General features: G+C 48.0%; 1 protein-coding gene across 4 annotated transcripts; it reads left to right on the top strand.

Annotated features, from left to right (window-relative positions):
• The first annotated feature begins 61,201 nt into the window (after nt 1-61,201).
• Nucleotides 61,202-126,759, top strand: LOC119464086 (low-density lipoprotein receptor class A domain-containing protein 4). 4 transcript variants are annotated; one of them, XM_037724930.2, is made up of 4 exons: nt 61,202-61,411; nt 119,718-119,812; nt 122,324-122,499; nt 123,266-126,759. In XM_037724930.2, the coding sequence occupies exons 3-4, from the start codon at nt 122,407-122,409 to the stop codon at nt 123,623-123,625; spliced, it is 453 nt and encodes a 150-aa protein (XP_037580858.1). In that variant the 5' UTR covers nt 61,202-61,411; nt 119,718-119,812; nt 122,324-122,406; the 3' UTR covers nt 123,626-126,759. The 4 variants fall into 4 exon arrangements, with proteins under 4 accessions (XP_037580858.1, XP_037580849.1, XP_049524546.1 ...); XM_037724921.2 differs by lacking the exon at nt 119,718-119,812 and having other exon boundaries at nt 61,203-61,411; XM_049668589.1 differs by lacking the exons at nt 61,202-61,411; nt 119,718-119,812 and adding an exon at nt 101,781-101,895.
• The last annotated feature ends 17,420 nt before the right edge of the window (nt 126,760-144,179 follow it).

Genomic DNA, 144,179 nt, shown 5'->3' with positions numbered 1-144,179 from the left:
TAACATTAGAAGTTAGCGATAATGGCCCGTCTGACTTTAGGTGTTTTGCAGGGCGGCCGGGCTTTAATAGTGGTATCACCACAGATGATTTCCAATGATTGGGGATCAGCGACGTTCGCCACACTTCGTTATATGCGTCCAAGACATTTTGATGAAAGGCCTCATCGCTGTTTCGTAACGCCTGGTACCTAACACCGTCTTCACCAGGGGCAGTGCGACGTGTGGAGAGGCTGAGCGTGTGATGCAGCTGCTCGAGAGTAAAGTCTGCTTCATCCATATGGCAGGCTGGACCATAGCAGAACGTTGTGGTGTTCTGACTTGTCAGAAGATTAAGGTCATTGTTTGCGTTGTCACTTAACATAGGAGGTACGAAAAGGTCGGCAAATGCTTCCGCAAGAATTTTCAGAGTCCGGCCAGTCGTTATGCACAAAGCAGCAGTTGTATTCTTGCAGATCTCAGGAGTGCGGAGAGCCTTCAGTATTCGCCAAAGACTTCCAAAACCATTTGCCGTATGCAGCGAACTACACAGTGCTGCCCAGCTCTTTCGACGAAGTTGTTTTGTGTGCCGCCGTATGGCTGCGTCTAGGCGGTTATACACCGTCCAATCGGAGCTTCTTTTAGAGCGCTGCGCTCTCCTGTAAGCGTGGCGTCGACAGGCGCGTAGCCTCAAGAGCTTAAGATCAGGGTTCGGGTTATCTATTCCCCGCCGTCGTCTTACGGTAGCTTGTTGAAGACACTCGCTCCCCAGTTTAAACAACTTGTCGTGTGATGGGGCCTCTGAAATCAGCTGACGGAACTTGTTCCAGTTTGTCACTGTGTAGGCGGCAGTCTAGCGGCTAGGAGTATGTTCTGGAATCAACCAAATTGGTAGGTGATCTGATCCCCATGGGTCAGATTCGCATGACCAGGCCAGACACACATCTCTCGTTGATATCGCAAGGTCGATGGTGGACTGTCCCTTCCCTCTGCCGACAAATGCAGGTGAGCCGTCATTGAGTGTTTGTAGATCATGTCTAACAATGAGCTCGTTGATCTCTATCCCACGCTGGTCTTGTGGACGAGAACACCAGCGAGAATGGTGAGCATTAAAGTCTCCGCACAGCACAAATGATGGGCCACACCGAGAGACTAAGAACTCCAATAAGGTGGTGTCTGAAGATCGTGTCGCTCGATAATATATACTTGCCACAGTCGTCGTCGTATCTCTGAGACTCGCAGTAAATTTGGCTGTACATTTAAAATCGGCATCGCGGATATCGCTTGTGTCAATAACTGCGAAATGTAGGTCATCTCGGACATATAGCGATGCTTTTGAAGCATTTCGCGGATGCGTGGCGTCCGTGCACTGGAAGGACAGCCACTCAAGCGAATACACATTTACGCGTGCGCACGTATTCACACATACTATTGATGTCCCTAACACTCATAATCATGTGCATTTACACGAACGCACGCGCTCACATATGCCGTAATTTACAACTAAGCATTCGTCAAACGATCAATAACAGAATTATTCAGTAAGTCCACACAACTGCGAGAATCGGCGATTCGCGGATGTCGGATGGGTAGCAACGGTCAGCGAGTTGTTATTCACGTACCGCACTTTCCAACTGTTCGGCTTTCGTTATTTCCTCGGCGCGACGGATAATAGGATAAGAATGGAAAGAGACATAGAGCGTTACAAATTGCGGCCCCGGTACCCACATGTGCTAAGGCAAACACGCATGAGTGATTCATAATACTGAGCGGTGCGGCCAGGAATGATAGCCAGCGAGTTGGTAGTGAAATACCGACTGTTGATAGTAGACAGCGCCAGTATTAAGCAAATAGTTATGATGCCAGAACTGTTCGTAAGTACAGGTGCCAACCAATTGTGAGGTTTGGCGGCAGGCGGCCGGTCAATGACAAACAACACTAACGAACAAAAAGCTTTGTTCTTGTTTTCGGGCTAATCACTTAACACTTTCAACTAATAACTGTGACCCGACGGGCACAAGAAAATCGACAGAGCAAACGTTATGTAGCGTTCATCTTGTCACCGTTTTTGGCTGCATCGTGTTAACGCTACGGTACTATTGCTTTTAGTTTACAAGGTCGTGGGGGAAGGAAGAAAACACAGGCGGTCGTGTTGTGTTCCTTCTTCGTGACCGGCATGAGGAAGGGCAACCTTGCATAGAAAATGAAAGCGCCCTTTCTTTCTTTCTTTCTTTCTTTCTTTCTTTCTTTCTTTCTTTCTTTCTTTCTTTCTTTCTTTCTTTCTTTCCTCCTTTCTTTCTTTGCCTTGAGGAGCGGGGTGAGTGGGAGGGGGCTGCAAGCACAAACCTCCTCGTGCAGATTTTTTTCGCCTCTTGTCTCGGCCTGAATCAGTTACAATGCACGCGTGTCGTGTTTGTGGCAACTTGCAATTATTGCTCGCTGTTACTAATTAGGAGCATCGTAGGCTCGTCAGAGCGGCCACCACGCCAGTGCGCACCTACTTAGAGCAGGCGGGTGGGACCATGGCAGTGGGAGGGTGTGCAGAAGTCCCTGCATCACTTTGAGCGCAAAGTTTGGCAGTTTCGGCGATATGCTGCAGACCATGGGTGCAGTCAAATGAATTCTTTCATGCTATCGTCACTGTTATCCCCGCAGGAACCTACCAAAAAGACAAGTACATATATACCTCTTTTATGTATATCTATTTTATTGTATATGAGGTGGGAATAAGGGCAACAAACGGCAATAACGAAGTTTACTTTTTTATTATGTTTAGCCAATATTTCTGGATATATGGAGCCCGAGCAGGACTGGGTACAGGATTCGGAAAATGTAGTTGATTCCTGTGCACCGCAATGAAAGAGAAAAACACAAGGAGCAGCAACGACAAGAACAAGCAAAAGTAATAATTACCAGCAAGTGCACACAGTAAAGCAATAACAATCACAAGAAGCACGCTACTTTTTGGGAAGACGGTGGTCTGATGCAACAAAGTTTTTGACTCGCTTAGCTAGAGCACAAGAAACAACAGCAGCAAAAAGAGAGAGTGAGACACTGCCCTTTGAGAAGGCAGTCCTATGAGAAGGTTTCGTAAGATATACGCGCAGACACAGTTGCAGCTTTGCAGATAGAAAAAGGAAAAAAAAAAAAAAAAAGAAGGTACCGAGAGGGGGGGGGGGGGAGGGATACAAGAACAATAATTTGTTACATTAAAACGCATTCACTGCAGATTAGAAATATGCAAATCACGAATAAATTTGTTACCTCTTTAAAGAGCGTAGCTATCGGCCTGAAAAAAAAACAAAAAAAAACAAAACAAAGGAAAACTAGGAACGGCAAGTTTTTGTCTGACGCGTCACAATTGCCTTACTGTGTTATCTTCTTTGTCTTGATTTGTTAAAATGCGTGGAGGTGGAAAAGCTCATTTTTCTTTGATTGTTCAATATATTTACGGCGCAAATTTATATTTTACGGCGAGAATGACAGTTCAGACGCCAGATTGCGCTCTTAAATCCGTATAATGCTGCAGATTAGCATAACGCTGTATCGAGAAGAGGGGCACCAGTGGTCTGAATGAGGGCCCAGATATTTTGTACAGTTGTCAAAAGGGATGAAATGATACCGCAAAACGGAATCAAAGGTGTGGCCGTTTCGGTAATTAGAAAATATAGCGGCACAAGCCGCTACTCCTGCGCCAACCCTGGAAATGCTTGCGCACAGGATGAAATGGCACTGCAAATACGAACTGTTTTCGGCGCGGTAACTAAGAGACGAGTCAGCCCAAAACGCATTTATTTCTGTATAAACTAAGCAGCTTTATCATTAACATACTTTGCCAAACCTGACCGAAAGCTTTCTCAAAAGGACATTAAAGAGAAAAGTAATTTCAGCTGCATTAGTAATATATCATTCTACGATACCAACTAATCCACTCTTACAGCGAGAAGATGCTTGGCAAGCCAGAAAAGGCGAAAAAACGAAAAGCAAGTGTGGCGATGCCACCGTGATGTTTCCGCACTAGCTCGCCATGACGTCATGGATTTTGACAGCGTGAGCTCAGACCTGTTATAGATGGACTGCATTGTATTCTAAAAGGGCCAAAGACTAAACTTAGTAAGACTAAAGAACTTTTACTGAAGCACAACGGCCCAAATGCGAGAACATACTTTGAAATCCGTGACGTCACACCGACCTACCGTCGCCAGAGTTTCGGCGCGAAATTCAAATAATATAGCTTTGACCTTCATTTTCTCTTGTTATAATCAACACATTGTCACAAAATTGAAAAAAAAGAGCTTTGTAAGACTACTTTATCAACCTAAACTGATTTATTGTTTCTATTTAGTGACCCTTTAAAGTCTCAAAAGTGCTCTCCACGTCTACAATTGTCAACCTTCCCCGCTCGGTCTAGTTCGGTCACAATTTTAACGCGATAGCGTTAAGGGCCCCATGTCGCAGAAAATCCGACGCCGGCGTCGGCGCCGGCGTATGTGTCGGCGTCTGTAGCGGAAAAAATCATCCCGAACCACTCCCACCGCGCAGGCCCTCCGCGTGGCGCAAGGTGTTAGTGAACAAAAATTGCATTTCTCACAGTGAAATCCGTCAGAAAAATGGTAAAGTACGACTTAACCACAACCTAAAGACATGGGGGCGACGGATTGTAATTTGAATGTACGAGATAACATAATTCTTTTACGAGGAAACTGAAACACAAACCCCTTTCCCAGCATTTCTACCGTACCAACAGCGGCGCGCTCGGGTAGATTACTTTCGAAAATCATATCCCGATGGCGGCAGGTGAAATTGGGATTTTTCGCCTGTCTAATGTATTTTGGGCACGCGCGCGCATCGGGGAAATAGCAAACAATTAAGAAATAATAAAAAAGGTGCTAGGGCCTTCACATTTTAATATAAGACGACTTATATGGCCCCTGTAAAAACGTCTTCCCAGCAATGCATTTCTGTTTAAAAGTGAAGCCGAATTTAAGCGGATCGGTGTAAGTTTGGTCTTTGTAAGCTGGCTCTCCCACGTTCTACGTAGCAGTGAAGCCTACTCACAAAGAAAAATGCGATGCGAACGGGGCCCGATAACGCTATCGCGTTCCGCTCTTAAAGGCAAAGCTTAAGCGTCCTCCAATTTTTGTTGTATGAAACAACTGTGTAGTCGTTGATAGGCCATGTCTTTATACATGATTGCACTCAGAGAAAGAATGTTGCTGCATTAAAAGTAACGTTAGCGGTTGAAAGTGTGGTTTCTCCCTCGTTACTGTTAGTTATGCTGAGCTAACCTCCGAATTTCTGAATCACTCGAAAAACAACTTAAGCCAGCTCCAATTTCTGTACAAAGATGGCTTTGTATAAGACTTTCATTAAATGTAATAAAGAAGTAGTTCGAACGCCATTCTGTATATATGAAAAGAATATTGGTATGTCGTCCAAGCCCAGGGTGAAGGAACCTCTTCTATATGACAAGACGCGGAAGCACAAAGCCAGACTGAATTCTGAGGCTTGAGCAGGGCCATGCAAAAAAATCTGTCAGCCCTTCCACTGGGATGGAGGTGGAAGACCAGCGAAGCTGTACTATGGTGGGAATTATGTATTTCCAATATGTATTAAGATGTGCTCGTGTAATTGGTTATTTCAACTATTGAAGATTGAGAAATATATATGATCCGGTGGTTTTCATTTATTTAGTGACCACAGGGACCATGGCCTTGTGGACGCTACGGTACACCGCCATAGCGTGTACGGCAAAGGTTGGCACGTTTTGCATAAACACGTCACCAACGCCGCGCGCGTTCGGTGCGAACGCGGGCAAAACACCGCCGCCGTCGACAACAGTTCTGCACGTTGCTGGTGCTGCTCCCCTCCCTCCCGTCCCCCCACGGCCTTTCGCGTGACGGAAGAAGTCGCGTTTGCTCTCCGCCGTGCGTTCGCTCCCCGTGAAAGCGCGCGTCCCTCGCGCGCTTTCACTCGCACATACAGCATGCGGCCAATGCGAGTTTTTTTCTACACGCGGACACGACCATCTGAGACTGAGCCCTTAACAGCTTCGCTGTAAAAAAAAAACTTGGAGTACGCTTAAGCTTCGCTTTAAGAGTGGAACGCGATAGCGTTATTGGACGCCGTTGACGCCGACACCGTATTTTCTGCGACATGGGGCCAGATCAAAATTTAGAAAGGCTCGGTTTTCAACATTACCCTTAATGTTGCCTAGAACCAAAGTACAGTGAAACACCATCAGAATTGGAGGACGCATAAGCTTCGTCTTTAAGAGTGGAACGCGATATCATTGAAAGATCCCTGGCTGCTTATCTGGATTGTTTCTCGTATATTCAAATTTCAATCCGACGCTTTCACGTCTGTACGTTGTAGTCAAGTCGTACTTTACGATTTTCTGACGGATTTTACTTTGAGAAATTAATTTTTTTTCCCTAAAGCCTTGCGCCACGCGAAGCGCCCGCCCAGTCGGGATGGTTCGGGATGACGTGGTTCGGCATGATTATTTCCGCCAGACGCCGATGCTTAACGCTGACGCCGACAACGACACCGGATTTTCTGCCACATGGGGTCGCGTTAATACAGCTGAAAAGTAATCGTTAAACACTTGCACAATTCAGAGGCCATAATAAGCATCGGCATTAAGTCAACCGCATTTCGCTCACGCATATTAAAATTTTTGTTCTATGCACTCAGAATTTTCTTGGAGTCCTTGCTAAGAATCTGCGCACCGTAACACTAAAAAGTGCTATTTAGGTTTTTCATTTCGTCTCAGCTCTACAGAGAGTGATTGTTGAAGAATGCGACCTACCCGAGAACTAGGACGTGTTACGGGCCGAAGTTCGGGGGTACCTTTAACAGCGTCTGCTTGGAGCTCGAACTAGGTTGACCATCAGAGAGGGTCCGGCAGGGAAGACGAGGCGATGTAAAAAAAAGTAACAGAAGTTTAATGTATGGTTACGAGTGAGCGGTGTGCTCCAAACAAAGCGTACAAGAAAAGTTCAGCGTGCGTGCACCTGCACGCTAGGGCAAAGCAAAAGTGTTCTCCACGTGGCTGCTGGCTGGCCTTCTTATACCCTCCACCATCCGGGCACTTTCTGCCTCTCTTCTCCCCTACTGCATGCAGGCTAGGGCAATCCAAAGGTTAGCAGAAATGGTAGGCGACCAGAGCAGGGTGAACGTCATTAACGGAGGAGCAAGGTTGAGGACTGGACGACAGGTTTTGTCTCTGACCCTCGCGACTGACACGTCTATTCATGTTGACGAGCGAGATTGTTAGGCACGCCGATCACCATTCGTTTGCACGTGGTCCGAGCATGGCCGCTTTCAGTGAATCCGAATTTACTACAAGTGGTCCGGGCATCGCAGCTCTAAGGGAATCGCAACAGACTGCCCCGCCGCCGAAGGAGATCCCGATGGGCAGGGGATGGCATCCGCTGGCCAGAGGAATGACGCAGGTCGATGCTTGCAGTCGTCGTCGGTTGTCGCACAGCCATTTTGGGCACGAAACAATGTGATGTTCTCCAATGTAGCTCAAAATCCAGGTCAGAGTCTAGATGCCTCAGAAGGGTCCGCAGCAGTTTCTCGTTTACCGCATGCGTCTGCAGAACTTCACAGAGACTCAGCCGTTCAGTCAGCAAGCGCGAGACAAATCCCCACTAAGCACTGCCAGGCTTATTTCCCCGCTTAAAGGTGACAGCCTTTACCAACTTACAGCAGCACTAAATACATACATAAATTTGTTATACGCTTCACAAGACATGACTTAACCCCACTGCGTAAACAAAAATAAAACCTTTCCAATCCTACGTCAGGAAAAAAAGAACAAGATTTTGCTCAAACGATCGAGGCTGATTCTTGATCTAGGGGCTTCGACTTAAGCCATCAGCATTGCCATTAAGAGTTCCCTTTTTATAGCGCATCTCCAAAGAATATTGCCGTTAAGCGAGACTCCAAAGCAGGAGGCGACCATTTTTGGAAGTCGTTGTCTGCAACCATATGAGAGGACAATGATCCGTTTCTATGATGAACCTCGAGAGCCCGCAAGATAACAAGACAATTTTTGAACAGCCCAAACTAGACATGCGCACTCTTTCTCAGTGGCGCTGTACGCCTGTTCTCGACTTGCTCTCTCCCCTTTGACATAGTACCACGCCCATGCCTCGCTCGCTCGCATCGCACTGAACTATAAATCTCCTAGTGTAGTCCGGCTATCTTAGCACGGGCTGACTTGTCAGCGCGCTCTTTAGAGCGTTGAAAGCCGATTCTTTTTTTTTTTTTCATCACTGCCGCATTCATAATCTCACGATGACGCGGTGACACTCGATAAGCCTTTGAACGTACCGGCTGCCAAGAAGTGAGCTCGATGTCGTGCGTAAGAACCGATGTCCTTCCTGGCCTATCTACTAATGACTCCTGAAATTCTTGCAGGACTTCCTGCAACTCCATCGTTTGTTCAGGTTCCAGCTGCGCTTTACAGACTAGTTCCTTAATCACGGCTGAACTCTCTATCTCTAAAGCCGCTGTAGGCCTTCCGACGTGGCCGCTACAGACAAATCTGGCAAATGCTCTTCCAACAACTCGGCTGCTTCCACTACGGGTACTTCTGATTGCGCGGACCGGTAGGCATTCTCTATCTCCGCTTTCTGAGATTGCGAACCGCTATCCACTTCAATTAGTGCCGTTTCCGCGACTGCTTTTGCAGCTAACTCACGAGTTTTCGGTCTCGTTTGTGCCATCACGCTAGCCTCCTCAAACATTAGCCCTTTCTCGCGCAGAATCTGATCCAACCTATCGTAAGGGTGTTGTATAGGAAGCGTAGGCGATACGGCAGCTTCCGTCTCAACTGTACCGAAATGACATTTAACAGCTACTTTTGCAACCGGAAGACATGCACTGTGAGTTCCTACAACTTGCTTTATCCAGACGCATTCACCCGTGAACATCTCAGGTTCCACATAAGAGCTGTACACCACATACATGGTAGCCGCGGAGTCACGCAGTACGCGACGTGGTTTCCCTTTTACCTCAAGGTCATGTATATACGGTTCGAGCAGCTTGATGTTCTCGCCATTGTAACCAACCGATAAGAACACTACCTTGACCTCGTCACATTGCGCCGCAATGTGCCCTGGTTTATGACACTTGTATCAAAGAAAGGGTTTCCGCGCTTCCAATTTCTTTTTCTGCTCTGCTGTAACTCCAGGGGTTACATCCTCTCTCGTCATCGTCACCCATCATGCGCCTCTTTCTTCCCTCTTTATTTCCCTCTTCCCCTTCCCCCAACTCCGAGTAGCTGGCTAGAGGAATTTACCTCAGGCCGACCTCTCTGCATTTCGCATCATTAAACTTCTCTCTCTCTCTCTCCCTTCCGACTCGGAAGTACTACCTTTGGAGGCACCATCAATTACAGGCTCTTCTTTCTCTTTTCGGGCCCTAGCTTCGGCCTGCCGAACCTGAAATTGAGATCGCCTTTTCGACCGTCGCTGACTTCGCGAGCCCGACGCGTCACAAATTCCTCGGCTAGTTGAGCGGCTCTGGCTATCGTGCTAACTTTTAGCCTATCTTGAACCCAGTACCTCACGTTCTGAGGTAACCTGTTGTAAAATTGTTCCAGTGCAAAGCACTGAACAAACTTCGCGTGATCACCACAGGCCTTTTGTTCCATGAGCCATTCCTCCATGTTTGACATAAGCTTATATGCAAACTCTGTATATGACTCATTCTTAGCCTTTTCCATTTCGCGGAACTTCCGCCGGAACGCTTCCGCTGACGGCCAATACTTTCTCAGCTAACTGAACTTCACCTTATCATAATCCTCAGCTTCCTCTCTGGTTAAGCGAGCGAGTACGTCCGTTGCCTCGCCCTGTAACAGTGTGAGCAGACGCTGTGGCCACGACCCGCGAGAGAATCCTTGCTTCTCGCATGTCCGCTCAAAGTTCACCAAGAACAAACCAATGTCCTCTCCGAGCTTATAAGTCCGCATTAGCTCTGTCATCTTTAATGATACGCGCTCTCCTGCACTGTTTTCATCGCTCCTCTGCCCTGCTGCTCGAGCTCGTTCCATTTCAAGCTCGAGTCGCTTCAATTCTAGTGCGTGTGCCTTTTCCTCACGCTCTTTACGTTCTTCACGTTCTTTCTGTTCATTACGTTCTTCACGTTCTTCTGCAGACTCCCTCTCTCTAATGATCTCTAGGCATTCCTAAAGCTCATCATCCTCAGCCTTTAGAGCAAGAATAGCCTCAATCAACTCTGGTTTTCGGAGTGCGTCAGTGACATCCAGGCGCAACTCCTTCGCTAGCTCCAACAACTCCGGTTTATGCAACGACTTCAAATTCATGGCTGTTTTTAGTGCTGCTCTCTCTACTGTACACAACTATCTTGCCGCAACCTAACTAGGTGACAACAATAGCTCGAATTACCCGTTGTGTTCTAACACTTCAACAATAACCTGGCAAAACTCAGCAAAGAAAGTCTCACACTCACCAACTTGCAGCCAATAATCCGGTGTAGGCCATCGCAAACGCTACATTCAGTTGCGACTTGGTAGACGAGGCTCGTATATCCATGTATCACCGCTTGACATTCAGTTGCAGAGCGGGTTGGGATTGGATGTATCTCACCGCTGCTAACCAGTTGTTACGGGCCGGGGTATAGTGAACCTTCAACAGCGTCTGTTTGGAGTTCGAACCAGGTTGGACCATCGGAGAGGGTCCGGCAGGGAAGACGAGGCGACGTAAAAAAAAGTAACAGAAGTTTAATGCATGGTTACGAGTGAGCTTTGTTTCAAAGAAAACGTACAAGAACAGTTCAGCGTGCGTGCACCTGCACGCTAAGGCAAAGCAAAAGTGTTCTCCACGTGGCTGCTGGCTGGCCTTTTTATACCCTCCAGCATCCTGGCACTTTCTCCCTCTCTTCGCCCCTACTACATGCAGGCTAGGGCAATCCAAAGGAATTAGCAGAAATGGTAGGCGACCAGAGCCGGGTGAACGTCCTCAGCGGGGGAGCAAGGTTGAGGGCTGGACGACAGGTTTTGTCTCTGACCCTCGCGACTGACACGTCTATTCATGTTGACGAGCGAGATCGTTAGGCACGCTGATCACCATGTGTTTGCACGTGGTCCGAGCATGGTCGCTCAACGTGAATCGGAATTCAATATACACGTGGTCCGGGCATCGAAGCTCTGAGGGAATCGTAACAGACGTAATAGCCGTTGTTGGAGTCGCTTTGACTCCAGCACTCCATGAGCTAACCAAGGGCTTACCTGAGTAATCTCAGAGAGGTTTTTTGGAACCTACTTCCGTGTACGACATTCATGCACTATGTGCTTTTGAAGTACGGCCAGAGAGATTTAGTCTAAGGACATTCCTGATTGTGCTTGAGAGAAAAGAATTATGAAATAGTGTTCTAAGATACCACTTGATTGTTATTAGAAACAAAGAATTCCTTCGCCAGTTCTCATGTCTTTGTACGCGTAAATTGTATTTGAGAACAAAATAGTAGTCCAAATAGTGCAGTAAAATATCCACCGGGAAGCCTAACGCGCTTACAGCACCTCAGATAAGAACTAGTGGCCGAATTCACAAAGCTTCTTGTTCGTACGTGTTCTTCGCCAATGGGCGTCCGCCATCGCTAATAAAATGTAATGCCTCAGGATTGGCTGGATTTGTTTTTTTTTTTTTAGCAATTCCAGCGTATGAGCTAGATCATTGCGGGAACGGGAGTTTGAAATGACACGTGTCAAAGTTCATACAAGCTGGTTAAGAATCTTAAGAGAATCATTTCGGAATTGAAACAGAAGGGACAGTACTCAACTGGTCTACCTTTTATACGGAAGAGAACATGTCAATAAATGATTTTTCTCTCTTAAGTGGTCTTCGGTGTCAAGTAAGTAAAAGAAAAAAAAAACCAAAGGAATGGTATTACAACGCCGCGTATGGCCGCTCAATGGCATATTTGGGCTGCCCGTTGATAGAAACGTAGGATGTCATTGAAAATCTGTAATCGAGCGGATTACACTGCAGCCTCATAGGTATCGAGCACGCTGATGACGCGTTGTTAGATAAGTTCTAGAAGACAGCACAGAAGAATCGATACCGACGTCGAGATCAGTTGCCGCTAGACTTCGAGTGCTTGCAAGGAGCATCGCATTCTCCGTTCGGATCACCTCGAGTCTTCGAACCAACCGACAAGACCATCGGAACTCTTCGCTACGCCTGCGCATCCCAAGGAAATTTCTGCTCTTTTCGGAGGGGAGGAGAGAAGGGGGGCGGGGGGGGGGGGGGGCGCAAGGCTGTAGTACTTTGCAGAAACGATCGACACCGCGTGAAGTATGGGCTTGCTTGCAGGTCGCCTCACCAAATCTGGTGAGGCGCCCTTCAAGAGAGAGAGAGAGAAGGAAAGAAAGGTATGGAGGTTAACCAGACGCATGTCCGCTTGGCTACCCTGCACTGGGGGAAGGGATTAAAGGGTGAAAAGAGAGAACGAAGGTGAGAGAGAGAGGCAGCACTAGTTACGCGCACGTGTGAAGGGGCGCGGGTGCGAAGGTTTCTCCCTCCTTACTAATAGTTATGTTGAGCTAACCTACGAATTTCTGAATTACTCGTAAAGCTACTTAAGCCAGCTTCAATTTCTGTAGAAAGATCAGCCTCCAGTCTGGCCGAGGAGATCAGATGAGGAGAGAAATCAACGCCTTCGCTGCGTTCTGCGCCACCGACTGAGCCCTTTAACAGCAATCTTGCCCTTTGAGGCATCTGTGAGGGCATATGCCGGGTGCGTGAAGTATTTGAGGGCATAATGAAGACTTCACGAATAGCACATATTTCATACAAGAATCGATAGATTTGTCCACCATTTTTATAGTGTTTTTTACTACAGTATTTTTTTTTTTTTTTGCTGAATTACAATTACTGAATTCTGCTTCGATGACGACTGCATGCTTGGATCAACTAGTAGGCGTTGATGTTAGGCAGTGCTTCCGCATCAGCATCATTTAGTTTTTTTAGCATTGTGGGGCTATTGGTTAGTCGCCCTCTCAGTGATGCCCCTTAGAGAGCAACCTAGCAAGTTTATTTTAGAAACTAGAACGCAATGTTATTGGTGACCGGGTCGCAGAAGTTAACAGCCAGCCAGTCTTTGGTCGTGCCGGCCTTGTGTGAAGAAGCAAATCATTTACTCAGGAGTGCGCCTAATGACACCGTGCACAGAAAGCTTGGCTGTTGATTTGTCATGTTAAGCTGCTCCGCAATGACCATGATTGGCTTTCCAGTGTTCTCACTCGTCATGGCCGCCATCTGCGGAAGAATCAACGACCTGAGTGGCATCTCACCATTGGCAGCCGGTAATTTAAAGCGAAGCTTTCTTTGCAAACCCTCATTGACTTTCCTGACTGTGGCTGCTGTCTTGCCGAATAAATTTGGGAGTATATGTACAAATGAAGGTATACCCACGAAGTGGCTCATGTAAACCTTGTGTGCTGACCACGTATGTCCAGCTCTGTTCTGCGTAACAAAAAAAAAAAAACTTTCTACATAAAATGTGCACGTATAACTTCTCACGGCCATCCCTAAAGTACACCAACCTGTTAATAGCATGGCGAATTATATTTATTTGATTATTTGAGTTCGTTTATTTACTTTAGCCACTCAGTATGTGCAACTGGGTTCATGGCCACTTCTCCACAATGGGCATGTCCCACTGCGCACGACTCCTGCATAAAACATGAAGACATAATGTCGGCTCACAGATAGCTCTAAAGCACACTCATCTGTAAATAGAATGGTCAGGAATTCTTTAATTCACTCTCTTTGATTTATCCATTCGGTATGTGCCACTGGAGGCGTGTCCGTTCTTGCTCAATCCTCCAGAATGGGGATGTCCCACTGTGACACAAGAACTACAGAATCCCTAAATGTTCATCGATACGTGTCGTACTTTTCTGTACACACACTTGTCATCCCCAAATTGTAGGCCACGTGGCCGTTAGCTGTAAATGATTTAATTAACCGCTTTTAAGCTTGGCTTTGCACAGAGTCCAACATCTGCGTTCGATCTGCATAAGTTCATTTTCTTTGTCACAGATAATAATTGGTTATAAACGGATATAAATTGGATATAAACGGATCGAGCGCGATCGCACGATCGGTCTGATCGCGAAGGGCGGACAGTTCCAGACGAGATGCCGCGTAGTTGGGACATAGCCGCAAGCGCAGCACCAGCCCCCTTATCCGGGTCATTTCTAAAATTCGCGGTGACAGTGTTGTGGTAGTACAGCCGCAAGAGCCTTAGAGGCGTACTGCACATAAGAGTTATGTGCAGTACGTCTGTAGCGTGAAGAAGGCTCGAGCCAACGGAGCAGTTCGTCGTGTCGATCGACCCATGTCTGACATGTCTCCTTTGGCCAAAGGCATCTGGCAGGGACAGCTCTTTCTACTGTATTGGTATGTACACAGAGGTTGGTGACAGGTTATCACTTTCCACAATTCTGGGGTGTGCCGCGTATGTCTGGTTGCTTTCTCGTTGAGTGACGGCGTGCTTGGGGTCGTCGGCGGCCCGTGGTACGCCATCTCGATCACTGGTTACCATAGCGATAGCGGCAGCAGCAATATCGTTGCTGCTATTATAGCGCTGTAACCTAGTTTCGTCAGTATGGCTCGTCTTGCTTCTCTATTCTGCAACCAGGCTTCCTTGGTATAAGTTTGTGCTTGGAGAGCTCAGATATACAAGGTGTCCCAGCTATCATGCACCAAGATTTTAAAATATGCAAACGCCACGTAGCTGGACAGAACCAAGGTAATGTTGTTTCCCGCCGCTTGGAGATACTCAGATTATTTCTTGAATTCCGCCTAATTACATAATTAGTCTTAATTAATTAATCAACTTCTGAAATATTATAATTAGATTAATAGTTTGAATGAGAAAATTGTAGAGCAACATGAAAAACTCCCGATGCAGCTTTCTGTTGCTCAATACGTGCTACATAAAAGTGTTTTTCCTTGCGTGAAAGAAGCCCGCGAATACATGCAAAGTGCCTCGAACGGCCAGTCGCGCGGCAATTTTGTGTTTATATTCGGGGGCTTCTTTCACGCTCGGAAAAACAACATTTATGTAACACGTATTGAGCAACAGAAAGCTGTATCGGGAGTTTTTCACGTTGCTCTACTATTTTCTCATTTACACTTTTCATCTAATTATACAATTTGAGAAGTTGATTAATTAATTAAAACTGATTATGTAATTAGGCGGAATGCAAAAACTAATCTGAGTATCTCCAAGCGACGGCAAACCCCTTGGTTCTGTCCAGCTACGTGGCATTTGCATATTTTTAAATCTTGGTGAATGATAGTTGGGACACCCTCTATAGTTTACCTCCGCGCGTGCATAAAAGTATGCCCGGAAGTCAACTTGGGAAGACCTGTCGCAACGCGAATTGCATCATAGTTCAGTGTCTCGAACTATTCTTGTTTATTTGTGAGAATACGGCTATTGCAGCTGTGGAGGACTCGTGAAACATAGCAGCGCAGCCACCAGCTCCTTGGTCTTTGTAGCTCAAGTTTCCCAGTGAAGGCGGGTCAACTGGCGTATAAATGACAGTGTCTTCTGGCAACTGGTGAGATTATAAAGGTCAGATGCCGCTAGAAAACATGGAGTGCTTGCACGAAACATCACTCTCACTGTGTGGGACACCCCAAGTTTTCAAAAGAAGTGACTGTCCCACTTGGGAGTTTCGCTCCACCTTCGCGTTCCGACTGGACTCGACCGACTCTAGGCTACCATGCTTTGTCGGCTATGGCTAGAAGTGGCCGTTACGAAGCCTTGATTTTTACATATTCGAATGGCCAACAACACTACGGGTGATGACTGTGGTCGCGAGGAAACCCTTCAACACGTTCTGTGTGAATGTCCTCGCTACAGTGTACAGAGACGATCATTCGTGACTGCACTAGCTTGCTTTGATCATGTGTAAAAAAAGCCTACAGCTATGCCACTATGGCAGTTTGGCATGCATTCAACAAAGTGGGACAGGCGCTACAGATTGGCTTTTTTTATTATTGTTATCCAAGTTCCCGCGGGCTCAACCTAATTTCTACCGGAAATGGGACGTAATTTTAAGCTGGGACAAGTGGAGACAATCTCCCGGAAGCAGACTGTAATGGCCACTTCACGGAATCGTGTTTCGAGTCACGAAGGCGGCTGCGAGCTCCATGCAGTCCCGAAGCCCTTAAATTTTCCTAAATCAGTATCTACTGTTTTCCGGTTTCTATAAACGTTAACATTGTAACAAATCAATATTTGGCTAATTATGTCCTATTCGACCATCATGCTTCACTGATGATAAAAAAATGAATAGAATCGTACGAAAAAAAATCCTTACAAATGAGACTCCAGGTTGACCTTGAGCCAGAGTAGAGATTCCTACAGTTGTTTGGCTAGGGTAGATAGTTTGAGAGCGCCTCTCTGATCTTTCTGCTAGTCCCGGCGAGTCGTCTGCAGTCAGCACATTGAGGCAAGTCTTGTCAGCGAAAGGGCATGCCTGCGTTTGGCTACGTACTTGCGACCCACTGGTCGCAAAGGACATATGGGTCGAAATTTCATGTGCTTTTGTCGCTGCTAGCCGAATTTTCTGCTGTGCTAGTATTACTGGTGGCCATGGACATTCCCCTGACTTTTGGGGGCAATAACTACCAAAGAATAGCAAGAAAAAGTATGCCGCAGTTCCGCCCGAAAGGCAAATCATCGATAGCGATCACAAATCTTTAGACATCCGTACGAAGTAAGGATAGAAGTTTTATCGGCCATATAAACTTGTAAACATTCGTTAACCAACTAAATTAATACACTCGCGGCAGCAGCACTCGCGGCAGCAGCAGTGAGCGAACTGCTATTCGTGCTTTCTTTCGCTTCAACGCGCACTAAGCGGCGACAACACAGTGCACACGAAGCCATCAGCGCTCGGCGCGCATAGACTCAGTACCCACCGAAGATCCTTTTCAAGATAGGGCCCGTGCAGTCGCTCTCAGCCGCGCAATACGCAGCCGCCGCCAGAGTATAACGCACCCTCCACCTTCTCCCCCCTCCCCCCTGCTGCATTGCGTGTGATGGAAGACGGCGCAGTTCCTCCCCGACTTCCACCCTTGCGCGCGCGAGATCGAGCCACCGCGCTTCTCGGTTCACCCGCGCACACTTTCACTTGCAACCACAGCATACGTAGAGCGAACGAGATGTTATTGCACTTGGACTTTATATGGAACATCATGGCGGTGCCGATGGTGGAAATTCGCCTGGAGCGTCCACCTAATTGCTATCGCAATAAAATCAGTGGCGATTTAGCGGCAAATGCGAAAGAAATGCGCTAGCATTACGTTGTACCTCCGTTTGAGGTCCCGGATCCATGACTTAAATCGCCTGCGCCACATTGCAAAGTGGTGTTCAGGAGCTCACTCGACACGTCCTGCCTTTAAATATGCATTTGGTGCCGCAGCTAAACGTCGCCTCCCCTCTCTCCCTCCCTCCCCCCCCCCCCCCCAACGGCCTTTCTCGCGACGGAAGAAGTCACGTTTGCTCTCCGCCGTGCGTTCGCTCCCCGTGAAAGCGCGCGTCTCTTGCGCGCTTTCACTCGCACATACAGCATATGGCGCGCGCCGACGATTTCATCGGCGTTTGAGTTCATACGGAACCTCACGGCGACGGCGACGACGACGCCGACGGCAGAAATCCGCTTGGAGTGTCCATATAATTGCTATCGCAATAAAAGAAGCACGAGAATCGCAGAGCTATAGACGAGTATGCTGCTTCCTTCATCTGGCCCCGTTTCTTGCGACTCTTCCCGGAAAAGTAAAACGAACGGTCACTTCGCTTCATGCAGTCTCCGATAATAGCGAAATGCCGAAGTGCCGACATTGTGCTGGTAAATTTCCTCCCCTGGACGCTAATGACAGAAAGAAAGAAAGAGAAATCGTTTAGAAGAAAAAAGATAATACGCTGCTTATACAAAAAGTTTTGATTGAATGAAAGTATATGCTTTCTTAATGTCCGCCACTGTCATTGACGGAAGCGCCAAGTAACGACTGGCTTTTATTATTTCTGTTGTCTCGGAAAAAGAGCAGAAAAAAGAAAGAAATGTTGACACTACAGAAATGTAGCAGTGGCAGATATGGGGAGTAAGTGCAAAACGTGTTTAGTACTCCCTCTCGAAGTTTAGTCTCTTCGAGCTTTGTACACGTCCAGAAGGACTCAGTCAGAGCTAGCTTTTTCCGTACATAGGTTGGTTTGGGCGGAAATCGATAACGGGCACCGGAAAGAAATAACAACAACAAAGCGTTCGGTTTTTGAGCAGGCGGCTATTTTCAACCTCATCGTAATAAGCGGCTGCCGTCTCGTCTGGCTTCGTTTCATGCATACATTCAGTGAAGAGGGGAATAAACCCTGTTCAGAAGGCCCCATAGCCTGTTGCAAAAGTTTACATCAGTGCTGTGTCGACTTTCGTGTAACGATAGCGTAGCTGTTTTTTAAAACGTTCCCTCTGTTTGGGTTTATCGCATCAGCTTAGAGAAACAATTTTATTTACGATCAAAATTTTTCTTCTCTCCGTCTTTTTTTTTTTTTCTTTTTTTTTTTACACCAGTGCTGTTTATTATCGGTATCGGTTTTATCCTATACCGCCACTTGCAAGGAAGACATCACAGAGCTCCTGTGTGCTTTATTCACCACTGCTCTCTTCGCGAATGTGAAAATAAATTGAATGAATGAGTGTTCTCTGTGCCGCTATACGATGCCACGATGCGCGAAAGCCGTGTAGAGGGAGCCGCGTAAATATATGATGCAGAGAAGGTAATCATTCATACTAAACGAAATAATGTTTCCTTAGCAGTGCCTACAAGGGAAGTGTTTGGTCATGCCAGTTTTAACCATTTCTGGTCGTTCCTGTACAAAAACACGTACATTTAGCTGCGAAGCTGCCCTGTGCCTGTGGCCCCCTCGCGGTTGCTGTCTCCTGAACCATTCACGGAGCTTCACCGTTGTGATATTAAATATAAAAATTTGATTGTGATGATGGCCAATGAATTTTTCCGCTGTTAACTATGATAGCTACGGTACTGCATTTTCGGATCAATCCTATAAAACCCAAAATACTCCAAAGTTCAGAGTTAATGGAAAAACTCCGAGATAAGGACTTGATGTGCAGTGAGATTGGCAGTTTCTGTTGTTCTCATCTTGTAGCTTTGTCCAGCAACCTTTCTTGTCAGTCGTGCGCCTTCACACGGACACCATGGACCACGACCAGTTTAGTATAGTTTTGTGATGCCAAATTCACTGTAGATGAAAGGAAACAATTAACATCCAAGTGAAAGATAGCACGAAGCTACTTAACGGGCTCGCGGGTTTTCCAGAAAGAAAATTTGTACCAACGTAACCACCTCGGCAACTCTTGTGCGTTGCTTTTAGTGGTCAGCCAATAAATAGTAAAGAACACTTAACGAAAAGCTTTGTGAATCCGGCCCCTGTTTTTTGGCCGCCGTGTCGCTGCTTGCGCATTTTATTCTTCACCGTTTCGTCACAGGGGATATTGGGGACGACATGAAAATGCAGCAGCATAGGGGTCATTATCTAACTGCACACACACTCGAATTACATTTCTCTTCGCTGGTCCAGAAATATCTCAAGCCTTCTTCAGGTTCTTCGCCGCAGATACTCAGCGGACATCGGTCTCTGCTTTATTGACTTAGACAGCGCACGCAATATACGTGCCACTGTCCGTGAACATTGGAGTTTCATCCGAGGTCGCAGCTGGCCACACACAGGCGCCGTCCCAGCCTTTGGCAGTCGACCGCTGTGTCCCACTGTTTGGCGATAAGGCTCTCAACGGAGAATGTGCTTCGTGACTTGCACTGGAGAAAGAGTGAAGAAGAGGAGGGAGGGGACAAAGGAGAGGCACTCTCCCGCTCGCTCGTTCGTTTGTTCATTCGTTCGCTCGCTCCTTCGTTCGGGCTATTCGCTTGCATTGAGAATCATCGTCGATGGTTCCTAATTTTTATCCATTTAGCAGCTTTCCGCCTTCTTTCCAGGCGGAATAATCGTAAGTTACAGTTAATGAAGTTTGGCAAGTTACAGTTACAGTTTTGGCAGGGTACATTGTTCTGAATGCTTCAGAGAAATGTTCTTCATCTACTGGGCCCCCGCTTACCGCTGAAAACTTTATTGGTTTGTCTTCTCGTTAATGCTAATCTGCTTGACGGGCAAAATCATCTTCTAAACGCTGTTCAGTTACCAGCAGATGCTTTTCGAGTCTAATGCGCTGATTTTTTTCTTCTTCCGTTCCTTTCTTTTTCTCCGTGCATATTTTTTTGCAATTATGAATGCGCATGAGACATTCTCAAAGTTCACAAAGAGGCGCCTCGCTGTGCTTACTTTGATCGCATGAGCAAACATGCTTGATATGAAAGTCCGGTTAGAGATCCCTAGATAGCGCTGAAATTACAAGGGCATACATGAGAACGACAACACACGGCGCTCGTTCTTTGTCTGTCCTTGTCTTTTTAGCGCTGCTGAGTGTTGTGTTAGTGCACGTGCCGCAGTGCGCGTGTGTGCGTGGCTAGATCTGACGCCACCCATGTACATCGCGATTGCTGCCGCTATAAAAGGCAGCTACGCTTGTTTTCGTTGTTCTTTCTTTACTATTTGTTACTACCAATAAACATTGTTCTGGCACAAGCATGGATGTTCTTCCGCGCAGTCCACTGAGGACACAACACTTAGGATCTCGGCATGACAGACCAACTAGCCCGAGTTACTGTCCCGCCAGAGGCAGATCACCAATGCTTCGCGTGCCTGTCAGCTTCGTCCTGTGTGTGCGTGTGTGCGCTTCTTGTCACGCTGTGGCAGGCTAGAGCGTGTAATCAGGTGAACAAATAGCCGAATTGACGTAATGCATACTTTCTCAACGTACTTGCCAATTTCACGGGATTCCTGATATATCTAATTGCCTCACGTCGGAGCAGCGCGAGCAAAGCTCGGAGCTGCTGCTGCAAAAAAAAAAAAAAAAAAAAAAAAAATCGCGGACTAGTACGCCTTAACTTTTGAGCATTCCGTTCTGCTGATGAGAATGCATGCACAGGATGGTGAAGTTGCCTCGCAGAAATTTTCCTGCTCGATCGCCTTGTCTTCCCAGTCATTGTCAGCGATACAACTGTGGTCAGTTATATCAATTCAAGATTAATTTCGTCTGCTCATTCTTTTCACTTGGTGGTGAAGCTTCATGATTTCCCATGCCAACTGGCAACTAACTGGTCGTGGGATCCATGTCAAAGGGCTGACTACGGACATTAATATACAGCCGGCTCTGACACGCAAAATGTGGTACATTTTCTCGATGGCTCTCCGTCGACGAACTGAAGCGCTCCCAGCAAAGCTCCTAGTTACGCAGCAGCCGACGTCGTAACAAGTGAAGTCTTTAGCCGAATAATGTTAGTGCAATCACAGCTCCGGCGGAGATGGTGGATGTGGCCGGGTCGTCAAAGAAGACGTCGCAGAGTGCTTACATGTCATTACTACGCCACGTTAACGTAATAGTTGGCAGCGCCGTAAATATTAAGCGCATGATGTTGCTACAAGCAGGGAATGGAAATGTTACAGGAATAATAGCGAAGAGACCTACGCAGGATAAAAACTACGCAGGAGATAAAATACTCCGATGTGCACTTGACACGCCTTAATTCTTGCCACTGAAAAATTAGAATGTGAATTCTGTCCAGTGGAGAAAAGCATTAATGCGGAACGACTTTCGTAGATCTCCTAGGCTCTTTACACTCCGTCGGAATGGCATGCACACCCAGTGCACCGCCTGTGAAGACAGAGTATCTAAAACGTCGTTTGAGGCGCGTCACTGGGCGTCACTAAAAGCACCACGTAAGCTATCATGAATCCTACGGGGTCGCTTTACCCCGCAATTGCTGGTAGAAAAGGTGATATTTTAAGAGTGGGGTGTTCCGTTCCCAAGAGCCGACTGACGGAAATAATGCCCCAAAAGGAAAATAGCATTCTGAATGCTGCGTACGCAACTTCATAATGTCACCACTTAAAGCCACGAGCTGACTGTCGGGATCCGCACTGTATATTCAAGCAGTGATCTAGTGCCCTATCTTTAACTTATGAGATTGTTTCTTCGCAGTGAATGTGGCTGCATGATTCCTGTGAACCAAGAAAGAAAGAAAAAGAAAAGAAAACCAGCTTTGGCCATTTATCCTTTCGGACGTGGATAGCTAGCTCGATCGATTGGAGTGCGTATCATGCAGTAGATGCAGAACGGCTTGCTTCAAGGCACAAGTCGGCAACTTGGAATTCTTTCTAACACCTGGAATGGAGAGGCGCATTTTTGCTTGCGGGGGAGGCCACAAAGGACACAGTGACCTCACTGCAGGAGTAAAATCGGACGGAAGAGAAGAACGGTAGAAGGCTAGAATGCTCTAAAATGTTGCCACTGCTCTACTTTCAGTAAGAAAACCAAGGCGTTGAGAACGGAGCTGGGAAAAGCGCCGAAGATGAGTTTTAAGCATGTTAGTGGCGATACACGTACTAATGGGATGATCACTGGCGATTACAATTGTTGCGGCCGTTGAGGCTCATAAGCGGAAGACCAAGACATATTCTAAGCGCCTGGGCTTGCATGTTCTCAAGCACTCTGAGATTTGACTTCTGGATGCTTGATAGCACCCGAATGACATAACGCAAGAGACCCACGAAGAGCGCTCTGTATAGTTGAAACATTGAACACATTACCGTCCGCACAAGGCGAAATTTCGTTGGGCTGAGCATGGATGGGCGAACCGCTGACCATAGTATCAGAATGGGCGTCCCGCGGGGCGTGGTTTCCAGCCGCACTTTGTTCAATTTTACAACCATCAGACTTGTTGAGGCTCTGCAGCAGACAGTCAACCTCTTTGTGTGCACTAACGACATATGCATATGGGCCTCAGCACTGAAGCGTTCGCAGGTTCGTGCATGGATCCAGAGGGCATCAACCGTATAATATGAATGTACATCAGCACTCTGACCAGAAGTGCGCGCTAGTGGCTTTTACAAATCCATGACCTCGTACCCTGTTTCAATAAATCACAACTTGATTTCGTATACCAAAACCTCGCCGAATCCTTGGTGCTATTTTCAATAGGGACGTTTCGTAGAGCCTCAACATTTTTTACTTGAAGAAGAAGCTTACCTCTGTGGCCCACATAGTTGAGTTTATCTGCGGTAAAATGTGGGGCACACTCGTGAGATCCGTGCTTCAGTTTTACATAGCGGTGGTAAAATTAATAGACGGTGGTAGAATTAACCTAATTGTCCTTCATACTAATAAGGCTAGGACTTTTGCACGTGTTTGGGGCAACATCGGTGCACTTCGACCGCCTCAATGACTGCCATCGCCAGATCGAGGCCACTGCTAACACCATAGAATAGAATGGGGCCCCAGACCCAGTCAAGCTACACACTGTAGTTTTTTTTTTTTTTTTTTAGTCTGGAATCCCTCCTAAATATTGGGGAGAACAAAATCCGATTCTGGTTCCGAAAAGGCTGCCGACACAGTCCGGGCGCATATTTGCCATATATCCCAGATTCCTGCTCACCACCATGCTCGCTTGCCGGGTGAGACTCCAGGCTGGGTTTTCGATAGGAATCGTGGCTAACCCGACTTACACGTTATTGAGCGTTTCGGTCTCGGCAAAAATAGTGTCCGCCACCTCAAAAGCCTCCTGTGTACCTCACAGCTCCAGGAATTGCGAGGAAGGCCAGCCCGTCCTCAGCGCCTTTCTAAACAAATCACACTGGCGCTCTTACATGCATCGTATGCTCACGGAATCCACGTTTATACAGATGGTTCGGCATAAGAATTTCTACGTACGAGCGCTCTTTCTATCCCAGCTTCATTGGTCGTCATCAATTTAAGAACCTCACCCGTCGCCGTTAAATCAAATAAGTCTGTTCCGTCAAGTATAAGGTCCATCTTATGCAAGCTTTTCGTTGTTCAATACGAACTTTATTATTGTGGGGACACCACCTTCGTGCTTCAATGCATAAAACAGCGTTTTCCTCAAAAAAGTTAACTGGAACGCCCATGCGTCGGATACTTTGAAAATTGATATCTCGAAAACTGGTTCAGTCCTGATAATTCGCTCCAAGTGGATACGCCTTGCGAACTCAGCGGCTATAATTCGTAGATTGAAAGATGTGCCGTACACTAATTAATTTAAAGGTATTTAGCGTAATTATGTTAATTATTCAATTATGCATTCCGATTTCTCGTGGAAGTAATGGCCACCTCATCGAGTAGTTTAGATCAAGGATTATAATTGTGCTATCTGCCACAGGCAACTTTAAAAAATTTGGTGCACCTAAAATGAAACACCCTGTATACACAATGGTGTATGCGCCCGGTAAGTGAATCTGGTCATAAGTTAGCAGATAAATGCGCCTTATCATTGTCGATAGCTATACAGATGGCGCACTGACATTTCTCTTTCAACATTGATATTTTGTAGGCTCTGATTATTTCCCGGGTCATTTGGTTGCAGTTTTTTGCAAACACTTTCGATTTTTCGAATTCAGGCCAGCAACCGCACTTCTTACAATGTAAGATGGCCACCGACTGATTTTGTCACGTTGGAATGCCACTGCAGGTGTGTGTGTGTGGGTGTGCGTGTGTGTGTGTGTGTGTGATGCCACGGGGTCTTAGTTTGCTTTAAATCTTATATCTCGCCATTAGAAACATTCCATCTTGCTTATTATAGATATAAATACTACAGCATATAATCTTTACATAACCGTTCACTTCATAACAGTTACATTATTCCATTCTCCACATTACGTAGACGCCAACTTCAACTGCAGTTGAGACTGACAATTTTTTCGTCTGCCCTTATGTCTCTTCCCGCCGTTCCGCATTTCGCAATACCTCCTGCGCAGGAGAACGAAGGGGAGGGGCAGGGTGGTGTCTGTTCTCTCTCTCTCTCTCTCTCTCTCTCTCTCTCTCTCTATATATATATATATATATATATATATATATATATATATATATATTTCTCTCAACCAAGAAACAAGTGCCAGCTACTGTCAGTTATAATGGAAACTCATTTGGTTTCGCGAATAATAATAACGAAGCTGCTTGTCAAGAGAAGAGCAGTAGAGGTGGCCATTTCTCAACCGACCATTCATCTGCGGCATTAAGGGTATCTCAGGCAAACAGCATTCGCAACGATCAACGTTTTCCAACTAGAGGTACAAGAACATAGAGAAAACGCGCCGGCAGAAGTCGTGCAATCGGCGAAAACGATTCGGAATCGAAATAAGGCAAAGTTTTCCAGACGGCGGGCAAACGTTTCGACAGCGCGGATCTGTCTCCATCGCAGGGCACCCGCGCTTGTCGTACAGAGACAACAAAGCTGACTTCGTCTCAAGATGTGCCCAACGAGACTTTTCCAGGCGTGGTAAGTTTCGTTGCGCGACGTTGTGTGCGCACGCAGCTTAAAGCATTCAACTCTGTAGTACTTCTTTTGCGGCTCCTACCACCATTACTTGTCTGGAGAGGAAAAGGGCCGCTAGCAACTCTCGTACACACGTGCGCCTCTGTCAAGTGCGACGGGCATCCGAAACCTTGGGAGTCGTCGCCGAAGTTGTTGGCTCGAGGCCTCTTTGCCTTGGCAGGTCGCTAAACTTGCAATCTGCACTTGCAAGCTTCGTCTGATGGCGTACAGTCGTCGATCCATCACCAGGGACGAAGCATGGACACGGCGTCATGTCCTGTTCCCTACTACTGTCAGGCTTGAATGCTTTGCGTTTGAGATGAAACAGTGCCCTTCGCCAGCGACTGCCGGGTCATCTCCGGTGGACGTTTAATTAATGTTTTGTGAGTGAAAAAATTTGCAGCGTGTCTGCAGCAGTGTCGCCATATTTTTTATTGTTCTAAGCACTTATAAGCTCGGTACCTGGCTATCACTGCAACACCACTTAACATCAAGCTCGAACACATCGGCGACGTAAATAAAATGAAAAGTTATCAGCATTCATTGGGTTCGAGTCAACAACCTCACGGCTGTGAGTAAGGCGCTTTAATACTACTCACGGCACCATTTAGTTGCTTTAAGCTGCGCGACGCAGGAGACCGCAAAATATGCACAGGACAGAGCGCTGTTTAAAGCTGCTATTTACAAGTTTTACCATCCAGCCCAAGCGAAGACGCTTTTAACCATTCAGTTACCCGCAAAAGAAAATTAATAAAAATAAAATAAAGAAATGGACTATGTTAGAACCTTACTCTGACACGTCACAAAATTATTTTAACGGGTTACATTGAGGATAGGATCAGAACAACCTGAAATCATTTATTTCGTGATTGAAATGAAACCTTAAATTACCCCTATATTTTTTTTAAAGAAGAAGGACTACAGTGATGATCATTATAATGATGATGATAATGACAACGACGACGACGATGATTGTTGATGGCATTCTCCTTGAATTGGGATGGTTAAAAATAGTCACCTAGCCTGCGTGACCTAAATTGAAACCCAATATTCTGATTATCTCTGCACTATCTTGTAAAGTTACCCATGCATGTGACGACCTCGTCCTGATCGCTTCCATTTTATTTTATTTATGTAAACAAGGCTCCAATCGTCTCTTGCTAACATTCACCGCTGATCAGTTATCACTCCCATTAGCTTGGAACGTCAGCGTCGCTGGAAGGTGGACGTTCCGTCCAGTTGTGAGTGACCTTCGCATTCGATTGCGATGTGCTGAATCGTCTTCAAATTTTTTTTCTGCTGCAGACAAAGGCATCCTGCTGTTGCTCCTGTTTGCTCCTGTATGTCCTTGTTCTCAGGCAACTAGGTCGGGCCTGAAATAGCAAGGCTTTTTGAGTTGTACAAGTTTTCTTTTTTGATTTCCAGTTTCCTGTCCTTGTAAAGCTCCGCGGACTTTTTTATTTCCATCCTTTGCATTCAGTTTACCATCTGTGTTTCTCTTCATCTTTGAATTGACTTGTCCAGCGCGAGAAACAACGCGGACGACAGAGAAGCACACACGGACAGCGCTGACTCTCAACTGAATATTTATTGAACACGATGTAAACGCGAACGCGAATACGCATGCGCGACAGAAACCCAGATAGCACAAGAATAGAAAAAATGAAAGGCAACGGAATATGTTCACCGCTTGTGCGTGTTTTTTAAGAATTCGATCTACTTATCGCTTTAGGAGATAGACGGTTGGCTGATGCACTTCGTACTGTTTTTGCTAATATTTTTTTTAATTAAATGTATTTAAGGAGAGGTTGGTGCCTATATGTGGCGCCGGCTACTCCTCTTCTCTTGCATGATAGTTGTCCTCAGAATGTTGTCAAAACTCATATAACTCACAAAACTCACAAAACACATGTACGAACGTTCACGTAGAAAATCCTAACTGAAATATAAATAAATGTTCGCACTACAAAAGAGTTCACATAACATAAATACTCACAAAACTGAAGTGTTCACACACAACACAGGAGTTCACAAAGCATAAATGTTCTCAAAACCAAGTTCACAAAAAAATATCAATTCAAAGATGAATCAATACCAACTAGCCCGGCTGTCAGTTCTGTTATGTGTTTATCTTGCTTGATTTCTGATGACCCCTGATCGTTAAGTCCAACTTCCAATGCCTTCTACTTGGTCACCAGCTTTCTCGATGTCTTCCTTCATTGCGTGTTTCATGCTTTTTAGGTACAGATACTTGAACACTATATAGTTGGCCAGTTTAAGCTTATCATCCATGTTCCTGGGTCCTTCCTCGAAAGAAATTTTGCTCTACCCTGACTTCAAAAGACCTATGTCACCCTGTACTGCCTCAATCGTATTTTAGGTGCGAAGCACCTTATGCGGCCGGGCTGTCGGCGTCTCCTGTCAAAATCGTCGTCATCGTACTCGTCGTCGTAGTCGTAGTCACGTTAAGCAAGCGGCTCGCGCTCGGCACGCGCTCGTGCCACTGCTCCCGCGTTCGTCATCGTGGTGGTGGTGAAAAATTTTTATTGAGAAGGCCCGAAGTAATGAAAATTAAAAAGCAGCGTTGTGGGCGGCCTTCAGGCTGCCGGTTGTGGCGTCCAGGCCGTGCCTAGTCGCGACGTCCTTTGCCCAGGTCACCAGCCGGAGTTGGAGATCCGGCTCGGTGCTGGACAAAGCAGCCTCCCACTGCTGCGGACTGGTTAGGTGCCAAGAGGCAGGGGGCAAGTGTGCCGGGCAGGAGAATAAGATGTGATCGTAATCGGCGCGGGAGCTGTCACATAAGCGGCAGGCCGGCGAGTATGTCCCGGGGTGGAAGAAGGCAAGACGTGCAGGAGTAAGAAAGGTGTGGGCCTGAAGGTGGCGCCACAAGTGTTGGTGGTGCTGGGAAAGGGATTTGTGCGGTGGGGGGAAGGTGAGACGCGATAGGCGGTAGTGCAAGGTGATATCGTGGTACGTGAGGAGCGCGTCGCGCGTATCCATTCCCGGCGGGGGCGGGCTTGCTCGGTCAGTCGAATCGCGAGCGATGGAATTGGCCGCCTCGTTGCCAGGATGGACCGCGTGAGCGGGCACCCAGATGATTTGGATTGGGCGAGAGAGAACAGTGTTGGAACGCAAGATACCGGAAGCCGGGTCGTCGTCGTCTTCCACAGCTGGCTGCGTTGCCGCTCATCATTCCAACGTAGAATTTCACTTCTCTTCTCTCGTAATGAGGAGGCCGCGTTTACGGGGTTATGAGCCATTGCTTAAGGCAGTATGAGCCCATTAGCGGTGCATCACTGCATGCTTCGCACCTCCTCAGGTTTCAGGTTAGTGGCGCTGCATTTCGCACAATGGGTCATTTGATACTTGCGCATAATTGTGCGAGGGGGGGGGGGGGGTGTTTTTTACCATGGGTACCCAGTACCGATACGTCCACCGCCCTTTGATTAACTTCCTACCCAGATAAGATCTCCGATTTTAAGCACGGGATGGCGTTGGCAAATGTTAACGCTAGCACTATTACTCCTTCCCGAATTTCTCTGCTTTATGTATGTTGGTGTTTATTTTTAATCTCCCTCTATTTCTCTGTGGGTGCTTTTCTTCTTTGTCTTTCGGTCTCCCCTTACCCAGTGCAGGGTATCAAACTGGATATCTATCTTCCGGTTAAGCTCCCTGCCTTTAGCATCCCATTTCTCTCTCTCTTCCTCCTCCTACTGTAGTGTCAGCGGAAACAATCCCGCCGATCAATCCGCCTATTCCGCGCACGACAGTGGTAGATGTAACAGCTACGCTTCGCTCCATGGCACGAGACTGTACATTGGCCTTGTGTAAACCACGAACAGTCGCCTACATTCATTCCCCTTGCGCTTGACTTGAAGATCTACCTACCACCTGGGCTACCAAGGTGTGAAGAAACTGTGTTGTATCGGCTATGGCTAGGTGCCGCGTTGACGAAGACTTACTCGTTTATATAACTGGATGGGCCGACAGCCCTATATACCTGTGGCACTTGCGGCTGTGAGGAAACAGCCCGCTCATTTTTTGTACATCTGCACACGTTATAGTACGGAGATGCAGGTGCTGTGTACTGCGTTAGAGACAGTGGATAGCCGGTACCTGTCAGAGCAAACGATACTAAGATAGAAGGGAGGTCTACGCTAAAGGCAGCCACAGTGCTAGTTCGCTTCCTGCGGTCTACGGGCCTGCAAGATAGGCTGTGATAGCGACGTGTGCCGCTTCAGAATTTTATGAGCCAATTTCCGTTTCGCAGCTCATCTTTCTCCCTTCCATTTTTTCCAATCCCTTTTGCCCCACGCAGGGCAGCAAAACAAATTTTCCTTCTGGCCCTGCCTTTCATTTTCTTCTCTCTCTCTCACCTCGTACAACTATCGGCTTAATTTACCTTCCTGTTGAATAGTAGTTTACGCATGACTCGGGCCTGTGAAGTGTGTGCAGATTCGGTTTTTTTTTTTTTGTACATTCCGTCACAACAGTATTCAAAATCCACTAGAACCCACTAGGATGTGATAAATATTTTGCAAATCAACTTCCTATCTGCTAATGAAACTGCAAGAAGAAGTAACATCAGGTAACTGCAGTAAGCAGGCATTTTTACGCATGGCGTTATATTTAAAAAGCTTCTTGACATTGGGAAAGCCAGTGGTAGCGCGCTCATGTTGCAGTACACTGAACTGTTCCTCAACAAGAAGTGTTTTATGTACTGTTCCCAAACAGACAAGGTTTGTGATATAACCCAGGTTTCCGATTCTGCTTAATCCCCTATTATCCCTTCTAACGCCTCACTTGCATAGTGTCGTCTCTTCTGTGTAGCAACCCTGCTCACAAACCCAGCGTCCACTACCATAAACCAGGGCCCGGATTCACAAGAACCTCTTACGCTAGAACTGTTCCTAACTCAATGTTCCAGCCAATCTTGATGCTGGATATACGATTAGTGAAGGCAGCCAGCCCATAGCACAGAGAAATTATGAACGACAAGCTCTCTGAATTCGGCTACAACTTTGTTTTCTTTCGGTCACGAACAAGTGTGATAAGCAAACGCGATGAATTGTCAGTAATCGATAACGTTGACGATGACATAGTTGTGTTAACTTAAACGTGGCTGTCAGACAAATTGCACGACAGAGAAATTTAGCCCTGGGCTAACAGATTCAACTTTTACTCGTGTGACCGTGCGCAACTCACCCTCGCATGTTATCACTGTTAAGTGATCCTTAGAACTTTCTTGCGCAAGCGTTCGCCTTGGTCATACGGGAATAATGATTTGCGCCTGCTATCGACCACCAAATACGGTGGTGGGATTCTGTGATGAGTTCCATGACGTTTAGCACAGCCCCATTTTCGTACAGCATTCGAATTATATTGTCTATGTTCTTGACGATATTAATTTTGCTGATTTTCTTGGTTCAATCCATGTGGAGAAATTCCGTCTTGTTCATCTGAGAGCGCCAAGTTTGTCAGTCTCTGTGTCAATTTCAACCTCACCCATCTAGTTAAAAAACCCATGCGCACTGACTCTTCAGCCTCCAACTTATTATACTTGATACTGTCTACATCACCCGACACTGTTTTTTCACTCATTTATTTGCTTAGATTAAGAAATCATTGCGTTCTTTGTCTGGTGAGCAATGTCAACTACCTACGACAGTCCAACTACAAAAAAAAAAAAAAAAGTAATTTGGGACTATGCAAGAGGTGAGGTTTCCTCAATTAACTTTGAATTAGGTGTATTTACTTATGCTTATTTAAATAATTTTACACATCGCTGTGTGCACGATAATTGGGCAGGATTCAAAAGTTTTGTTCTGTCACTCATTGAAAAGCGTGTGCCATTGCGCAACGTTCGCACCGCATTCCGCTCGCCGTGGTTCACGCCTACGCTAAACCGTGTTTGTAACAAAACACACAAAAAGAAGCGCGTGTATCGGAGCACACTTTTCAATCAAAGCCACAATTACTGGTTAGGTTATCATGTCGCTGCCTCAGAGTATAAACAAACAATGTGTTGTACTATGGACACGTTTCTAACTGATACACACTATTCACTGGTGAAAACTAATCAGCGGAAAGATTGGATCATGGAAATTGAAAGCTTTTTAACCTCTCGCGTCCCAATTTGTTTCGGCTAATGACTGCAGTGCGCCCGTTTGCTCTACAACAGCTGGTGTTCCGCAAGGCTCTCTCTTGGGCACTTACTGCTGCTTATTTTCATGAATGACATGCCTGACAAAATAACTATCAGATTATATGCTGACGATTGCGTTATTTACCGTGAAATAACTAACCCCGGCGACCACTTTCTCCTTCAGGTCGATATTAACGATGTCTCGCACTGGTGTTGCGAATGGTTGATGAAGCTTAACGCTATCAAATGTAAGTATATAAGAATGTCTAGTGGCCTCTCTTATCCGTTTCCATATCTAATTAACAGCGTCCCCTCAGTTTCGGTTAACTCGTACAAATACCTCGGTGTCCATATTACCAACAACCTCTCATTGAAAGTACATATCGACTACATAATTACCAATGTAAGTCGTAGCCTCGGCTTCATTCGACGTAATTTCTCTTCTGCACCGGCTTCATTGAAGCTAGCCCTATACAAATCTCTTGTCAAGTCAGCATTTGAATGTGGCTCATGTACTTGGGATCCCTGTTCTACGCTAGCTTCATTTCTTGAAACTATTCAATTTCAACCCGCTCGTTTTATTGCACACAACTACTCCCGAAACGCAAGCGTCTCGGAAAATAAGCGTTTTCTCGAACTGCCCAACTTAGCTCTTACATAGACGAAAAGAAGCTCGACCGTGCCTTCCTCACAAAATATTCTTCCAAATTACAGAGCTAAAGCATGAGCTAGTTTCTGCCCCTTCGTACATTTCCTCCCTCAATGATCACAGTCTGAATGTTCTTGTGCCTGCTGCCGTACAAACCAGTATACAAGCTCTTTCATACCTCCGACTACATCCGGCTGGGACCACCTCCCCGCCTCCATCACTTGCAATCGTAATGTTTCTTAATCCAAGACCGCCATCAGTGCATTGTATGAGTGCTAAACCACTCCTCTCTGTCGCGCCCTAGGGACTCCGACAACATTCAAATAAATAAATAAATAAATAAATAAATAAATAAATAAATAAATAAATAAATAAATAAATAAATAAATAAATAAATAAATAAATAAATAAATAAATAAATAAATAAATAAATAAATAAATAAATAAATATTACTTTAGCGGCGCCTCAGATACTAGAAAGAAAAGAAGAGTCAATTCACTTGAGGAGATACCCGTGGGAAAACCGGCTGTACGTTCGCCCAGTACAACACGCACTGCATTTGAGCGCCGAGTACGAGGCCCACAAGGCATTTCAGCTGCGCGCCCGCTCACTGACTTGGGCCTTCAGAGTGGCACATCTCATCTGCACTTCCTGCACATCAAGAAGAGTAGCCTGACCGTTGTCATGTCATTTTTCTCTCATACATTTTGTGGGGATGCGCGACTCTCACGCGTCCCCTGATGTTGTTTTCCCCGCATGGCTCCCGTCTCCTGTAATCCTGCTTGTTCTATGAGTAGTACTCGTACTTCGGCTAGCATGCATTAGTGTATGAAAGGTGCGATAAATGCCCTTTTGACTGTTTGCACTACTGTGTTGTCGTTCCTTTGACCCAAGAGCACGTGTGAGACCCCACAGTATACAGAGAGCATGAGAAAAGCATGCGCCCGCACTTAATATGCGGACTTGACAAGCCGCGCAGCCAGAACGCTTCCGTCTTCTCAGCAAGCCGGTCTTCGCTGCAGTGCCATAGCCCAATATCATAGCTTGGAGCGCCGACAGTAGAGGCCCCAACGCAATCCGTGACTCGTCGCGGTGTTTAGCACAAGGTCTCGGATTCCTTTCTGCACCACATTCCAATGGGAATGTAATGCAGTCTTGTACCGTGCTTTGCGTGCACGTCATAAAGAATCCCAAGTGCTCGAAATTCATCCGGAGTTGACCACAACGGCGCCTCCAGCGACGCAGCTCGATAACTGCGTTTTTACAGCGAAGCTGTTATCCTTTCGGTGGCTGGCATTTTTCGGGTCCGTCCGTTAGCAGAAGTTATCATCATCAGTAATGTCTCGTACCCTCCAAAGCATGCAAAAAAATGCAATGGCTCATGCCCCTCGTAATGCAGAGGCTACAAGCACTCAGCAAAGTGAAGAGAACAGTGCATACATTCATTGGAATCACGCATACCAAACACAGAACAGAGTACGTTTCAATAAAGAACAAGCTCAAAGCAAGCACGTGTCATCATTACCAATGGCTCATACTCCCGTAAGCAATAGCTCATACCCGCGTAAGGCAGAGGCTACAAGCGGTCAGCAAAGTGAAGCGAACAGTGCCTATGTTCATTCAAATCACACATAAAACACACAGAACAGCATACGTTTCAATAAAGAACAAGCTCAAAAGCACCCCAACCATAAATTAACCATTGCATATCAGCAGTTCTAGTGGTGGTTTTGCAACAGCTTCCCCACACATCCACTTTCGCAGGGCCGGGATTTTTTCATAGTCGTGCCTCTCGCCTCATTGCATATGTGCAAGCAATATTTTTTTTTCGTATTTGTCCCTTTGCTAAAATAAATAAAAGCCCCCGTAGCATGAACTACCAAACTTGTTGAGAAACCATGGGTCCGCTCACGTTCAAAGAAAGGCTTTACAAATGAGTGACCGCGTTGCACTGTGTTGCAAGGAGCGTGCCGGCCCTCTTCGGGGAAAGCTCTTCGCTGTCGAAAACACAGAGAACCAATTCTCAATTTCCCCAGCGGAGTTCTCCGTACTACGTTTTGTTCTCGAAGGGCATGCCGGAGAAGCAGATGAAGGGAACAAAGTGACATCGTTAAGGAGGCGCGGTTCTCCCGAAACTACAGCTCTCCGCTGCAATACGAATAAAACGCTTAATCCAGTTAGTACATTGGCCGACCTCAAAGTCCTGCAAAGTGGAACAATTTACGGAGCAATTAGTAAGCTTCAAATTAGCCAGATTGCGGGAACAATTGTTCACCAAGAGAAGGTTGTCTGAATTGATCCAAGTTACTCAAGAGGTGCGCGTGCGGATGAAATTTTTCTTAATTCTGCATATTTGTTCTTATAAAGGAGCTTTTAATGAAATTCGCGATTGAATCTGTTACATTATTTCCTATCGATATTTACCCACATGGAGGTATACATTGGCTAACGGGTTTTAATGAGCGTGACCTTCTAGGATGTATAGGCGGCCCCAGCGAGACGACAGCGTTGTGATGGGGATGTGTATATGCAACAACGGAGTCGTGTTGACATTCTGGTACGAGCTAAGAATTCAGTCAGGGTGTAATTTAAGCAGGATTATAGGCTCTCCCTCATCATTTTTGTTGACAGGGGTTAGCTGATTCTTCATCATCATCATCAGTTCATTTGTATCTACTGCAAGAAGAAGGCCCTTTCCCAGCGATATCCAACTGAGGCTTTCTGGAGCCGGCGGACTCCGACCACATATGCCCTGCAAATTTCCTAATCTCATCCCACCACCCAGTCTTCCACCCCCCTCGACTGGGTTTTCTTTCCCTTGGAGCCCATTGTGTTATTCTAACTAACTAAAGGTTATCTTCTCTACGCATTACGTGAACTGCTCACTTTCTCCAGTATTTCTTTTTTCTTCTTCTGCTTTTTTTTTTTTTTTTTTTTTTTGCAGCAGCAGCATCCTGCTCGCAAGTAGGCTATTTGTAGTAATCCGCGAACGGCTATGCAACGCCTAAAGTCACCCTGCATGCAAGATTAGCTTGTCCGTGAGATTAACTGCTTACACACAACGGCCTTCAGGTGAAGCCACAGTGTTGTGCTTCAGTGGTGGCCCGCCCACTGTGGCATAGCAGGCAACATCAGAGCTGACCGTGCGGCCCCGAACTGCGCGCTCACCCTGACCGTTCGGCCCCGAACTCATCCAAGCTCACCCTGATAAAACTTTCAAGTGGCGCTGTGACGCTTGTGTCATCCGTTGCGCAGCATGTGGTACGACGCAGAGCGGCAATACGGACCACATAATTGTTTCGACCTGAAGTGCAACTTTCGTATACTACGTCTTGATAGGCGTAATCGAACGTGCCTTCATCACATTCGCCTTGAACGTCGCTTACACAAGATGTTATTTATTTGAAATGAAATTCAATTGTCCAGCACCCCACTGTGTCGCACCTGTGCTGTTGACGAGGTCTTGGATGGCTTAATTTGTATGTGCAGTCACTGCACAACCTCAAGGGCTGTTCTGAGGAGCGCTTCACACATGCGACACGGCGCACGCGACTTCGGCTATACGGGACGTTCCTGGACCGTGGCAATGTCTGAAATCTCAACGGCGCCCCACTAAAGCGATGATAGCATTCCTCCGGAACACAGGCCTCAGTGAGACACTGTAAATAGGCCATAGTGCCTTTGCATTAGCTTATGTGTTAATGTGTGTGTGTGCTTTGTCTTTGTTTTCATCTCGCTCTCTTTCTTTCATCCTTTACCACGTAACTTGGAGTAGCACACCAGGCCTCTCCAGATATCCTCAAACTTTTTCTCTCTCGCTTCATCCTGTTAATCTCAACTGGTATGTCAGCCATACCTCTAGCCTGCGCTCCAATCCATACCGCTATTTTGCTGTCTCCCCCATTATTTCTCACCGTCGACGTCGTGTCGTCCTCGTTGTCGTTGTTTCTCAAGATTCTTCGTTATCCTCCATACTTCAGCCCAATTAGTACTGGTAGAAAACACTGACTGTATTTTTTTCTTTCAAGGATATCGGTAAGCTGCTGGTCATGAACTGGGAGCGCTTTCCATACGGCCTGCAATCATTTTTATTTGCCTAGAAATTCTGTTCTCATGATCCGGGTCCCCATGTGTCCGCTTGGACTAAATAAATGTGCCCTTGCGCAGCTTCAAGAGGCTCGCTACCAATAACGAGCACTTGTTTTCTTGTTTGGTTATTGAACATTCCCTTATTTTCCTGAGGAGCGTACTCAGCCAGCTCAAGGTGCGTGATTCTGCCGAAGCGTGCGCCTTACCCTTGCGGCGTATATAGGCCACCCTTGTGATCACACTTGTTGCATATAGACGAGCCGTAGGCGCTGCAACCCTGAAAACGCTGTTTGGCGTTTGGCGCAATCCGGTGCACGATGACAAGCACTTGAAGGAAACGACACATTGATGCACATAAATCCGTTCTTACATTTGATATTGAGAGGCACAGAACATCAATTAGACTTAACAAGCACTATACACCTCCTCCTCGACGCCCACCCTGTCAAGCCTATGAGTCGAATGAGATGCGTCAGTGTTTAGTAGCTCATTATCTTCCACGTCAGAAATTAGTCATGATTTCATGTACATGTGTACGTCAATGTCATTGTCATCTAAAATGGCTTGGAAAGTCTCCTTTTTAGGAAGGTGACTTTGCACGTTTACAACCAAAAACTTCACAGAATGATAAGAAGGAACACTTTTCAAAAATTCACAGGGCCAAGAGGGGGAGGGAAGAGGAGAAGGTTCACAGTGAGCCGGATGACGGCGTAATTATCGCTATTCAGAAGTTTCAACGACCCAGTACAAGTCAGCGTTCTACACAAACTGTTTCTTGTCAATGAGCAGCCTGTCTAACCTTATTTTATACGCAGACTTTGTTTCCTCAACGTACGCATAGAATTTTTTTCCGGCTTGCCTCACACGCAACGAGAAATCCGCACGAATAGCAAACGATGTGCCTTTCAGTTTAGACGTCTGTTTCAAGATATTCCACTTATCTTTGAAACGCGTGTGTTTAGCGCTAACGAGACGATTCTTGCAAGATTGGAAGCGACCCAGTTGATGAGCCCTTTCTGTATCACCATCTTTAATTCTAAAAGGAAGCTTTGCTGCGCAAATGGAAATAATGTTTGACTCGGATTGCGCCCATGCCTTCCCGTTAATCATCATCATCATCAGCCCCTTATTTATGTCCACTGCAGGACGAAGGCTTCTCCTTACGATCTCCAATTCACCCCTGTCTTGCGCTAACTGATTCCAATTTGCGCCTGCAAATTTCCTAACTTCATCACCCGACCTAGTTTTCTGCCATCCTTGACTGCGCTTCCCTTCTTTTGGTATCCGTTCTGTAACTCTAATGGTCCACCGGTTATCCATCCTACGCATTACATGGCCTGCCCAGCTCCATTTTTTCTCTTAATGTCGACTAGAATATCGGCTATACCCGTTTGCTCTCTGATCCACACCGCTCTCTTCTTGTCTCTTAACGTTAGGCCTAGCATGTTTTGTTCCATCGCTCTTTGTGCGGTCCTTAACTTGTTCTCGAGATTCTTTGTTAACCTTCAAGTTTCTGCACCATATGTTAGCACCGGTAGAATGTAATGATTGCAAACTTTTCTTTTCAACGACAGTGGCAATCTCCCAGTCAGGATTCGTTAATGCCTACCGTATGCACTGCAACCCAATTTTATTCTTCTGTAAATTTCCTTCTCATGATCAGGGTCCCCTGTGAGTAATTGACCTAGATAAACGTGCTCCTTTACAGATTCCAGAGGCTGACTGGCGATCCTGAATTCTTGTTCCCTTGCGAGGCTATTGAACATTATCTTTGTCTTCTGCATATTAATCTTCAACCCCACTCTTACATTTTCTCTGTTAAGGTCTTCAATCATTTGTTGTAATTTGTCCACATTGTTGCTGAATAGGACAATGTCATCTGCAAACCGAAGGTTGCTTAGATGTTCGCCGTTTATCCTCACTCCTAAGCCTTCCCAGTCTAAGAGCTTGAATACTTCTTCTAAGCATGCAGTGAATAGCATTGGAGAGATTGTGTCTCCTTGCATGACCCCCCCCCCCCCCCTTTTTTTTTTTCTTGTGGAGAACCAAGGTAGCTGTGGAATCCTTGTAGATATTTGCCCAGATATTCACGTATGCCTCCTGTCCTGTACTCCTTGATTACGCACGGGGAGTACTCCTCCTGTACTCCCCGTTAATATCAGGAATTAAAAAAAGATCATGTTTGATCTGCGAATGCGTTTCTCTGCGTCATCGCACTTCGCCACGTACACTTTCACGTCAGACGAGAGCTTAGCGATGGAGCTGTTCGGGATGCCACTCACTCGCACCAGATCCTGCCGATTGATAAGGTTCAAGTATTTTTTTTTTTGACACTTCTACAGAAGTGGAAGGACGGCTGACCTATAGTTGTCTTTATTAGACTGGGAAGCACGTATCAAGGCTAGTTTAGTCCGTACCGACGACTGAGAAGGTTCAAGGTGGGTCAGAGTTTTAGCAATATGTTCCAGGGCCACAGGAGAACCACCATCGCCGGGACCCGGATTTAGTTGAACCTCCCCCGATGTTGCCAGCAGAAGCCAGGTAACAGGTGCACTAGAACAGAAGGATTGTGGTAGATGGATGAGTGCTGCGCGAAACCACTCGAAAAAACCAGAGGGGCAGGACACAACAATAAGAAATGGGTCATTATCACGAAAAGCGTGCGGTAGGTAACTAACCTGTAGAAGAAAGAGCACTTTCATTACCATTGTCTCAGTGGTGCCGTGCCCCAATTGGTCCCAAGGTGGAGACTGCTTTTGTAGTCGTGGTAGATCATTCACGCTGATTGCGGTGTGTGTGCCACGTTGCCAGACCACATGGCAGTCAAGGACTGGATTTGACTGGAGCGTGCTGTTTTTTCCAGGGTTGAGGACCATGCAGGCGTGTAGGCTGGGCTGACAAGCTGGAAGGACGAGCCAAAAGTGAATCCTCGTCGATCGCTGCTTGGATAGCCTGTATAAGGAAGAGCACTTTTATGACTATTGTCACAGTGGTGTCGTGCCCCCTTTGTGATTATCTTTGCTGCAAAAGGAGTTTGGCGACGGCTTGCACATGTACACAGACGGCTCCGTTTCATCTGAGATTTGCGCGGCTGCCGTTATCATCCCGGTTAAGTATCTAATGGTCAAATTCATAGTGTCCGACATGTCGACATCGACGGCGTCTAAGCTTGCCCCCTTATCACGATGAATTACGTCATTGAAGAACCCCCGAGGAAATGCACTGTCTTTTAACAGCGGAGCTGTTTAAGCTCTTGGTTAGGCCGCGTAGTGCGAACAAAAAACTGCGCCTGGCGATGACTTCACCGCGCGTTGCCTAGCAACGCCTCGCACAGCTGGTGCGAGGCGTTGCTAGTCGACGCACGTGACGTCATCGCTCGGCGAGGTTACTACCTTCTCCCAGGTTACCCTCGCCACAGCGCGAGGCGCGGCCGACGTATCCGGCGTTCGTCGGCGTCGGCGACGAACGCCGCAGCTGCTGCCGGCGTCAGGATGCGACATGCTGCATTTCACTCCGGCCTCGTCACCCAGAATGGACCGCATCCGCGTCTCGTCGAGCTAGATGGGCTGAGGGAGTGCTGCGCTTTCGATGGCGTGGCGTCCTCGTGCCGAGCGCGCTCGCGCGTCAACGCTACATCCGACTATAAAGTATTTTTTAGAAGACTGCGCGCCGACCCCGCGTATCGGGACGATACTCAGGGTCGGTTAAGTTTGGCTAAGAACCAGCCAAGTCAAACCAAGTTAAGCAAAGAAAAGGAAAGACAAATCTAAGAACCAGCCAAGCCAAACCAAGTTAAGCAAAGTTAAAGCTAAGAACCAGCCAAGCCAAACCAAGTTAAGCAAAGGAAAGAAAAGACAAAGCTGGGGAAGGGCCACCAGCTTCGCTGTTTGCCCAGTCTTCGCACCACTTAGTGTGAAGCTGACACCATTTTTGACATTCAGAGCCTGCTGTCAGGAGCTTGACTGTGATCCTATCTCTTCCCGGCGCCGTACCTCGTCTCCTTTTGGCAAGAGCCGCTTTGAGATCATGGAGCTGGAAATGTTGATCCACTTCTGGATTATCCCTGCCTGCATAGGAATATTCTGGTCCCCGCGGGTGTTGTTGTTGACTGAAATACTTATCTCTAAGTGTATCTGCTAGTTGTGTTGTAGTGCCTTGGAAGTTGTGTAGGGCTCTTTGGAGGTGTCGTTGTGTCTCCCCCCCTGGTCTGCGTTGGATCTATCAGACTTCTGAAGAGCCTCCACGTGTTCTTGTTGGACATTTGTGATGCTGCTGCATTGCATCTGTCTACCCAAATAGTGTCGGCTAAGGGGGAATAAGGCTGCAGATGCAGCTGCCCGAGCACTCATTTCCCGGGTACCCCCTAACAACCCCAATGACCTAGAGGAAGAACTATTGCTTCAATTTAAGGAGATTTCAGAATATTATAAGGATAAACATCGCATGTACCCAGCGCCCGCCAAGGGCCTGGAGAAGGCCAACGAACGCATTCTTTATCGGCTTTTCACAAATACGAGGCTCTGCCCAGCAGTCCTTAAACATTCTGACCCAATGGTCACCGGCAAGTGCCGCTACTGTGGGGAGGTGGCAGACACCTTCCACATGGTCTGGGCCTGCCAAAGTAATCCAGCCCTTACCCCCAACCCCAACCCTACCCGAGAGGACTGGGAGGCAGCCCTGCTTGGTTGTTCAGACCTCCAGGTCCAAAAGGCCTTGGTCCAGAGAGCCAGGCTGGCGGCTTCGACTAATGGGGTCCCGGACTAGGGATCCCACCCAGTATGCAGGGCCCCACAAGGGGGCCCAAACCTCTCTTTACACTCAATAAATATTTTTTACCACCACCACCACCACCAATAATATTCTAATAGGCTGTCATTATCCTTATAATATTCTAATAGGCTGTCAAGCCTACATCACGGAACCTATACGACCAGTGTCCGAAATCCAGGAGGCTCACCATCCTGCTCTCTAAAAGGGCCACAACGTCGTTTTTCAGTGGTTTCGGGGTCATTGCGCTATAGTTGGGAATGACCTCGCAGACGGCGCTGCTCAGTCTGCTCACGACACGGCCCAGACAGTTCGGATATATCTGCCTAGAACGGACGCTGCAAGGAAACTTGAATCACTGGCTCGTAACACCACTCTAGCTGACTGGAACTCTCCCCATCTCTCGAAGCGTCACCTACAAATTCTCGAGCCTTCCATGAAGCTCCAGCTACGACTAGGCCACTACCGCTACAATCAAACATTATGATGTAGCTTGTGGCTTACTGTCGCATTCACAAAGAGCTATACGTTGCTCAATGGGATGAGTGACGTGCCTTCCTATGACAGATACTGGCATGAGGAGTCTATCGAAGTGAGGAGTCTATCGGCCTCATCTGTCCCTGCTATGACGACCAGAGCCTTCTACTCTGCACCCCGTTAGATTATGTGGATTCAGGAATATTCAAGGTAACAAAAGTACTTGGACCATCGCCACGTGCCTCACAAGCCCAGAAAGTGATACGCAGCTCCTGAAGTCGACAGATCTCAGTGAGCGACTGTAGTTTCGATGTTCATCTCTGGACGAAGCGACACTCTCAGTGTTTTCCCTCCTTTCTTCCTTCCTTTTTTTTCTTTCTTTCTTTCTTTTCAACCGGGCGTATGCCTGGTTGACCTTTCTTCACTTTTCTCTTTCTCTCTCTCTATTTCCAAAACTACAATTGTCAATTGCGCATCTATAGCGTACAGAGAAATAACATTATGTGACATACTGATTTAAATACTATTTTCTGAAAGAGCGCTGTGGAAAGCGGCCGACGTGAAAACTCACTTTCATTCCTCTGCAAAATGACAGCGGTCTCATTCTCGTCTTCCACGCGTTTCTACTACACGTATGCTTTAGAATCGAAAAAAGCTGAAGAAAAACATACTCTGACAACAAAAACAAAAGAAACTGCCATTACAGTTAAAACCGATAAAGAACTGGGGCCCGTATTCACAAAAATATCTTATGCTAGAAGAGCTGATGGTGAAAGAAAATTTCAGCCAATGGCAAAGAGCACTGACGAACTTTGAGAATTAGGCTCCCAGACCGGTATTCACGAAAACTTTCTTACGCTAGAACATTTCGTAAAAGCACATGCGAACAAATCGACATGTTGGAGATAATTTATTACTAGCGAAGGCGGCCGGCCGTCCGAAAGAAAAGCTTTCTGAATTCCGTTCCGGGCCCGTATTCGCATAACACTTCTTGAGCTAGAAATGTTCATATACGACCAGGTGTCAGCCAATTGTGATGTTGGACATATATGAATAGTGAAGACAGCTCTCATGAACGAAAAGCTGCGTGAATTCTACCCCTGATTTCCAGGCGCTTTCGACCTTCAAATATTTATACTGTGAAGAACAAGGTCGTGTTATTGATTTCCGGGTGCGAAAAAATAGCGGAGATCTGCGCAGCTAATCATATAGTATAGCGAGCAGTTGTTAATGATGCAAGCTGTGGTGATAACCCCGTTAAACCAACAGGAAGGCATCGAGAACCTCGACTTTGGTAGCTACCAGATGAAGCCAACGAATGTTATCCGTATTGTCTCGTTCACGCTGCGCTGGCATTAACACCAAAAGATTTTCGTCTGACAACGTCGCAAACCTAGGCAACCATAACGAGAGGCTATAGACAGGTTCATATCCTCCTATATATTTCTATAAATAGTAGTCTATGGCTGATTTTCCTGGCCGATACTTCACTGTACTTCGCTTCCCTTCAACCTCGTTGCTGGTTTAAGAGTGTGTTGTGCACTGTGGCGCGACGCACAACGGCTGGCTTGTGAGCCACTGCTACTTCTATTGCCCGCGCTTCGCCGATGTCGGGCACATTCAAGCCTAAGAACCTTCAGGCCCTCCGTCGGTGAAGCAACGGGTTACTCCTTCCATGTGACGCGTGGTCTCCCGCAGGAACTAAATTCTTCGTGGTACAAACGTTCAAGTTTCTAATTGAAAGCACTTCAAAGTACTTAGTTGAAGCTGACCTGCCGATTCCATTTGCTATGACGACTGCAATCGAATATTACCCTAGGTAAGTCGCGTGTCGAGCCATGAACCGATTGTACCTCTGTGAGACGTATACAGCAGTTGCGAGAACACCGTTACTTAGGCGGAATTATGGGTGATGGTGCCTCTTAGTGACGCGCCGTTAAATATGGACGGCGCATGTCGTAATCGCTTCTCAAGTATGTGGTCACCTTGACTGCAATGTGAGTGCTGGCTGCGACCAGGCCACAGCCCTGCAGATGTATTAATCACCGCTCTACATGCAAGGTATGTCCCAAAAGTTAGCACACTCCGTTTAAAAAAATAATTTCACAAACTTTCATTAAGTGGTCACCTTCAAAATACTTCTCATTAGACACAATGTCGTGGTTCCATCTCTTCTTTCATTGCTGGAAGCACCCTTGGAAATCCAGTTCTGGTAAGCGCTTCAGCAGCGATGTCGTTTCCTTTTGAATTGTCGTCACATCAACGAAATGCCGCCCCCGGATCACCACTTTGCAATTGGTGAACAAACGAAGTAGCTCGGGGCTAAATCCGGTGAGTCGGCAGGGTGTTCCCGCACAGTGATGGAATTGCGCGACAAAAGTACACTGACTATCAAGCAGACTGCGCAGAGGCATTATTGTAGTGCCGAGTTTAGCGCTCCTCTCTGGACAAATGTGGTCGCACTCGACGCACACGATCTCTCAGATGCTTCAGGACCTCCACGTAGAAAGCTGCATTGACAGTTTGACATTCACGTACAAATTCGTCGTGCACAATTCCATGGCAGTCAAGTAACACGATCAACATGACTTTCACTATTGCCTCGTTTTGCCAGGCTTTTATTTTTTTTTTTTGCCTTGGCTCATCTTTTTCCACTCCTTGACTTCAGCTCGATGTCGTATCTGTAAATGCCAGTTTCGTAACCAGTGACGACCCTTTGCAAGAACCCATGGCTGCCTTCTGAAGCTTTCCAATGAAAGCAATATTCTTTTTGTCGCAACTTCTATTCAGGGGTGCGATCTTGTACGCGTTCCAAAATGGAACGGAGGCGGTCCGTTCCATCGAGTCGCACACGATTGGTCAATTTGAACTGTGACGATCAAATTGACCAATCGTGTGCGGCTCGATGGAACGGACCGCCTCCGTTCCATTTTGGAACGCGTACAAGATCGCACCCCAGTAGTCAGCAGTTTCGGCACCATCTTGGCACAAACCTTTTTCATTTCCAAATTTTCAGTAAAATCCGGTGATCGGGCGACTTTCCCAAATAAAGTGCTCCTGCTATCATTTTAACGGTCATTCGGCGATCACTGAGCACAAGAGAATGGCACACGATCGATTTTGTCTTCGCACGAGGTTGAGGGGCGTCCTGATCTTGCATCATCCTTGGCGTCTTCACGGCCTTGCAGAAAACGTGGGACCTGCTTAAGCACAGTTATTTTCTTTAGAATATCCTTGCCATAGGCCTTTTGCAACATTTGATGAATTTATTCACCATCCTTGTCCAAGTTTACAAGAAATTTGATATTGGTCCTTGGGTCCGCCTGTTCGTCCATCTTAATTTCGACAAAGACTAAAAATTCCTTGCAAAAAAGTGTGCTCATAAAATTCTGCCTTGTCATACAGCAGTCAGGTCAACCGAGCCACTCCAAATTTTTTGCTGACCCAATGCATGAACTTTTGGGGGCAAACCTCGTATGCTCTCTGGCGTGATACATATGCGCTGCATTGTATCACGCCAGAGAGCATACGAGTCTGGTGGCTCAACTGGGATGCTATTCTGGACATTGACAAATTCAGCAATATTGTCAAATTTGTCATCCTGTCAGCCCTGATTGACTGAGACGGCTGCTACGGCCTCTCTTATTGGCTTAAAATGCCGTCGTTGTAAATAATTTGAGCATTCGCCGCTGCGGTGGAAGGCAGACTAGTGCTGCCGCCGTGTACCAATCGGTAAAATATGTACAAGTGCGTTCTGGCCCGGTGCTCGGCCATAAAAAGGGCACCAACGCTTGGGAAGGACACCCACTTGATGGGGAATTGCCAATAAAGAACATTTCTCTCCACCACAGCTATGACGAAATAGTCGAGCATCCATCGCTGCCGTGGGAGGAAGACTAGTGCTGCCGCCGGGTACCTACCGGTATAATAGATACTTGATTTCATTAATCAGGAACCACCGCAACAATGGACAGTTTTTAGTGATTCCAAGGCAGCCCTTCAGTGCATACAAAACGCAATGTGCCACGGACCCAATGAACAACTGGCCTGAGAAATACGAGAAATATATCATTGCAGCCATGACAAGGGACACAACATAATCTTTCAATGGCTTCCAGGACATTGCAACATCAGTAGAAATGACCACGCCGACGAGGCCACCCGATCTGCACATGAAAGTGGTCAGTGTGTCTTCATTCCACTTTCGCCAACAGACGCTGCGGCTGGACTGCGATTGATGTCCCGTGAATGTGTTTGCCCCTGTGGGACTCGAACACTTTCACCATGTGCCGTTTGCATTCGTTGTCTCTGGATATACGGATGCATCTACCGCCTGGATTACCACGACGTGAACAGACCATGCTGTCCCGTCTGTGGCTAGGCGTTGCATTTACGAACTCATATTCCTTTCTTTTGGAATGGCCAACAGCCCCACTTGCGACATGTGCAGCAGTGATGAGACGCTCACACACATTATCTGTGTCTGTCCGGGCTATAATGCCGAAAGACAAGTGTTGTGCAGAGTATTGGACCAATTGGACCATCGTCCACTAACGAAACTGAAAGCTTTAGGTCAGTGCTCCGACAGAACATCCGCGCTGAAGGCCTTACTCGCATTACGAAGGTTCTTGCGGCCTACAAGCCTTCACAATAGACTTTAAGAACGCCGCCCCGTACCGGTGTATAGTGTACGCGGTTTGTTTGTGCTCGTCTCTCTTTCTCTCTCTCCACCCTTCCACTCCTTTTCTATTTTTTATCCCGCTGCCCCTTCCCGCCGTGCAGGGTAGCCAACCGGAGCTACATCTGGTTAGCCTTCCTGCCTTTCTATGCATCCTTTCTCTTTCTAGATACAAGCCCGCTCCCAGCCTGATGCTCGGCCAGTACAAGGGTGCTCAACGCTTGGGAAGGGCACCCACCTGATGGAAAATTGCCGCCGGGGGACCGGCAGGAATCGTTTTAACCACATTGGTGGCGAAATGGTCGAGTGTGCCGTCGTATGCGGGAGGTATTCTGATCGAATCGCAGTGCGGCCGGGAACCCACCGGTTTTTCAAATGGGTACAGAGATGCCCTTCAGCCCGGCGCCAGGCTGTTTGTAAGGGTTCTCATCTTGAAAGGGGACCCTATATAGATTTGAAAAAGGTGTTTGGGCGTCTCTTGTTCTACCACAGCAATGCTGAAACAACTGATCATTCGCCACTGCTGTGGGAGGCAGACGAGTGCTTCCGCAGGGTACCTACAGGTAAAATAGGCACAAGCGTGCCCATGGCCAGGTGCTCGGCGATTGCGGAAGCTCAGCGCTTGGGAAGGACACCCCCCTTATGGTAAATTGCTGGCATGGGACCGGCAGCAATACTTTCGAAGGGGTTTGTATTGTTTTGTCTTTGTTCTTGCACATAAAGTATAAGCGGTCTGTGCGACCCTCCATACCAAGCAACGCACCCCTGGAAAGCCGGACACCTGGCCAGGGGGCTGCTTGTACCCGTCTTATATACCGGTGGGTGTCCGGCTGTGGTGATCGAACCACGCACCTCCCGCAGCCGAGCCCGGCGTCCCACTCATTAGACCCGGGCTGCGTTCTCGCTTCCCAGAAATGGACATCCCATTTACTATGAAAGAACTTGACGCATCATTGGCTGCTTCTCAATGTTCACCTTGACCAGGGTCCGACGGCGTCACCTATGTTGCTTTAGCCTATCTTGGACAAGAGGCCAGGAGGGAGCTGTTGAATTACTACAATCGCTCATGGCATGACAGCATCGTTCCCCAGTAAGGGAAGATAAATGCGCTTATACTATTACTTGAACCACGAAAGTCGCCATTAGACCTGGTATCATTACGCTCTATTGCCCTGACAAGTTTCATAGGGAAAGTAATGGAAAGAATGAACCATACCCACCTAGAATGGTATCCTGAACGCCACAATCTACATATACCCCGACTCCATGGCGGGCTTCTGGCGAGGCAGGTCATGAGCAGACAATGTTATTGACCTCACAACGTTTGTCTAGCAACAAAAATGCCTCGCGAGCATATCAGTGCAGCTATTTCTTGATGTGTTGTAGTTGTTAGAACGTTTATTAAAATAATCATAAAAAGTTTCCGCCCGCAGGAAGTGAATCCATCAGGGCAAGGGGAGGGGTGAAGGAGGAGGTTCAAATATTATTAATCATTTTTTACTCTTGTAAAAATTGAAGTAACGACTGGAATATGAGGCGCCGTCTCTCGGGGGGACTAGTGGGAAGGCGCCAGGCGTCCAAATCCTGAGGCCTCAGAGTAGGGGGCAGGGTGGCTATCGCTCTTCTCCGGAGCTCGGCGAGATCCGAGCAGTCCCAGAGTATATGATTCTGATCCAGCAGCTGGTTCCCTGGACAGGAGCGGCAAGTGGCTGATTGCCAGGTCTGGAGGCTCATCATGGCGCGGCGGGCTGGTGTCACTGCTGTCTCCGTGACGATGCGTCGCAGGCGTGTGGCTTCAGCACGGGTAAACTTCCCCGGCAGGGGCGTAGGATTTTCCGGGAGGATGTTCCGGAGCGCGGCCCTTCGAGCAGCCTTCGCCTCTGCCAGGACTGTGTCCGGGTCGATGGGGTATGGGTCGTCAGGCACTTGTAGATGCGTGTCTCTGAGGGGCAGGAAAGAAGCTCCCTTGCCAGAGAGTCGGCCATTCGGTTGCCAGCGACACCAGAGTGACCTGGTACCCATGCAAGGCGGACAGTGTGGCCAGCCTCGTCGGCGATTCGGATCGCCCGGTGTACTGAGTTAACAGCACCATTGCGCGAGTCCAGCCGGGAGCAGGCCTTTATGGAGGCCTGCGAGTCTGTGTAAACAGTGTGATGAGTGAAGGCTGCGAAAGGAGGCTTGAGGACGGCGTCGCATACAGCGAATATCGCAGCCAGTTCCGCCGTTAATGAGCCATTGCAGGCAGGACGACAGGAGGAGTAGGCCGTGGCAGTGCGTGGGCAATAGTAGGCTATGGCTGAAGCTTCGTCACTGAGGGTGGCGTCGGTGTAGACAGCGTGGTGATGGGGAGGAGCGTCGCGAACTTTTGCCTCATGCCGCCTTGCGTAACACAATTGCCTCTTTGCGTGATCGGCATTCACGTTTTGGGGAATCGGTGCAAAGTCCCCGGTCAGGGGACAGTCCCACGGAGCAGGGAAGGAGGGCAGAGGCGCTGAGGGGACTGGCAGATGAAGAAGCGAAAGGATGCTGCGACCGGATATCGTGGCTCTTAGTCGAAACTGTTGTGAATGCTTCGCAGCCTCGGCTATTGCCTCGATCGTATTCATCTGGGCCATTTGGACAAGGCGGTGTAAGGGTGTGAAACGCGGCAGGCCGGTGACAACCATCATGGCTTCGTGATTGAGCGATTCCAGTTTTTTTTTCGGTGCTTTTGGGTAAGACTGGAGAAGTTATACAGCACGTGAGATTAGTAGAGCAGTCACGAGACGACGGAGAGTTCGCTCCTCACTGCCCCAGTTCTTGGACGCGATGCGGCGGATTAGGTGGAGTATCTGATGCCAGGTCCGAGTGATGTTGCGAAGCCATGTTGTTGCACCACCATCTGCATCGATGTAGATGCCTAGAACTTGAACACTGTCTTGCTGAGTTATTTGCTCGCCATCAAAGGTGAACGAAAATCGCGAGATAGAACGGGCTGCCTTCGTGCCTAGTACTACGAAGTTAGTTTTGTCAGAAGAAGGTGTGAGTCCGACCTCCTTCAAAAATGTGGCAATGGTGTCGAGTCCGGCTTGAATGGCATCGGACTGATCGCCGTCGGAGCCTCCGTTAGTCCATATTGTGGCATCGTCCGCATACTCACTGAAGCGAAGTCCAGGTATATCAGCCAGGCGATAGCAAAGTGGTGTCATCACCAAGTTGAACAGCAACGGCGAGAGGACAGCGCCTTGCGGCACTCCCACTCGTGATTTCTTCGGTGCGGAGAGTGTCTGACCTACAGCGACTTGAAATTCACGGTCATAGAGAAATCCGCCTATGTATGCCCAGGGTTTTCCTGTGATTCCGGCGCCAGCTGCGGAAGCGAGGATCGAGGGGTGAGGTACGGAGTCAAACGCCTTGCGTATGTCAAACGTAACCAAAATCTTCACATCCAAGCGATGGCGGGTGTGTATAAGGTCCTGCGAGAGTAGCGCCAAATTGTCTTGTGTGCTGTGACGATGGCGGAAGCCAGTCTGGCAGGCATGAAGGATGCTGTTGCTTTCCACGTGCCAGTCAAGGCGACTCAGTGCTATTTTTTCCAGAAGCTTTCCGGCCTGGGAAGTTAATGATATAGGCCGAACGTTGCTCAGAATAGAGGGTGATTTTCCGGGTTTGGGAATGGGGATGACCGTTGATAGCTGCCATGAATCGGGCAGCTTTCCACTGTCCCAAACCTGATTAAAAAGAGCAAGAAGTTCCTCGAGGGTATTGTCTGGAAGGTTGCGCAGGATTGCGTGTGTAATGCCGTCCGGGCCTGGTGCGCTAGACGTGTTGGTGGAAAGTAGTGCAGCACGAAGTTCCGCCTTGGTGAAGGGTGAGTTCATCCCATCGTCCATCGCAGGTGGACTTGGGTTCGAAGTTATGTTTGAAGGATCGTATGAGGGCGGGGGGTTATTGAGAAAAAAGCGGTTCCGGCGATGTCTGCCACTTCTTGTGCGGTGATTCGGAGGGAAAGAGCTAGGTCTTCTCCTTCTGTGTGAACGCGGGTGCGCTGGGATAGTCCTCTGAAGGTGCGCCAAACGCGGCCGGCTCTTGTGTGGCTGTCAAATGATTCACAGTGCCGCTGCCAATTTTCACGAGCCAGTCGGTTGACATATTCGGTTGAGTCGGCAGTTGCGCGGTTAAGGCGAATTCTGTCAGGCATGGTTTTGCCGCGGGGAGGTAGATATCTTGGGCTTCTTGCCTGGCCGCCAAAAGGTTGAGAAGATGTTGGTCGGGGACTGGCGTGGAGTCAGTAAGCTGCAAAGTATGTGTGGCGGCACGTCTGGCTTCTTGCAAGCGGTCAAACAAAGGCCGTTCTCGGGAGAGATCTCCGAGTGCAGCTCTGAATGCATCCCACTGAATAATGGGAACAGGTGAGCGGGCCTTTGCGCGGCCCATTGCCGTGAGTTGTATTCGGATAGAGTAATGGTCGCTGCCCCTGGCGTATGCAAGGACATTCCAAGTACCGGTAAGTTTCTGAGAGAGCCAGGTAAGGTCCGGCGTGGTGACTGATTGAGCCGCATGTATAGGGTAGCGGGTGGGCCTGTCTGGCGAATGGAGCAATGAAAGATGAACTCGCTCAGCAGCTTGTAAAGTTGATGAACCGCGGGCACTATCGTGTGCATAGCCCCACGCGCGATATGGGGCATTGAAGTTGCCGCAGATGACACAAAGATGGGGAGTTAGGTTTGGAATTTGGGCAAGCCATGATGCGTCCGTGTCACCGGGAGCAGGTTTCCAGTACACCGAGGACACAGACAGTGGCTGGGAGCCAAGTTGCACAATAACTGTTGTGCTTTCGCGAGTCACTGTATTTAGGTTAGACGTTGGTACTTGAGTCGCTGGAATCGAGCGTTTCACGAAAACGTGAGAAAGACCGGGGGGAGGTAGAGTTTGTTGGTGAGCGTACCAGGGTGGTACAGAAGGCTGGTTGATGTGAAATGGACATACGACAATGTCGCATGAAGCGAACCTCAAGTCGTTGGCGGCTGTCGAAATTAGTGGTCGAATGTTTCAGGAGATTCGCGATCCTATTTGACGGACTGGTACTTTTTTGTGTAGACCAAAGATTAACCCACTACCAACTATAATACATAAGGTGGCGTCCCACAGAGCGGGGTATTGAGTCATACTCTGTTTAACATTACTGAGGTCGGCTTTGCTGAACATTTACCCACAACAGTTCACTTAACAATATACACTGACGATATTTGTCTATGGTTTTCTGCGGTAACCCGTCTTCAAGTCTGCGCAAGGTTCCAGCGGGCAGCCAGCTTCACTTTTTAATATTTCCGCAAACAAAGCCTTAGTGCTTCACCGAAAAATGCGCGTTAATTGCGCGCGCAAGCCCATCGCACCTTACCCTGTTTCTATCAACGGCTAGGCTGTCTCAAACCAGAAGTCTCATTGCTTCTTATGTGTGATTATTGACAGAGGCCTTTCATGGAGCCCCCACTGTATCTACCTGAAGAGGAGACTAATTTCGATTGTTCATACATAATGATGTCTCTGTGCGGAAAAACCCGGGGCACATCGGTACGGTCCATGCTGCAGCTGTACAGAGCACTGTTTATGGGCTTTTACGATACAGCTTGCCGCGGTTTTGTCAAATACATTCAAAATGAATATTCGCACCCTGCAAGTTTGCAAGGCCAGGCACTGCTCACGTGTCTTGGACTAGCAAGGTGCACCCCGACTCATGTAACAATTATGGTCGCTAGAGACCACCCGATTCCTACGTACGTCACAGTTGACGGCCTCAGAGCATACATTCGACATCTCTGTCGAGTCCCCAGTCACTATATTTCTGCTTTGGAGACGCAGATACGTCAAGCCACATTTTCAAAATTTGTTTCGACTCACCAAGACTGTCTTGCTTTGGGCTTTACACCAGCAGAAAGACCACTGCCACCCCTGTAGTGCCTATGACAGCCACTAGTACGCCTGACGATTCCGGGAATTAGAAAGAAGACCCGTCATTCAACAGTGGCCCTACGACAGTTGACATTGTTATTATTGAACGAGGCATATGGACGAAGAAAATACTATGACAAGGAAGTCTAGCACGGCTGTGGACGGCACGAAGGACGCCGACAGGAAGACACAACAGCCGAGGTTTCGCCAGGCGCACCAGGAACAGCGTCGAGCACGAGCCCCACTACAGTAGCGCTGGCGATTCGGCTGCGGAGCTCTATATACACGACGCACTTCTTCCTTACACGGCGGGTGAGGAGGCGTTGACGGCGGAACTCGTCATAGCTTTGGCAGAGTTCAATAACTTGGCCAACAGTCGAGGGGCTCTTTGAAATCAGCATCTGAAACGTATCCTCGTCGATGCCCTTCAGGATATGCTTGATTTTATTGCCCTCAGTCATGGATGCATCGACGCGTTTGCAGAGAGCGATGACATCTTCGATGTAGCTCGTAAAGGTCTCACCAGGCTGCTGAGAGCGCGACTGCAGACGCTGTTCGGCACGAAGCTTTTGAACAGCAGGGCGGTCGAAGACCTCGCTGAACTTTGTCTTGAACACAGTCCAGCTTGGGACTTCGCTTTCGTGGTTGCGAAGCCACAAGTGGGCAATTCCGGTAAGGTAAAAAGGGACGGTGGTCAATTTCGTGGTGTCATCCCATTTGTTGTTCAAGACTGACACGTTCGTATGATGATAGCCAGTCATCAACGTCGTGGTCATCAGCACCGCTAAAGATGGGAGGGTCCCGCTGACGGAGTGTGCCGGGGCATACGGAGGACTGGGGAGCAGGTGGTGGTACGCTCGTGGCGCTGGCAGCGCTGGCAGCGATTGATGTTCTTTATTTTATTTCTTTATTCAGACATATCCCCGCTTAGCCCGAAAGCGTTACAGCACTCAAGTACGTGTTGCACTCCAGTACGTAAAACAGGAGCTAACTGAATAAAAAAAATATTCTTACTGACTTCCGTGCTACGCTCAGCCGACTACAGGGAAGTGACGCTGATAACTTAATTGTGCGTAGCATTAATGCCGTTGGCAGCAAGATTATATTTCGCGAGGTACCGTTCGCTGGTGAGTAGACATCTACTGGTGAGTAGGCAAGCAGGTATCACCGGAAATTAAAGGGCATGATCAACCGGCCTCTACACTTTTAATCGCAATGGTTGACCCTGCCCAGAAGCTCTGTGTCTTGTTGATGAGTGTGATGGTATTGGGTTCAGGATCACTCCAGAAAGAGATAGAGGCAGTACGCAGAAGTACAAACACACGTCAGACTTGTATTGGACACACTTAACACATAGAGACGGCACACGCAGGCGACAGTTCCCCAGAATGCATTCTAGAGGACAGGCTGCTATATATGAATTAGTCAAAGGTAATCATCAGCCTACAGTTCATCTAGAAGCAGGTGTCGCGTGTCGGAGACGTCGCGGCACTGGTGCCGGACAGCAAGGCCGTACGGCAGGCGTTGTCGTCTGGCCGCGTAGAGCTCAGGTGGCCCTGCCCCACGGTCGACGAACGGGAGTCTCTGCGTGCCCGGTTTTCCGACAGCGGGGTTGTTGATGAATGCCTGCATCCTTTCTAGTAGTAGTCGTGCATGTCGACGCGCGACGCTCACCGCGTCCTCCTCTCTGTTCTAGAACCAACGAACTTGACTGTTTGTGATGATGAGTTTTTTTCTATTAGTGAACGACGACACCTAAAACTATTTCTTTCGCGCATGTGTGCGTGCCCCTTGATTTTGTGCTACCTATAGACCGACTTAATCTTTTTTAATTAGGTTCTGGGGTTTTACGTGTCAATAAAACCACGATCTGATTATGAGGCACGCCGTACTGGGGGACTCCGGATTAATTTGGGCCACCTGGTGTTCTTTAACTGCACCTAAGCACACAAAAGTTTTCTTTCTTTCTTTTCTTCCTTTTCTTTTCTTTTTTTTTTTCTTTTTTGCATTTCGCCTCCATCGAAATGCGGCCGCCGCGGCTGGAATAGAACCGGCGAGTTCGTGCTTTGTAGCGCAACGCCATCCGCTAAAGAGCGACATTGTTTTCTTCCGCTTCCCACTGCCATGCTTACTTTTGTCTGTGTCGTGTTTTTTTTTTTTTTTCTTCTGTCCGTTCATAGTTTCTATCTTCCCTTTTGTAGGCCTATGTCTCTATCCCCTCCTTCCTTAAGAGCAGGCAGGCGTTGTGCCTTTTCCGGTGGCAGTTGGCATGTTTCTGTGTCTCCAAAACATAATAATAATAATAATAATAATAATAATAATAATAATAATAATAATAATAATAATAATAATAATAATAATAATAATAATAATAATAATAGGAACTAACGGGTATTGAAACGCCGTCTTGAGTGAAGGAAGTATTTGCATCGTTAGCTGCGGTGCGCGTTATTAAACGACGCTCGATCTGACGAGACGGCTGTCATTAATTAGGCACAAGGTAATTTCCTAGTGCTTCACGCCATGCTAACTGTGCTGGCTCTTGCCTTCCATTCCTGCCTTGTTCAAAGGGCTGAGGGTCGATTTCACGATGTTTCTTATTCGTATGAACTTGATGTCATTGGCCGGCCAGCTTCGTTGATATGAATATTGTGTTCGCCGTCACGATTGGCCGGCGCTTCTTCTTAGGAACCGCTGATAGCGTACGCACTGCTCATACGGATTGATCACGCTTTCTCAAATAAAACGTGTACATACGTCTTTAGCTAATGCTAAGATGCTTAATAACTCGCGAAATCAGCGCCTCGCACGATTAGTGTCTCGTTGGTGCCCCTTTACAAGAGCCTAAGCGCTGCTATCATACGGCGGTCCTGTGTGAAGTGCGTGTTATTTGCCTAAATTATTAGGTAAATGCTGCAACTGTACACAGTTAGCGCTATTCATATAAGCCGTAATGCCGCTAGATCACACTCAAAAGTGGCTATCGCCTTCGCGATTGGTAGGAAAGCAGTCAGAGATCGATGCTTTTTTTTTTTTTTTTTTTTTGGTGGCAGTTAACTTTTACACTTTAGCCGGCTGAGAGAAGTTCTAGAAGTTTCCATTGTTTGCTTCGGGTGTACTCGAGCAAGTTAGATTGTATTTTTGAGTAACCGCAGAGGTAATCAGAAAATTTCGTTAAGTTACTGTATCGAAGTAATTCATTACATAAGCTTTAAAACTAAACTTAATTACAGTGTTTTTTTTAACTGAATGATGCCACGTCTCACGCAACCACACAAACGCACACATTATAGTTGACGCGCATGGCAAGATTTTAATGTGAAGATCGAATACTTCATTTTAATTGATTGACTCTTAGTTTATAAAGACAGAACGCGTTTAATTACGATAACTATGCGACTAGGGAGGAATGGCGTGGCATATATTACGCGCATAGAAATTGATAAGCTTTTCACAGCTTCCACCAGAGTAGCTGCTGTTTTAGTCTTTCTCTCTTTTCTCTCCTCCCTCCATCTCTCCTTTCAATAATTTATTTATTCTTTCTTTCTTTCTTTTTAAATCTTTGAGCACAATATTCAAGAAATTGGTTTCACGTTTGGCTAGCTCGAAAATCTCAGATTTGGGGCCTTCGAAAAACGCTAACATCATTCACTCCATCGAATGCGATACGCTATATGCTGGAAGTGTCCTAGCTACTAAGCTATAGGAAACTGCCAGTAAAGAAAAAAAAATTCGGCTAGGAAACGCTGGTCGAGAGATCCGTTAATTAACGTCGCCGTGCACCCGCATTCAACCGTTTGCTGAGTCCGGCGCAACCCTGGGCGGTCTGGGCAAGGAATCGCCATGGGCTGCATTCGGAGTCGCGGTCTGTCTCGAAGAATTGATCTCCGTTTGTCCTCCGGTCTTCTGTCAGTCTGTTCGCGCCAGAGAGTGCACCGCGTATCGATTGATTCTGAAGCGTCTCGAGACACCTCGGGGGCTGGTCGACGCGCTGTGCTGGGGCAAGAGCGAAGGAACTGGCGCCAGACAGAAAAAAGAAAAAAAAAAAGAAAAAAAAAGAAAAAAGAAAGAAAAGAGAAGATCGATAATCGAAACAAAACTGACTTAGCGCACTGTCCCAGTGCCTGACTGTTGGTCGGATTCACATTCCAGCGCACGAAACATCGTAGATCTAATGGAGAAGGTCTGGTGGACTGGTTGTGAAGCACGGCGATCGCCTACTCACAATGTATCAAAGCCCACCTCAAGCTTCGACAGACTATTAATTACCCGCCATGCGCGTGAGTAATTCTTTTTCTTTCTGCACGATTATTATTTCACTTTTGCACAGCCCTGCGGAGGTGTTCACGTTTGCGCAAGAATGAAAAATGCAGCGTTCCACTTGAAGTATTGCGCAGAACGCTAATTGCTGGAGAACCATAAATTATGCAAAATACAGGCGATTCAAATTGGCGGTTATCACTATACTGGCTGTTTCCGACTTCAATTTAAAACAAAGAAACACGCAAAAGTGGAAAGAGTTACAGTATTAAATATACAGACCTCTCTCCGATGATGAGTTGCAGGCAGCACTCTTGTAAAGGCCTAGAAGGAAGGAAGAAATAAGAGAAAGGCAGAAGGCAGGGAGGTTAACCAGGATAACGTCCGGTTGGCTACCCTACACCGGGGGAATGGGAAGAGGGAACACAAAGATGACAGGGAGAGAGAGGAGGGAAGGAAAGAAGAGAAATGAGTGGTCCTGCTGTGCCACTGTCCACGATATGCTCAAGAAAGACAAGATCTTGCTAACGCGCTAAAAAAACTGGACGATCGGACGCTTTCCGTGCAGGTGCTGCTGGAACACCGCCCCCATCGCTCGTCGGCCCATAAAGCGGTGAAGGCACTTTTGTGCTTCTTGAGGACGACGGGCTTGTGTCAACGTCTGTGACTATTAGTGCACTAACACACGCGTCAGCGTGTAAAGGCCTAGAGGCGATAAATACGCCATGGCGCGTTAAAAATCAACGCCTCCGCAGGAATGGATACTTCAAGACAAGATTTCCACTTCAAGGAGTAATGATCATATGCGGAAAATTAGAGAAATAAAATGTCACATCAGGTTTTTAAAATGTCATTTTTGTCTCATACAATTAATATGTGGAACAAACTACCCCAGGAAATTATTGCTTATACGTCTGAGACGCCACTTCGCAGTTCTTTTTATGCATCTATAATGTACTGTATACATATACGTATATGTATCGTATTGACATGAATTGTTTTTATTATTATTATTATTATTATTATTGATAAAAATTTAAAAAAAAGGTGAAGCTCTGTTTCGTTCAATATCTAAGTAAGATACGAACGGGCCAGCTGCGAGCAAGCAAAGTACGCTTTGGTTTATTGAGCGCTCGTATTTAACAGTGCAAAGGTAAGGGGAGCCAAAGGGACCGGTATTTTGTAGCGATGCATTTCCGGTAATAATGCCTTTTCGCGCTTATCGCGCTTTGTCAGTGGTCGGAGCGACGGTCCGCTCGCGTTATCAACGGCATCAGCCGGCCGTGAGCGAGCGGTGGATGATAAGACTAGAGTAGAATAAGTCATAATGCCTCCCTACAAAATCGCGGCCCTCTACAGAGTTTGCGCGGTGACAAGTACCGGCATTGCGTGCATCCCAACAACTCTAGATTAGCATATCGACACAAGCTCCTCGTGTGCTGAGCTCGTTTATATGCTTTCCCGCCAGGTGTCGCAGCAGCGCATAAACTACTGTGCTCCTACTCGCAAAACGTTTCTTACGAAAGAGGGGCCAAGGGCGCTATAACGTAAAATGATTCCAAACTGTTTTGATTCCAAACTCCTGACGTCAAATTTACGTAACCAGCGACGCAAGCATCGAGCGGTGACCTGCAGCGTTGTCTGAACAACCCACTCAAACACTCTCCTCGTTTATAGGAGGTCACCTTTGTTCGCTTTCAAAACCAATAACATTGTCTACACTCAGCGGTTTTTCTTATCTAATTGACTGACAAGAGGCGAGGAGCACGCTCTAGTGGAGAGGGTTTCGATGGGGCCGAGCCAGCACAGTGAAAATAGATAACCGCATGAAGAGGGTGGTGCCGGCTTCTCCGATTGGTCCGATTCGCCTTACTTAGCTGGCGGTGGCTGGTCGAAAATCGCGGCGGCGTGCAACGGAAGGATAAGAATGCCGCTAAAACGGATCCTCAGCAAGGAAGAGTTGGCAGAGCGATGTCGTATACGTGCCGAAAGGGCTCGAGACGTTTTACTGCCAAGCAAAAAGGTTTATCATGCGCAAATAAATACGTGCTCACTGGCAGGTGCGAGTAGCGAGGGCCTGAGCGATCGGCGGGCAGCCATCTTCTATTCCTTTCGGAACGGGGCAGTCTGTGGCTATTCAGAAAAATTTTCAGTTTTGTTCGGCATATTAATGCATTTTTATCGCGTACACGTCACTTTGACGTGGTGAGTTTTCGCGGTTTTGTGAGGTCGCGTGACAGACAGGTGAAGTGGGCGTAGCCAGAAAACATTGGACCAATAGCAGAGGGCTAATGGTGAAAAGGCGTCGAATCAGGCATGATTATTTTTCTTTTGTGCGGTTTAATCAAGCGTAATCAGTGTGTACACGTTATATCAGATGGGGAGTTATCGCGGTTTTCGTGACGTCGCGTGACAGATAGGCGAAGTTGGGAGTGGCCCGAAAATGTTTTGACCAATCGTGGAGGCTGATTGCAGAAATTGGAAGAAAAACAGTTTGGAATCATTTTACGTTATAGTGCCCCAGATTCACAAAGCTTTTCTTTCGTAAGTGCTATTTGCCATTGGTCGGCCGCCTTAGATAATAATATGTCTTGCATCCGGATTGGCTGAAATTTTTTCTTACGAACAATTCTAGCGTAAAACGTTTTTGTGAATTCGGGCCGAGCTTTTCGTGATTGCCCGACCCTCAGCCACCCACCAGTCATGGTAGCTATTGACGTGATAACGACACGATCGCCGCGGCATGGTCAATCGCAACCCGCAGTTATGTAAGATAACTTTTGTGGATACGGGCCAAGGACTGTTCGAACACAAAAATGGTTGGCAATATCAGGCACCGGCAACTCGTAACAGCGAACTTCTCTATTTACACATAGCTATTACGCTAGGATTGTTCTTAACAGTAAATTACAGCCAATACCGATGTTGGGCATACTATAAATCAGCGTAGGCAAATTGGCCAATGTCAAATAGCGCTAACGAACAAAACGCTTTGTGAATTCGCGACTATACAGGGCCCAACGACAGGGCCTATATTTACAAAACGCCTCGGGTCTGATTCACAAAGTTTTTCATTTGTATATGATATTTACCACTGGCAGCCCACCTTCGCTAATAATATGTCCAACATTACGATAGGCGGGGACCACCACTTGCGAGCAGCTGCAGCGTGGAACGTTTTTTTGTGAATACGGGCCCTCTTTCTTATGTGGCGATCGTCTCGTTATCACGCCGATCCCTATTATGAGTGACAGGCGCTCGAATGTGGGCCACTCAGGAAACGCTCTTACATAAGGTAAGTTTTGCAAATACGAGCACAGGTTAATTTGAAGGAGTCGAACAATTTGAAAGAGAAGTCTTTAGAACCAAAAGCCTTGTGAATACAGGCGCTGGAGCGCAAAATGCCGCAAGTGGTTCTAAATGGGATCCAGTTGGAACTGCTTACCGCAGGTGATTCAAGGCCGCTGTTTTGTTGCGATGCTTTTTCCGATGCTAATGCCTTTTCGCGGTTTACGCTCTTCGCCAGTGGTCAGAGCAACGTCCCGCCCGCGTTATCTACGGGATCAGCCGGCCGGGAGCGGTGGATGGTAAGTAAGACTGGCATAGAACCGAGCAGAAGGCATCGCTATAAAATAGCGACCCAAGGGGGTATTCTGTAAGTGCCCACTTAGAGGACTGTCCTTTTCGGGTGCTGGTGAAGGGCTGATTGGCTGGGCAAGGGTACGAACGAGGAGGCAGGTGTGCCCCAGCCAGTCGCTTCCTCACACGTATTGCTCCAGCCAATCAGCAGCGGCCGAAATGGACAGTCCACCTGCCCCACACTCCCCTGTTTTCAACAAAGGCAACGTGAATGAATGCGGTACTATAAACAATTATATATATATATATATATATATAATTGTTTTTGTTAAGTGATTTCTTTTAGCAGGGACTGCAATATGTGCGTTTCGCTTCTTTAGGATTATTTGGGCTCCTATCCAACGCTGCAGCGGTTCGTGAAAACAGGCGCTGACTAATCGCGATTGCGAAAGTAATATTAGCGAAGGCCACGGAAGCACATATATTTCTTAAACGAAAGGCATTATGAAGGCCCGCGTTCAGAGAACGTTATAACGCTAGATTTGTTCGTGGGAGAAAATTCCAACCAATCCTGATGCCGGACATGTCATTAGCCAAGGTGGCCGGCCAATGGCAGAGAGCACCTATGAGCGAAAAGTTTCGTGAATTCGGCCCCATGAGAATTCGGCCGCAACTCCGGGTTCTCGCGCTCCTTTCTCTTTCACTCTGTGTCTTTGTCGTCTTCTCGGATATTGCGAACGTGCCGTTTCGTACTCTGCTGCGCTAGAGCCGCTACAGCGGTCACGACCGGCGCCGCGGCGTGTCCTCGTGCGGCTCGGGGGCAGAGCGGTGGCGAAGCCGACCGCCGTAGACGACGTCCGCTCCAGCATTGCTTCACGCGGGGCCAGGATGGCCAGGAGGCGGCGGCGGCGGCGGCCGAAAAAGCAAAGCTCTTTCCGAGAAGCGCCAGTTATCGGGGAGGGGGGAGCGTGGGCCGCCAGCGGGCCCCACGTAAGCGGAGCGAGGAGGAGGCCGCAGCGGCAGCGGTAAACATTGGGCCAGCGAAATTGCGTTCGTCTGGCGACCTTGCGTCTGCGCGCCCGTCTGTGACGTCGGCGCCGGGTCACGTGGGCTGTGACGTCGCCGGCGTTCAGAGGGCGTCACGCGCCGCCCTGGCAGCAGCGGGCAGCGGCTTGGCGGCTGCGCTGCTGCTGCTGCATTTGCGTGTCGAGTGTTAGCCCTGCTGGATGGCCTGCCGAGCGCCGAGCTCGGCTTAGCCTGGCCGCTCTGCTCTAGGCCCACCCGGATAATGCCCACAACGGCCGGCGCCGCCGGCCCCTCTGCGTTGCGGCCGACATGCTGGCGAGCTGTGAGTACTACACTGCTTTTAACGGTTGGCCGCGTTGGGGGCGTGCGTTTTGCACCGCGCCAGCCCAGCTGGGTAAAGCGCCCAAAGGCTTGCGACTTGGCCACCCGCGCGGGGTCGAGTCGCGATCCTTTTGGCCTTGCTAGCGCTTCTGCAGCTGCGATCTGCACGCTCCCGCGGTCTCCCTAAGAGCTCCGTCGGCTCGAGCCCTCGTTCGAGCCCGATCGAAGCGCTCTGGGACTCCTGCACAGCCGGCCGATTGAGTCGGCGCCTTCGCGTGCTGCATTGGGCAGCCCGGGGCTCGCAGGGTCGAGGCCTAGGCGCCTGAGCGCTCCGGGCAGCTCGCCGGCCCCCGTGCGCCGGCATCCGCTTCGCAAAAGCGGTCCCGCAGCCCAAATGGGGCCTCTCCCCGAGCGCCGGGTGCCGGCGACGATGCACGTTCGGGTAGGCCTTTTGTGTCGCACAGCGGTTCGCTCTTTTCTGGGAGGCTGTGCAGGCGCAACACCGACTTACGAGGAGAGAAGAAAAAAAAGAAAAAGGAAACTGGCTCCGCGTCTTTGCCCTTGCTTCTCGCGATCACATGTGCCTCGTCTTCTTGAGGGTGAAACCCTCCACGGCTATACTATTGATGCTACTAAGTTTTTGAAGACCTCTAAAGTTAGCGGTCATCCTAGTTGCCTTTCGCCCTTCAACATATTTTCGGTTTTCGTGTAAGCCCAAACGATGAATTATTTTATTTATCTTATGGTTTGATTGAAATCATTATAAACACTTAATTGTGTGCAGAGACGTGTACGAAAGAGCTGTGTGCCTGCTCATTCGTTACTGTTCTGCACCAGGTCCCGTTCACGAGCGTTAGGTATAGTTTGCGTGCGTGCGAGCCAAGTGTATTGTGCGTCTTGTGCAAATATATTGAATTATTTGCAGGCTTATCTCAAGCGCGCAAAACTTACGTACGTCAGATGTAACGATACGTCGGAGCCCCCAAATTGTGAAAAAAAAAAGACACTATATATCAAATTGTACCACTGCATATCCATAAATCCAAACCAAGCAAATGCCGTTTTCTTATTCCACACAAGCCGTAAAGCACCGATGTTGACACTTTCGACCTCAATCAAGCCGTTGTGTCTACCAAGCCCGTGTTATCGCTGCCGCGAACGAGTTGAGCTGTACGGCGTAGAATATCCTCGCGAATAGGCGATATCCGCAATTTGTTTACGTCTGGCCAATAATAATTAGCGCCTTCACCATTCCTGACGAGTAGGATAACTAATTTGACGCGGAGCGCATCAAAAAACGAAAGTGAGGGAGAGCCATACAGTATAGGCGGCGTTCGCTGTTGCCAACTGAAATTGCCCTGTTGCCTGCGCCGGGTCGCTGATGCCAGCGGCGGCCTTATTCGGGTGGCACGGTATATATACGAGGTACTACAACACACTGTCACACACTGTGTTTCGTCCCAACGTGTGCCCGAACGCGGGTCGGGTATAGCCTACTTATTATTATTATTTTTTCTTTCTTTCATTCTGTTCGTGCGCTTTTGGCCCTTCTTTCGTGCTGCCGCATCCGCCCGTGGAAACATTTTCTGCGCCTCTCTGGGCTGGCGTGTAGCCCCTCCCCTCCTTTTCCTGGACTCGTCCGGAGAAAACTGGATTCGGCTTCCTCCTTCGCAGCCCGAGTGAAAGCGCTGCTGCTGCGCCGCCGCCGCCGCCGCCGCTACGCCGACGAGTCGTCGCCGTCGTCTGCTGCTGTTGCTTCTTCGCGCGTAGCTTTTTCGAGCGCTCTGCCGCGCGGCTGCAGGCAGCAAGCTCGCTCAGCATCTCGGCGTCGTCTCTCCTCCGCCGCGAGACGTCGCATTTCCGTTTTTTCTTTTTTTAATATATATATATTTTTTTCTTTTTTTTTTATTCTTTGCGTTTGCGCCTCTTGGTTCCTTTCGCGGCATGTGCCCAGATCGAGCGTGTGACGGGTCGGCCTTCACATTCCCTGTGTTCTCTCTCTCTCTCCTTCCCTCCTTGACGTTGTGTCATCGATTCCAGTTTTAGAGGAAGTTGCTAGCCGGCAGGCGGTCAACAAAATGTCCCCGCCGCCGCCTCGCTTCCGCAAACACTGCCGGTGACCACTGCGCGGCTTTTGCTCATATTCACAGCTCACGCGTTTTATCATTTTCCCCCTTAAAGAGGTGGCGTGTGTCTGTGATACGTCGGATCAATACAGAATACTGCAGCTGGTTTCGTTTGTGCCGAGTGGCACCTCGTTAAATGAGCAGATGCACAGCTATAACTATCCGAGGAACGTTCGCTCATCAGTGGCATGGCATTTCTCCATCCACCAAATGGATCAATTGGATATGACGCCGTGAAATGTTGAGGGCGCTTGCCTCGCCGTATAAAAGGGCGTCTTAACTAGCGCTTGGGGATTCCACGGCGGCCCGTTACCAGCACTTCCCATTTAACTGCATGTAGTTTAGGAATGAGCGTAAGAACGGTTAGCAAGTCACGATGATGTGTGCAGTTGGCTACTTAATATTTCTGACTGCTATACTGCAATAGCGGCAGTTTATATAAACGCTGGCGACTTATGTACGCTAAATGTCGTCCAGTTGCAGTTAGATTAAGTGGCTATAAACGTGTAATGCGTGTTTTTGCTCCCGACGCCACCTATAGTATTTATTCAGTGTACCTTACATAAAATCGTAAAGATGTTCCTTTTCAACCGGCCTATATATGATCATGAGCTTCTAAGCGGACCATTGAACAGCCTGCTGGCCCTGCCCAGTGCTGGTATGTAGAACGTGCGAACTGTCAAACTGAAGACAGCCTCGCGTATCTGAATCCTCTAAGATTAGATATCGCTGTGCGTCCTACTGTGCATGGTCTTCGAATGCCGCTTTGGTGTCCCAAAATGTAATGAAATGGTCATTTCGGCGAGTATCCTCTAACCGTTGTCTTTCTTCTCCGTTCTTTCGTATTATTATTATTATTATTATTATTATTATTATTATTATTATTATTATTATTATTATTATTATTATTATTTCGGACAACCAATTAAAAAGAGCTTCATGTCCGCTGAGGTGGACTGCGTCTGCTTCATTTCTCTTCATCTATTTAGTTGTAGGGATTTTTAAAAGACGTTGGCACCATGAAGTGACGCTATTTACTCCTAGTCGCTGAACAAAGAAAAAAAAAAAAGGAAGCACTAAATTGCACTATAGAATGTTGTAGTTGCTGTGAACAGCAAGAAATAGACGGTGGTCTGGTAACCATGGACGGTTTACACAGACAAGTTATATTAAACAGTACGTTGAAGCGCTGTCTTAATTGTGCCCGACACTCAGCGAGACCGCCATGTCCATTTAGCGGAGTTTGAAAGTACGCTGCCAATCAATTTCCATTCCTGTTATCGCGGTTACACCTGGCCAGTCCCGGGCCTTTAACTTCAAGGTGTGTCTTAATAAATATGGAGGACATCTAGAACGCGAAAGGAGCGAATTGTAGCGACATACGAACGGTACAGTAAGGACGACACCTCAACGTTCAGATCTGTTGTACTGCAGAACAACCAGCTCATGCACTCTTCGCTTGTCCTTTACTGTTTATTCGGTCGCTTTTGCGAACGTAATTTTTTAGAAGGATCTGCCTTTCGCATATTTTTCTCAAGCATTTGTAACGTTGACATCGACCGCGTGAGATCGCCTTGGAAACTATGCCGGAGGGATATTGCTGCAAACCGCGGCATTTCAAAGCTACGCGCTCACAGTGCTTTGGCCTCGGCAGCACGAAGCGGTAGGGGCGATCAGGTCTTCAGTGGATTGGTCGTGATCCAGTGTATTCGGTGCGCGTGGTCGTGAAAAGACGAGTACATGACAGTAAATATATGATGTGTGCTCGTCTTGCTATTATTTTCGTCTCACCGTTTGATCGAGAAGGAGAAGGAGTAGATTTTAATGAAGAGAATGGAGGAGAGGTCGGCCTGGAGAGCGTGTCTCTAGCCTGCTACTCCTCACTGGGATAAGGGAAAGTGGGAGATACAGGGAGAGGTAGGTGGCAGGTGATTATGATATCGTACAATGAGCTACTATTTACACACGTTGTCCAATACGCGGTTGCGCACTTTTCACACTCTACACGCAGGAGTAGTGTTGTCCACACAAAACGTCATCGCGCAAACACATTTCGCACTTCTCAAGTCCTGACTTCACAGGTCCTAGAGACGACCGTCCAAGCCCGTCTCACACAAGTTCAAAAGTGATCTTATGGCGCGCTGGGCATGATCAACTATTCTCCACGCGCCTAAAACTATTGCTTCCGAAAAGGGGCGGGAGTCCAAACAGTCAACACTACGCTTTAGTGTCCTTCGCTCGGCCGCATATTCAGGGCACACGCAAAGTATGTGGTCTATTGTCTCGAAATTGTGACGGACGCTACAATCAGGGTGCCGTTCTCGTCCAATCTTGTGAATGTATTTGCGAGTGTACGCCACACCAAGCTGTAATCGATGGATTAGTGCTTCCTGGCCTCTCCGCATCCGAAGTGGTAGTCGGAATCGCAAACCGGCGTCAAGTCTATGGAGGCGCTCTTGCCGATGTTCGGGTTTGTCCCATTGTCGCGCCATAGACGTTTCGGTGGAGTTGTGTAGCCGGGCGGCCGGGCTTGCACTTTATATATATATATATATATATATATATATATATATATATATATATATATATGTGTGTGTGTGTGTGTGTGTGTGTGTGTGTGTGTGTGTGTGTGTGTGTGTGTGTGTGTGTGTGTGTGTGTGTGTGTGTGTGTGTGTGTGTGTGTGTGTGTTCGTATGTCAGCGCTATGCTTGTTAGGCGCGCGTTAAATGTGTAAGTTCGAGAAACCGAGGTAGTCTAAATTCATGCGGACCCCCCCCCCCCCCCCCCGCACACTATATACGGCATCTTTCATAGGCTACGTGTTGCTATGGTACGTTAGACTCAATCAATCAAGCAATCACGTCACTTCGCCCTCCACAGTAGTGCGCAGCAAGTGGACGGACGTGATGACATGATGGTGGCATTATAGTGACAGCTGATGGAGACCTTAACAACAGTTGTTTGCTCCTGTGACACCATACCGCAAAAAGCTTTATTATACCGAAAGGTAATCGATCAACCCTTTTTGCTATATTTATGTCTCAGCGACCTGTTACTCGCTATATTGTAAAACGGTTCGACTGTGGTGCCCCCTCCCCCTTTGTGGGAAGCGCAGAAAATACCTTCTTTCCCGGTTTTCTTTCCCTTTAATGAAAAGGCTACCTAACTCTATTCAGCGACACCGTGTATTTTGGTATTTCCGCGCACAAAGGACAGGGCCGCGCGCTGTCCGTTGAAATTTCAGGATGACTCAAGAGAAAGTTTTTCTGTTCGCAAGTACTGTTTGCCATTGGCCGACTGCCTTCGCTAATATGTCGAACATCACGATTGGCTCACATCTTTTTTTACGAATAGTGTAAGTACGTTTTTGTGAATGCGGGCCCCGGGCCAGTAGTAAGAACACTTTTCGTTCGTATGTGTCATTTGCCATTGGCGGGCCTATACTTCGCCAATAATATGGCTAGCATTAGGATTGGCTGGAATTCGCTCTTATGGATAGTCATAACCTTAGAGCTTTTTCTCGTGAATACGGGCCCAGGTGGCCGAATTAATAAAGCTTCTCGGCCCGAATTCACAAAAACTTCTTACGTAAGAGAATTGTTCATGAGGAAGAATTTCAGCCAATCCGGATGCAAGACATATATTATTATCTATGACGGTCGGCCAATGGCAAAGCGTACTTACGAAAGAAAAGTTTTGTGAATCCGGCCCGAGGGCCGGATTCACAAAAACCTTCTTACGCCAAAACTGTTCGTAGACGCAGGTGTCAGCCAATCGTGGTGTTGGGCATATCATTAGCGATGATGGCTGGCCAGTTGCAAGCAGCATTTACAAACGAAAAGCTTTGTGAATTCGGCCCCTCGTAATTCGTAAGTGCTCTCTTCCAATGGCTGGCAGCTTTCGCTAATCCAACATCAGGATAGGCTGCAATTTTCTCTTAGGAACAGTTCTATCGTAAGATCTTTTTATGAATACGGGCGAAGTAATTTAACCACGCATCAATGAGTATTTAATAGCATCCTATTACAACTGAGCTCACCACACTGTAATTTATTGGATATGAGAGACACTCCCCTTACATCCGCTGCTGAGCTCAAAAGTCGCGGCTTCGATTCCCTGCCCTGGCGATTGAATTTCAGCAGGAGCGGGACGCAAAAACGCGTATGTGACCCGTGTGTGCAGACATAGCACCACAGCTGGTCAAAATGAATCGGAAAGTATACTACCGGCATCTGTTTCGGACGTTAAACACAACTAATCAGTTACTTTCTTTCACTTCCTTTTCTAATAAGGAAAGTGTGTGAGCGTTTATACACTGCCCACTTAAACATATAGCGACAAGTCTTTGACGTTTTTTGCCCTACTGTCTTGCGGGCGGCGAAGCAGTACGCAGTGTCACGACTTAAGTAGTCGGGATTCTCTGAATGCGTGAGGATCCCTTAGCAAGAGGTTTGAGCTTAATGGAGAAGTATCGCGTCTAGTTAGGGCAGCAGGCTGTCTGTTTTCTGTACGTGCAAACTCACCCAGCTGTTTCCGTCAAAAGCACGCGCTGCTCGGAAGGCACGTCCGCCGACTTCTTCGCGTTTCTCATTAGTGACTAAACCACGGCAACGATCCGCCTCATGTAACTCCGTGCACTGAATCCAAAGCTGGGCGTCCCGTTAGCGAATGGAGAATGCGCACCGGCTACGTGCGTCGCACGAAGATGAAAGGAAACGCCAAGTCGCTTATGGGTGTTTCTCTCGTACGGCAATTTTGGGCCGCTGGCGTCGAGGAGTGAAGGATTAGAGTCGGACAATGGCCGAGCTCATCTTCGGGTTACCGATGCGAATTCGCTGAAGTGACTCGTAGCCTTAGCTGTGCTGCACGGAATCTGCCGAGCGCCCGAAGTGACGGCGCCCGGGAGGTGCCGTTGTGACTCGCACTTGCAAATATGAAGCTGCCAGCGTTCGTCGCCCGATAGGCGTTTGGGGGATGATGGGGAGGGGGGGGGGGGTGCGTTTCCTCGCACGGACCACGGAAGGGTAGCACAGCTTCCACTCCCCTTTCCTCTGCGCCCCCCCCCCCCCCCCTCTCAGCGTATTCTGCGCTCACTTGACGAGCTGCGCACTTTCGTGGCGAGCCTCTTCCCCCTTGCCAGCACGAGTCGGCAGCTCGAGCGTCTGTTATCAATTTCCGCACTTAACACGAGAGGCCTCCGTGTGACGACAGTAGTGGGCATCTGTTCACTTGTTGCATTTTAAGCACCGAGCTCTCTCCAGTCTCGAACGCAGCACCGTTACCATCTGCAAAAGATATTCGAGCGACTACGGGCCGTGAATAGCTTTGCGGAGGGTGCATGCTTTATTGGCGCCTTCTTGCACCCACAGCGTGTTGAGATTTGGGCTTCTTGGCACGTCCTTGGAATTTGTCAGAATACACGCCGGGCCAAGGAGCAAACAAAAAAGAAAAAAAAAAAAAAAAAAGCGCTACACCGAAAGACCTTGCAGCCGACATCAGTTGTGGCGCAAAGTCTTCGTTAGCCTCAGTTCGCATTCACCGCTCGGGAACGCGGTACTGTTTGATTCGTCTTGACGAATGACGGTTGCATATTCAAGTTGGTTAATTTCTTCTTTATAGGTTATTTTACCTTTTTATTTATTTACGCAGATTTTGAACTTGCGCACATTTATTTCGATGAGCCCTCACTGTTCTAAAGCTAGCGCGATAAGCCGTGTAATGCGGTGCGCATTTGTGTGTTCTATCTGGGGCCGCACGCGCCATACTAAGCGCACCCTCCGTGTAAGCCGTTATTTGAATGCGCTCAAACCACTATGGCATCTTTCATGCACTTGATTTACCTATCGTATGCTAGTGCCTGATCTCGAGAAGCAAGTCAAAGCTAGGAGCGCTTGGGAGTGCGCATTAAATTCAAGCAACGTGCGTGAGACGATTCATCTGATTTCCTGAGACTTTTTCTTCTTTTTTTTTTTGTAATGAACCTGTGATTAAATTGGCTACATGTTCACTCCTCCCAAGGGCTGCTGAAGTCGTCTGTAACGCGTGAATGTAGTGATGTGCGCGTTTCAGCGCGCCTTCGCCGCACGCGCTGTCGTATAGCATGTATTTTCAGTCGTCGGAGACGTGCGCATTTCGATAAGTTCCTGTTTGTGAATGAATAACGTAATGTTGGTTAAGCTACAGATGTAGTTCGTGCTACTGGTTTATAATCTGCTAACGCTATTATTGCTTGCGGCAGTGTGAAAGGGAATGCATTTCCAAAGCGTTCTGTTTGTAAGTGCTCTTAGCCATTGGCCGACCGACCACCTTCGCTAATGATATGTCCCGCATAACACTGATTTATTGAGAGAAAAAAAAAAACCAAGAAGCATACGTATACATACTTAGACGAGCATCGCCGTGTCACGATTTAATTTTACAACTTTCTTGGAGTTTTTTTCGGGGGATTGGAGCGCGCTTGCGCATTGATGTACTTGCTCTTTGATCTGTGTCGACCGATAAGTAGGCGTGTTTTTCCGAGAATAAACTTTAGGTTGAAGTAGCGCTCATCCTGTCTGGTCTTCCTTGTGTCCTCGGGTTTAGCTCTTTGAGTCAAGTATGAATTCTTACAAACTCGCCCAAATTTCAGTTCTTGTGTGTATTTCTAGCTGTGAAAATACCCGTCCGGCAAAGTTGCTGTCTTTTCTATTCAATTAATTAGCGGGGATTATTTCTTCATATTGTGTATGGCGGTGCCCAATTCGTAAAGAAAAAGAGAGAGAGAGAGAGAAAACAAACACGCAGTCCTATTTTGTTGGGTGTACTGACCGATGAAAAGAGCTTCGGTATGCCCATTATCTTCGTTATCAAGTGTCAATACGAACCTGCCGCATTGCGTCTTTCGCAGTAAACTTCACGCTACGGGTGACAACCGCAGATCGGAAGCAATCAACCCTTTGACACTCTCTCACTGTCAAACCGTGAGGAATCTCGTTCACGGACGTATAGCGTTGGTATACCGTCAACTTCTCGTTGCCGCATTAAAGAAATTCGGGAAGACCGGCTCCCGTATTCACAAAGAATTGTTCCTATCAAATCCCAGTCAATCCTGATGTTATTATCCTGAAATATTATTAGCGAAGGCGGCTGGCCAAAGCCTAAGAGGACTTACTAACGGAAGATTTTGTGGATACGGCCCCTGCACAACTTTAATAGACACACGTCACAGAACAGCGAACAGTTGCCGCAGCGCTTCTTTCGCTTCATTTCTTACACGACTGCGTCTCGTACATCGTGGCTCCGCGCGGCGAAAGGCAAGGGCTGCGCTGTACTTTAAAGGACCTGGGCGCATATTCTTTAAAAAGTTCTTACGCTAGAAACATCCTTCAGATAAGATGTCAGTGAATTGTAATGTCTGAGATGTTATTAGCTAATGCTTCCGGCAAATGGTAAATGACGAACAAGAAACTTTATGAATTTGGCCCGTGGGCCCGTATTCACAAAAATGTCTTAAACTAGAATTGTTCCTAAGAGAAAATGTGAGCCAATCCGGATGCTGGACATACTATAGCGAAGCCGACTGGCCACCGGCTAAGAGCACGTACGAAAGAAAATGTTTGTGAATTTTGGTGTCTAGTGAGCATGGGTGTTGTTAGGGGAGGAGGGGGGGGGGGAGAGATAGGGTGAAGGAATAACTGCTATCCCATTAGTGAGTTGTCGGTGGAACGGTTGACTTCCGTCGATTTTTTTTTTTTTCTTTTTAAGGTGCGCGGTATAATTCTCAATTTTTGTTGGGAGTGCAGGATGGTAGTATGGGATGTCATATTTTGTGCTTCACATGTTATCACAGTATAGACGAAATGTTTCAGATCTGGATGGTCAGAAATGCATGGTTAGAGAGTTCAGATCGCCGCCATGGGAGGTGAACGGTGCACTTTCGGAACGCAGACGTTGGGCAACACTTGCTCGACAATTGTGGAAATATACCGTAACTAACGCGTGGATATTCAGACCAGTTATTAGTCTGCGGCCCAAACGGAGATGAGTCGGAGGCGCTTTCGCTTGAGGGCTTCCATGTGTCACTGGATTCAGATTTTTTTTTTCGTTTTCTTTTTTGCGACAAATGCGTTGCCGACCGCTTGAAAGTCCGATGCTATTATTAGTGTGCATCCGTATAATTTTATCCTGAAGTTTATCGTGGGAAATGGTCACCTGTGTGGTGTTGTGCCTGGCGGTCCTGGACAAAGGGTGTTTCACCGGCGAACGTGCAGCTATGGAATGCTGTTGGGCCTGGCGGTCCTTCTGGACAAAGGATGCACACCGGCGTGCGTGCAACTATGGAATACCATTCACGCTTCATCTTCTTTTCGACGCCAAAGAGCTCGCGACGAAACCAGCGTCACGTCGAGATAATTGACAAGCGATTATGTGTCGTGTCTTCGGCTGTTCAACCACCCGGAGCTGACGAACGAGACGAGCTCTGGGACCCCAAATGGTAAAAGGGTCACCGGCCGTGTGCAACCTACTAATTGCTGCAAAGAGCCTACGCCGACGACGTCGTGGGAACAGCGTCGATCCCGGTTTCACATGAAATTGCATTTTCATTGCATCGAGGCCGGGTGGAAGGCTGGGCACCAGAGGCGGAGTCCGGCGGAGTGGTGCTACACCATGAGGATTTTGAAGACTGTGCAACAGTTCCAATTGGCCGAGAAGAAGGACATTGGATTCGCTCGTCGAGTGAAAGAGGGAAATCAACTGCTTAAATAGGGGATCTTGACTTTTGTGAGGGTGGTCGAACATCTTAAGATTTTGACGTGTAGTGTGCTCCGAGAATCATGGAGCCGTTCTTGTAAACCACCATCATGTAAATTTGTGCATAAAACTTTGTTTTCTCCATATTCGCTCTGGACCTCTCTTTCTCCCGGCCCCTGGCACGGCACCGGCCATGGAACCTTCGTGGCCGCTCGAACCCCTGGTTTCACAACAGTGGCCAAGAAACGCGGGAGCTGGGAAGGCTTCCCAAGACCATTTGACAGTTAGGGTCTGTTCTTCCTCACCCAGCATGTACTTACCCCTTCTACAGCTCTGCTGCTGCGTTGGCATTCAGGTAGTGCTCAGCGGTACATAAGTATTATTGCGCAACAAAAAGACATGGACGGGAGAGAAGAACACACACACCAAGCGCAAACTCTCAACTAAATTTATTGTGCCACTGCATCGGCTTATATGTGTGAAGCAGTATAGACTGCGCATGCGCTTACATGAACTAAAAAAGATTGCGTATTCGTGTAACATAGTTACGAGTCAAGTGATGCCTCCTCCAAGAAACGTCGTTCTTTTTCTGTGAGAGCCAGTGAAGGGAAACTAACACACGTGCACTTATCACCCAATTTCGCAATCATCTGCGCTTCAGTTATTTCACGGATAAGCTGCGTCCTACCACGGGACAATCGTGCACTCGTCCTCGATAGGTTTGCAGCCGTGATCGCGACAATGAATCGCCAAGAACCCACCGTGGGTTCTTGGCGATTGTGTCCCGTGGTAGGACGTAGCTTATCCGTGAAATTACTGAAGCGCAGATGATTGCAAAATTGGGTGATAAGTGTGTTAGTTTTCCTTCACTGGCTCTCACAGAAAAAGAACGAAGTTTCTTGGAGGCGGCATCACTTGACTCGTAACTATGTTACACGAATACGCAATCCTTTTTAGTTCACGTAAGCGCATGCGCAGTCTGTACTGCTTCACACATAAACCGATTCAGTGGCACAATAAATTTAGTTGAAAGTTTGCGCTTGGTGTGTGTGTTCTTCTCTCCCGTCCATGTCTTTTTGTTGCGCAATAATACTTTAGTAATGGATTACCAACTTGCCCGGAATGCTGCTCTCACTCAGCGGTACAAACGGCGATAATCGGTCCACTTGGCGCTTTTCGCGCCGTCGGTGAGCGCTGGGTGATCGTTGGAGGGCCAAATGCAGACACAGTGCGTCTTAAAGGCCCTCGCCTTCACAGTATACCCCAGTGCATGCATCAGCTCATTGTCCCCAATCGCCCACCGGTGGCGTAAAAAGCACCGACCACCATGCGTCCCGATTATCGTGGTTTAATCGCTGGGTACTGTGCACCGTGAAGCTTCCGCCGTGTATATATAACCGACGCGTCCCGAAAGCTTCACCCGTGGATTGCTGCGGTGAACGCACCAAAGATTGCCGAGGAGCACGATGTGTGTTCGTTAGGGCAGCCAAACTCCTTGATGATGGGAGAGGGGCTATTACACTCTCTCCAGGATCGGCTCGCTTTACTCGACGAGAAACTGACCGACGGACATACGGGAAACCAGGACGGTGTCTCTTGCAAAGAAGGCAAGAGAAACCAAGCCATTTTAGCGCACGCGAGTGGCTGAAAGTATCAGAGGGAGCGTTTCTCGTCTAGGAACACTGCAATTGTTATATCCTTGTACCGTTCTTGTTCTTGTTTACAGGTTGCAAGCGTTTGTTAGATCAATCGACTTAGAACAGCAACAACAACAATCGACTTACAACAAAGAGAACAACAACAATTTGACAGCTCTGTCTGTGCCATTAAAGCACGGGTACCGTCGTATGGGGCAAAAATGACCCCCCCCCCCTCCCCCTCCTTTGCGGTTCTCGCCTCAGTGTTGTGCAGTTTTCTTCTTGGGAGTGTTCTTCAGGCGTATATAGTACGCCTTAAACAAGAATTAACGCGGTTACTTCCCGTGAGGTAGGTGCCTAGTTGCGGTTTGAAAAATTCTGGGGAGGGGGGGCTCTGTTTATTTTGCCTGGGCATGCTTGCCTACAGTCGTTGCTGATAGTGTAGCACCGACAGGTAACCGTGGGTAAACATATACGCTCCGGCGAGTGCATGTCGTGCAAACTGCCAGCCCAGCGCTTGTCGCACGCCTACCCCTCCTTCTTTTGTTGAGTCCAAGGTCGCGGTTGTTTAACGGCGGTTGCGCTCGTCCATTAGGCCCAAACGCAGAAGCGCCAGCGTGTACTGATGTTATAAGCGCTCTTGTAAAGCATGCGACGTGGTCGAGGGACCCCTCAGGCAAACATTTAGTCCCGCATCTTATGTCAAGTTGCCTTGATAGAGACAGTGATGCTAGAATAATTACAAACTGGAGAAAGAGGTATGTGTTTAATGGTCCCCCACTACGGCGTGCCTCATAATCAGAACTGGTTTTGGCACGTAAAACCCCATAATTTAATTTTTTTTCTAGGCTTTACCATCGAGCGTGTGGTGTGCGCCCTAAGAAATGTCTGAAAAAAAAAAGAGCATAAAAAACATACATTTCGCATCTTTTTTTTGTGCGCATAAAAGAAACAAAAAACAGGCTGCATCGCAAAGCGTTATACAGATTTTCATTGTAATATCATCATGATATGAAAATGACAGACAAACAACAGACGTTTTACGCCCTCTTGCATGTAAAATAGCATAGACAAACGTGTGATAAGGATTACAAGGAAGGCCTGTAAAATTTGTGGTGTTTCATGAAACGTGAGGCCGTACTTGCCCCGCTTGTGTACATACGTTTGTTTCTTCTAGCTATCCCCTCTTGGCGAGTTATAAACCTCAACATTGAACATTTTGTTCTAATTTGCAACGTAAACGTTCGAAAAATGCTGCAGAAATTGACAGTAATATTACTACATTGAAGCAGATTACAGCGCGTCTGTAAAACAAAATTCATGGGTGAGTTTGTAAAAGCATAAGCAGAAAATTCAGATGAACGAGAAAAGAGGTCATTTGGGCGCTTTTTTTTCTTCTGGAAAGTTTTCTTAAAGTGTACATGACGCGTATAATTCCGCAATATCATTTTATGTGATGCGGTTTCTTTGCAATGATACTGGCTGTTCAGTGTGTGTGTGTGTGTGAGAGAGAGAGAGAGAGAGAGTTAGGATATTTTTTTAAACATGGTCGTTCACGCCTGCCCTATTGTATTTTCGATTTTGTGAAGTCATTGATATTGAAGGCCGAGTATGTTGTATACGTACGTCGATAGTACAGCAACATTAAAAAGGTACGGCGAGTTCACGAATTGCTCCTTTTCTTGTTTGTAATGTTTGTACCGTGCCCTAAACGACATCAGCATTTTTCTCAATGAAGCAGCTCTCAAGGAAACAGCTGTCCGTGCGTACATTCATGGCCCCTCTGGATGTAACTCGGGCCCTTAGTGCCGCGTGTTGGCGTTTTATCAAAGCCCTATTGTTCTGCATGGAGTGCATATGCTATCTTTATCAGCAGGTTGCGTCGGAAAGCAAATTATCAGCGGGAACAGTTTGCCCCGTCTGGCTTACGCAGACGTCTAGGGAATTAAGTGGGGAAAAAAGAAAAAGAAACAGACGAAAAGAAAAAAAAAAGGGGGGGGGGGGGGGGGTGTAGGCGTGTAGCAACGCGATTATTTCTGACACGCGTGCATGGGACCATGCCTTGTCGTTGATCAAATTGCGCACAGAGATTCTGAAGAGCGTTAGGCACAGTACGAAGAGTGTAGTCGAGCCGCTTTACTTATTTACATGAATATAAACATGAAAGCTAAAGCCGACATCCATCCACTTGAATGCGAAGGCAGCTTCGGCTGACTGGGGGTATGTGACGCATTCGGGCATGTATGCCAATTAACTTTCTCGTTCGTGAATCTCCCTCGGGCTTGCTAATTGCCGCACAGCTCATCTGGCCAATGAAGACATTGTTTTGACGCCTGTCACTGGCGCCAGCTACCAATATGTACACTATGTAAGAAAATGGAAATAATGTTGGCGTCGCGCGGAAAATAACTTACCCGGTAATTCATTCATATGAGCAGGTAGAAACAGTAATTCGGTTAGCAGACGCGCTATTCAGTATAAACACCAGCACCCGCCGTGCGATGTAGCTACATATAGCGTTGAGAAAGCAGACGTAGAGCCTGCGAGTAAAACGCCGCGATGTGATTCAGTTACACCACAGCACGCGAGCTATTGTTCCCGTCGCCTACTGTCAGAGCCATTTAGCGCAGAAGTGCGTGCAACCAGTGAGCGTGTCAGCAGGGAGCGGTGAGCTCCTCTTCGAGAGCAGCTCGTGTCGTAGGGGTCCTTCTCGGCTCTTTGTGCGACGAGATCGGATTCCTGGAGCCAATGATAATGACGCGCTTTGCAAGCGGCGCACTATCGGAGAGACAGCAGTCGAGTACGCTCGCGCTGCACGAGCCGCCGCAGAGACAAAAATGGGATTTGCATCATCCCGCCCGCTCTATTTGCAGCCGGCGTCGCGGTCTGTTGTGTCGGTTTCGCTGGAAGGCGCTCCGTCGCTAGCGCTGACATGGCTCTGTGACGTAACGCGCTTTCTCTGTCTAGAATCTTGGCCGTCTCGTCTGCGTCTGCGGCCGGTCTTGCATAAGAATTCTTTCACGCTGCGGCGCGTCAGCTCGCTTTCTCAAGGCTCAACAGTATGCTCATCTTGAGGTTCGCCTTGTGTTCTGAGAATGTGCTGTTGTTGAGGCCTTGCACCATTGAGCGTGCTTTGTACTATTACTATCATTTTTTTTTTTTTTTTAGATGTAGAAGCATGGGACGTTGAGCGTGTTGTGCGCTGCTGTTAACTCTTCAGTATCATCTGCTTCTTTAATGAAACCTTGAAGCCGACTGTGCATAATGCAGTGATGTCGCCTGGGCGCTTTTAGCGTGTCTGCCTAGGCTGGATATTGCGTTAGGCACGCCTCTCGAATAGTACTGCATTTATTAAACAGCGTAGGAAGGATCTAGCTTGACTCAGTTCTCAGAAGTTCGCCGGCGTCTCACGGAGGCAATTTTGTCCCATCCATTCACGCAGTGAACCTGCCTCCATATGACCATTGTGTTGGATGCTTATATACGTAATATGTTCTTCTTTTTTTTTTTTTTTTTTGAGCGGGGGGGGGGGGGGGGGGCAAAAAATGCGCAGGCGCAATTAAACATGGAACATTTCTTGTCCGCCTCTCATCCCACTCCTTTTTCATTATTTATTTATTTATTTATTTATTTATTTATTTATTTATTTATTTATTTATTTATTTATTTATTTACATGTTATGCAATTTATCTACCTCGATTGGCAAGAAACTTCTCATGGCGAATGAAACGCCCAGGATGAAGAGACAATGAAAGACTTCAGAAAGCCTTTCGCGTTTACACATTTTACGGCGCCTAATCTTCTAAGAGCAAAATGAGCAGTGGCCATTATTTTATTGTCAGCCAAGAGAACAGGCTATTTAAATCGACGTTTTAGCAGCTGCTGCAGGAGACCGCTGTTGAAAAAGAAATCGTAGCCAAGATCGTTTGATCGCATGTAATTAATCTCGTCATTAATTTGGCCTGACTTGCCACGCTTTTCTGTATTAGCGTCATATATAAGGAAATGAGCAAAGCGCGCATAAGTCTTCGTTACTCTGGAAGTTTCTAGCCGACTGCGTTGTATAGCTGGGCGCCACATTGGTTTATACTAAATATTAAGGAGAGGCCGACCCTTCGAGGTTAAACCCAGGTACTTCGTTGTTCCGCCAACAAATCACAGATTTGTTGTTTACGCGTAAGGAGTACATGTATGGTTCGCATAGCTGAAGAAACAACGCATTCTTATTATTACTGAGCGTCTGACTTATATATATATATATTCGACAACTCGCCATTGGCCTATGCGTTCTGGTCATCTTGGGCCCATGACGGGACGCGACACGAAGCAGTGGTTTACCGCCTAAGCTCTTTCGTTCACAACGTCGTAATCATCTTTCTCTTTCTTTCATTGCATTCTCTCAGCAATGCTGAGCGGCCCGCCGGAGCGTGATGATCGAATCTGCAAGCCAGCCACTCAGCGTTCTTTTCTCACGTTGCATGTGTAACGACCCGATATACAGGTAGCTTGCGAGTTATAACTTCAAGGAAATGACTGAAATTACACGGTTCTCGTGACCGACATTTCGCAGTTTTTGACAGCAAAGATGAACAATACGGTGGCGCCCGCTGCGTGATACGTGTGTTGTTTGCAGCAAGTTACTCTTTTAAGCGAGGCTTAAAAGCTTTTGCTGTGTGCAGCATGGAAACGTGACATTCGCACGTGGTTTCATCATGACTATAAAAATGACTTTTGGGGCCTCGAGCTGCACAAAGAAGACTTTGCCCTTTTCAATGTGTGCTACGTATGCATGCACTCCGATTTGCCGTCTCTCAGTATGCGCTTGCAGCTCGACTGCGATGAGCGTCGGTTTCATATTGCGAACAGATCCGCTTTCACCGTGACGTAAGTGCTGCAAGCCTTCTTTTCCCGTACAGCGCTGGCTTTTCCTGCGCGCCGTGCCCTGCGAGACCCGGGCTTCCTCACAGAATTTCGCAGCCTTTTCCTTGGAGTAACCACTGCTCACGCAGTAGTTGGCTCGACTTCACGTGTTCCGTCAGACGCATCGCCGCTTCGATCTGACCTGCGCCCCTCTCCGAGAAGGTTTCTTCGCGGCTGGAAATCTATAGGCTTCATTGCATTTCAATCACTTTATGGATTCGAAGTCGATTGCTTAAATTAACGTTAAATTAACTGTCTGGCTTGTTAAGGTTGTCCTGCCAGTTTCGTAATTTATGAAACAGTTTTATGTATATCAGAGCTGAATGCACTATTTAGCCCAGGAATCGTCAGAATTTTCGTAATAATTATGCTCTGTTCATCCCACTGAACCCACTTGTCACAATCGAACAGCTTGCTTATGTAACCGAAACCTCGAAGCCTGTGCACTGAACTGAACATCTCGAGTTGTGCGCCGCAAACGCGCGGCTAAGAAACGTTTATTTCTTGATGCCTATCATTGGCTGGCCGTGATCGAAATAAAATTCTATCAACAACGAGACTTTTCGATGTGACAATGCGACATCACTTGTCAGTAATAAGCGTCAATAAGAAACAAGTCGTTGGTGTCAGGTTTCGCGGAATCGTGCACGGTTGTGCTATGACAAACTTGCGTGTGTGTATACCGTACATTGGACTGATTACTAGAATCCACTGTATAGTATTACATCGTCACCGCATTTCCCCATCTTCCTCTACCTGTCTACCTAACCCTGTACCCCAGTTGGGGAGTAGCACGCTAGAAACAAGCTTCTCCGGTCGAGCTTTCCACCTTTCTTGTTATTAAACTTTACTCTCTTTCTCTCTCTTGCATGTGGACTGTAGTGAAAATATGGAGGCGTCCACACTTCCCATGTCGTTGACCACACTAATGGTGCATTCTAGTAGGTGTCATCTTTTCTTTGTCAATTTGTCCACACCGTGACAACTTTTTTCTCTCTCTTACTTAGCAACCAAGATGCATTGGTTACAACGGCGGTAACCTGCTCGAAAGTGAGTGTGAGTGAGACAACTTCATTGAATATCCTGCAAATTGATGGCCTGCGTCTAGGTCGCGCCAGGGGCAGCAGAGAGACCTCTCGGTAGCTTAAAGGTCTCTCGGGAGCTTAAAACAGAGCGCTTTTGTAAGGGGCGTTTTCCTCGCCTGTTCTGTGAGGCCGTGTAGTTTTAACGAAACGCAGTGTCTGAAAACTTGATTCATTGTCTGTACTTATGCCTGCACCACAGTCGTCTACACAAAATTAATTTAGCTGGCTACGTTGAAACAATCATAGCAAGGCAACAACTGTTTTAAAGTGGACGGGTCGAACTGCGACCAAGTGCGCTACGAGCTGGGTATGTCAGTTAAGGCTGTAATGCAGTGATTTGGGCTTGTTGGTATATGACATCGTGAGGCTTATAGCGCGTGAAAAGACAAGGACGGAGGAAGGACGTGACACACACGGGCGCGTTAAGGCGACCAGTCTGTGTACAAAGAGCCCACTGCTTGCTTAGAACAAATTACCGGGACAGGATGCGATCATCAGTGATCTGTTTTCGCGCAGTCATCCATAATCATGGACATCCTCGGCAGAGTGGGCTACACTCGTGCATAGACTTTTTTTTTTTTTTCGGCTGCTCTGTTTGCCTGACGGTTTTTTTTTTTTCCCCTTCTTCTTCTTCTTCTTCTTCTTCTTCTTCTTCTTCTTCTTCTTCTTCTTCTTCTTCCTATACTTTTTGTTTTGTTTTTAGATCTGCCTGCAGCGCCGTGCGGAAGGGCAGGGCGAAGCCAAAAATCGATGACTACAGAGTGTACCTGCATGGATTCCAATCGGAGTCTCGCCTGACTGTCGTGTAGCCACTCTGCATGCACCTCTGTCTTGTCTGCAATCCAGCCATGCCGCCACTTTCCGGCCCGGGTTCTCTCTCATTTCACCTATGGGCACGCGACATTTTTCTCGATCTCCCACAAGCGAATGCGCCAGTGTCGGTGCGCATTTGCGCTGGCGTGCAGTGGTGCCTGTCACCGACACAGTGCGGTGTCACACGTGCTCGCCGCTGCATTGCTTGCCACTTGCAGATGTCTTCGCGGAGACGCTCGCTTCATTTCCCGCCCGCAGTGTGATCCCCTGTTTGCGTGTTTGTAAGATTACCTCATCAGTGAATTGGCCCGTGCCACTTTGTGTGATGCGCTCGAAAATGGGTGTTAATTTTAGCCACAGTGTCAACGATCCCCTTAGCGCTTGAGTGAGAAGCTTATTTCGTGTAGTCTCGCAGCACTCACATCAGATACTCGGATTGGTGAGAAGCTCGAATAACAAGGTGTAGGCTTGTTCTTTTATTTGATTGTAGATGTGCGATTGCTTGCTCCGCACTGTGCATTGGGTGCACGTTAAAGTGCCCCAGGTGGTCAAAAAATTCGGAGTCCCCCACTACGGCCTGCGTCATAATCATATCGTGGTTTTGCCACGTAAAAGCGCAGAATTTAAGTCAAGCGCAGTGAAGCGCTGAAATTTGCAAACGCTGAGAATCCAGTCTCGTGGGAAAAGAAAAAAAAGAAGAAGAAGAAATAGAACTGGGGAACGGAATGTTTCGCCCTGGAGCAGCGAGTGGTGTCGAACTGCGGCATGCAGCCGCTATTGGACTCATCGTAATTGTAGTTGTAAATACGTCCAGCCGTCTGGCGACCTCTCTCTCTCTTTTTTTTTCTTTTTTTTTCCCCAAGTTTGCTGGCATTCTCCTAGTATAACCATGTACCAACTAGCCCAACAAGCCACCGTCACGAAACGCTGATTTCAACAAGTGTAAAAATATGTCTTTCAAAATGAAGCAACAAAATTATGAGGTTCAATGCGTTGTTTCGAGCCGTTGCACTTTGTCGAAACCAGGTCGGAACACGAGAGCTGCCGCATTGAACGTTTTTGAAAAACGGTCTACTGTTCCACAGAAGAGACAAGAACCTCGCAGCTGCGCTGATTAAATGTGGGAAGTGTACCTACAGTTATTACTATAACGCCTAGTTTAACCCTGGACAACAAACATTCGCTTAAAAAGGCGTGGTTCTAAGCGGACTTTTCTTTCTTTCTTTCTTTCTTTCTTTCTTTCTTTCTTTCTTTCTTTCTTTCTTTCTTTCTTTCTTTCTTTCTGCAGCATCTTCTCAAACACAATTCAGCACTACAAAGACGATAAATCAAATGCCTACGCCACGGTAGTACAACAGGCTAAACGGTAAAACATTTTTAAAGGGCAGGCGACTTGGGCACCCAAAACTTTTTCCCGTCCCGCCAAGCCATTTACAGTTGGTAGCTGTCGACTGCCGACAAGCCCGCCACCGGCCATAGGGGGTGTGTGTTGCAGTCCCAATTTAGAGATAATCGGCTTCAACGATCTTTTTTTTTTTTTTTTTTCTGGTATCGTCATGTGGGGATTACATTCTATGTTCCGTTTGTCTTCAGCGGGTTGCCCTTATCCTGGAGAGATCTGTCCTTAGAACAGAATGTGCGTCATGAGCGAGGAGCCGAGATAAGCGACTTGTTGACCTTGGGTTAGCGAGCTATATTCGTCCCAACCTCCTTTCAAGTCGAGGTCTCCAGTCTGGCAGACAGGACTTGGCCTCTTTGTTTTCTGGTATCGACCGTACAGTTGAATCTTCCATACTTCCCTCCCCCCCCCCCCCTCCTTGTTATGCTTCTCGGGCTTACAGTCTTGCTTGCCTTCTCACCATGTCTGCGGATTTAAGTTACACCTTGCCTCATGTTTATGTGAACGCGACACATGTTTCTGTGCTGGTGCCAGCTTCAACAGTCTACTAGGTCAGGGTCACAAAGAATTTAGGAAGGCTCGCCTCAGAGCTATAATCAGTTCGCCCACATCAAAACAGCATCTCCTTCAGTCTCGTCTTATATTATTAAATTAGCCAGAATTACAACCTACAGCGTAGACTGATTTGGACATGCCTGCAAGTAATAAACATGAGAAAGGGCTAATTCTATTTCTTTTTTTTTTTTTCGTGACCTGAGTTTTAGCAGAGGACTCAAGACCACTCAGTGCCACCGCTGTGTGAAGTCGTTTATGCCTACGCTTTGCGCATCAGAGACATAGCCACTAATTGTTCCCGCGTGCGATGGGGTCGGCCTGTATAACTCATGTGGGAGTATGAAACTCTATTATAGAGACGACATTTGTGCCCGTCACCCCTGACTGCGTCCCAGGTGTGCACGCAAGGGGCGGCGTACGGCTTGGTGTGCCGAGGAGAGCGGGGAGACTGGCCAGAAAAGCTTGCTACCTGGGCTTCCGCTCCGCGCTGGGCTCGAGAAGCTGGGGAAGGGAGTGAGAAATCTAGAGGTTGTGCAACAGTGCTACAGCTATACATGGGCTAGAAACAAACGTTTATGCAGTATAAGACGAAGCTACAGAAAACACCAACCGCACGAAGGGCGCCCTGGCGCTGTTTCGGCTTACAGGGAAGATGGAGCCAACTAGGGCCCTCACCGAGATATCGTCGCTACAAATTTATGCCGTGATCGCTGCACTCCCCCAGCAGGGCGACCTTGTTCTCAAGGCGTCCACCGTCGTGCGCTGCCGCGCTCGCACGACCTGCCCGAGCGGTGCTGAGCGGGCTTTTCGGGCGCGTTGGCGGTGTCGTCTCGCCGGTGACGCTGGTCGTTTTGTTGTCTCGGCCGCTGGGACGGCCGTCTGTCAATACGCACCAGCGGGCGTTCGCCCGTGTGTGTGTCTCATTTATCATCGCCGCTCCCAACAAAAGGAGGCGCGTACGCCGAACCGGAGATTCCTCCCCTCGTTATTTCCTCCTCGGCGGGTGTCACACCTGCGCGCTTGGCCGGCGACGTCGTGCATCGACCCTGAGCGCGCTGCAGCTGCGGCAGTCCGCCGCGACTGGGAAGCCTTTGGCGACCCCGTCGCAAGCAGCAAGTGATGCGGCGGCACGGTCATTGTTCCCTTTAAGGCCGACGCGGCCCGCTGGGGTTTGTCGTCGGCCAAGCGTTCCATCTTCTTCCGTGCATCTATAGGAATATACAGTTTGGGGCCGGCCTCACGTCGGCAGCCCAACAATGGGGCGTCGAAGACGGAGCGCTGGGACGCCGGGGCGGCAGTCACTCCTGCTTTGGCGTGCGTAAGTCATCGCGGTCTCGCGCCTGTAAAAACTCTCTCCGGCGGCGGTGCACCGCGTCCGGTCCTGCTACGCGGCCGCCAGCGGTCGACCGTCCCCATTCGCGGTGGCTCGGGCGCAAGAGATGGTTTTTCGCGACGGCGTCGCGCCTAGCAGCACTTTCGAGTCGTGTTTACAGTTGCGATACGCGCACTATCCATTGTGTCATGTTGAAGCAGGCCAGGAAACGGAATGGAGGAAATCCAGAAAAGAAGAAAACGCCGTGCAGGAACCTACTCGAAAAACGAATCAGTTTACCCCAAGGCACCATTGATAACGCAAAATAATTAAAGGGCGTTCCATTGCAGTGTACTTACACTGTCAGACATGGAAGCCAAACGGTAATGAATTGAAAGTACCCTTTCTTTTCGCTTTGTATCGGACAGACGTAAAGACTCCGTCGCGGCAATAATGAAGCGACGTTCAACAGGCAGAAAAACTGCGCCGTGGATTCTGGTGAATTTTACCACGAGCGAGGGGGTTAATCATGCGCTCTAAACTACGTCTGCGGCGCGCAAGAAGTTGCACATGTCGTTTTGCCCCGCTGCTGCTCTCGAGTGCGGAACAAATACCGGCACCCCCCAGGAAAGAGGAAAGCTATGCGATCAGTAATTTACTACAAGCGAAAAAAGTTTATCAGTAGCGAGTGATCTTGCCTTGACAGGCCGTCGGACCGGCTCATGTGGGTACGCTAAGTCGGTCACAGATCTGCTCTTGGAGCAAGTACGGTGTTGGCGACATCTGTCGTACGCAGTCCATGCGAGTGAGGCCTCAGTAGCTAGAATATTTACGTGCGAAAAGGTTTCTTCGAACGCCTTTCCAGTCACCTTATTAGCAGGTTTCGCCACATACTGCAGCCAAGTGCGTCGATTGCTGGTTTTAATCGGCTGGGCACTGGTTAATTGCTTAGCGCGAAGCATGCATAATTATCCTAGCTTTCTTTTAGCAGGCGTTGCTTAGGAGGCGCCGCTTTATTTATACTGTATTCGAAGGAACTAGTAACCTCACTTCGGAACGAATTCATTCGTGTTTAACCAAATTTTAAATGCGGCAACGATATTTTTTTTTCAGTGGTATGTATTGCAAGGTACAGATGATTGTTGCGGGAAGCATAAAAGACAATCTAATGATAGCCTCCTTCAGTTGCGCGACGACACCAAACACATAGAGCTCCATAAAAGCTCATATTCATCTTTAGGACAGGCTGCTCAAGCAACAACGGTCAAGTTTTACAGGAAACCTAAAGTGGTGGTAAGAATAAACACCTCACCAAGGCAGAATACCACTCTGAACTAAACCCAATGTGTATACATAATCAGTTGAAGAATCATTTGACTCAAATGTATCGCGTATGAAATTATAGAGGTTAGGTGTTTCGGTCTTGCATGCGTGTCTCACAAACTCTGCATTCCCATAAGTTCAGTTTATTATCCATTCAACAAGCAATGATTAGGTACAGATAGTATGCAGACGAGGAGTCCCAAAGTAAAGACATATCAAATAGTACATCGCCACAACTAGTTAAAGATCACCAGATATCGCATGGAATGAAGATTTAGATCAAAGTCCTTTTGATGAGTTCGTTGAAGTACACATACCAACGCAAAATGGCATCTCTGCAGCTTATAAAACAATTTTGAGTAGTTTCGGGTACATCGCACAGGCGACTAACAATGGATGACAGTGGATGATGGATGGATGGACGAGAGAGAGAAAAAGCAAGGAGAGGAAAAGGCAGATCCTAGCCTAAACGTCGCTTTCTCTCCGCCTTGAGCGTGGACGGACCAAGACGAAGCGCACTTTCGGCAAGCTGGGCTACGGCCGGCTCCCAACGAAGGCTGATGATGTCTACTCCAGTTCTTCTAGAGCTATGGGGGGGCAGATGTGAAAGCTTAACACGCAAAGAAAACGCGCAAGTCTGGTTTAGGTTCACATTGATAGATCAATTCAATGAGTGGACCGAGCTGTAGTTTCCACTAACAGGTCCTCCTATATATGCGCTGCCCAGTCTCGGAGGCTACATTAGAAGCCGGCCAATGCTGTCGTTTGCCGCCCGGGTGGCGCAAAGGTTATTTATTTATTTTATTTCAAAATATCGAATGATTTGGCCCAAGTAGGAGGGGCTACAGTAGCACATAATAAAGCAAATGACCGAAGAACAAAATTTATGCTGGAAGCTAAGGGGACTTGAAGCTTTGAAGTGAGTAATAAATAAAAGCGGTGCAGGAGGGCCTTTTGCTCCTGGGCGTCCGACTACCGAGGGAACTACGAAGAATTCCCACATGCACTTATCGACAGCCTTAACACAGTGCACCTTTCCCATGCTTCACTCAGTGAAATTAAGATTCCTCAGCGATAGCACTTAGTGTTGCTTTGCGAGCAAACTACTTACAGTTCGTTCTCGTCCTTCAGCCGTGCGGGGAGCCCGAATTCCCGGCGACTGCGCTCAGACTCGTATAGCTTTAAACGTCAATCTCTCGCGCTGGTAGTTTCCGAGTGCCTGTTAATTTCGTTTTATCTCTCTTCGCCAGGGCTGTTCGCTCGATTTCGGAGAACAGTCGAGAGGCGACATGGCCCAACACGCGCACAACCCGAGTCACTTGTCTGACCGCGTGATTTCGAAACTGGTGGTGGTGCGCCGCCTCCTCGCCGGCGTTGCCTAACCGGTGGCATGAGGCGTTCGCACTGAGAGAGCTAGCCGCGATAAAGAAGCAGTCAACAAAGGCAGCTGTGTCGCGACAGTGTGGTAAGACGCAATGGTATTTCATCGTTGATGCGTGTTGCCGGCGGCTGGCGGCCGTCGCGTTTTGAAATAGTGCGGCGTGGCTGGCGGTCTGGATTGCTCTATTTCTGCCGCATGCGCGAGTCATGTCGTCTGCGCGTTTTATTTATTTATTTATTGTCTCTTGACGATGTTGCGTGTGTCGTAAAAAAATTAATATGTTGGAACTTCGTTCGACGCTGTGATTGCATGCCAGAACAGTTCAGACCACGGAACGGTTCAGACGTACATACACACACGGGGGGGAAAAAATCAAATAAAACAGGCTTGACCCGTTTCTTCTTGTATATTGCCATGGATTCTTCAGTTGAAAACGAATTTCGCCTAATTACTTTTATCATGGAAATTTAGTATGCACCGCCTTCGGGTGCGTCCGGACACGGAAGTATCGCGGATGCGTTCGCCAACTGCTCCTCTTTGGTGAATGCTCGACTCGCTTCTGGAGACATCTTCATGCTGTTCTCTACACGTGTGAATAAATTAATGCGCCCTGTCCTGGTCAATCGCAATTCCAAATGTACATGCATTACAGACAGTGTCTCTGTGCGCTTTTCCGTTCGTCATAACTTGCCGGGAACGCTGTAGCCTACCGCGAATGCGCATTCACATTCGCAGCTGCAGCTTGTCGTTTGAATGCTCGGTATATTCATATTTATCTCCGCTAGTCTGGTGCGATCCCGCCTTTACTGTCGCAGATGCAGTCTCGCTGTCGGTCGTTGAACGTCTCACCTTCCACGTGATGGTCTGCTACCGTCATGGTATAGCGACTACGAGCAAATGCGTCGTCGTATACAGGAGTGCTCGCCCTTCGCACAGTAGGGTTTCGCCCGCTGCCGTGTACTGATGCTCGCGAGAGAGAGACAAACTTTAATGACATGCTGGAGACGTTAGCCTGGCTGATCGCCTGGCATGCTACTCCAGGTTGATTTGCGTGCTTGTTTTGCGCTGGGCACCCCATGTCAGGGCATAGCGGCACAGCCACTTCATATATGGTGGCACTGTGAGGTTAAATTGAAATGTGAGAAAGGACTTGTGTTCAACGTTGATTTTTGTTCAACGGCGTTAGTTGCATGACTTTGCTGCGGTTTCGAAGGTTCAAGTTACACATCGCAACAATATATATATATATATATATATATATATATATATATATATATATATATATATATACAGGGTGTCCCAATTATACTTCACAAAGATTAAAAATATGCAAATGCCACGTAGCTAGACAGAACCAAGGTAATGTTGTTTGCCGTCGCTTGGAGATACTCAGATTATTTCTTGCATTCCGCCTAATTACATAATTAGTATTTATTAATATCAACCCCATTATAACTAGATGAAAAGTGTGAATGAGAATATTGTAGAGCAGCATTAGAAACTCCCGATACAGCTTTCTGTTGCTAAATACGTGCTGCATGAAAGTGTTTTTCCGATCGTGAAAGAAGCCCGCGAATACACGAAACATTGCCGCGCGACTGGCCGCTCGAGGCACTTTGCGTGTATTCGCGGGCTTCTTTCACGCTCGGAAAAACACTTTTATGTCGCTTGTATTGAGCAACAGAGTGAGTGAGTGAGTGAATAAACTTTATTGTAAAATAAATTATTCAGCTGGCCTCATGCGAGGCTTATCTATGGTCGGGCAACAGAAAGCTGTATCGGGATTTTCTCATGTTGCTCTACATTTTATATATATATCCAAGTTCATAGCTTCTCAGGTGATGATCTCACTGGTATCGAATTTCGTGATTGTTGCATGATTAATCGCGAAGTGAACCTCAGATCATTATCTGCGCACTGCCAAAATTCATTTGTTTCTCGAACTGCAGCGAGCTTAACCGCAGTTATCGCAGTGCTCAGTGCTCGCGAAACCGCTTTCGTTTCCCCCTACGTTATCAAACTATTGTTTATTGTTTCCACCATGGCACATATACTATGTTGTTGCTGTTGTTGCCTTTTAAATTTGGCACGTACCCCCGAGGGCATACATACATACATACATACATACATACATACATACATACATACATACATACATACATACATACATACATACATACATACATACATACATACATAAATACATACATACATACATACATGCTGTTCCTTTCTTCTTTTCCCTTATAATCATCTAAGCTTTAGAGATTGAGAATATTGTTCGCACCACAAATCACAATTGGGGAAGGAGGAGAATGAGGGTGAGGAGGGCGGATGTCTATAGTGCCAACACTTCTGTTGATTACTTCATATTCTGTGGCTGCAGTATACACCATTAAATTGTCGCGTAGCGGAACGCATTGCTCTTAGCGCGTGTGGCAGCTGCGCTCAGCTGGACGTCATCAAAATTGCCACACACGTAAGGTCATCGCCGGTCCCCGAACCTCAAACTGAGCGTAAACACCTGCGTAGTGCGTCTCGCTTAGGTGCTTCTCCAATTACACCGGTAAACTTAGCGGCTAGAACAAATACTTTCGTCCTCTGCCGAGAGCCGGCAGTATGCTATCCTTTAACAACTGCTGTGTACCTTCGTATTGATCTCCTCATAGATACTAGTTTGTCTTTCAGATGATCCGATTTCACCTGCTGTTTTTGCGTTGTGATCGCCCACTGATGCGAGCACGCGGTAAAAAAAAAAAAAAGAAAAAAAAAAAAAAAAGACAAAGACAAAGCGAAGGACAAGCGCCGACATATACGGAGGGGGGTGGTCAGCGTGGCTTTCTTCGCGTCTGGCGGCGCGGCCGGCCGGAGATCAGGTCTGTTTCTATTTCGGGAGTAGCTAATTGCCGGCAGTGGGACGCGCGAAAGCGTGCACCGCACACAGGTGCGCTCCGACAGCCCCCCCCCCCCCCCTCCCCTCGCTCGCTGAGCACGGCGGCGGCGGCAAGCTCCACCTGGCCGTAATCCCGCTGCTGAGGGAGGAGGGCACAGACGCGCCCGCGTTTGTCGGCGCGCGCGCTCCTGTGACCTTCTTGGAAAACAAGGTGGCCAGCCCGGACGTAACTTAGTCGCGCCGATCGGCGGCGTCTCTCACGTATCTCTCGCTGGCTGCTTGCTGCTGCCAGCAGCAGCTCGGCGGGCAGCACCGATTTGGTGGCGTCCTTGCGTGCGCGAGCCGTTCCCTGCATTTTTTTTTTTTTTTAACTCGCCGCGGCAACGCGCATAACAGCGAACTCCGTCAATGCCGCGTTAGTCTGCGCCAAAAGGTTTGCGGTGCCGCGATAGGGTCGGCCTCCCCTTGCTCTCTCTCTCTCTGGATCACTGCCACGTTTGTGTGTCCTTCTTCTTTCTGCGCTGTGCATGGTATGTGCGGGGGGGATCGCGTATGGTCGCTGCTACGTGCTGTTATTTAGTCCGCGCAACCATTAAAAGTAAATTGCGGGCCCACACTCGTCGTTTCCTCTCTCTTTGTCCTTGCAATCTTCCCTCCCGGCTCGGCTATCGGTGTAGTGAAATCAGGCGTGCGCATGTTAGCGTATGGCGCAAGTCCAGACCACGTCCGGAATATCGGTGCCGCACGAAAACCATCCGTGAAATTCGCCTCCGACAGCTTTCGCCTCGCGTAAAACTGTCGCCACTCAAATGGGACGCGCTATTTGAACGCAGTAGTTTTGGGACCTCCGCATGCTTTTCTATTAACATAAATGATCTGTGAAATCTTGTCTGCGTGGATAAAAAGAGAACGGCGCGCAGATTTTGCGCGCATTGAGTATGTGTACGCTTCCGGCGCTTTTGATTTTATAGAATGCTGTTAGAATTGACTTCAATTCTTGCAGGAATCGGCATAAAAATGTATCCACCGAGAAAAGCCAACGGAAGAAACCCCAAGCATGACGAAGGAAAAAAAAAAAAAAGATGTACATTGCGACAAGGGCAATAACGTGTATAAAAGGACGTGTTCATGTTGTAGCTACGGAAACTACACCTTCGCATGCCATCCTGGGTACTTATTTATTATGACTGAAGGCCCTTTTATTGGGATGACTTGGCAATCGTCAGGGAAGGACCTGTAACGACTGCAACAAAAGCATGCCATTCTAAAATTCAGTAAAACTGCCAAGCTCTGCCAGGCCTGTTCTCTGTCATAGCGGCATAAAGCCACAGATAAGTACTAGTCGGGTATCGTGCGTGTTTTGTTGTCGTTTTTTTTTTTTTCTTTCATCTGTAAACTACCGGACGTATCTATCACTAACGGCATTCAAGTGAACTTCGCCATGTGTTATGTCATATGGACGCATGTTGAAGTTATACACGGTGTTTCAGCGAACACTTTCAAAAATTCTTAAAGGTTGCCTGGGGCAGATAGTACAATTCTAGTTCATGAGCTGGTCTAATGCATTTCTCCGCAAAGTTCGGGAATTAATATCTCGCAACTGGTGTCATCCCGAGAATTCGTTCCAAGTGGATCCGATCGCCTTGCGAACTTCACGGCTAGAATTTGTAAATTGAAACATGGGCCATCAGGTAATTAGTTAAAAACTTATTAGTGAATTTTTGTTAATTAGTCGATTTTGCATTTCAATTTTTTGTGCAAGTAATGTCCGCCTCTTCGAGTAGACCAGCTCATGAAGTAGAATTGGGCTATCTGCCACAGACAACCTTAAATAAATTTTGAAAGTGTTCGCTGAAACACCCTGTATATAGGTGCACACATAAAGACATGAATGGCCGAAATTACCCGCCGCGCTGGCTATGGCGTTCCGTCGTTGAGCAGGAGGTCGTGGGTTCGGTACCCTGGGGCCGCGCCCGTATTCCGATGGGGTCAGAGCGCAAGAATACTCGTTTCGTGCTTTTATTTTTGGGTGCACGTTGAAACTGCTAGGTGGTCAAAATAATCCAGGGCGCCACCCTGCAGCGTCTCTCATAGCCCGTGTGGCGTTCAGCCCCATCACTAAATCAATGGCGACAATTGCAAGCGGATAGATTGTAGTCTCTTCTTTGTATGGAAGGCTTGAGAATGATGGACAGTCTCTGCCTGCCTCCCCCTTCTTTACGCCTTCTCTTGCTGCACGTACATAGCTCCTTGCACGCTATCCCCTCTTTTGGTGTAAGGACACTGCTCCAAATTAGGCCGACACCTAAAGTACTGCCAGGTTTAATGTCATTCTGTTCAACCGCTCGGGCGTGAGTGATGCAAGTAGAAAAAAATGTAAAACATGTACTCAGAAACAGGGCGTTTTGGTATCCACACAATACAAAGCGAGATGCTTCAGTATTTATCTACATAGAGACTTCAGGTACGCAATTCCCCTTGTCGAAACGTTGGCTCTAGCGACCCTTGTTGGGCCAATGTTGATCGCTCCAATTCTCCATCTTCCTGTGCGTCATTTGACTTGTTTTGCTTAGAGATAAACCGTCATTGGTTATACTCATATCATGTTCAAGCGAGAATAATCGTGTTAAGCAAAACAAGCAGAGATATGTTTCAGAAGGCGAGTTGGCGAGTATTCCACACTTAAGAAGACATGCTGCTTATGGCTTTTTTCTTGCTTTTCTTTTTTACTTGTTTCTCTCTTTGGGTGCGTGTGTGGAGGGGCAGGGTGGGGGGGGGGGGGGGGGGGGAGTATAGGATGTACTATCGGCGCCAGAAGTTTACTGTTGTGGGATCTGCAAGGAACCTGAATATTGAGCAGGAAGACCGCAACTCAGATTTACAGCTGGCCGTATCTTATATGCGGCCAACACGGTGTTGTGCTTTATATTGGCTGCAGGCACCAAATGTGGGGCAATTACGTATTTCCGCAGAAACCGCGCCCCGCAGACTTCTGACGTCAGCTGTACATACTGTGGGGATAAAATGTTCCAGATGCGATCAGGTCGGCACTGCGCCCAGCTATAGCCTAGATCTGAAATGGGTGAGCATGCGTCGGGAAATAACATCGACTCCTTCCATTCTTGCTGGATCATCCAGTCGCCGGGAGCGTCGTCGCCCGTCGTTGCCCTTTCATGTCTGCAAAGTATGTGACCGGGCCAGTTGGTGATCCATGATGCAAATTCACGGCGCGGAAACAAGGACGAGAAGAACGTAAACGAGGACACGCGCTGTTTTTTAGGGCACGACGAACTAAACATAACATGTAGCGAATTATGTGACAGGGCTAGTTGGTGATCCACGATGCAAATTATGTAGGCCCTTGATGTCTGCATGTTCCCTCTGTCGTCGACGTGATTTTCCGAGGGGCTAGTTCATTTGTATGAAGGCCTTTCGTAAGCACGTCCGGGAATATGAGATGCGTGCGCGCTTCCTTGCCTCAAGCATTTCGTAACGAGTTAAGGAAAGGCACGCGCGCCCCGGATCAATTCAAACGCTGCTGGCCGCCGGCGCGCTCGTTGCATTGTGCGTCGGTTTGCTGCAGCGGAGCGCGCGCTTCGGGGAGCTGTCGTGGATTACGCGGAAGCCCTAATTGTGTGACTGCCGAAGTTAATCGAACTCGGGGCGTTACGTAAACGCCGCGGCCGGTCTCTGCGGCGCGGGCACATCTGCCAAGGCTATTACGGGCGTGTGTCGCAGCGCCAACGCGGTGACGTTCTTCGGTCACTGTGGGGCCGGCCCGGCCCGTTCGCGGGTCCCCCGCCCCGCAGACTGCGCGGCTTTTGCCGAGGTGCGAAGAGGCGCGCGCGCCTGACCTTGCGTGACTTTAGTGCGGGCGCCCCGCGGCGCTAGCAACAAGTGCGACCATGACGACACCGGCGCGCAGAGCCGCAGACGCCGCCGTTGCGCAAAGGGCGCCGCCGTCTCGTGCTCCTCCGGCGGACTTTTGTTGTTTTTGTTTTTCTGTTTTTCTGCTCCCCGCTGTGCGGCGGGGGCGGCTTTTGTGCGCGCGTGCCACCGGGGTGAACGTGCCCCGGCGGCACGGGTGGCGCATGACTAACGGCCTTCGGAAGCCGGGGTCACGGCCAGATCGAAGCTGCGCCGCACGATGCTCTCCCACCTGTCCTGCCCGTCTCGCGGCCTTCCGCCGCATGCTCTGATTTATCCCGGCGCTCTTGATGAGCCAGCTGTATTCCGCCCTCCTCCGCTGGTCGATGACACGGCGGGAGCCGGTCGCGCGGCGCAACCCAGCCCGAGTGCCCGCCGGTTCCTGACCTCCTCCTCCTAGACAGCTGTTTGTAAGCGCGGCGGAGGAAACTTACCCCGGCGGAATAGTTCCTGATAGAAGGTATGGCGCTCCGGCGCCCGTATGGGAAGCGTTCCTCGCGTGGCTTCACGTCTAAACGCCTTCATCGAAGACATGGTTGACCCGGGCCTGCCGTTGCGACCCCGACAGTGAGCAGACATCGGATTAATCCAAAAGGGGAATCAGATAGGAGTGAGTACACGTGTATAGCGAGTGAGTTTGCCGCCGTGGTGTCAGAACATCAACCACGATTGTATTGAACTGCATTAATGTTTCTTTGTGTGCTCTCTGGCTCATATTAAGCTCACCAGGAAACTATGCGACAGCCTCAAGTGAACCTTCGTATCCCCGGAATTCCGGAATCACAAAGAAGGCCAATCATCCGTCGCCGGCTCTCAAGCAACTGACGCTGCTATTACTGCACCAGGGGTATCATGACCGCATATATTTATCTACCAGGTGTTTCACTTGACTTGGGCCAAGCTTCAAAAATACGTAGCTGGACAGAACCAAGGTAATGTTTGCCGTCGCTTGGAGATAGTGAGATTGTTTTTTTTTGCATTCCGCCAAATTAGATAATTATTCTTAATTAATTAATCAACTTCTCAACTGTTATAATTAGATGAAAAGTGTCAACAGGAATTTGTAGAGCAACATGAGAAACTCCCGATACAGTTTTCTGTTGCGCAATACGTGATACGTATAAGTGATTTTCCGAGCGTGAAAGAAGCCCGCAAATACACGCAAAGTGTCTCGAGCGGCCAGTCGCGCGGCAATTTTGCGTGTATTCGCGGGCTTCTTACGCTCGGAAAAACATTTATATAGCACTTATTGAGCATCAGAAAGCTGTATCGAAGAGTTTCTCATGTTGCGCTTCAAATTTCTCATTGACACTTTTAATCTAATTATAATAATTGAGAGCTTGATTAACTAGAAAGACCGTCTGTTGGGCTAGTTGGTCTAACATGGTTGAATAATTAATTAAGACTAATTATCTAATTAGGCGCAATGTAAAAAAATAATCTGAGTGTCTCCAAGCGACGGCACTGAACCTTGGTTCAGTCCAGGTACGTAGCATTTGTATATTTTTAATGTTTGGCCCAAGTTAAGTGAAACACCCAGTATACCAACGGTTCGACCTCACCTACCAGCACAACTGCCGCTTTCGTCGTTCCAGCTAAGCAGATTAGTTAAATTCAAAGTGTCACACATGACTACATCTATGGCGGCAGAACTCGCAGCCATCCATGCCCCTATGAATTATATTATACGGCACCGAAGAGGCAGCACAGAAATGGGTCATATTTTGTGACTCCAAGGCATCTCCTCACAGTATCGAGTCTGCCTTTTATCGCAGAACTTACGAGCAGATGATATCCGACGTTAGGGAAATACACCACCACACTCTAATATTTCAGCGAATTCGTGCTCACTGTGGCATCATCGGCAACGACTTTGCTGACAGAGCTGCCCGGTCTGCCCACGACGACACCCAGACGCGTCCAATACCTTTGGCGAAGACGGACATTGCCAGGGAGGTTCATCCGCTTGCACGCTAAAGGTCACAAGCTGTCTGGAGTTCAAGTGCCTTCGATTGGCGAAGCTGGACCCCTTGCTATGGCTACAACTGCCGTCTAGCCTTTCTCGCGTCATTACAACCTTGCTGTGCCGCTTGTGGCTGGGAGTGGCGTTCACGAACGCTTACTCCCATCGTATGGGAATTTCGGCCGAGAGCCCGATGTGCGACTCCTGTAGGTGCGAGGAAACCATCGAGCACCTATTGGGCATCTGTCCTCGCTACGACGTACAATGCATCTCGCTCCGGACAACTTGAAGCCGACTGGACTAGAGATTCTGAGTCAAAGGTACTCGGACCGTGGCCACATCCGTCACTGGCACAAAACGCGATTCTTGAACTATAGTACAGTACTTGAAGTACGCAGGTTTGAGAGACCGCTTATAATGCCCCTGTGCATCGTACCATGTGTACTGAGTGCTCACTCTCTTCCTTTTTTCCTCTTTTTATTGCCCCTTTTCCTTGTAGAGTAGCTAACCGGACACTCATCTGGTTGACCTCCCTGCCTTTCCTCTCCTTGCTTTCTCTCTCTCTCATTACTTCCTAGCAGACCACACCTTTTTTTCCTGCATTACTAGAGAAGCCGAAAAAAAAATATTCAAGATAACATTTTACTTGTACTATCCGTAACTCTCATTGCCGCAACGCCTCTCGCATTTGGTGAAATGTAGAAAATAAGTCGCGCCTCGCATAGTTTAAATGTCTTTGTACAAGACAGCGTCTTGCTATTGCAGTTTCTGCCCTTCACGCGGTCGTCGTTGCACGCTGATGTTCACAGTATATAATGCAGGATACACACCGCCGTCGTCTGCAACTGCAGCCGCCATGGAGCCAGCGCTTGAATACCGCGAGATGGCGTCTGCGTCTCCAGGCTTCTTTCTGTAAGCCGCTTGTTTAGCTATGGGATCAGCGAAACACCGACGAAGCGGCATTGGTCACGTGAATGTAAGCGTGTAGAACGAGCGTGTTTTGATGTCGATCGTCTTTGGCAGTCTGCGTTCTTTGATGTAGAAAATCCGCGCCACTGTTGCTCCTTATTACCGAATTCCGTGCTCCCCCGCTTTTCCTCCTCCCCCGAAAAGCGTGTCCCTTCCTTTCAGAGCGAACAGCTCCTGGAGGCGGAGGGGGGGGGGGGGGGGGGGGCGAATTCGTGACTAAGGCTTATCCGTGACGACGACTGGAGTGAGGCCACGCTGGCTTCTAATCCAGCCTTAATGAGCCTGATCCCGCGCGTCGTTCAGACCGAGTTGTGCTCGGTACAGTTTACGATATGGTAGTTAGCGCGCTGCGGCGCCCGGCGACAAGCGGAGGCACCGGTTTGTGAATTTTCTGGCGTACGAACCGCAGAGAAACGGAGCAAGTCCGTGCAGTCGCGATCACGTTCGGCCGTTTCTTTCGCGTATGAACGATTTTAGAGCGGCGTGGTCGCCACCATGTCGGGCTTTTAACGCTATTAAGCGCGCTTCATTCATCCATCAGCAACATAGCCGCGCGAACGCGTTCGGCGTTTCATCGGCGCGTTACTTCACCGCCACCGTGTGCAAGAACGATAAAATGTTCATTACAGGGATCATTCGCCTTGCCGTGTATACGTTCGGAGATTTTGAGTGCGTCGTGTTGTCCCCTCCGTGCAACAGAACCAAAAGATATATTTCTTCGAGCGACAGAAGGCTAGCAATGATTTTATCGCACGCTTTCCTTCTTCAGTACGAAACTGAACACCGTGTGGCTCGGCTTACACATTTTGACGTCATACGTACGTCGTTTCACCATGTGTTTCGCCATTGGGCACGTAAAGCCCCGCAATTTCATTTAATTACTAAAGGATGCACGATTAGATAACTAGTTAGCCAGTAACTGGATTACTTAGCGAATGACAAGTTCTCTAGCGTGGACCTCGGATGAGGTCGAAGACGTTTTCTGTCTGATGGTGTTTGACATCTCAAAGCAACACAAGGGCTATATTGTCACGTATATGACAGACGGCGTTCTGCACGCAAAAATCGATACACGAGCGTTTTTGCATTTCTTCCCCGTCAAATTGCGCGGAAGCTTTATAATGAAATAAACGTTCTTCCTGCTCCAAGTTCATTTGCCAGAATTTAACTCTTTCCAACTCTGTCGAACCGACACCATCTTCTTCCAGCGAAGAACTCGCGAGTGCCACTGGCATTGATTTCCCGCGTCTATCCGCGGAACACGTCTTCCCCGCATCCTTACCGCTGTTTTATCGCTTTTCTTTTTCGGTCGCTGTTGCCACGTTTGTTGGCAATTTCTCTACGCTAGCGTTTTTTTTTTTTTTTTTTTTTTTATCGTTGTGGCGGGCCATTATCGGCGACACAGTGCCGAGACAAGGTGATAAGCTTAAGCATCAAGTCGGTCTCGGTTTCATACACCGAGACGATTTCTTGTTGCACCAGTGCAATATATCGCCCTTAAGTGAGAAATGTATGCATTTAACTTCTTTTAGCGAATAGCAGTGTATTTACTTTGCTGTCCGGCGAAACGTTCACACTGTAATGTCAGTAGATGTTTGCCACTTGTGCGAAGAATGCCACAGAAAAAAGAAGAAAGATCAATCAAGCATTGTTTTGCTATTATACAATTGCATTGTGTCGTTAGTTTTCCCGCCCCATAGATCGTGTAGTTCTTGCGCTTATCTAGAATTATTCCAAGCTACGAGAGACCCTAATTTTGTCATTTCGTCGTTGTCTCCGAAGTTGGTGCCGTGAGCATGTATACTGTGATGCGCCCAGCACAAGTATTCCCCTCTTCAACGAAATAAACACCTTGGAATATACTGTTATTGAATGTTGAGGATTGTTCATCTCGCACGACTCAGAGAAAAAAGACATGCGTAGTATTCTGACAGTAGTCCTATAGCTCAGTGGTCTCTGCGAGACCAACCCCCGTATTCAGAAATGCAACTTAACTTGAAGCCCATGCTTGACTTGATTTAAATGACGCGTGGCGTGAACGTGCCCAAGACGCTCATTGCATTTCCTTCGGTGCGTTCGCGCTAGGCGTCACTTAGATAAGTCAAGCATGAGCTTGTCCAAGTTAGGATGCATTTCAGCATACGGCGATAAGTCATTTTATCCACTATACTATATTGCACTGAACGAACAACAGAAACGGTATACACGACTCTAAAACCTGGACGGGTGCTTGCGCGTGTCTGCGAGGGTACGGCAATTTGAAGCGGTAAACTTTTTCACGTTGCAGTTAGAGCAGGGGTTAGCGGAGGGGGAAGAGGGATATCAAGCGGTAGCCGACAGGAGAGCGAGGCATTCTTGGCGGCCCTGCACTCGACTAGTCTGTCGTCAGTAACCAGACTTGTAAGGCCATTGTCATCGCACAGGACCGGCGAAATGGGATCGACGGCGCAAGAAGCGCAGGAAAGTGGACAAAAGAGTGCTCGCTCCATGTGAGCGAACAAGTGTAGCACGTTCCGCCTGGTTCCGTTGCACGGCGACGCATTGTTCCGAGGAGACGCTTCGTGGGCGGACGCGCCGGCGCTGTCCTTCGGTCCGTTCTCCGATTACGCGACGCGAAGGGAGAGGGGGGCCAGCCGTCTGCGCGTCGTCGAGAGCGCGACAGTGTTGCCCCGAGTCCTACCGGTACGAAGCAACGTGTCGCGACGCACGTAACCGAGCGCCGCTGCGGTTCCTGCTGCTGCTGCTGCTCGGACGCTCTCGTGCTGCGACAGCCCCCGGTGCGTGTCTCGCCGTCGGGTTCGTCATCGTATATCTTCCTCCACCCCCCACCCCGATGTCGACGCTTTCCCCGCCTCTCCTTGCTATCATCATCACCTCATCTATAGTCATCTCGCCGATATGGCAAAAGTCAACGCTGCAATACGCCGAACTTGCGAGCTCCTGAGGTGTTCCGCTTACCTTTCCAGAGTTTGAAACGACTTGCCACTCGTTGGTTTCCTCGCCATAAAAACGAGACGGGAGGTGCGGCGTAAACCGGCGCCTTGTCCCCATACTTTGGTTATGAATGCGGCTCTTCGTGCATTCGTCGCTGACGGTCGAGAAAAGTGGCGGCGTTTCGAGCCATTGTGCAAGACGCACGGGCCGGTCGACTGCGGCCGACTTTCAAGGTCAGCCGGCCACGATGACGCGCCAGGCGGGCCCCTCCTTCGGATAGGAAGCGGGGCTGCCCATGGGAACAGTCCCGATCGCAGACCGCCGTCGCCGAGCGACGCGGTCTGCAAAGCGCGAAACTGGCGTGGCAGCAGCCGGGCGCGGTCTCGGGGATTCCATCTTGGACGCGACATGTCGTGCCCCCCTCCCTTCTACGCGCGGCTAGACGGCCGGTCCTTTTTGACGCACGATTCGATCGATCGACTTGTCTGGCGAATCCACGCCGCGCGGCGCCGATCCTCTGAGTGGCCTTTGTTGTCGCGTGCCGCAATAAACGGCTGTGGCGCAGCGCTCACTTTTGGACTGATCGAGCAGGAAACGGATACAGACGCTGGCGTGGCAGCAGGTGTATGCCTTTCCCCCTCCTTTCGAAACGCGGAAGTGCTGAGGCGGCGGCTTCCTCGTCGCGCGCGTAAACAGGCGCGCCGCACGTGCGCGCGGACGTGCTCGCCGGCCCATATGGCCGCCTTCGCTTCCTGGTCTGACCACGCACTTTTTTGCGTCGCTCCTGAGCCGTAACGTTTGTTTGCTGCGCGCGCTCTGGCCGCCTGCCAAGCGATCTCTCCGTGGCGCCGACGGCGCGCTTCCAGCCTCTCGGCGCCGGTCTGCACGGTTCACTCGGCTAAGGCCATTTCTGGCCGCCCCTGAGGCCGGCCGCTAGTGGACCCCACAGGCGAATCGGTCTATCTTCAGTCACCACAACCGCTCTGTCTTTAGGGGGCTCTAATCTACAGCGAGCTCGGGAGGATCATGAATTATCCAGGGTTCATCCAATTCGCGCCGGTCGATGGCGCGAACGACGGCTCTGGACGGACCGCGGAACTGCATGGCATCAGCTTAGTTCGTTACATCGTTCACAAAGCAGCGAAACTGCATACAGCCGTCTTCCCTCACCTTCGCCAGAATTCGTGGTCGAAGGGCACGCTCTGCAGACTTTGTCGGCGTCCTATTTTGCAGTAAATGAATGGGGGCCGAAACTGTCGCGTTCTTACTGCGATTTTCTGGCCGACATCAACGAATCTTCCTCTTTCTGGGGTTTTACGTGCCAAAACTAGTTCTGATTATGAGGCACGCCGTAGTGGAGGGCTCCGGATTAATTTTGACCACCTGGAGTTCTTTAACGTGCACTGAATGCAAGCACACGGACGTTTTTGCATTTCGTCTCCATCGAAATGCGGCCGCCGCGGCCGGGATTCGATCCCGCGACCTCGTGTTCAGCAGCGCAACGCCTTAGAACATCAACGAAATACGAGTCACCGTTTCTTGCTTGTTTCCAGCATCAGTTTTGTCTACAGTTATAACTTCTGCATCATCCTTTTCGTACCTACGATGTTTCTTGGATCGGTGGCGCATTCCTCAATTGATGCTTCTCAGCGCCCCCCCCCCCCCCCCCCTTCTTTTCTCATTATTTCAAGTACTCTCGGAAGCGTGTGCAGCCGCTACTGGAGTTGTGCCGTCGCATCCAGAGCACAGGAACGTTCGTGCCGTATGGCCAGCTTAAGTTTGCCCTGCACATGCTGGCGCTGTTCCGTGCCTGAAGCCTTGCGTTTTCTTTTCCCGAGGAAAAAAAAAAAAAAAAAAAACGCGCGCGCTGTCCTTCGCCCGGCTCCCACTGTGCCAAGGAGCTGCGAACGCGCTTTTATGGCCCTCTGTATGCGTCTGCAAGCATCTCCTCGAGACGCCCTGGCTACGAAAAATTTGGCGCGGTCGCTGCTGCTCGTTGCGCGCCAGTTTGGCCTAAAGAGAGAGGCACACGCTTATCGTGTCCCTGAGATTGGTGACGCAACGTGTCCGGCTGGTTCGCGAGAGTTAGTGAGAGACGCCGTCTGCGGCGGCGCTGACCTTGGTCGCAAACCGTGGGCGGCGCCTTGGCAGACCGCGCGCTGCCAGGTTATCCGCGCGTTTCCTCCTCATGTTTTTGTTGTCGGCGCATATTTGGCCGCGCGATAAGGGTTCCGCATCAGCTAATTTATGTTGCAACGGCCCTCGTGGAGCAGCGCCAGCGCGCGCCCCCTTGGCCCGCGGCGTGGCGTGTATTTGCATGCGCCCCCCCCCCCCCTTCCGTCCGACGATTCTTCTCTCCCCCCCCCCCCTTTCTCTCCCGGTCCGTTATTGGTTTCTGCACTCGTCGGCACACATCTTTAATGCATGCTGCCTGCAGACTGTACGCTCGTTCGCTCCTGGATGAGCCGCCTGCGAGAGCCCTCAGCGCGACACTTCTCCCTGCCGCCGCCGCCGCAGGTATGCCTTTGGGCGCAATCTGCCGCCCGCCTGCTTCGTGTCCTGCGCCAGTGATGTTGACCGCGGTTCTCCCCGTTCCGTCGCTCTCTCTCTCTCGGACACTTTGCTCTTACCCACGCGTTTCTTTCGAGACATACTTTCTTGCATCAAAGTAACCCTCGGAGCACACACCGCGCGCAAATATCGCTGAAATAAACGGCTCGCAGCAGGCGCGCTATCTTATCGGAATAACTGGGTAAGTTTGTCTCGCGCTAGGACAGGGCGGCGGCGCTCCGTTTCCGCAGTCCTGCGACAGTTTCTTCTGCGAGACCCTCCTCCTCCTCCTCCTCTGATTAGGCGCGACGACGGCAATGAAGGCGTGGCGAGAGGAGCGGAGAGGATTGGCATTGTTCGCCCGGCGAAGAGTGCTTGCTGCAGGGCGCATGCCGCCTCCCTTGGGCGCGAATTCCTTCTCCCGCCGCATTCGGAGAAGACTGCCGCGTCTCCTTGGGGCGGGTCTCGCGTGCTACGTGAGCAGCGGCACGCACCACGGGTCGTTTCATTACACTGCATAGAACCGCGCGGCAAGCGGGATGCGCGCGCCGGTATTGCGCGCACAATCGCCCTTGTTGTCACAGCGATCGCGTCTTTCGTGGCTCCGTCGCGAATGACAAGACGGCCGCCGCCTGTCTGGCACGCGAGTGATCGATCGGGGTAGACGCGGAGAAACATTAATTACCGCGCGTCGTTCCGGTCCGGCGTCGAAGCTGCGCGGAACGGCCGCGCGTCCCCGTCGGCCAATCAATGGAGTCCGTTGATAAGGTCGCGGGCTCGGCTTGTTTTTGTTTCGCCGAATACGTTCGGTCTAATGACCTCTCATTCTCTCCGTGCCTTCCTCTACGTTCGGATGCGTTCGTTCGTTTTTGGAGTTTTTCGTTCGCGCCGATGTGTTTGCTAATTCTTCGTCTTTCTGTCTTCTTTCTTTTCACGCGTCCACTCGCGAGTATCTGAATCGTCTATCCAATGTCTCGGTGAGAGAGGTACAGAAAAAAAAAAAAAGTGTATCAGATGAGTAAATTCGGCGCAAACTGTCGTCACGTCATGCGACTACACAAAACCGTGTCCAGCTGTTGACTTAATTAACTGGGATCTAATGAAGTTCGAGCAAGGGAAATGTTTGCAATACATGCATGCATAACTATTTTACCTCGAGAAATGAAACTTGAAAACACTGTCGCATTTATTTCAGATGCTAGTGTCTCGTCTCAGGTGACCTACAACGTTAAATTGTAAGATTCGCGAGTTTGTTCTGTACAGAGTGCCACAAAATGGTTCTCGCGGTGCTGCGATAACTTCTAGATATGTAATCGAAGCTTTTTCGATAAGTTCCGCCTACGCTGAAAAAAAAAGGGTGGGGTATCTTTGCTGCGCTGGAGCTCTTCGTGCGTTCTTTAATATGAGTTGAGATGGGGCCCCTAAGCTCCTGCCGGCTTGACTGCTGAGCGGTGCGTGTATACACTCCTAATAGCTTTTCTGTATATAAGGTGTTTCTTTTTTTTTCCTTTAGCTGCGCCAAATTTTAAAAAATTGTCTGGGTCAGATAGCTCAATTCTAACCCTTGATATAAATTACTCGATGAGGCGCGGCCGTTACTTCTACGAGAAATCAAAATTGTTAATCGAGTAATTAACCTAATTACGCCAACCACAATTTTAATTAATTCATTTACAGCACATATTTCAATTTACGAATTACAGCCGGTGAGTTCGCATGCCGATCCACTTGAAACGAATTCTGAGGACTACACCAGTTTCTAGATATTCATTTTCAATGTGTCCGACGAAAGCATTCGTTCCAGTTACTTATTTTAAGAAAACGCTTTTTTTTTATGTATGGAAGCACCAAAGTAACTGTAACACCAATGCATTTCGTCGGACAGTTTGAAAATTCATTTGTCGAAACTGGTGCAGCCCAGAAAATTCGTTCCGAGTGGATGCGCCTTTATTGAGAACTTACTAGCTACAATTCGTAGATTAAAATATATGCCGTAAAATAATTAAGTTCATTCGCGTAATTATGTTAATTATTCAATGAAGCATTTCGATTTCTCTTTGAAGTAATGGCCGCCTCATCGAGTTATTTAAGATCAAGGATTACTATTGTGCTATGTGCCATGGGCAATTTCTAAAATTTGGTGCAGCTGAAAAAACACCCTGTACATTGTTCGCATTGACGTCACTGTGGCCGCCACCTTGCGGGACTTGCACGCCGAGAAGCTGCGTAAACAAGAAACACGAAGTACGACAGACGCGTCCTTGCGCCGAGCTTCAAATCGATAACAGTGATAATGCGGTGAAACATGGTCACCGCCAAACAGCAAAACAATAAACTTACGTGTCATAATATGGTGCACTGACTTCATCGTGGTTGCCAGGTTTGGGTGCTAGCACGATGAGAAGCATCTGTGACGTCACCTGAAAACTATCTGTACAGGGACACTATACCTCGGCGGTTCCCGGAACCGGTGATCTCGAAGATCATGCTGCATCGGGCGCTAGCAGACGGAAGGCGCCATACAATTCGCAAACAGCGCCAAGAAAACGTTGTGAAAGTAAACCGTCTGTGAATCACTATGTAGGAAAATTAAATCGATTATACTGCATTCTTTTCCATGGTCAGATGCAACGTAATTATCCCTTTAACTATATTGATCGTATTAGCGAGGCATGAAGCTGTCGGTGCTGACGCAGTGCAGTGGTAGAGTCGATTCCGCCCTACATTCATGTTATTTTCTCGCTGATGAAAACTGTTCTCTCTTAAAAGCAAAGCTTGATACACTTTCGAGCACTAGTCTATCACTTTCGCTGGACGTCATGTTTGCCTGTGTGCCTCTTTAATGAATTCTTTTTTGCGCTGTGGCACTGGGTGGAATATGTATATACATAAGCGGTGCTAATGTTGTCTACGTTTGTTAGTAAATCAGGTGTTTTTTTTATTATTATTTATGCGGTATACTTTTCTTTCTTTTTCAGAGAAACTGTCATATATTGGCCCCAGCCGTCTTTTTTCTGATAGACAACGTGACTAGGCGGACATTAGCAGCAAGGAGAATTTCAATGATAATTTTGCTAATTAACTAAAATGTTGACGCAATTATTGTCCTTTACTAATGATTTGTTTCAAGCCTTTGACGCTGGCCTCACGATAGATTGCATTTTCCTACATTTTTCTAAGGCTTTTGATTCCGTCTCGCCTTAATTACTTTTCTATAAACTAAGCAAGCTCAGCGTCTATCACCATGTCCTTAACTGGATAAATTGTTTTCTTTCTGATTGTTCACAATATGTACTTGCTATTGGCTATGGTTCCAGAGTTGCTACTGTGGCATCTGGCGTGCCACAGGGTTCTGTTCAGGGGCACTGTTGTTTCTAATCTATGTTAACGACCTCCCTACTAAAATTCAATCTACTATCAAACTATTTGCTGTAGACTATGTTGTTTATCGAACTGTCACTAACTCTTCTGGCAATGCAATACTGCAGATAGATCTGGATAACATTTCTTCTTGGTGTTCCGATTGGCTAATGAAGCTCAACGTAACTAAGTGCAAAAGCATGTATATCTCGCGTCATTCAGCTAATCCGAACGCGGTAGTATACGTTCTTAATATTACGCCACTAATAAGTGTCACCTTATATAAATACCTTGGTATTCACATAACAGAAAGCCTTTCATGGAATGTACTTACACGAAGAGTTCATATATATGACAACGCTAGTCGCATGCTGAAGCTTTTAGGCCTAGTCTTAGGATTTCTGCTAAGCAGACATGACTTCACTACTCCTCGTCTTCAGTTTCGCTATTACAACAAGTGTCCTAAAGTTAGTAATTAGAAGGTAATTTGCATATTTTAATTATCGAAAATATTGTTGAATTTGTTTCTTGCAGCTAATGTCCGCCTAGCCACGTAGCCTATCAACAAAAATGGCGGGGGCCTAGATACGACCGTTTCTTTTAAAAAGAATTGTTCCGCATAAAAATAAACACCTGGTATAATACTACTGATCACTTCTTTTCGTGCACCAGTAGACGATAGCGCCGTTAATATCATACTAAAAAATTAAAAGTGAATGAAGCATAAGCGGCCGATGCCTTGGCAAGAAAGGAGTCTCTTACAAGCCGAACAAATTAGCGAAACAGCGCATCGCCCGTTATCGATGTGGAGTGCATGGCGGAACCAGCGTTCTTGGTCCAGGAGTGTCGAATTCTGAAAGCAACTTTAGTCTATGTGGGCTCATGTTCATTAAGCTTTCGCGCTTAACTAGCGATTGGCCACGGCGCGTTGATTCGTATTGTTGGCTTTGGTGACAAGACAGGCCAAGGCGGCCTTTGCCAACTGTTCTTACCTGCAAACAACAAAGGGACGTTTACATAAACCCGACAGAAGCGGGTCGAGTTTAGTTGTCTGCCTAAAATTTCCCTGTCATACGAACGGTATCGGTTTGGCTGAGTCAACTCGTCTGCAGTGGAGGTTAACTCACTAGGCCTTCCCGATAGGCGAGGTGCATGTGAAGATCAGGTCGGCGGTGGCGTATGCTGTCCTGCCTGAGCTCAAGGCTGCGGCCTGCCTGAGGCGACTTCACGTAAACATGGTCAGGACATCCAGATTTCGACAGGCTGGCGTCAGTTTCATAAAACAAACCCTATGAAAGTCCTGCTTTTTACTCGCACATGGCGCATTTTTCGCCCCGGGCGCTGGTCGCAATGGCCGCTTGGCAACTGCAGTGTACGACGTTCAAAAAACCGTGGGCGTATATAGATATCCATACAGGAACATTTTTGTTTGAACTAAGCAGTGTTTCACTCGCTTCTCTCTCGACTTGATGCGCTCGTTGTTGGACCGGTATCCGGCGGTTTACTTTAGTGATCCTCGCATCATGATATATACTGCGCAGACAGTGGCTTGAGAAACGCGCGGGAACCGCCAAATCGCCCCCCAGTCTCGGTCGCTTCTTTGCGGGCGGCGCAAACCGGTGGCTTTGGGAGACTTGTCTTCGGGGTAATGTTTACCCCGCGACGCGCCAAGAACACACACTGGTCCGCCTGCAGCGGACGTACGGGCAACCTCGCGGCCAGGTCAACAGCGCCCGACGGCGGCGGCGCGCACCCCGTCCTGACCCCTCTCACTCGACCCGCACTGGCGGGTCTCGCGGCACTAAAACCCAGCCCGCCGGGTTCTCCTCGCTAACTTGGCGGCGACGCCGAGCACAATGAAAATAGAAAAAAAAATGGCGGCCCCCGTCGCGTGACTTGCATGTGGCAAGGGATGTTGACAAGCGTATTGACGCCGCTATCTTATCGGCTCTTCCCCGCCAGGACGCGTGGCCGGCCGATGCGTTTTGCTCGGGATGCGTGCTCGCCGCCTGTCTTCCGACGTCGTGGACTGTTCCACCGCGCACGTGTAGGAGACTGTCGCGGTACGCAATAAATCGCACTCGTTCGATTCGAGCGTTCGGGGACAGTGGCGGGCGTTTTGCGCTCCGCCGGCGGCAATGTTTCGAATTGAATCGCTGCATCGTCCGGCGCCGGCACTCTTGTCTCGGCCCCGTACGTGATTTGAATTTGCCGGCACATGGCGGCGGGTCAGCCCTTGCGTGCTGCGCCGGTGGACTACGGTGCCCATTTCAGGTGTGTCTTCCTTTTGTTCTCTTTCCGACACGCTGATTGCGAGATCCGCGCGGCATTCGGCGAAGCCTGGCGATATCCAGCGGCCTTCCGCGACGGCAGCTACTAATGTGCATTCTCGCTTACGTCGGTGACCTTGCCGCCCGGACGAGACAGCGTGTAGACAGCCAGCCAGGCAGGCAGCTGCTGGGAAGCCTGCCGACGAGCTTTCTCGCTGCGCCGACAGGTCGGCTCGCGTGTTGGAAAAAGCGTCGCGCGCAAAACCGGCGCGCGTGTCTGCGTCGTACATATATGAGCGAGCACTTCCGTGTTGCGCCGGGACGTGCGTGCTCACTGGCTGTCACTAAGTTGACGTGACGTAAGAGGCGCTCACTAACCGAGGAATACAGCTGCGTGGGCGTTCCGTTGCTTTAGGTATTTGTCTCCAGCAAATGGACGCGAATCTGCGCCGCGGTCTGTCCCTGGCACAGTTTCACGAGCCGAACGAGGAAGCGGCGGAATACGGAAGAAGGCGTGCCAGCGCAGCTTCTGGGCCACGCTTCGCCGCGTCTCGGGGTGTGTGCCTCGGCCGCATGCCGACTCGGCTTTCGCCTGGGAACTGCGCCAGCGATACTACTCGCGCCACCGACTGCCTCCTGCCCGATTCGTTTCGGCGACTCTCTAAAATATCGCTGCGAGATCGAGCGAGGTTGCCGCCTGGCGGAACCGTGTTCAGTGTGCATTGCTCCTCGCCTCGTATATACGTATATTAGTATAGTGCGCACACCGTCTATGACCCGGACTGATTGATCATCAGTGATAGAACAGAGATCTGTTGCTACGTCGGCGATATCAACAGCGTACTTTCTAATCTTCTCTTAATCTCTCTCTCCCCTTTTTCCTTCCCCCAGTGTAGGGTAGCCAACCGGGCTCAGTCCTGGTTAACCTCCCTGCCTGTCATTAAATCATTTTCTCTCTCTCTCTCTCTCTCTCTCTCTCTCTCGTGCGTGTATGGCGTGCATATGTTCCGAATACTGTTCCGTAGTTGTAGCGCTTGTCAAATAGCTTTTCTTTCTTCTTTCACGACGGTCGTAAGCTTTGGGCCTAGCGCTGTATGTGCGCTGTTATAAATTTAATCTTTGGGATTCCAATGAAGTTGAATCAGTGAGCGTGAAGAAAGCTTAAACGTCCATATCATGTACCATGAAACATGTAATCTTAGCCGTGTAAAAATGCGTGACTGTCATCTTGTAGTTGCGTGGCCAATCTTAGCGCCTGCTGGAGGATTTCTACTGAGCTTGGAATGCGGCTTGATGGCACTAAATATTGTCATAGTGGTTATGGAACCTGCGTTGCTTGAGTCGTTTTCGCGAACCAGCCGCAGTGGCTCTGTGGCTATGGCATGGCGCTGCTGAGCACAAGGTCGCGAGTTCGATTCCCGGCGGCCGCGATCGCATTCCGATGGAGGCGGTATGCAAACAGCGCTCGTGTACCGTGATTTGGGTGCACGTTAAAGAACTCCAGGTGGTCAGAATCATTCCGGAGCCCTTCAGACTACGGCGTCCCTCTTAACCCACTGTGCAGTTTTCCTGACGTTAAGCCCAACAGAATTTTTTTTTCTTTTTTTGCACTAAGAAGCGATCTAATAATCTTACGTAGTCAAGATGCATGGATGACTTCATCAGTCATTTAACGCTTTCTTCATCTGCCGTGCCGGTTACTGTTAGGTGTGATAAATGAAGACTATTAGATGAGCAACATTAGCATTCCATGCATGTACGCAGGACTTCATAACACTGAGCTGCCCGCTGCCATCAATTTCATTTCGCTGTTACGTGTGCGTTAGCTCAACTGAAGGTCGCGGCCAATTATGAGCTTAATAAAAATAAATGGAGCCTACTCATTTTCGACTTTACCATAACTTATTAAAACAAGAAAGCTTTCGTGCTTGATCTTGCGCATAACCGCCAAAGCGAGGTTTGTGTTACGAGGTTTCGTTTCACCCTGTTACTACGGTAGTAATGTCTTCGTCGTCTGAAATGCATGGGTGATGCCATCTTACTGTCCTGTTAGCGCGATGTCGCTTGGAGAGACATAGCTTTCTGAAATGAAGTCAACTATATTGTTTTTTTTTTTCTGTATTTCGCAGCGCCGTAAAAAACGCAGTCTGCACAAGCAGTAACGTAGATTGCGAATACACAATACTTTGGCAGTGCAAGATTAGTAGAAAATGTGGCCTTAAATAAGCGACGCAACAGCAGTGTTTAGTGGTTGGGCATTATTAATTCAGGGGGATCCATAGAACATCACACAAAAGAGGAAGAAAAAAGAATCAAGAAAGTGTCGACGCCAAAGAAAAGGTCGACGTTCAAGTGATTCGATGATTAAATGTTGATTATATCTCTCTATTCTGGACTTTTCATGTTCATTATTCAGTCATTTTGTATCTTATTCTTATCGTATTTCACGTTCAATTACGTCGATCTTGCCTTCTTTAGCGTCGGCCTTTGGTTGACACGTTCTTTTTTTGACCAAGAGGCCAGGTGGGCCGATCCCGGAGATGTGCAGTCAATGGGTGCTGTGTGGTTAATGTTCGACTAATTGGCGCTAATTACGCCCGTACTGTTAATTTTACTTACTCAACGATTAATGCTCGTTTCTTGTGGGCAAAGCCGAAGCCGCCTTCCAGACACCATTGCCTCGCATGAACCCTGCTTTGCCTACGCCAACTCGCTTCATTTCCCAAAAGTGTGCCGTACGGTGGCTTTCCCTCAACATGCCTATATGTACGGCGGTGCACCCTTTACAGGGGCATAGTGCAATGTGGTTAATTTTTTACTATATTGGCACTAATCACGCCCGTACCATTAATTTACTTACTCTACGAGTAATTCTTGTTTTATGTCTCGTTTAGGCCTACATTTTGATACCTCTTGCTAGACGCTGGGAGGCGCGAAGGGACAGATTTTTTTTTTTTTTTGAAGTGGCTACAAGATACCCAGGTATGCCAAACCCGTGTAAAGTCAGCTAAGAAAACCTTGCCTTCAAAAAAAGAAAAAAAAAGGGAATTGTGTGCTGAAAGCGACACCACGCCCACCTGCATGAAAAAAAATGAACGAAATGAGGAAAGGCACATGACATCAAAGGCAGAGTATACGACCACTACAGACGAGAATCGAGTCTCGTAGCTAAATAATTCTAGGAAATCCGTATCGACCTCGCGTGGACTTTAAGCTCGACCTTTTGGAAAGACTGAGCTGCTGGAACTTGCTCAGCAGCACAGAGCGATAACTGCTGAAAGTCGGGCGTTGTAACAGCAAGTTTATCTACAAGCCGGGCAGATCCGCCGCGGTGGCTGAGTGCATATGGCGTTCTGCTGCTGAGCACGAGGTCGCGGGTTCGATTCGCCGCCACAGTGGCCGCAATTCTTTGGGGACTAAATTCAGAAATGCTCGTGTACTTACGTTAAAGAACCCAAAAAGGATCCCAAATTAGTCCGGAGTTCTCCACTGAGGCGTCTTGCATAGCCCGAATGAGTCTTTTGAGTCGTCGAACCCCATGAGTCAATCAAAAAGCCGGGCACCAAGGGCTAGCGCATTTCTATGCTGGGGCAATCGACGTGACGCCTTAACGCACCCGATGCGCAACTTTAGCAGAAGGGGCTTTGCGGGGCAGGTTGAACCACGGCCAGAGATTGGTGTAAGGTACGATCCTGTGACGCCACGTTCATTCGAGTCTGAGAGTTGTAGGTGTCGACGCATAAGCAGCCGGGCATCGTTATCGTCAGTGAAGTCAATATTATGTGCTGAAGTCGGTATCTCGCGAAACGAGGCATGATGCAAGCAGAACACGCTCATAAAACGCCATGACAGTGTCGTAGGAGAGATTGTATCGCTGAATGCGAGGCCTATGTTGCCTAAAATATTGCGCTTCTGTCACGTGATTCTGCAGATTTTAATACGACAAACGTGACGTTGGAGGACAGTACATTGCCAGTTCAGTGCAACCGGAACGTTTGGTTACTGGGCGGCCGAAATTGCTCACAGCAAAGCCCCGTCGTGTACATTCTGGCTTGATCACACCGGGATATTCGTCGTCTACAGTGTGGCACGAAATCTTCTGCCACCGAAACGCCGCATCGTTCACATTGCTTGCCCGTCTCACCACCGGAGTTGCTGCCAGCTTTCGAAATACTGCGAAAACAAGAACCGCGTTTACATGAACGGAACAGTAGCGTATCGCATTTTCTGGCGCGTGACAGCGTTTGAATGTGGCGTATACCCCTTCGTCCGAAACAAGCTGGAAGCTGTTTCCGGCGAGTGCGGGTCGCCCGTGTGTGGAGAAAAGCACACGCCGGCAACCATCTCACTTTTCCTCCCTCCCGCGAAGCCATACGCCAGCGTTTACATTCACCGTATGAGTCGACTTGCCCGTCTCGATCTACCCTCTCATGGCGCATTAGTGTGTGTCACCTTCCTAGCGCATTACCGCCGTATGCATGGATGCGATGCTCTAGAATGCGATGCGCCACCTGTCGCATTCATGTGTGGTCTGCCGAGCACGCATTAACATGTCCGAGTGGTGTTTTCCCTTTCCACTTTTTTCTCTCTCTTTCAGTTTTTCTCTGCTTGCATCGAGTTTGCATGGTTTTCTTTTTCGCGACAGTTCGTCATTCACGACATTATACTTGTTCTAGGTGTTTTTCTATTTTCGTGGAGAACCGGGTAATTTCTCTCAGAATTTATTAACATATCCGCTGTCGCTGCAGTCGACACAGCCTCTTGAGACGACTGCGAGATGCCGATCGCTGTCGTCGAACGCGGTCGGCTCCATTTGGAGATTCCCGCAAGGGATGACTCAGTAGCGGGCTCGCGTTCTGATTGGTCCGTGGCGAGGAATTCCGGCGGCAGCGACGGCAGTAAACGGTCCATGGAACCGATCGCCGTAGAGAGGGCCTTTTCGATGGAATTCGCCACATCCGAATTGGATTCCTTGCCGCTCTAAACGCCAAATGTCCCACTGTGAACGAACGTTAAACTCTACGACAGTATGCTGCGTCCTCGATCGCACGGCGAATTCACTTCGACCACCCAGGGTACTTTAAGCATATACGGGTGGTCATTTTTAAGTTTTACGGAATTTTTAAAGATCGCCTGCTGCAGATAACATAATTAGTTGTTGTGCTGGATTATTCAGATAGGGGGACATTACTTGCTCGGGAAATCGAAACACATATTCAACCAATTTACATGAAGTCACTAATTAACGTCGTAATTAATTACTTCACGGCAGATATGGCATTTTGCAAATTGTAGCCGGTGAGTTTGCAAGGCGTATTCACTTGAAATGAATTTGCAGAATGGCATCAGTTTGTAGATATCGCCATCAAACTCGCCGTAAAAAATGCACCGGTGTTCCACTTACTTTTTAAAAGAACGCTCTGTTTTCCATTGAAGCACAAAAGTAACTGAAAGGCCCATGCATTGCGTCCCACACTCTGGCAAATGTCGCGAAACTGGTGTCATCCTGAATATAGCTGATGTTAGGGAATTTTCGCCCATTTTTGATGCTGTGCAATTTTAGAGTGGTGGTAGCACTAAGCGTGACAGTAGTCGACTTAGTTTCTTTTTTTCGTCTTTTTCTCCTTCTTTCGTCGCGAAGACTATACAGATTTTTTATAACAAGGCTATGAACGTAGCGAATCGAATTTCAGCGTTGAACTCGGGCAATATCGAAACCGAGCACGCTATCGTAACCGACCTAAACGCCCCAGGACGAAAAACGCGACGAAGTTTGAAACTGAACGCTGCGCACTGTCACGGCAACTGATACGGCATGTTTTGCCTGGCAAGTATCTACCGCGACGTGCCGTATTGGTATTTGCTGAGGCATTCCATCATTCAAATTTCGTCATACACTTCGTCATGGGGCGTTTCCATCTGCGGTTGCGATTGGATTGAGCGTTGAAATATGATAATGAATATCTCGAATTAAGTGCGATTAACAAGATTTTTCAAAAATCTGCCTGTCTCCAAGTTTTTCATATGAGCAATTTGCCCCAAGGAACCAATAAAAAATTGAGTAATGTATATTTGTTAATTAGGCCTCTGAAACTCACGTTAGTTAACGGCAAGTTGTGTCCGCCTCGCCGAGGAACTCCTCAGAAAAAAACGTCACGTTCGCTACGCCCATAGCATTTTTATTAAAAATCTGTATAATCTAGAAAGAAAAAAAAGAAACTGGGTATCCTTCCAGGCAGCATGTGACGCGAGACTCCGGGAACGCACGTTGAGCTTCAGTACAAGGTTTTAGCAAAGGCTCCTAAGGATGGCAACGTCTGCGTGCTCCAGGACAGCTGCGCGCACACGCGCAGACAAGAGACCGGAGTTGGTCTCTTGCCATCCCAGGTCTCGGTAGAGGGTCGAGCATCGCGGTATGCTATGGTGTGGCCAACAGACGCACGCCCTGCTTGCGTCCTGAAAACGAGGATACCCTTCAGTAAAACTGCCTGCAGGAGCGGGATCGCCTTTTTCGCAGCAGAGCTTGCGTCTCCCCCGTGAAACTGTAGCCGTGGAAAAACGCTCCCTCAAGATCGCTTTCTGCACGGGTAGCTGCTGTTGGAGGCAGCTGACGAAGTGCGACGCTGATAATGATGTGCAGACCCGCGTGGAGTGCGCGCGCAAGCAAGAGGGTCTCGCTCACAATAAAGGTCTTGTGAGGCATTCAAGGTGCGTGGCGTGTACAATTGTATCTCACTGTCCGGCTCTCATGTGCATGTGCCTCACTCTGCGTATAAGCGGCACGAGGCCTGACGTATAACCCCCCCCCCCCCCCCCTAAATGTTATGCGTAACATTAAGGAGAACATCCGTTCGCTTTTCTCAGTGTTCCCAGATGGGCTAGCGTAGAGTGCCGAACATTGATTGGGCTGTGCAGTCTGTCTCTGGGGTTAATGAACGGAATCGCAATTGTATAGCGCTGGTGTATTTCTGATTGCGTCGAGCAGCGCAGTTTGTGTGCCCTGTCATGCGACATATCCTTTGCTACCGCGGGGTAGCAAAGCATAACGTACACTTTCATGACACCCGCTGCTGCTGTCCGTCTGACTAATGTCTGAGAAGCGCCTGACAAAACTACGGGTTCCGTGCTGGATTCCACACGAAAAGAGGAGAGGTTCACGCACCTGCGCAACCTTGCCGGCCCTCCTTGCTCACTCGGTCGTCGTTGGCAACTCATCAGGGGCTTTGTCTAACGATCTCTATTCATTTTCCATTCCTTTCGCTCTTCGTCATTGACTCAGACGCCGCCAGGTAACCGTTATGGCAGGGATCATCCACTCGGTGAACGCATAAGAATGAATGAATGAACGCATAAGTATGAGAAAGAATGAAATAAACTTTAACTTAAGTTACAAAATCCATTCCCAAACTCAGACTATGATGAAAATATATTTATTGCCTAAGCTTTGGAGCGTCGCTCTGCGTGTGATTCCCTTTTCCGCTGAAAAGAGCTGGTGATCCTGGACATGCGATTGAATCTACTATACATAAAGTTGTATGGCGTGGCATGCTTAGAGGCGTGCTGCCGGGCTTCATATCTCGCTTAGCCTTCTCAAAGCGTGTATCTTCTTGTTTGCTTCACTTAAAGATTGTGGGCGTCGTCGCGCTGCACACAAGGTCAAAGCTGTCGGATAGAAGCAAATTTTATTTTATTTATACATACAACAGGCGCTCTTGGGGCAATGCAGGAGCCGATGCAAACGAGAAGAGAAAGAGAGAGAAACATGTCATTGGAGCAAACACTTGGCTAAACGTTTTTGATAGCAACTGGGACAGCAAACAAATAAGGCAGTCATAATGACTTACTGCGTTCAATATCTTTAAGCATAAGTCATCGAAGTATAGCCTACATACAAAATCACTGCACACTGACAATTTTCTGCAGATATTTTTGCATCACATGCATTAAAAGATCATATGACCATTTTTATTACATGTTTCACTACATTACTAATCCACAAGCAGTAAATTATTTATTAACCTAATAAATGTTTCTATACTACTAGCTTTAACCACACTCTCTGGTAGTCAGTTCCAAATGGAAATGGCATGAGGAAATAAGGAAAATTGGTGCACGTTAATGTGGCTGGCAGGCTGCCTTATGGTTTTATTATGCTGTGTTCTGAGAAAGCGTAGGAATGACTCATTTATGTAATGTTCTCTTACTTAATCCACGACTACGTCCGATTAGCACACATATTACAATCCTGTAGCCAATGTGAGACACGATCTTTTAGATGGCCGTCGCCTTCATTATTGCTTCGTCGGCGTTATATCAGCTCCATTGTCACCGATTCTGCTTCCATGGCTTGGCCCACCGTTGAAGTTTTCGGTATTAATACGGTGGCGCCGATTTTTCTTCACTTGATGTTAAAAAAATCTGGTTACTTAGGTAAAGTTTAGTTTCTCTCTAATCACGGTGCTGTTCTGGATACCGTTCTCTAAAACAACCGGCAGAATTGTGCGCAAGTATATTTGTCTGTCATGTGCTTGGCGGTTACTTAGCAAAAATAACGCATACCACCCGCCTTTCTTGCCGTATGGTGGAAGTATGTAAAGACTACGGGCGGGAGAGCGAGGGGGTGACATCCCGGCGGATGGCCACGTGGCAGCTCTCCAGGATTTTAGCTCCATCTAAAGGGATTAACCTACGCGTAACGCCGAACTCTGGCAGGAGGGTGATGAGCCCATGGGGTTATTGGTCTTAGTAGACAACGGCATATACTTGCCGATACCTCCAGTTGACCCTGCCTACCTATACATTTTATATACCGTACACTGGAACTCGACGAAAATTGTGAGCGGAGAAAGCCAGTAAGGTTTGATCTGTGACTTTCGCGAGGATTTACGAGTGTCCTTGCAAGGATTAATCTGCTCGCCGAACCGAAGCAGCAGTTGCTGCCTGCTCAAGGTGCTGTGCGCTCTGTGCGCAAGACCTGCATTTTTGCACCGTATAGGCGAGTTGCAAACAGCGCCACTCATACGACGAACCGCACCTTGGTTTTTAGCTGCACTGTCAGCGTCAGGCGGCGTCAAGAGCGCATTTTTCGACCTTGGCGTTCGCACTCCATTCGTTGCATGCATGCCTAAAGTCACGACGGATTACACCTGGAAAGCAATGTAATTAAAAATTTATTAATGCGAGCTGTTATGAAAAGAGTTCTTACTGGTGATGATGCGTTGCTTTTGATTGAGCATTGATGGATGAATCAATGGTCGATGGGAGAGAGAGAGAGAGAAAAGTGGTAAGGGAAAGGCAGGGAGGTTAACCCGGATGAGCCCTCGTCCATCAGGATATCAGGGCGAAGTGAGAATACTGTACATGGCATGGGGTCGGAATGCAAAAACACTCGTGTAACCGTGCTTTTGGTGCACGCTAAAGAAAACTCAAAATTCATCCAAAGTCCCCCACTACACGGCGTCCCTCATAACTAGACCTGAACTTAGGGCAAAATGCCTATATTTCCTTACGTCGTTATTGTGCCTACTTAACATGTATAAGCACAAACTATGGGTCTAGAAACATTTTAGTGGCACCATTATCGTGGCCTATAAATGCCTATTTTGATGTAGGTGCCTATATTAGATGTTCAAAACTTAAAAAATGACCTTTTTCCGTGTTTTGACCTAGCCTTATTTTGTTTATAAGGTTATAGCACGCTGGGGAACTTAGCTGAAAGCAGTCAATTATTACTACAAGCACTTTGCCGGTGTAAAGGCTGTTGTTAAGAGTTTTGGAGCAGACGAGATCATCGTTATGAGAAGGGCTCAAGCCGTACTAAATATGCGACGATACACTGGAAGGTGACTTAACATACTTGTGTGCCCGCTCCACCTTTTTTAGTCGACGTCATTGAAGAGAGAGAGAGAAACTTTATTTTGACGGGGCACGGAGAGGGGTGGATCCCCGTGGTGGGTGGAGCCTTCAGTCCAGGGCCCCAGTGGCGGTGGCAGCACTTTCGGCTCTGGCGATCAGCTTTCGCTGATCCTCCAGTGCCGAGCTGATCAGCACCGTCTCCCACTGCTCGTGCGTTGCGTTTCGATTGAGGGAGTTATTGGGGATATTTTGGCATGCCCATGTGGTATGATAAAAGGGAGCTCGCTCTGTACAGAAATGACAAAGGGTGGGGTACATCGCGTGGAGGAGCGTAAGGTGAGGATAGGTGTTGGTCTGGAGTTGTCTCCAGGCCGTGGCTTCCGCTCTGGTTAGGGATGTGCGGTGGCGGCATCGTTCTTCTCGAAAGGCGGTAGTGCTGAAGTATCTCATAGTAAGTGTGTAGTAATTGTGGACTGGCGTCTTCTGGCGTCTCTTGCAGAGCCCGGTTGCAGTGACCTCGGGCTATCGTGTGTGCACGATGGTTTCCGCTGACGGCTTCGCGTCCCGGTGTCCAGATTATCGTGGTGCGGGGTATTTCGTCGAGTCGGTTGAGAATATCGCATGCTACTTTATGTAGATGGCCGTTCGCGTAGGCTAGACATGCTGACTGGCAATCTGTAAAAATATATATTGCCAGTCAGCACGTCATCGAGAAACTTAAATGCTGGGGTGCAACTCTGACCAGGACCGTGGGGATCATCTTGGATGCTCACGAAGGGTTCGCCACCATCCCCAATGGACCTGTTGCTGATAGTTCGAAAGTTCCATCTGTCTCGGACAAAAATCCTGTGTTTTTGCTGCTGAAAGAACTGTCAAAGGTTCTGAGCGGCGAACCTTTGGAATTCCAGAGGGCATTGAATTGTCGAACGTTCCGAAGTACAAATATGCGCCGCTAACTTCGGTTGATGTTGAGCGTTCTTTGTTGCTTAAATTCAATACCCAGTGGGAAAGGTGCAACCTAAAACCCGAAAATCTTGGAGTGGTGCTTGTTTGTCACTGCTCTCGACGTTTTTCGTTGTTTTTGGCCGCACTTCTTTTCATATAAATCTTGTAACCTGCGCAACCGCCTCATTCCGTTCCATCAAAAAAATGAAATGAATTTCACAAAACAAACGTATAGTAAGCTGTATTCCTTAGAAAATCATAATTTATTCTCAGGTGCACAGCGGGAGTTCTTAATAATTCAGCCTATATATGGCCTTAAGGACAGTATTTGGCGCCTATACTATATGCCTTATTGTCAGCTTTAGGGTCTGCTATAGGCGCCTAAAACAGTTTTTTTTTTTTTTTTTTTTTTTTTTTTTATTGCCTGAAAATCCGGTCTCTATCGTAACCCACTATGCAGATTCGGGCCGTTAAACTCCACAGTTTTACCGGGCACTGAGTGTGCGTTAAAGAGCCCCAGGTGGTCAAAATTATTCCGGAGTCCCCCATTGCGACGTGCCTCATAATCATATGGTGGTTTTGGCACGTAAAACCCCAGAATATAATAATTTTTTTAAACCACAATTTATTGATTACTATACAAGGTGAGCCTTGCCAATACCTTGGATAAAACGTGAATTAAAATATAGAACTAGAGAATAACGTTGAATAGCGTTAGGTTAAAAATATATTAAATTGAAATGGCTTAATGACCTTCAAGCGTGAGAAGCGGTCTTAATCGTGCAGAAACTAACAGTTCTCTAAAAGCTCCTGATGTCCAACCCACTGGAAAATTAAGTTTCACGCAGATCTATAGCCATATGAGGCTAACGGGCTGTGAGGCCAAGGAAGGCGTAAAAGAAACTGATTTTAAATTGAAATGTACAAATATAATTGCGGTTCACATTGCGATAAGCTCATATTCTAATAGAGAAAGTGAGAAATGAAAGTGGAAGAAAGAACAGCTGGTCACCGTCATGAGTGACTATACTTCTAGGGATAGCTACGTTTAATAAATACGTACAAATATCCAAGAAAGCAGACGGAGCAACAACTATCTCCGTCGCTCATTTGTCATAGACACGAATTGGCATCGCGCAAATGTTCTTGGTTCGGCTGCCACTAGCGGCAAGTTGTCCTTTCTTCCGCTTTAATTTTCATTTTCCCTTATTAAGAATATGAAACTTATCGCAAATTTAGCCCTCATTCATAAATAATTCTATATTTCTCTTTTTTTTATGTTCCCTTTGATTTCTTTGGCTTCATTACCTGCGCTGCGTGGTTGTTACCAACAGTCGATTCCCCTGATTTTTCTCGCAGAAATATCGCGGCATTCCTGTGACGCGGAGTTTGCTAAGCGGAGTTTGCCTTTCAGAGTGAGACACGATCATGGTCACCAGTCTCGGTCGAACCAGGTAATTCAGAGATCCTCACTATAGCTTTTCACGTGGAAACCGTGTAATGCGTCTCTTCGAGAGATACCTTTGCAGTTTCAGCAACGGACCTTGGAGCGTTACGCCGCTCGTACATCAGGATATCGGTGCCGTTCGAGACGCACATTACCTGGCTTCCTTGTGGAACCAAAAAGTAATGGTTGTAGAGTCGTGTTGGTGTGCGTACTTGAAGTGAATCATGGTCACTGGCCAAGTCTGAAGAAAGACCACCGTTTCGGAACCGTGTACGGGGTTCCTTGTTTACTGAGTAGGACAAGCTAACGTTAATTGTTACTTATGTACGCAACACATGACGTAACTAGTGTGTGTAAATGGGTCGCATATTTTCTGCTTTCCGGTTCATCGTATAGCTGGTGTTGACTGAATCATCAGTGATTTCAGCAGCCGCCGCGACGATGCGTTATTTTCCTTTGCTGCGATTATTATTTATAATGTCACGTTTGTGGCACAGCGTATTGTGGCACAATGTGTTGCGCACCTGCAGGCGAACAAGTGAGCACTCGCGTTTCCGCGCATATGTGATGGAATCGATGATATCCATAACAATTGGCCAGCCGGAAACTTCAATGTGGAAGTTTTGCTTCCGCTGCCCGAGAACCACAAATGATTGTAGTTTGTCAGGGTGTTGGTAAGTAGTTGAATCGTGGCTAACCAGATTTCACAAAGCTTCGCCGTCTTCCGGGATATCATAAGCGGCCTTGACTGTGCCGTATACGCGCTGCAGCTAACAGGACGATTGTGCATGCACATTTAGTGCACCTAGAGTTGTAGTTGTATACAAGCCGCAAAATTCATGTGAAGGATTGAATGCAGATAAATAAATGACCGCTGGTTTCTGACGCTACACTATTTTAGAGGGAAAAGATACTGGTATGGCGTGCGTGTATGATAATCTTGCTGCCACAACGTTAACGTAAATCTAGGGCCGAATGCACAAGTATTTTTTCGTAAGAATTGTTTGTAATAAGCCGAACTGCTTTTGTAATATGTTGGCTATCACGATTTGCCGACGCCGTCGCGTATTATACGAACTGTTCTGTGAGCCCTTGCACTGGGACATGTTTCGTTTTACTCGACCTCAGAGCGTGCCCTGCCTCTGTTTGCATACAGGACGTGTACCAGGGGAATACAAGACTAATCGTCATCGGCGTTTTCAGACGTGCTATAGTGGGTGATACGTTATTTGCATAAAGAACGTGATTTTGCGATCTCATCGTCGTCGAACGGGACTAAAGCAAGGATTGTAAACAAAATAGCTCATCTGAGTTTACGCCGCACAGCTCCTGCTATTGAAAGCAAACACTGGTGCGCTTGGCGAAACAACGGATCAATTCTCTTTTTGGCCGTATCTGCGCGGTACACGACTGAATCAAAACTGCGCTGAAAGCAGGGTCGATGAACGGGACAAGTTGCAAGTTTGGCTTTTCTGCGTAAATTGGTGGAATTTTTTAACAGTATGCACTATAATTTGGCACCGCGTTCATCAGGGCCAACGTAAATATGCACAGGTTATGCGGCTTGATAAAATGGCGCTTGCGGGCGTGTGTTTTAATTACGATAAATTCAAGTTCGCAGAAGTCGCCTTCTCCGCGTCGCAGTATGAGAGAAAGGGAGAGTTCTATGGTAGGAAGGCATTTTCGTTTTTAAGTTAGCCTGTGTTTGTCTCAATGGCTTGATTCAGGCTCTGACACGTATGGAAACTACATGGAAACTACGGAAACTTGCATCGTAGCCGTTGCACATCACACGCTCACGTAAATTACTCATGTGCTTTTTCCTGCTCGCGTCTTTATTTATGCTGAAGTTACGTTTAAACAGGCGAGAAGCTCGTTGTTTTTATTTTTAATAGCGTTTTTTTTCTCTGTGTTTTTCTGTATCCGCGTCTGTTGCGTTTAACATTACGTTATCGAACGTAATGTTCTATTGTTATATTTCTTTAATGATGAATAACATAATGACCTGTTTATATGTTATGCTTCATAACTGTCGCGCCTTACGATGGACAACTCCCCTTACGATGGTTTCCGCGGCCAACGAAGGGGAGAAAGGAGGATAAAGAGAGATGAGAAATCGTCATGTACAGTATGACGCGTGCTGGAATGTTGCAGCATTTGCTTAGGGCATTGGGAAACGAATCGTATGACAGTTTGCTCCATCTTTGCAAGCGCTTTGTTAGAAAACAAAGCGCTTGCAAAGATGGAGCAAACTGTCATACGATTAATAACAAATCCCCAAATGCTGGGTGCACGCTCTGTCAAGATGCCTACGATAGCGCCGTTGTCTCGGTGCGCGATAAGAAAAAGTGTACTATGCGAAGTCTAAGTAATTTCTTTAAAAGGCGTTTGAGCATGCTCTGCGTGGATGCCGCCATGGAGTTTCGCCGTGCTTGACAGTTTGTATAGCGTCTGTAAAATTCGTGTCCTCGTTTGTGCTTGTGCTGCCGTGTCGTCACACTGGTTGTCTCTCGTGCAGCATCCTGGGGCCAGGTGGTGAGCGGCCTGTTCAACTCGGTGTTCAGCCTGGGGCTGGTCGCCTGCATCGTGAGCCACTACAGGATGGGCGCCCGGTCGTGGAGTGAGCGGCGCAGTCGGCCGGCGCCCCACGACCCGCAGCCCTACCAGCACGTGCTCCTGCCGCCCGTGCAGTCGGTACGCGATCTGCTTCTTTATGTTAACGGCCGTCCGTATTGTGCCCACCAGCACGTGCTCCTGCCGCCCGTGCAGTCGGTACGCGATCTGCTCCTTTATGCTAACGGCCGTCCGTATTGTGCCCGTTAGATAGATTTGGAAAAAGCGGATGCAAACTAGCGGTCCCCAAAAATACCGTCAGTGACACTGGGCATGCGCGGAAGCCACCTTTGGTCCTTGAAACGACAGGTTTCATCAGTGAAGAACATATGTTCTGCAATGCTTGAAGCACTGGTATACACTTTCACCGTGAGTTCGCGTGTTATTGCGTTTAGCCTACGTTTTCTCCTTTCATATTTCACCCTACTGTAATAAACACCTGGAGCATGCTATGTCCGTCGCTATAGATGACCTCTCCAGTTACGAAACCTCTCTCTCTACTTGCGTCTATTGCTGCAATATTTATTACGAGATGAGCTGGTTTTTGTCGGAGAGCCCCGTCCAGTCGAGGACCAGTGCTTTCGGATTTCCTAACGGCCACCGATGTCCGCTTCTTTGTTAGGGAAGCCACGTCTACTGTTAGATTTAAGAAGCCCATAGCTAGTCTCCATATTAGATGTTGTCGCCCTTAATTTGGAGACCAACGCTCCTCTGCTCACGAGCAGCCTTCTATGGTCTTCGGATTCGCCGTGCGGTCCAGCGACGTCGATTCCGGAGGACCGTTCCTGGGCCGCGTGAAAAAAAAAATGCCCCGCGATGGCTGACCGCGCTGTCTTGTTGCGTGCAGGCGCTGTACTCGTCGGCGAGCGCGGCGGAGCGGCAGCGGGCCGCCCTGGCCGCGGCGCGCGACGCCCAAGTGCGCGCGGCGTCGGTGCGCACCGACCTGGCGCTCGAGCTGCCACCGACGGTGGCGCTGCCCGAAGAGCACCCGCTGGCCGGCAGCGTGCGGCTGCGCGACGCCGACCAGGAGCAGGAGCTGTACGGCGCGTGCGTGCGCGCGCCGCCCAACCGGACGGTGCGCGATGGGAGCCCGCCGTGCGGCGGCGGCCGGCTGCGGCGCGTCGTCGTGCGCTCCAACTCGGTGACCCCCTGCAACCGGACTGCGCGCTGGCACAGCCCGGACTGCCAGCGGCCCGGGGGCGTTTGACCCCGCGCCCCGCGCTATCTGTCTTTCAATGGGCCATGTGATACGCTTCAGTGCCTGCCCCCCCTCGGGCCGCCGCGGCCCGCCCCCCTCTTTGTACAAACACGCCGGAGGGAAGAAGAACAAAGTAAACGTGACGAAGGCATTGCCAGCGCCTGCCCAGGGGACTGACCCTGGGGTCCGCATCCATGGTACAAATGTCTTCACAATTAACTCTCAAGCATTCCTAGTCATGTTGTTGCTTCTGCTGCGAATAGTGCAAGTCTTAGACGAAACCAAATGGGCAAGAGAGTGCTTGAGGACCGCTGCCGATGGGACTTTTCTTCGCAAGTGTGTGCGCAGGTTTCTCGCCCGCTGGTCTGTGTGCCCAGAGCCAAGCCCGTGTTGCGTCGAGTGTCTTACTTGCATTCAAGAAGCCTGTGTACAAAGGCCCACTCATTCTCTAGCGGAATTGGATGCACGTGCTAGTAAAACACACAACTTTTAACCCAACATTTTTCGTTTGTCTTTCACGTGTATGTTCAGTAACCTAGGGACAAAAAAAATAAACTCAGTAGTGTACAAATTTTTTAGAATGCATACATATACTCATGGCCTTAAGTATTGTTTACAAAATTGGCTGTAAAAATGTGTTTTGCCCACAAAAGAGACATACAGCTCTCGCCACTGATTTTATAAGCAAATTAGGTATAGACAAGCTTCGCCAGCTTTGTTGTAACCTTTGGAAAAGCTCAAACAGGGCCATTGGACTTTTGAGCAATAGTTCCAATCGTTGCACTTCTTTTGTATGTTCATTTATTGTGTTGCACTGTGTCCAGAGCAGTTAGTGCTTATAGTTTTGTTTTGAAACAGCCTTGAAGAAGATCAGCACGAATTATGATGCTGATTGCTGACGCGCTACCAGTTGAGTTTGCCAGCAACTGACTCATTGAAGGAAAACTGTTAGTCACTAGGGTGATGGCCTCCCCTGCGATAGAGCATTTGTGAAGATATTTTTCCATGATCATTCGCGCTTGGTTCCTGCAAAGCTCAGTAGGAAAGAGTGGACAGACTGAGGGGCAGTTGTTGCGCATGCAACAGATGTGTATATATTGTCCAATGCCTATTACTTGTAGAGTTCACCATGTCATCATGACTGTCTATATTCATCATTAAAAATAACTACTGCTGTACTTGTTCATGAAATTCATAACTCCAAGCACATTATTGAGTGGCTGCAAAGTATTCCCTCATTTCAGCAGTCTGTGCTACCATCTTGGTTACAGATATATTTCTCATTTATGGTTCCCATGCTGAGTTGTACAGACATGAAATTGCAATCCCTGGCCTTGTGGGCTACGGTTCTCGCTGAGAGGTGCGGAAAGAATCGTGGCTCGTGCAGCTACTGTGGCTCGCTGCTCTAGTGGCTGGCTGTCTCGTAAAAAGCTCTGTCTGGAGAGAAGTTGTCGTAGTCGTTGCAAAGGCAGAATAAAAGACTGCATGAATCCCAGTGTTTGGGTTGGATTAAACCAGCGATGGTTGTTGAGGTTAGTTGGGGCTCTATGCAAGTCGCTCCCAGCTTGCAGAATGGACATCTTCTATGGATAGCACTTCTGTCTGCTTGGATGCCAATGCAAAACTCGGTTTCCTTGCACCGTAGACAGACCACTTGTGAGAAAAAATAAACTGCCTTCTGCAGATCGTGTTCCTAACAAAACGAGCGTGGTATATTTTGTAGCATATGTGTGTATTCTACAGACTATGCCCGCATCCGTAAATTACGATGCCTGTTCTTGTAGCAACAGATGTAGCGAAATGAAGCATGATTGACAGCACACTGAGGACTTCTGCTGGACTAATTGATGCTGCTGGTGCAGTGGCTGCTATGCAACATTTTGTTTTCTTGTTGACGCCACTATGTGTTCAAATTAGGGTGGCAGCTGTGTTTCGTTGTGCTGACACAGTTTTGAAATGCAAAACATGAACTTTGCTTTTCATACCTCACTAGTCATACGTGTGAACTTAGGTGTATACTGTGGTGTCGTGGCACAATAAAACTGGGCATGGGAGTCAGGATTATGGTTCGGTTCCCCAGCGCTGCCCTGTCAGAACAGCTGCGCTTTTGCGGCACGCGACCCATTCGACAAGGCAGCCAGTGAAGCGACCCCGGGCATTTCTCTCTTTTTTTTTTGCGCGCTCTGACAGCATCGCGCTGATTTAATTTTATATCCCCGTCTAAATCTTCGAGTTGTAAGCAAGTACGCACCGAATTTAGATGCATCCGTATACGCCGATTTCCGAAATTGTGAGTTGCGTTTACGTCTCGGTCTTCAATTCGAAGCTTTTAAACGCATTGGGATCACGAAGGAAATTTTCATCAGCTACAGCTGGATGTAGTCGGCTTGCCCAGAGATGGGTAGGGCAATATATATTTTTCCGATAAATGGTAAATCACTTCTGGTAAACTGAAAGCAGGGTTCAAAATCTCCATCCGTTTACTAAGAGTGACTTTTGAAGGCCATGCGCTTACTGCGCCGACACTCTCGGCTCCCGAAGGCCAGACGCTTCCTCGAACGGGCATAATCCTGTCGACCATTTGCATGAGGTGTGCGCGAAAACACGGTACAGCAGCCAGCGCATATCGCATTGAATAAGGTTCAGATATTTCAGTGCGAACATTTTCACTGCATCAGTGAAACTATTTCTGCACTGTCAGCCGTTAACAGATGGCCGAATTCGTCGCTACAGCGCCGTCATCGTGTGTCATGCGCTGTGGATAAAGGTTCCTGAAGGGCATCGAAAATGGGATGTTAAGAAAAACTTTCAAAATTGCCGGAAGTAGTCGTTGTCTATTCCTGTTTTTATTATTTTGCTTTCTTTAGTAGGGCCGAACCGCTGTTCTGAATGATGCGGAGCGAACGAGGTCGTAGCTTGAGACTGCGTCCTGACGGTCCGCAGTCTGTCGTCGCGTCTGTTGTGGAGGTCGAAAAGCAAGGTTGCAGGGACACATTGCCGGACGCCCGTGAACACTAGCCCTTGCGGCTGGTGCTTCAAAGAGCGCGCACGAAGAGGTGCTTGTACAACTGTGTGACTGATGTATCCCTTACACAAGGGGCCTGCAGTTGGTTTAAATAAACGGATAAACATACGGCTTTTTTCGAAGAGACAAGTGTTCCGAAAGCTTTCGTCGAAGGCGTCGAAAACTTGCCGACAGCGCTGCTCCATCGGCGCGCCTCGGATTCAAAACGTGGTAAGTGGGTGGCTGTGCTCATTGCGTGTTGGGACGTTACTGCAGCGCGCATCAACCAACGCTGAGCATGGGTGCATGCAGTGGTTCACCTATACCGTGCTTACTGGTATTGCATTAACATTTCACGTAATGCAGGTTTTTTCTAACAGTAGCGGGTCTTTCGAAGCAAATTCGTAATGCAGCGACGATTTGCATGAAATGTAGCTGTCACGTCTGTGACGGCCAGCCAGGCGACCACAAAACATGTACTATTTAGGTTTCTGGCGTACCTTGGCATTTCCACTGTCTATTTACGCCTGTGGAGAGGAAATATGCCTGAGCTCTTTGAGTGGCCTAAATTTATCTTCATCCGAGAGCGGTTGCACGAGGAATAGCAGAGCAATGTGGTAAAGGACTGCGGATTATTTTAGGCTCCCGCTAAGTCTTAGTGGCCCCGCCAGTTGCGTTTGAACTGCAGCCGCAAGTGCTGTCGACTCGTTATCCGGTGAAGAACTTGTCGATCTGTATCAGGCAGTTTGGACCCGGCTAGTAGCTCTTTGGTCTGAACCTAATCAAAGAGCGAGGCGTTGCTCCTCATTTCGCCTTTCTTTTTGAAGGTTCGGCCTCGGAGAGAAGGTATTATTTATGCGCATCCTGAATAAACACATGTTACGTCAACGTGCAATGACCGCAGGTAATTGTGCCAAGATCGTGAATCTGGCGCACCTTGAGTGCAGCTAGGCAGAAGTGATCACAACGTCTAAGGAGCCACTCATAATGGCGTGTATGCAGCAATTTTTTCTTCCTTACCACCGCTGCCCATAACATGTTTTGTCTTTCTTTAAAAATTCGCTTTAATAAAATCTTCAAAGGTATCGCCCCTAGAGCATAGTTACCGAAACTGCAAATGCAAGTGGGTGCACACTTGTCTAGAAACGGTTCACAAGTTCAGTGCTGAGAGTGTAATGATGCATTGAAAGTTATCCTCGTGCAACGTGGCCGTTCGCGAAAAAAAAATAAATAAAAGAGCTGCGAATAAAATATATATGCGCCTGAAGCTTTATACCTAAATTTATGTGCGAATGACGTACCGATATATTATAGGGTCATGCACAGCCGAAGTCGGCATTCATCTACGAATCCCTATAGTGAAAAGTTTTCATTAAAGCTCATCATGCTAAATGCACCTTATCCGCCATTGTCATTTTAATGCGATTGGCATTCGTAGGATACTTAACGCATTTCCCGGGATGTTTGTGTGTTTCTGTGTTTAACCGCTTTACCGCCAACTTGGCTCACTGGGCAGCAGTGGCGTAGCCGGAAATTTCTGGCCAGGGTAGGGGCACCGACTTGACCAGGGGCGGAAAAGGGGGGGGGGGGGGGGAGCACGTGCCTGGTGTGCCACCCCCTGGCTACGCGACTGCTGGGTAGTTCAAGGTCGAATGGGTAGAGCATCATGGCTGTTGGGCTGAGGGACCCGCGTTCGAAACCAACCGTTGGACCAACGTGGGTCATTGAGCATGTGACTCTGGGTACGTGCATCTCTTCAGTGAATCTCTTTCACGTCAACTTGGGTCACCGGGTATGCGCCACCGGGCATGCGCCTTTGTTCCATGATCCACTTTCACTGCATTGCATGTTTACCGCTAAAGACGAGGACAAAGAAAGAAAACACGAACAACGACATGGCGGTAATTTGCAACTCTTTTATTCAGCACAAATACGCAGAAATATATCGACAGATATTACGCATGTGCAGAACGCAATGATGAGTTCCCATATCAGATAACCAAGCGGGGCAACCACTTGTCGAAGAAGCTAATCTCTATATCGAACAACTTGATGGAATTAGTGTCGCTGATGCAGTCTGCGCCTGTGTTTTTTATGTGATATGCTTCCAGCTCAAGGGCAGTGTGGTCCTTGCTCTTAACCTTAATCTGCTGGAAACGCGGTTCTCGCGAGCAGTCGTTGCATTGCGCAGGCAAGTGCGCCAGGTCGTCTTTCCTCAACTTTTTGCTCGTGTTCTCTGACTCGCGGAACCCTGTCGCCTTCAGACGGGACACCTGATTATCGAATGCAACCTGCATCCCGTGAATACACGACTTCCGGAGAGCCGACTCCAGCAAAGCATAGCGATGCCCCGTTTTACAATCTTCGAGTGAGAAGAGTCATATGGCAACAACCCCTGAGGAAAATAGTGCCAGCGCGCGTGTCCTTTGGTGAAGGAAATAAATGCTTAGGTCTAAAAACCGCATCATGTTCTCACTGCAAGTGAACTAATGGAAGCATATATAAAAAAGGCAGGCGCAGCTCATGCATGGCTCTCAAGTAGACCACTAATTTGTGAGTATAACTATTGCAAACCCCTTGTAAACAATGTAACAAATTCACGTAAGGTATAAATTGGCATATCAAATCTCTCCGCTTTGGATGCTCTAATGGATGAAGCTTACAGAACTGCGATATCTGTTATAGGTGCAAAGTTACGAATTTGTAAACATCGTGCTTCTATTTTTTTTCAAACTTACCAATTTTTATAAATTATTTCCAAATACTTCAGACCATCAACAATCACTAAAATTTAACTTTCTCTCTCAAATGCAACAAATTTCATTAAAATTAGCCCAGTGGTTATCTCAGAAAAGTGTTTCTGCGTTTTACATTTACTTGAATAGGCGGCATCGTTGTTGGGCCCGAGCACGGTGTAAGATATATACTCTTTAGGTGAGGACACTCGCCAGACTCGATCGACCAGATAAAGTAGCAAAGGCGCGCGCCGATCGGCCCGGTGACGGCAGCGGATACCTATCGGCAGTACGACGCAACTTCAACACAGAAAGCTTTTTGTTGGTTTAATCTCCCGTGGTTATAGCAACCGGCGGTTCGCGGGAAATCCGAAATGATTGAGTGACGCACGAAAGTAGGTCACCGGGGAGAGGGCATGCGCGCGTTCCTTGTCGGCGCACGCTCTCGCCTGCGTTCTAACTGAAGTTGCGTCACCGCGCCGATAGACGCGCGCCCTTGCTACTTTATCTGGTCGATCGCGTCTAGCAAGCAAGCCGAGAAGTGTCCCCACCTAAATAGTATATATCTTACACCGTGGGCCTCTTAAGCTTCCTTAAGAAGTTTATTTAAGAAGTTAAGTTTATTTAAGCTTCCTCTTAAATAAACTTTCAAGGCTATCGCCTGTCAAATTCCCTTTTCAGATACTTCCGTGCGCCCAAGGTTGTCAGAACTATTGCACAGTTTTCAACCACGCCTTTTCTCAGGGCGCGTCTTGTTAGAGCTATCTGTCGTGGCTATAAAACATTCAACGCCCTAACGGTAGGGGTGTTATCCATGGGACAAACCTTAAGGCTGTAAAGATTTTGAAAGCGAAGCTTTCTTTGCGAACCTCGCCGGGTTCACCGTGGCTGCGGCCTGGGTGTTTCCTTGCCGAAAAGGCCAACCAATCACAGCGGAGTACGCGCGCCGCTGGATTTCTTGCAACACCAACAGATGGCGATCGCTTCCGCGGCTGCGCGGGCCGGGCGGGGGAAAGAAAAAAAAAAGGGGGACCAGAAGGCTCGCCTTCGCGCATCCGCGGCTGCACGGTAATGAGAAAGTAAGCGCTTCTTGCGAATAGAATGAATTCGAATTGCGCAACGTACGTATGCACGCACTGCCTTGGAAACCATGATGCGTTCAAGGCGTCTGTCGTACTCGCTAGTAGTCAGCAACTCCGCTTAACAAAAGACTCGGTTTAATTTGTGTGTGTGTGTTTGTTTGTGTGCGTGCGTGCGTATACTCGTGTTTCGACTCATTATGCACTCACAAAAAGCTTCGCGCGGAATATAAATACCAACTCGTTGGATCTGCGGCATTTTTTTAGGGCCGAGCACAGCGTGTCCAGAGGAAAACGCGAGAGAGGAGCCCAGCTACACACGCCTCATACATGACGCGTCTCTGGGGTGGCAATAATACGGTGTGCCGCTGCATGGCTTCAGTGCTTATCGCATTAATGTCGACATTCATCGTGAGATGGGTTCGGCCGGAATTTTATTTTCGCATCATTTCCGGCAATGACAGAACGCTGCAGACTGCGTCTCGGGGGCTGACATTAACGGTGGCACGGCGCACTGGTGGCGTTGAAAAAATCAGTATACGGTTTATGAACGCGAAGGAAAAAAAGGAAGAAGAAACTTCGAAATAATCGCCGTTTTAGGACTGTGCCGCGACGGGGCGCTTAAATTGAACCGCAGACAAGCAAACACCTACGTGGAACGTCTTGGAGAGGACCTTCCTATACACGCATCATAATAGGTAGCATTTCTGCCGTCTTTCGCGAGAAAAATAAAACTAAAGGCTTTTCGCGTAAAACTGCGACTGAAAGGACTTGCGAGCGCACGGTCAGGTCTATTGCATATGATGACGCTGAAGCACGTGCGCTTCCTCGTGAATCGCCGCTTCAGGTGCACGTTGGCGAACTAGCGCTAGCAAGGCGCAGATACATACACGCCTTGATGAGGCCTCCGAGTTTACTGCGGCGCGGAATCGTGGCGCCTTTCATGCACGCACTCCGCGAATGACAGATGTTTTCCCGAGATTTCTGTGCACGCCTTCACGTCTTCTTCCCCCCCCCCCCCCCTTTTTTTTTTTTGCGTGCTTACACACATTATCCATAAAAGTTTTCACACAACCCGAACTAGTACAAGCGCTATGTATTACTTGCTATCACCAGCTAAATATTGGCGTTATTGCACATCTCGGAGGCACACATCACCCAAGAGGCCTCACGAGCCAGCGTAAACATTCAGTACAACTTGCTATCTGAAATAAATACTTTTGCGGGGACAACTTTAACTAAATTCAAGATTCCTAGATGTAGGCGCGTCGCCTACTCGATTTACCTTTTAATAACTCTCCATTGTGTTATGCTATTATGAGGCGTCTATGGGACAGCCCCGTTGTCCCCCTCCAAGAAGGTTCTCTCCAAGATTGTGTCTGTGTAAGCGTTCAATCTGAATTAAACTTGCAGCAACAAGTGCAAGGAATCTGACGCATGTTCTCCTGCCTCCTTGCGACCCCCCTCCTCGAAATGCCGGACGTATTTGTTGCTTGACCAACCTTTACCGGGGGAAAATATAGTGGCACTATCTCTGGCTCTGCATACAAAGCGAAGGGGTGGTGATTCTGCACTTGTATTAGAACGGGCGGCCTGCACGGCACCTGCCCTGCAGAAGAGCAAGCAGTGTCGTCTGCCCCGACACGCCAGCTCGACTGCAGCGGAGGTGGCAGGCCTCCACCTGGCCGTCGACTTACTCTCCGAGGAACTCCCTGAGGTACCGGCAACCACCCTCTGCGACTCCAAGGCAGCCCTCCTCGGCCTGCAGAGGCCAGAAAGCGCCAGCCTTGGAGTCGCGCTGCTGTCTACCCGGCTGACGGCGCTGCAGGATGCAGGCCACCCGGTGTCCCTGCACTGGATCCCCGCCCATGTAGGGATCCCTGGCAACGAGGCAGCCGACACCCTGGCGAAGGACGCCCACCACACCACTGTGCCCCTCAGCCGGGCCGTGACGGAGGGCGACTTCACAGGACTGAGGCTGCGGCGACACCTGGCGACCTACCACCCAGACAAACGGGTGTCACTGGGACGCCCCCCACGCCCACTTCCCCAGCGAGGCCTGGCTCGCAGGGAGACCTCGCTCCTTCTTCGGCTTCGCATCGGCTGCAGCTGGACGGCAGCACGCAGCCACCGACTTGGACGAGCGACGTCCCCGGCCTGCACTTCCTGCGGGGAGCCGGAGACCACCGAGCATCTCCTGCTGGCCTGCCCGGCGTACCTCCAGCAGCGGGGCCCACTCCTGCAGGAGTTCCGCCGCCTGGGCCTCCCCTCAAGCGAGGAGGAAGATCTCTTCCCCAGCCGACGCCACCTTTCTGCACTTCGAGGCGTCGTGGAGTACCTTGACTCGTCAGGGCTCTCCGCACGCCTCTAAGACATGATTTCTGCAAGCGGGACGGCCTCGCGGCCTCCCAACCCATCCCGGGCCTGACAGGCCCGGAACAACACCCCTGCAGTCTCTGCAGCACTCTATGGCCTACCATCTCGGCCGATACGTGCCGCCTCAGCCTGCCGGTTTGCCCCGCCTAGCCATGGTGACGACTCCACACTACCCCCCTTTCTCTCCCCCTTTCCCCTCCCCGTTGGCGCTGAGCCGTGCTCCCTCAAGGGCTGCAGAAGATAGCGCCAACATTTCCCTTTCCACACGAACCACTTACTACTACTAGTCCGTACCGTTTTATGTCGCTTTGACTTTCGCTATTAAAGCGTCACTGTGGTCATAAAGCTTTCCGCAAAAACTAGTTCTGCTTGTTTCGCATTGTAACACTATTTACACGAAGTATAGCTCGTAGTTGTATCGGCATTGCAAATTCGAGTAATGCTGGCTGTGCCTCACATGCGACGAACGCGGTGCTCTAATCACCGAATGTAACTTTGTCGTCGAAGCTGGCCAGCAGGGTCAATACCATTCTGAATCTGATTCGTCGATACTTTCCCTTCTCCTGACTGAGGCCTGTGCGCTCATTTGCTTACTAGTTAAGCAAGCGCTGTGTCACGCGCACAAAGACACATGAGCAGAGTTCCGTCGATGACCACGAGCACTCGCGGTCACAACACTGGCGTGTTAAGGAGCGCCGGCAGCGGGGAGCGCGAGTGCTTGTCCCAAAGTGAACGTTCCGTGCTGCCGCTTCCTTCACCATTGCAGCTGTGCCGCGCCTCCTAAGCTAGGCAGGTGACGTGACCTCCAACACTGGGTGTGCGAAAAGACAGTGCGCATGAAGCCGCCAGCCATGGGGGTACCTCCATGCCGCCGGCGTTCTCGGCTCGCCCTCGCATGCTCACCCTTCGCCCTGGCACCTGCAGCAGATCACATGACCTCTGCCGGGAGCGCGCTCCCTCGCGCCCGTGAATATACGACGGCGACGGTGTAAACGCGACTCGAGTGTACTTATTATCGCTATCGCAATAAAACTTGCGCATTTGAAGTGCCCCTTTTTTTGGACGTTATGTTTACATGGCGACGAGGCCTACTTGGCTGGCGTGTAAGAGACCGAAAGCCCGCTGCCCCATTCACTTGGCATGAGCGTAATTTGCAAAGCCCGAGAATGACAGTGACTTCTTACGTTTAGGCGGGAGTTGATCGAAAGTGGCCATACTCACTGGGAGTCTTCGTTCGTCGTGCCTTTTCACAACGCTGCCAAATCATCGACCTTTTTTTCCTGCGGTTGCGCCACGAAGCACTTCGCTACCTGCAAACAAAGGATCTTCATCCCACGAGGCCTCTGAATTGTGACTCTTGTCCTCATGGGACCCCACCACCGAACTCTACTGATGTATATATTGCCGAAACCCATATGGCCGAAATATGAAATAATAAATTAATTTCATCATATACGACTTCCTAGCGGAATATTTTTGTTACGTGTTAGAATGCAATTAAATTATTCATTAATAAATCCGAACTTGGTCACTAACTGCAGCGATTCCTATTGTATACGAGGCGATCTGCGAACACTCCTGCGTATGCCCGAGCTGCGGGGCAAGCTGACCACGTCGCATACAAAGCATTCTATACAGACCACCAGATTATAAACATCTAACTATATGGTTTGGTGTTCAAAGCGAGATGCTGTTGGCGTTCTGCCATGTTTCTACGAGCTTCATAAAGCTCGGCGCTCTCTTCCAGTTGCCACCGTCAGTGCGTTCTAATAATAAAGAAAGTTGTCGAATATACATATGATTTCTTTTTTTTTTTTTTCCTTAGTACGATCTTTAAACTGTCCGGAGCATAGGTACACATTTTTTTTAAACCTACACCCTCTGAAACATTGATAAAACATGTTTTATGTTGTACAAACACCGCTGCAATATCAACATGCAGAAGCTCTGAAGTTTATATTGAAAGAGTTCCTTTATCAGCTCGGCCATGAGTTATAGCTATATACGCGGTGAAGTATACCGTTATGAGTGTATGTGTGGCTCGCAGTTTGTTAATATCCACGTGGTGAGTTTCTGGTGCGTTAAACTTACTTCGACAATCAAAGCGCGCAGAACCAATGAATCCTGGTAAGATATACATCCGGAAGCATTACATTTTGGTCTTGGTATATGCTGACAGGTACGACGTATAGCGCTAAATGTCACCCGAAACTTGTGTACAGTGCACAGAAGCGTGCGTACATTGCGCGTTGATAATGCGAACGGCAAAAGCGTATGTAAAGCCTTTTCCCTCTATTCCGTGCTAAATGAGGCAGTATTGTGCAGCAGACACGATGCTTCTTGCAGACCAAGCAGTGAGAGTACAAAATTGGAGTGCGAAAATTCCCTAACCAGATCCGGTACTTAAAGGTGGCAAGGTCCGCACGTTATCCAGGTTTGGGTTCTTCAGCCCCAATGAAAAACACGTATGCTGAGCGTACCAACCACGTGCAAAAAATGGGGATGCTAAGCTACGATTCGGCGCACTCCGCTGCGAGCTGCCTGCGTTTTGCCCTCAGCAAGTCGTGTGAGCACCGGTTGACAACCAGCTTGCAAGGCAAGAGCTAGTGCAGGCGGCTAATAAAGGCGGGCTTTCCGCAAGAGATTATTGCCTCTGTGCTAAAGAGATCGCCCCAACAGATCAAGTCCAGAGAGCGAAAAGAAAGAGGCGCCCAGACTCTGACAGGCTATACAGTATCTGGTTAGTCGTTGTGTATTATGCATGCACTCACCACCTGTAGCATCGCAGGACGGCTGCCAAGCGCTTGTGCTCCCGTGCTGTTCTCAGCGCCGGGCAAGCTGGCACGCATGTACCGAATTGTCAACGACATAAAGGACAAAAGTAGCGCCTACGCAAAAAAAGCACGCCACTCTTTTCATCACATGCCGATCAGGGGTTGTTTATAGTTATTCAGACTGAGGGAGTATCGTGGGCAAGTACGGGCATTAAGAGGTCCGGTGATCTAGCAGACCACTGTAAGCGATGCCAATGCACACCTTTATTTCACAGCACATATATCCTTGTGACAAGTGGTCCGACGCATGCACCATGTTTTGAGCATTTCAGCATGCTGCCGCGTAACTTTTTGGGGTGTAAAAATCAGTTTAAGACCAGCTGTTTCCTGCTCTCTCGTATTCTCTTTGTTCTTCCACGAGATTTTGTTTTCCCCTCTCAGATGTCTAAGTTCCAGCTAGCCCAGTTTTCATGGGCGCATGCTCTTGCGCTGGCCAACGAGTTCTGGCATCATGATGGTGATGATGATGATTGGCGCGGGTGATGGCAGCACCCCATAGTAAATACGTATATTGCTAGGCCTTCAATGGCAGAACGCCACGAATTATACAGGCTATGAGCTATAGCTTAAGGCAGAGGGCATTTTTGAGACCATTTATATTAACGTACCGCTCTCCAGATAATCTTTTCGTGCACACATATATGGACGTGAAGGTGGCTTCATGAAACTGGCGACGATAACGGGAAATAAACAATTGAAGCTATTCGAACCACAAATAAATATAAATCTATATATAGTATAGAACAATTACAGATGATCAAGCTATTTCCGTATCCGTTCATTCATTCATAATATGCGCGAACGCGTGACAAGGCTACCGAATAAAACCGGCACTCAGTATTCATTGAATAGAGACATAAGTGTAGAGCGTAATTAATTATATGTGATACGTGGGCATCTTTACTCGATTAATCAACGCCTGGAGGTGCTCGTCATCATTCCAATGCGGCTAATTTTGGGGCTGGGGAGAGCTAATTTAGAGTTCTTTTGATGACGCGCTCTTAGAAATGTCACAATAATTCCTAACGACGTCACGAAGAAACATAAGTATGGTAACTGTTTACCTATTGCAGTTAAAAATCTCGATTTGTAGGGGTGTGCGAATAATCGAAACTTTCGAAGAACGAATCGAATAATTGACCTATTCGATTCAGTCCTCGAATCGAATAATCACTATTCGAAATTCCGAATATTTTCTTATTGCGATAGCAATCATACGGACACTCCAGGCGCATTGTTGTTGTCGGCGTCGCCGTGATGTACCGTATAAAGTCCAAGGGCGATACATGCGAGCGAAAGCGCGCGAGGGGAGGCGACGATCGCGGCTCATTCTCACGCGCGCAAAGTAGGTAAGCGGTTCGTTGAGTATATGCACACATTGCCACATACTCAGCCACCCACGTTGGTCCGACGTTTAGTATTGAACCCTGTTCCCTCAGCGCAGGAGCCCGATGCGCGCTACCCATTCGACCATGGACTACGCAGTAATCCTGGTAGGTGGGAAAACGGTTAGATACAAACATATATAGAGATGAACGTACAAACTTGCAAACATAGATGGATACAGATAGTCGCTGAAAATGCGTGAAGTACCCAAGAATGCTAAAGCCTGAAAAGAGGTTTAGAATTACAGACCAGTGTCCTTTCTAAGGGTATTGAGAAAATAATGTATAATCGACTTTTTTTCTTTTCTGTAACAAGTACGTGATGACGAAATGGTAGTATGGTTTTATTAAAAATCGATCACCAGAAATTGTTCTTCTCGACAAGAAATTATATATATTGGAGAAGTTCTTAAAAAATTGTTCTTGGAATCTTTGTTGATTTCACACAAGCCTTTGATTACATAAATTATAAAATGTTATTTAATAGATTAGGTCCCTGTGACATCCGTCGGCTTCCCCTGATGCTACTCAAAAGTTATCTTTCAGAAAGACGCCAGTTTGTATCGATGAATGAAATCGTATCCGACAGAAAGCAAATAATCTCAGGAGTATACACGAGCATAGTATTCTCCAACTTTTGATCTTTCATTTATACGTACATGACGTACATAGTCCATATTACCTCAAAAGTTCAATTTTATGCTGACGACACGAATATATTTGTTTCATCTTCATCAGATGTTGATCTTTTTGTTACAGCCAATGCCGTTTTAGAGGAATTATAAGCACGTGGACACCTAATAACCAATTAAAAGTAAATACGAAAAACAGCCGTGATTTTTCGTTCTATAGGTAGGCATATTACTGTAACAGGCAACCTTGTTTTTCGTTGCTCTGAGATAGAGCTATAGATAGTTAGTTTTATTAGGGTACTTGGTGTTCATTTTTCAGAATTACTGCAATGGGATAACCATATCAATCCGATATTACAGAAGTTAGGAGCAGTAACGGGAATTTTTAATCGGAACCGCTATTTAATTCCGATTTCAGTGAAATTGTTGATCTATTATGCCCTCCTTGCTTCTTATCTAAACTACTCTCATTTAGGTCTGGAGGACTACTATAAACTCTAACCTCTCGGAGCTATTAGTAATGCAAAAGGCGAAAGCTTGCACTAGGCCACGCAAAGTTCAAGACACAGCGAAGCTGGCCGATTGATATCGAGCGACTAGCCTCTAACGTGTTCGGCGTCGGCTAGCAACAGCGTTCTTTGTACTGTGCCAACCTTGGTTAGCCTGCCTGCGTTTGTGGCATGCCAGGAACGCTGTTGCTTGCTGACTCCGAACGCGTTGGCGGCATTTCGCGTGACTAGCGCTGGACGCGTCGGCGCCTACGCGCGACAGCGTTCCTGGCATGCCAGGAACGCTGTTGCTTGCCGACGCCGAACGCGTTGGCGGCATTTCGCGTGAATAGCGCTTAACGCGTCGGCGCCTGGCAGCGTTCCTGGCATGCCACAAACGCAGGCAGGCTAACCAAGGTTGGCACAGTGCCAAGAACGCTGTTGCTTGGCGACGCCGAACGCGTTGGAGGCTAGCCACTCGATATTAATCGGCCAGCTTCGCTGTGTCTTGAGCTTTGCGTGGCCTAGTGCAAGCTTTCGCTTTTTTTTCCTCCTGCCTCAGCGCGCCGCTGAGAGAAGAGAGGCGGGGGTCGGGAAGGGAGGGAGCTGGCGAGGAGGAGACCGCGTGCGCATGCGCCGCGCCGCCTTCCTCCGCCCTCCTGGTTGCCATGGCTACGGCGCGGCAGTTTCTTGATACGAACCACGAATTACGGCTGGCTTAAACAAGAATTGCGAGAATAGTTGAGAATATGCCAATTCTGCATCCTACTGCCCAGCTCTTTAAAAAATTAGAATAATTACAGCATAAGACACATAGGAGTACAAATTGTTGCGTGAATATCGCCTGAATTAGGACCGTCATAATTCTTTCTTCATAGGGTTAGTAAATCTCCGTCGGAAAGAAGGACCATATAACACTAGAACAACAGAAATATGGAATGATCCGTATTGCCGCACTGGTCATGGCCAGTAAATGCTTCACAACAAACTTTCGCGTTTAATAAATGACTATAATAAAAAAGAAATCGACATTCACGCAGTAAAATTGTCTAACTTGTACATTCACGTTCTTTCTAGTCTAAGACTGACTTCTAGAGCGGTCTTAATGATTAATATTCTTAAATAACACTATTGCAATGTGTACCTTGTAAAGAGGACTTTTGCTGATGTCAAGTGATGCATGCTAATGCATGACGCTCTGCGTAGGGCTGTAATTGGTGATGCGTTTAATTTGATGGTTTCGGCAAAGTGTGTGACAATGTAAACAAAATGTTTGTGCCTCGACTGCTGTCTTTGCCAGTATTGGGGTGAAGGACTCCCTCAAGCCATCCTTGAATGGCTTTCCCCTTCGACTCCCATCACATCTATTGTGATAAATGAATCAATGAATGAATCAATAAAACAATCAATGTATATTCGATAATGCCCAGTCCTGCTCTGGAGTCACCGCTGTGCCTGTGAGCAGACGACACAGACGAGTGGCCGCTGCGCGAGGAATCTTCACAGGCATGGGCTTAGGGTTTTCGGGTAGTTTCAGTCGAAGTGCTTGTCGCCGTTTTGAGCGGGCGATGGCAATCGTGGTCATACAGTGTGGCCGAGATGCCTGTTTTAGGGGTTGAGGTCTTGTGCAACTGCTCCCGTATCTGCATGTCAATACAAACGTTCCCGGGAATGCCACTGTGACCAGGGACTCAAATAATTCGTGCATGGGAGCCAAAACTCTCGATCTATAGCGGACTGTTTCACGTATGTCTTGTGCGGCGCCACTAATGGTAGAGCTGTCGTAGCAGACCAGTACCGCTTCTTGGCTGCAGAGTAGATGTGGTAAGTTTGTTCAGAAAACGTGTCGGTAGATGCAGTAGCAGCGAGGTCTGCGCAGGCGAGATGAATGGCACGTAGCTCCGCCGTCATATGGGACTGAGTTTTCCAGCGCACATTGATACTCGGGACGCACCTGTGGAGGGTATTTGATAGCCATATGCAGCGGCCGTCGAGGAAATGGCTGCGTCACAGTAGAATATAGTAGCGTGGCACTGCGATCAGGCTCGCAGTGCGACGCTATCTGTATGCTAATGAACAGCACGGCTTCGTTATGGAGACATTCGAGGCGCTCGCGGTCGGCGAGTGAGTAGAACTGCATGGTAGCGGTATCAAACTTTGCCAATTAGAAGTGCATTGACAAATGTGAGCACAGTTCGTTCTTCGCTACCCCAGCTCTTGTGGGTAATACGACGGATTTGACGAAGAGTTTGCTGTCCATTGCCTGATGACGCCGCTTCATCATCACATTCATCGGGGGGATGACGTGGCCTTTAATTGACGGTTGCAGTGTTGTGTTTGCGCAGCCCAGTTCCACGTGGAACTTCTGAATGTCAGGCTCTGTATTATGTCTGTTCACGGCACCCGCAAAGCGTATTCTTGAGGCTGCCTGTGTATAGCATGTTTTATAGCCTAACCTCAAGGCAGCACTGTTCAGAGCCACTACGACAGATGGAAAATGTCCCTTCAAATTACTGGCACAACGAGGAACGTGGTCTTATGCGAATGGCTGATTTACCCTCATATGTCCCCCATGGGATAGAGAACATGGTGGTAGCGGGAGTCCGGGACTGCCAAATTCGAAGCCTTCGGTGCACTGTTAGCGATTATAATCATGGGAAGTGAGAGACTCGATATAGCCAAGGGAATTAAATAGCGATACAGGCGAGAGTAGGCAGGTGTTGTGCAGCTGTTGGCAGCCAGCTCCTTGATTTCCCTTTCCCCTCTTTCAAGTGTGTATATGTTTTCACACCAAATAATAATAATAATAATAATAATAATAATAATAATAATAATAATAATAATAATAATAATAATAATAATAATTGCATCCATATTGGTTTGCATTGCCAAAGGGGAAAAATAATCGCACTTTCAGTAGCTGCCCTGGCTTCACATCGTGGGCAGCGAAGCACACCTCACTGTTGTAATTTCCTTATCACTGGTCACTCGTGCACTGGAATCGGGGGTCACGGTAGTGACTGGCGGCGCGTTCAACTGGGCGCGACATTACAATCGGTAGCTGCTACAGGTTTATTCGCTTTGTTCAACCTTGCGGCGCAACTATAGCCTAACAAATAAATGTGTCGAGATATGACAATGTTTGCAGGATTACTATAAGAGAACCAAGGAAACATACCGGAGACAGTTTTCCGCAGTCTTTTGAAGATGTTTCCTAAAGGCTGCATAAGGGTCTGCTAGGGTTGTTGTAGATGCAGATGTAGAGCCTAGATGTAAGTGGCACTATACCCACTCTGGAGCATTGGCCAAGAATCGGGTAGTTCGATATAACAATAAGAAAAAATAATTATAAAATAATGCAAACAAAAATTTTGAATAGGTATATCCTCCTGAGACCCGGATACAGCTATAGGACATAATCGCTTTTCAAACTGGTTATTATTGTATACTAGTATGTTACGAACGTGAAATGATTTTTTTTTTACTTATATACGACGGTTAGATGCCAAAAGCTGCATCTCCATGTACATGAAGGAAGTAATCATCTCCTCATGTTTGTTATGGTAAAAGCTGCATTTCATTGCCCAAACTCAAATATTCAGACGGCGCTACGTGTAGTACGATTCTATGTTGCTGCTGCATCCTCGATTTTCATGCTATCTCGAGGAATTCGAAGCACAAATTCAACGTTGCTTTTCCGCCGTCTGTGACAACACAGAAGTCTAGATCAATTTATTGTCAAATTTCTTGAAAGCAGTTGGGGACAAGAATATGAGTAAACCACTTTTCATAGTGTTTGTTCTACGTGCTTTGGATTTCATATCCAGGACGAATGCTTTGAGCAATCGCTTCCATGTTAGTTTTAAAAATATATATTGAAGGCATTGTGCCGTATATAATGTACAAAGGGTTTTAGGAGGACATGAGAATTAATAGATAGATTTTTGCTTATGATTGTAATAGAATGAAGGAATAAATCAAAACAAAAGTACATCTAATCTAATCGATTTTGTGGAAATATAACGTAAACTTGTTGTTGTTGTCGTCGTCGTCGTCGCCGCCATCATCGTCGGTGATGGGAATGACCAGGAACGTTACGTTCTTGAAACAAATTTTGTAGCAGGCAAAATCGCAACTTGTAGCAGCTGCGTCCCCTTCTGTAGCAGATGGCTGAAAAAAAAAAGTAAACTCGAATATACTGTCTTAATTTAAAATATTTGCCTTTTGAATTTGCTACAGAAAGGGCACTTTAAAAAAATGCAGAACACCAGACTTAATGCGTACTATAATAAAATACTGGCTTATTAATACTAGAGGTGCACTGAAATGATGACAGGATTGTACTAAATATTTGTTTCTTAATTAGTAGCAAACAGTCATATACTCTAACAACAAACAACTTATCAGAAAAACTTTCACACAGACAGCTCTCCGGCACTAGCAGAAAACTTTATTGCAGAAAACTATATTGCAGAAAAGAAACTTGTTGGCATAAAAATTATTCGCTGTCATAGCAGGACTGTTTAAAAAATTTATCACAAGAGTGTTCAATTTTATACAGAACAGAAAGGGAAAATGACTGACTGGAATATAAATACGGCTTTCAGCAACGGGCCTGAATGAACAAGAGTATGCCTCTTTTAGAGGCAGCAAAGAAGCCAGTATGACAAAGAAAATTAATCCAGGATAAGAAAGAAAAAAGGTATATCTAGCATAAACACGCTGACATATAATAGAGCTGTACTGCATATGCAGTCGCTGACCGATTTTCGGATGCCGAGTGGACCTTAAAGACGTCTGTTAAACGGGAAGTCCGATCAAAAAGAAACAAAATGTCAGCAAAAGTAACTCTTGCTCACAGGCGGACTTATTTGTTACCGGCTGGTTGCACGCAGATACACAAGCGGTCATCAGTGAGCGTGGCCCCAGGCCCGATCGCCGTTGACTGCTAACGCGAACACGTGTTCTTTAGGCAGAAGCGTGTTCAGGCAGAATACATATTTCACCTATACAACGGTACCTACTACAAATAGACGCATGGAAGTGCAGTGGGTGCTCTGTATCTGTACACAAACCTCTGTATCCGAGGCAAACCTGACGATGGAGACAATTGAATCTAGGACATCGAGCTCCTTCCAACCCCGATCTGAAGTCTTCCTAAAGTATTTGTGGACGACTGCTTTTGCATTCTAAGGGAGGGCGACGTTCAACGATTTCTTACGCATCTAAACTGTATGGAGCCTTCCATAAAATATAGCAGCAACCTTCCAGCGACGGCTTGCTAGATACGATATAGGCTCCCTAAAGGGAGCCTATATATACAGTAACTCTACGGCTTGCCGCCCGCCAGTGCCACCGCGGCGGTCGGGGATGAATTTTCGCCTCTGCCACACTGTCACGCTGTCGTACAAAAAAGAAAAAAAAAATGAAAGGACACTTTTACCGCGAGAAGAACGCTGGTAAGGAAAGACGCAATAACGAAAGATATAAGTTCCCGCTCCATCTCGCCGGGACGTCACAAATTTTAACAGCGTCGGCACAGGCCTAGTTAATACTTTTATCAGTAAAGATGGACTAGATTGTACTCTAAAAGAACCAAGCCAGGTTCAAGAAATTTTGCCCGCTAGAAGGGACCAAATAAGAAAAAATACGTTGAAATCCATAACGTCAAACTAACGCACCGGCGCTGGGGTTTACAGCGCGAAATTCAATCATTTCAACTTTGACCGTGATTTTTTTTTTCTTCAATAATCAACCTATAAGCGCGATAGTAACGAAGATGGAGTTTTGAAAGAATGCTTTATCAGGTTAAATTGATTTGCAGTTTCTCTTCAGTGTACGCGCTGTTTCGTCAGGAGTCGGCGTCCGAAACTGAAATTGAAATTAAAGTTAGTACCGGCCAAGTCGACAGATAATATTTTTGAAGCACCCAAACGGCACTCGGGAGGTCGAGAAAATGCCTCACAAACCACTAGGATAAGGGCAAAAACCTGATTAGTGACGACTTTACTAACGGCCGCCATTTTTCCG

This window comes from Dermacentor silvarum, chromosome 1 (assembly GCF_013339745.2).
Source record: "Dermacentor silvarum isolate Dsil-2018 chromosome 1, BIME_Dsil_1.4, whole genome shotgun sequence".
Classification (NCBI taxonomy): domain Eukaryota; kingdom Metazoa; phylum Arthropoda; class Arachnida; order Ixodida; family Ixodidae; genus Dermacentor; species Dermacentor silvarum.
This window is presented reverse-complemented; position numbering and strand designations above follow the sequence as displayed.

Excerpts from the sequence above, each read along its gene's own strand:
- LOC119464086 (XM_049668589.1), top strand. The coding sequence starts at position 101,799 with ATGCATGCTGCCTGCAGACTGTACGCTCGTTCGCTCCTGGATGAGCCG. Across the intron at positions 101,896-122,323 it reads CCCTGCCGCCGCCGCCGCAG|CATCCTGGGGCCAGGTGGTG; the intron begins GTATGCCTTTGG and ends TCTCTCGTGCAG. Across the intron at positions 122,500-123,265 it reads TCCTGCCGCCCGTGCAGTCG|GCGCTGTACTCGTCGGCGAG; the intron begins GTACGCGATCTG and ends TGTTGCGTGCAG.